A 141,939-nucleotide genomic window follows, 5' to 3' on the forward strand; every position below is an offset into this window, starting at 1 on the left:
TTGCACTAACTGGTAGAAGACAAGAAGGATCTTTTTTGTTGGGGCTGTGCTGGTGCAGCAAACCCCAGAGCAGGGTGGGAGCTTCAGCACACCTGGGTCACCAAAAGCTCAACATCCAAGGGGTGGGTGGTAGAGCAAAGAACATTTTTTTGCATAGGTTGAGCATTCACAGCCCTTAGAGCATTGCCAACCACCTCAGTCGTGCCTTGGTACTTGGTAAAACAGAAAGGAGACTATTATAGCTATTTGCATCCCTTCCATAACAGGGGCAAACAACCCTCCTATTGCTAAGGGACAGGCTGAGTCAAACACTTCCTCTTTAATGAAAACTTTATTAGATCTCAGCATGGTTACAGTTTTGGAAACAGCTTTTAGACAGCTTTATGAGTTTTAGAGCTAGAACTTAATGTCATTGTCTTTTAAATTTAATCTTACTCCAATTACATTTAATTTGATTGCTCTGTGGTGCTTGCTTGCATATGAGGAGTTTGCAGTTTTGCTACTTATTCACCCCTTTTCAAGCAAGACACCCACCTTCCCTGGTGTGATTCACCCCAAATACAGAGCAGGGAGAATTCTCACAGCACAGGGTGTCCTGCAAAGCCTCCAGAGCTGAAGTGTTTGGGGTATTTTTTGTGATTTTTGGGGGTTTTTTTGTGATTTTTCCCCCCCTCCAGACACACACACACTCTGCAGTCACAGCTAAAAGGAATTACCTTTCCCTCACAGACACCTTCTCTCTATCTCAGTCCCTCCCAGCACTATGTGAGAGGAGGAAAAGACCCATCCTGCCTCACTTACCTCCCACGCAGTTCCCCCATCTCCTCCTCGGTGAGGGACCCTTCACTGCCAGCATCAGACACACTCTGCCCTTGCTTTTACATCCTGCTTTATCTCTTCCACTCTCCTGCCATCAATACAAAATCAAGTAATTGCCAATTGCTGCCACCTTCCTGCAATCGGTTTTCCTGCAAATTAAAAAGAAACACCTTGGGATCCAGCAAGCCACGAGCAAAATGTGAAAGAGTTGGTTGGTTTTGTGCATTGCTTCAGCCCTTGGGAGGTTGTTCAGACCCAGAATAAGGCTGTGACCCCCATGAAATGCAGCCTGGTGGGTGCAGAGAAGGAGAGCAAAGCACACACTGCTCCTGCCCAGTTCACACAAACCCTTCATGAATCACTCTTTACCACCCTGATCTTTATCACTGCTCTAAACCCAGTGTGCAAATTGAAACAGAGAGTATTTGGCCCTCAGGGTATTTATTAGTAACAGAATTAGGTAAAAAAAAAAAAGCTCATTTTCTGAGCTTCTGAGGAAATGCACAAAATTACTTCGCTTCCTCTCTTCTCCTTTTGGACCTCTCTAATAAAATCAGTAATTAACAAAAGGAATTTGAGCTGATGCAATTTTATCTGGCTTGTTTTAGCTGAGCCCTGGGCACGAGAAGCATCACACAGAGGTAGCTGCTACCATTTTTTTCGCCTACATACTCTGTCTGAATATACTGTTTCAAAATTTTCCCCTCAAATAGATTTTCCCCTCTCTACGTGTGACACCCGATGAGCAGGAAAACAGGAAACCAAGAGCATTTCTTCTGGAGAAGAAAATCCCACGGGGATCCAAATGTGGGAGCGGGGGGGCTTAAAACCCCTTATATAGCAGGACCAGCACGATTCCCCTCCTTGTCCTGCTGGTCTGCAGTGGGTTGTCTGGAGCTGAAGCACCTTTCCTGGTCTGCACCAGGCTCTGAAGTGCACTCCAGGCTGGTGTCAGCTGGATTCAGGGGTTGGCTCTGTCCAAGCCACACCACTGCCCTGTCACTGTTCCTGTGTGACAATCAGAAGTGACATTGTGGGATGACTTTTCACTGAGCGAAGGGGAAAGGAGAGTGCAGTGTCTGTGAGGTGTAACACCTGCTTTAAAGCTGTTCCCACCCCCTGCACATCGTGCCCTGGTGAGTGAGGGCTGAAGCAGCTGGGGATGGAAGTGGCACAGGGATGGAAGTGGCCCAGCAGCCCTGCTGCAGCTCACTCCTCTGGGACTGCCCTGCTCTCCTTGCAGCCAACCACAAGATTTCTTCAATAAGTCAGGAATTTCACTTGTGCCTGAACATGGAAAATCACATTAATAAAGGGCTGCCTCGCTACAAATTGCTTTGAATTTCTTTGGTGCTGCCATAGGGTCTGGGCTGGGTTCTGCTTTTTTTAAGGCAGCTGGGGAGAAAAAAACCCTGTAAAAAGCTGAAACCCAAATCTTCCCGAGGGCCCATCAGCAAAGCCATAAAACAACAGTGATGAAGTAACTCATTCCTTTTCCCCAGGCTCCTGCCTCAGGATTGCCTTGGCACACCCGGGTTTCTCTTCGTCCAAGTGAGGCATTTCTTTCCATTAGTAAATCAGCTGAAGACTTTCCTGGGACAACAAGCTCTTGTTAATAGGACAGGGTTTCTCAGGCCAAGGCTGCCAATGTGCTACTGGGAGTGTCCAGGGCTAAAGTGCTTTGGAAGTGCTGCAGGCTCATGGATTTCCTAGTGCAACTCCAGGCCTGGAGAAGCAGGGAAGCTGCTTCAGTGAGGGCTGTTTTTGTCTTGGCATGATTTTTTTCTTCTAAGAAACTACAGAAATGTATTTGATGCACCTGAGAGAGGTGCTTAACCTGCTGTGTCCCATTCACCTGCCCCAGGAACCACTTTAGTTTTGCTGTGAATGAAAAATCAGCCCTACCTGAAGGGGCAGATGCGACCAGATGTTGAAAACAAGTCAATACCATGGAGGTGTGAAAATCTCTTGGAGAAAAAAAAACACTTTTCCTTCATTTTTTTTACACTGAAAGGAGAAATATCATGGCAAAATTCCCCAGCGTTCTCCAGTTTTGACCAATTTTTTTTTTTAATTTTTGTCATAAAGTTGTTGCCCCCAGGAAAGGAAGACTCCAACCTAAGATTCACTTGGTTAAAATCCCAGGCTCTAACCCAGTTATCAGCTTAGATTTGAAAAGGGAAGATGCCAATCAAGCCCCCATCTCTCCATGCAAATATAATGAAGACTGAGCTGACCTTGCTCAGGGCTCTGAGCGTCCAGCAGCACCCCAGCTTTGCTCCTCTACAAGTTACATTTTCCCCTGTCCATCAGTGACAAAGCCCAGCACTTTTCTGGTGTGTCCCACAGGTGGGTTTCACAAACCTCTTCAGGGGTGTGTTATTTAATCAGAGTTTTTCCAGCAGCACGGGGGTGTGGGATGCTCCTGCATAAAACCCTTCCAGTTTTATCTGGGGCTGTCACCCAGGAGCAGAGGAGAACAAGCAAATATCACTTTTCTATTTCAGGTTACAGAGCACTTGGGGCAAACAGGATGAGTAAATCCAGCTTTATCTTTTCAGTCTATTAAAAATTAACTGGGTGTAGAGGAAGGGAAGGTACAATTTCCAGCTGACTCTGGGAGGGAAATAAAAGGCTGGTAAAATACACAGTTTTGGAAATATTTAAGGGAGGGGGAAGAAACAGGGACAACTAGGCTTTTAAGGAAAGAGCCAGCAAACTCAGCCATGCAGAGTTACTTCATTTCTGCACCACTTCTGCAGAGATTCTTTTCCTTCTCTCCCTTTTATTTTACAAGTTCGTATCACAAGGTCCCAGACTAAGTGCCTAGATCTGCAACCCACATCTACACCATGCCCTCCTATTTTCTTAAGCCTTGAAGGACTTTTGGAGGATTCATCCAAAGCTTTGTCCTCCCCGTGAGACAGGACGTGGGCAGCAAAAAGATATTTTGTGTTCCTCGATCCTCCTTACGAAACCTGCCCAGCTCAGGCTTGGCGAGGACGTTTGTTGATAAAGGCAAAGTAAATTTGAGACAGAGCCTTCACTCGGAATTGTGCACTAGCACAACTGCAGCTTCCCCTTCAGCTCACACGTAGCGAGGAAGAAAGGCAGGATACTCACGCCTCCCACAGCCTGGGAGCTGCTTAAAATGACGCTCCCAGCCCTGCTTTTTGGGTGGTCAGCGAGCGCAACCTGCTGATATCCCACCGGAACTACAATCTCAGCCCTGTACGCGAGGCTTAGTTAATCTTTGGGGCAAAATTCCCCTTATTTCAATGATCAGCACCCGAAATTATTCGCCAGTGCACTTTGGATGACATTGGATTTTCACCACAAAAGCCTGCACTGCTGGTGGCACAAGGAAATTCTTCTGCAGTCGGTTCTTTTTACATTTCATTTTGTAATGATTAGCTCAAAGAATATTATTCATTTTTCAGGGGAACAGCTCTTAGGGTGTTCAGTGACCTGTTGTCACAGCTCAGCTGGGAGGGGAGTGCTCAGCACTGACTTGTTCCCACACAGACACCATCAGGCTCGGCTCCTTCACTGCCTGGTGGGGCTCTCAACTGAGAAGGACATGGACCTGTTGGAGCAAGTCCAGAGGAGGCCATGAAGATGCTCTGAGGGCTGGAGCAGCTCTGCTCTGGAGGCTGAGAGAGTTGGAGATGTTCAGTCTGGAGAAGAGAAGGCTCTGGGGAGACCTTAGAGCCCCTTCCCCTAAAGGGGTTCCCAGAGTGTTGGAGCGGGACTGGAGTGAGAGGACAAGGGGGAATGTTTTCCCACTGCCAGAGGGCAAGGTTAGATGGGATACTGGGAAGGAATTCTTCCCTGTGAGGGTGGGGAGGCCCTGGCACAGGTTGTCAAGAGAAGCTGTGGCTGCCTCTGTATCCCTGGAAGTGTCCAAGGCCAGGTTGGACAGGGCTTGGAGCAACTTGGTGGTTGATGTCCCTGCCCATGGTGGGGGAGTCAGAATGAGATGGTCTTTGAGTTCCTTTCCAACCCAAACCAGTCTGTGATTCAAGGATTCAATGCTATCAGCCCAAACACTCCCATTTGCCCTCTGAGCAGTTGCTCAGTCCATGAGAAGACCTTGAAGGGTCTCCTTACACAGCCAGGTAAGTTACTACTGACATAAAAGGGAAAGAATGGGGACCTCACACCAGTCCTGCAGGAGAAAGGAGCCAGCAGTTCCCAGCTCAGCCCCCCTGCTCTCATGAGCTCCCTGCAGCTCTGCACCCTGGCTCCTCTCCATGTCCTCTCCCTCTCCCCTGTGCAGGGAAGGAAATGGTGCAACTGCAGCTCCCGGGACTGCAACGCCAGGGGGTTGTTCCATATCCTGCTGTTGGCGTGTGCCAAGCAGCCAATTCAGGCTTTCACAACTGCACCTCCCAGCTGTCCATGAACAGCTTGTTGCCCAACACAGGATCCCACCAACTTCTGGTGGGATCACTTTCTGGCAAGGATCACACAAAGCCACACATCCTGTATTTCAGTCCAGAGGTAACCAGCATCCCCAAACCCTGAATATCCACTGAGAGCTCTCACCAGCACATTGTATCATTTATCAGCCTGGACTCTGTTATACTGAGCAAATTACAACCAAAAGCCCCACCAAAACTAGGCTGCAAGGACATAACACTTTTATAAATATCTGTTTGGTGGCTGCAAGTGTGGAAACCAGCAGTTCTTCCTGGCAGGATGAGGGAGAAAGCAGCAGGGACAAAACCAGCCAAACCACTTTTCATAACTCCAGGGAGGGCTGAAAATTAAATATTGTCTGGGGGGGGGGGGAAATAAAAAGCTTGGAACCACGAGTGAGAAATTTGTCTCCAACTGGTTGTTCCATGCAGGTTTTCAGAAAACATGATGTACAGATGCTCTTTGCAAATTAGAAATGGGGCAGAGACACATCTGCTTCTCCTCTGAATAAAATCTGCAGGACTTTCAGAGGTTTCTGTTCCTTGGAATATCAGATAGTTTATGTGAAAGTGCCATGACTTATTTAAACTTCATATTAACCAAGACAGGTTTGTAAAGAAAATCTAATGCTTTTCTGTAACTAGTGCAGAAAAATCAAATTAAAGAATTACAAGAGGCACTAAGGAGCCTGATTTACAGCACAACAGCTGAAACCAAGCAGATACTAAATGAAACATCTTAAAACCTAGAATTTCTGAACTTCACATCAGTGTTGCCCACAGAACTTGGGTTTGCAACAAAACTTGAAGATGTTTAAATAAGAATTCTGCTGTCAAAAACTAGGGTTTCAGTGAAGACTCCATGGATTTAAGTGACATAATTGACAATTTCAGCTGCACAAGAACAAAAGACATGTTTCCATGCAAAAGCACCTGTATTTCTTAGCCTAAGTGAATGCTCGTGCTGTGCCCAACACTACAGCTCCATGTGCTCCTGGTTGGCACAAACACCCAGGAGGAGGCACTGGAATGAGCAGTGGAGGACAAACTGGTTACATCCACCCTGGAGCTTTGCCCACTCAGTCCTCTGAGTTCCCACCATTTTTGGCCTGGGTGTGCCCTTAACTTCAGGAAGGGGAAGAAAAGGTGTTATAAGAAACGGTTCAACCAGAGTTTCCTGCACTGTGGGATTGCCTGTTTCCACCTGTTCCTGTGTGCCAAGAGCCCGAGGGTTTTATCTGCCTTTCACAACCAGCTCCAACACCTGCAGAGCCCGTGGACACCCCAGTGCTGAATATGGCAACACCACCAGCCCAGAGATGTAACACTTTGCTCAAGACTGATTGGCCAAGACAACAGACTCGTTCAAAACCACATAAATACCCCGGGTGGCTTCTGTGCAACATCCTTGACTGGATCAAAGAACACAGGTGAAGCAGCCCCAAAATGCCAGCTCTCAGTCTGGTGGCTCTGGTCAGCTTGGTGTCCACTGGTGAGTTGAGATTGCTCTGTTACAGCTTGTCTTGACTGGGCTTAGGCAGACACTAATGAATTACTGAAACTCACTCCACTGTAAATAATGCTAATTTTTTTCAATCCAGTTGTATGAAGGATTACGGTGATTTGCACAGTTATGACTATTATAAAATATGGAATTAGGTGGGCACTAAGAGTCATATATGGAAGTGATCAGAGGTGCCATGAAGAATCACAGAATTGTTACGGCTGGAAAAGACCTCTAAGATCATTGAGTCCAACCGCCAACCAGGCACCACTGGTTTATTTCCCAAACTACTTTTTAAAATCTATATCTATATCTTAATATCTATAGCTTTGCTTTGTTTTTAGTACATATACCTTAAAGTAAGACCTCAAGGAAAAGTGGATCAAATCTATACAGCAGGTTGTATAATGTCCTTTTACCTACAGCTTCTGAGATTCCAAACTCCTGTGAGTTCAGGTCTCCCACTTTAAACACCCTATTTTGCACCTTAACACTTTCTGTTGCACTGGGCAGAAGATGGTTGAATTTTCCCTGCTTTTTTCTCTTTTCCACGTGAAGTTTTTGCCAAGCAGCTGGATGGACACCCACCCCAACAGCAGCACAGACACTGGGCCCCGATCTGCAGCGGGAATCCCACCAACCGAATCCGGGGCTGCGACAGATATGGCTGCGGGAATTTCGGCGCTGACAGGTAACACGGTGGGCACTGGGGCTCTGGGGTTCACTGCTGCTTTCCTAAATTAAATTTTCAGGCAGGAGAGAGTACAGTTAAATAGAGATGACACTTAGAATGAGGAAAGACTCTTGTTGGCAGGACCTCTTACCCGTTTTTGGGATATTCCTCAGCAATCTCCCAGAAGTGCAGTGGTACCACTGCTGGCAATTGATGCAGGGGTGAAGCAGGGAGACCATTACATGACACACAGCCAAAGGAAAGGAAAGTATTTCAAGGATTTGTGTCATTCTTGTTATTTAACAAGATATTTAACTAACATTCAGCAGCAGCCCAGTAGTTTCATTCACACAAACTAAAAGTCTGTCAGCACCGTTGTCATTAAAGAGAGACCTGACAACACAGCAAGTTATATGTCCCTGAAAAATGCTTTTATAAGTATTTATAAGTCTCCTGCCTTCCCTGCATTTTCCTGCTGTCTCCTCTCCCCAGGCTCTGTAAGAAGTTTCCATCCTCATCGTGTCACTTCCAAGCTTCTAAATGAGAAAATGCCAAACATAAGATTCCATTTCACATGGGCACAGATGTATTTTGGGGTAGAACAAGGCTACTTCACTATAACACCTTGAAATACTCCATGAACTTGGGAAAATTAAAAATAAGCTTAAATTTGATATTTTAAGAAGGTCGGAGGAACGTGAACATTTTGCAATTAAAAAAAAAAAAAAAATGGACCAAAGCTGCTGTTTTCTAATTTGATTGCAGGTACAAAAATTTTGTTAGACAAGCTTCAGTTATCTGATAAGGATACATAACATTAACCCTGAGAGATGTGTATCTGATATTGATACATAACACTAACCCTGACAGATGTGTATCTGATATTGATACATAACACTAACCCTGATAGATGTGTATCTGATATTGATACATAACATTAACCCTGATAGATGTTTATCTGATATTGATACATAACACTAACCCTGATAGATGTGTATCTGATATTGATACATAACACTAACCCTGATAGATGTGTATCTGATATTGATACCTAACATTATAGCTGACAGATGACTCTAAGGATGTATTTATGCTTCCAGGGACAGTGGCAAAGGAAAGCACGGGGGGGTGGATGTCATCTGCCGGGATGGAGCCACCGTGTACGCTCCGTTCAGCGGGCAGCTCTCCGGACCCATCCGGTTCTTCCATAATGGGAATGCCATCGATGATGGAGTCCAAATCAGGGGATCAGGCAAGTAATGAACACCAGGTATGCTGTGAGAGGTGCACACAAGTAATCAAAGTAATCACTCTGTTTCCTTGAGTAAGGTTCCTTCAGTTCAAGCACAGTGCTGATTAGTGTCACACCCTCTCTAGCACGCTGAAATTTTGGAAGGCAGCACATCAGCAGGATATAGTCCTTTCCTATGCTTTTCCTGGAGAGGAGGGAAGAAAGGAGTTGGAAAACACGTAGCAGGAAAACAACAACCCCAAATAATAATAAAAAAAGGAAACAGTAAAAATAAAGCATCGGAAGTACACCCTCAGCTTTGCTAAGAGGATGTTTTCTTGTCCCTGTTTTCCAGCTCCCTTTTTACCTCTTTTCCACAGCAAATCCAGTAATTTTGATTTCACGATTGTTGGTACCTTGACGACATTTCTGCTTCATCCTTACAGTCTCCAGTAAGAGGCTGGCAGGGAATGCTTCTGGCTTTCCCAAGGAGCAGAGGCAGCTGATGTTTCCTGACCTTGCTTCCTCTCCCGTCTCCTCCAGGTTACTGCGTGAAGCTCGTCTGCATTCACCCCATCCGGTACCACGGCCAAATCCGCAGGGGGCAACGGCTTGGGAGAATGCTGCCCATGCAGAAAGTATTTCCTGGCATTATTTCTCATATCCACGTCGAGAACTGCGACCACTCCGATCCTACCCACCTGCTTACGCCCGGTAAAAAAACCCCAAACAACAAAAAAAGCAGCCCAGAATAGGAGTAGAGTTGCACTCAAGGACCTGTGATTCTCTCTTTGAATTTTTGTCTCTAAAGCATGTTTCTTGTCTGAGATATTACTATCCAGTTTAGTTGTACATTCTACTTACATTTCCTGTAAAGATGACAAATCCTGTGGAGGGAAATCCAACTGCACACATGGGATATAATTCCAACATGTTCTTACCTAACTGCATTAAAACACAGCAGTCACAAACACACCAGGCTTAAAACAATCAGAAAGGTAACCTTGATGTGCTGTGTTTCTGTGTTTCAAAGACGTCCCACCACTGCCACAACAAGACAGCGGCTGGGCCACGGTGTGTGCTGGGAATCCCACCAACGAGATAAGGGGCTGTGATAAGTACGGCTGCGGATACTACGGAGCTCCAAGGTACCATGTCATGGGAACACGTGGGGTTTTGTTGTTCCTCCACTGAAATAAGAGTTGAACGCTGTTTAAGTCACTTAAGAATCACAGCTTTGAAGGTTTGGGTTGGACATGAGCAAACTTTTAGGCCGCACACATTGTTGATAACACTTCTCTGCTTGGAGGTTTTTATTGCTCCGACTAAGCTGTGCCTGACCTGGTGTTGGGAACAGTCCTGACTTGATGTCCTTCACACAACCAAACTTTCTGTGACTCTATAGTTCTATTTAAGACTCAGAAGAAAGGCTTTTTCTCCCACCCTATAAAAACCACCTACACCAAAAATCCTTTACGGATCCTTCAGCCAGTCTGACACTATTTCCATCCTAACAACCAGGTATCACCCCGTGCTGCCTGCTCTCCCTCTATAACAAGAGCTGTCTCTAATTCCATCCCTGTTTCCAGACGCAATGGCAAAGGGAAGCACAGGGCAGTGGATGTGATCTGCGCTGACGGAGCCACCGTGTACGCTCCCTTCTCCGGGCAGCTCTCCGGGCCTGTCAAATTCTTCCACAACGGAAACGCCATCGATGACGGAGTCCAAATCCAAGGCTCAGGTAAACATTTCATTTAATGTCTTTGAGGTCACACAGGATGTGTTACCTTGCAGCTACCAAGTACTTCAGCAAGGTAAATGTCTTCTTCTATCCACCTACTCGCAGAACTTTTTGCTCCTGCTACAACACTAGAGTGTCTTTGAGCCCTACCCTTCACTAAAGCAGCAATTCCCACATTTTCCCTGCCTTCCATCTTCCCTCTTCCACCAAGTCAATGACTTCAACCACTACTTATTTTTTATGACCATAATGCCTTTGCTATTTTGGTATTTTCACTATTGCTATCTCAGTGGAAAGGATAAGACAGAAACTGTTAATATTTCTGAAACAGAGTTAGAACAGAAAAACAAACGCTTCATCAGTCACCTGACATTTTCTCTCTTTGCTTTCACCAGGGTTCTGTGTAAAACTACTCTGTATCCATCCCATAAGATACAACGGTGCAATTTCCAAGGGACAAGTCCTTGGGAAAATGTTGCCAATGCAAAGAGTATTTCCTGGCATCACCTCTCACATCCACATTGAGAACTGCGATCACTCGGATCCTACAAGCAATCTCGAAAGGGGGAAAGGGCGAAGAGAGTGAAATGGAAATGCAGCAAATTCTAAATAAATTCATCTCAGCATCCAACAGTTGTTTTTTCTCCTCATGAAAAAGTCTATGCTATTACTGATTCACTACTCTGAGTGTTACACAAGCAGTGTCTCCAGTGGAGGCTCACACAAGGGAAAAAGATTTGAGTTTTTGTTGGAGGGAATTGGGGAATTAGCAATGATTAGTTATAAGCTTTCTCAAAGAGCCTGAAAAATCAGCTAAAATGCAAACTAGCTACCCCCTCATGTGGCAGAGAAGGTGCATGACTGCCAGCTTCCCCCTCAAGTACCAGCCAGCCTCACTAAAGATCAGCCAGCAGAGCAAATGCTCCAAAAAAATCAGCGCATCAAAAATCACAGTATTGATAAATGCAGGCCCGTTTCTCTGGAAGTTTGGAGCTGGACCAAGCAAACATTCCATGGCTGGTGAGCTTAAAGGTCTCTTCCAGCCTTAGCAGTTCTATGTTTCATGGCTTCTCAGAAAAGCTGCTTCAGTGAGAAGGACTGAAAAGGGACACAGTGCATCAGATGGATAAGAGTCTAATTCAGCAGTGCATGCATTAAATCACTTTGTTACATTTCCATTTAAAGCAAATCAATATATCTTAAACCAAATACTGTTTGGAAATAGTTCAGTCTTTTAAAAGAAAATAACTGATTCAGGTATTGTGTGTTACCTTCAATCCTTTGGCTTCCAACTGAGCACCTGCCTGTCCATGGGATGTGGTTAATTAATTCCCTTTTTTGGGGTTGTTTGCATGTGTGGCTCTTGCATTACCTATTAAACTGTCTTCATATCCACCCACAAGTTCTCACTTTTACCCTTTCCAGTCTCTCCCCCACCCCACTGGGTGTGTGGGGCTGAGCTGCCAGCCAGGGTTAAACCATGACAGTGACAAACACCACCAGCTAATTAATGTAGAATTCTCATTATCAACAGGAAGACAGACCAGGTACAGCATGAAAGTGATTACAGCAAAATTTATATACAATGAGTTTTAGTTTACAGTGAGCAAAACGTCAACACAAAAATACAGACTCTAATTTACATCAACTCACCATGCCTCTCCCCTTTTAAGAAAATAAATATATTAAAATCTTCTTTCTTAAAAAACAGTTAGTAGCAACAAGTATTAAACAGTCCTGAATTAAATATTTCAGGATCACCTCCAGCAATCCTTTCTCCAGAAATCAGGGCTTACAGCACAGCCAAGATCACTACAGGCCATCCTGGCCTGTCAGTGACAAGTAATTTAAGTGCTCTAAATCCTGGATTCCACACAGAGAGGGATCAAAGACAACTCTATTCCATTTGTTCCTTCCTTCTCACCAGCCACATTTATGAAATCCTTCTTATCTCTCAATTATGAAAGCATGGAACAGCATTTCAGACAGTCTGAAAGACCAAATCCAAAGCTATTCCTTATATCCCAACAGTTTCCAAAGTGCCTTATTACTCACTCAAGCAGTCAATCCAGCTACAAACTTTTACATTCATTAATTTTAACAAAGTCTCTTTCTCACCCTTTTAATGCATAGGACAAAACCAACATACTGTACAATGCAGTCTCAACAGCTTCACTACTGTGACAGAATTATTTAAAGTGCAATTTAATGCTTACAAAAAAACTTTACAGTTTCAGCTTATTAAAATTTTAATATAATACCGTGAGTTTAAACTAGATTACATCTGATTAACCTGGGCTAGTGTATTTTAATGTACAAGCTTTTACAATTAAAACATGAATATTTATAAAAAAAGCTATATAAAACATCATGACAAATAATACTGTACTCCAAGTTGTATACAGCTTTCCATAAAGATTGATTTCCTAAAGGAAAAAAGTTACCCTATTCCTCTTCTGACTACATCAGAAAGATTAAACAAAGACATGAAAAAAACCCAAAACCACTTTAAAGTGAACAGAACATTTAAACTGAAGTTCAGAGAAGCCCAAGTTCACTGAAGTTTGAAGCACCTGTAAACCACAGAACTGTTAAGTACACTTTAATCTATCGTCTATTTCAATATACAATTAATATTCTAGAGTGTTTTGCTGTTAGTCTACCAGAGGCTCTCAAGGTAGAAAAACTCAAATCTGGAAGTAAGTTTTCACATTTCCTTTTGAAATTCCTTATTTGCATAGAAAGCCATACCCTGATTTCACCCCTTTATCCACAAACGGAGAGAGAATTTACCACGTTGGCATCATATCAGGAAACCACATTCTGCCCAGGTGCTTGGAGACCTCCAGATGCAGCCGATCCAAGCTGTAATCGCTGTCTGGGATCAGCACCTCCTCCATGATGGACAGCTGGGTGAGCCTGCCCCCACACATCTTCACGAACTCCACGAAGCCCCTGCAGGTCACCTCGCACTCCCCCAGGCCCATGGCCGTGAGGTTCTTGCAGCGCTGGGCGATCTGGATGAGCTCAGCATCCAGGGGCTGCAGCCCGTTGGCGCACACAACCAGCTCGATGAGCCGCGGGCAGTTGATGCCGATGCGGCCCAGCAGCGCTTTGCTGACGGCGCGCCCAAAGTACAGGTGTGTGACCGGCGTCTCCTCCCGGAAGAACACGTCGAACTCGTCCTCGTACAGGAAGAAGTACATCACGATGTTCACTTTGGGGGAGTGCTTGACGAGAGCGTCCCAGCTCTGCTTTTTGATGGTGTGGAATTCCACCTGCCCGGGGTTCTCGCTCACGACGTCGATGCGAAGGTGCTCGAGGTCGACGTGCTTCTCGCTCGACAGAGCCAGCAGAAGCTCATCACTTAAGATGTAGTAGTTCAAAGCCAGCTCCTTAAGTCCGTGGCACTGATCAGCGACACAAAGAATGCCTGAGGAACAAGAAAAATTAACTCTGTAAAATGAAAAGCAAATATAAGCACAGTTGTTTGCTGTAAAGTTCAAGCAAGTACTGATTCTATTGGCTTGAGTTTTCATGCTTATATCCAAAACCCCTGAAATACTGAAGTTCTAGATATGCACAGCATTTTACAGAGTTCTGGCCATCAACATTTATCAGTAAAAGATCCAAGTCTAACTCGTCATACTCATATTGGATCTGCTTATCTTCCTCTTTGCCCTTCCCTATGCAGCTTTGAAGCAGCAACTGAAATTAGGTCAGATTCAGCTGAAGTTGACACTATTCCCTTCTTCCTTCAACTTACATCTACACTGTTTAAATCACCACCAGCAACCTTAACAGTTAAAACAGAGCCTTTTGAGAATTAAGACATAAACAACATAACTGCTCTTCATCTGCTGGAATACAAAGTACACAGATTAGATCACCTTTTGTGGACTCCAGAAAAGAATACAGAAGATAGACCAGTCCCAGATTCCCTTTCCCTAGCATTAAGGTTTCAGGAGAAAGGAAAGTGGGACCCAAAAGCCCTCTGAAGTTTCTAGCAAGGGAGTATTCCGAAGGCAGTGAGCCCTTCACCAACCAGTGAGTTCAGATCCAGATCCGGACACACGAGGGCCCTACAGAAACTGAAAACACTCCCGGTCTTCACCACTAGTTTGTGCAATTTGTACACACTCAGAGCACCTTGCAAAGCCATTACTGACACTCCTTTAATCTCCTTTATCCCACCAAGCAGCAGTTGATTCATGGATCAGGGATTTTGTGTGTGTGTTCCCATTATTGTTTTGATACTTTACTACTCTGGTTTTCACATATATTCACTACTCACCAGCAGGTGAAACGTGAGGACAGCTGCTCATTTTTAGCAGTTTTAGAGTGTCACTGTTGTTAGCAACAAGAACCTTCAGGGAAGGATCATCAACTGGTGTGTCATCTATCTTGATTGATGATAATGACTTGGAGTTTACAAAAACTACTGTCAGTGCTGAAGCAAAATGAGCCTGTTTGGAGAAATGGAAGGAAGGAAAAAAAGTCTTATGAAAAGATGGGCAGAACTTCAGCTTCCCAAACTCACATTCTGCACACACAGAAAGTAGAAAAATAATCACTTCTCAGTCATTCCCTTTCTTGTGCAACAAAGAAAGGCTTATTTGAACATGAACACAGGGGACCTTTGTTTAAAAACATGCTGCTACACATGACAGAAGTCAACTTTACACTCAGTAATTAACTCATCCACTCTGATTTATTGTTTCCCTGTAATAAAACAAGGATAAGTGGACACAGTGATGAGCCCAAAGTACCTCATTACAGTTTGTAGAACATTACCTTAGAGACATTCATGAAGCTTGGCTTTGCTGTAGAGATTAAACCCAGTGTCTTGATTGAACAATTCACCAGCTGAGAAAGGATGTCACAAGCTGCTTCTGCTGACTCAGTACTACTATCAACCTGTAAAAGCAATTTTAAAATAATGAAGTCATTCTTCAGTATTATTGAAAAAACAGCACCATGGATACCCAAGACTGCAAGTTCCACACCTGGTCAGCTGTGCTGCTCCAGCCTGCAATTACCACAGGGACAAAGTGCAGCATTAATCAGAAATTTCAAGATAAGAACAAGTTCAGGAAGTTCAGGAAAATTTTCCTGAGTATAACTGCTGGGCATTTCTAGTATGAACAGAGACCTTAAATTTGAGCCTTCTCTTCCAATAACCTCATGTTATTACAGTCCTGTAACAGCACTGGTGCTACAATAGGCAGTGATATGTATTTTTTTTAAATGCCTACTCTTGGAGCCCAAAAAAGACTTGGCAAAGTCTAGATTTAATCCATTTTATCTGCATGGACAACACCTTTGCATCTTAAATAATGAACTGGTTCTCAATTCTTTAGCCTGAAGAGTGACTTTGGACAAGTCTCTGTTTCATCTCACCTTCCCTCCTCTGCCTTGCACGACAACAGCTCTTTCTTCACTTTGTAGAGATCAGAGTGTGCAAGATTGAAGGAAGCTGCCTGCACATGTGGAAATAAATTGCTGCAAGAACAGGACTTCCCAGGTCCAGCCCTTAATGCAGCTGACAGAGAGCAGCTGCATGCCCTGCACACAATAAGGTGACACAGCAGCTGCAGCTCCAGGCTTACCTTGAAGCTGACGTACTGCAGGTGATCAGCGTGCCTCTTGATAATCTGCTGAATGAGGTCTGGGTGGGTAGACTTTAAGTAAGAAGTGGCTGGCTGGCTGAGCTCAAATTCAAATCTCCTCCAGAGATCTGGGATGTGAAAAACCTCATTCCACCTTCGGCAAACAGAAGACGCCCTGGCTCGATCCACCAGAGTGAGGAACTGGAAAACACGCAGGATCACGTGGTGGGGGAGGCTGCCCCAGTCCATCGAGGTGCACAGGGCAGAGTCACCAAACACTGAGCCATATGAACTAGTTTTCTGTTTTTTGCTTGTCTGTGACGTGTGAGGAGCTTCAGTTCCAACCACAACTCTCTGCCCAGCTCTCTTCATGGTGGAAGTTTCAGGGGCTGTAACGATCCGACGTGTTCAAACGGCAGTTTCCTGGAAGGGCTCACACACAGCAGGGCTCTAGAAAAATACAGGATATTAGGGGAGGAAGGGAGACAGGGCAGTGGAAACACAGGAAGAGATAACAAGGTAATAAAGTTTAAATATAGCATGTTACTCTGAAAAGAAGCATGTCCATATGTCCATATCCAGTGCACAGATGTTGGCAAGGACCTTGTCTCTCAGTACCTTTTATTTTGTACAACCTGATTTGAATCTGGAGAACTTGGGTTTGTTAATTTACCAGGTATAGTTTCATGTGTTAGTACTTCACAGTACATAAAGCATTTTGTAGGGAAAATGAAGTATAACAGCAATTTAATTTAGCAGTAAAAAACTGTTTCAGTTTAAATTTAAACTCAGCAGCCAAACTATGGAATCTACTAATGATTTCTAAAAAGTTTATCAACTACAGAACCTAATTCATAAACTCTATTTAAACAGATAAACCTGGAACAGGCATGTCAGTGTCAGATTGAAAAGTTTTGCCCACCTTCCCTTTGCCTTTTTTTTTTTTCTTTTAAATCATGTCAGGCAGGGGAAAAATGTTTGTACAACTAACAACAAAAAACTTCAGAGGCCACTTATCAAAGCAGGGCAAAGTAAGTGAGGTTCACGTGCTGGTTTTCAGCAGGAGAAAGGACAGTGACCTTGGAATTCAGCAAACTGCAAGGATCTGCTTCACTGAGGGCCAACTGCCACATGAGCCAGAGCTCAGGAAAGAGCAGCCTAAGGAAAAGCTCTGCTTTCCCAGGCTGAAGCAGCACAACCTACCCAAGACATTCTGGACTGAATTCTGTGATTCACTCAATTCTCAGCAACAATCTTTGTTTCAAATGCCACTTCATTTCACAGCAGGCTGAGGCCCCTTCTCAAATGTCCCACTAATCAGATGTTCAGCCAGACCTTCTCTCTTCCCAACCAGTCTGAAGGATTTTCCAGTGCGTTTTTCAAGAACAAACAGAGCACGTTATCTAGTTTTTTTACTGAACAAACTTCCATGGCAACTCTCACAGAATGCTTTTTCTGGTCTGAAAATTTTCCATAGTATCTTCATTATGGGGGAAAAAAAATCCACCCCCTCCCAGTCCCCAGTATTGCAGAAACAGCTGACAAAATACATACTATCCTACCAAAAACTTCCCTGGCCTTTTCCCCAACTTATAAAACCTGACCTGTCTGGCTGATGAGGTGCCTGACACCCAACCCACACCTGCATGAAAAGAAAGCATGTGCATTCTTAGGGAAGTGGGAAAGAACAACCTACCCAATTAATTAAGAGCTGTTCACATGACCAGCTTCACTACTGTTTAACCTCCTGACAAATTATCTCAACCACCAAGAAATTTATTTCAGCAGTTGTTATAAATCTTCACTCAGTCTACTCAGAGTTCCATTAATGATTGGAATCAGCAATATATGAAGCTAAGCTACCAATACTCTTTAAATGATATCAAACAACAGGTCTTCTTCCCTGAATAGACACGTGGCTTACATCAACAGTGTTACTAATGGAATGAAGATGCAATCTCAGCATGAATAAACATTTTTTTACTAGACCAACAAATTATCATCCACACAACCATCTTTTATGACTTTTGAGTGCTTTAAGTCACACAATGAATGGGCATTCCAAAGCATTAAGTGTGGATGTAGTAATTAACCATTGCACAACTCCTGCAGTTGTTCATAGCCTTGCTAAATTTAGCAAAGGTTAAACACCTTTTGAGTCAAATACCTGTTGTTTGTTTTTCCTCCTCCCTCCTCCAGAGGAACTATAAATTTAGCTGTTTGCTAAATCTGACGTCCAGATTAAAAAATGAAATTTAACAAATTCTGTTGGCTGAGAAGCTTCTCTTTGCTACTGCTGTTCTCGTGCAGATCCGCAACATCTTGGTTAAAGATAAGTTTCTGATAAAAATGGAAACTTTTGCTATCTTATGCAAAAATAACTTGGGTGCTGATTTGGCTCCCACAAAGAAGTTCTGGCATCTGAGAACAACCAGAAAGGGAATTCCCCTAAACCACAGGTCAGGCTACAGCCCACAAGCAGCACATCCACTCCAGATGGATGAAGACCTGATGGAACATGGTCAGAACTTGTTCTTGTTGCTACATACTTTAGCAACTGGTTATGTCCAGAATTTTTAATATTTTATACTGCAGTCCTTTAAATCTACCAAAATGAGTTCATTTTACTTGCTGTGGGATGCAAAGCCAGAAAAAGGTTCCGTTGGTTATGCATCAAAGTTTTTTACCAAACATGAAGCCCCAGTATTTACTGTGAAATATGAATGCTTATTTCCTTCTGAATACTGAAACTATAAGCAGTATACATTTGAAAACACAACTGAAGTTCACTAAATTATAGTTCTATGTGATACAATCCAGGCACTATTCACTGAGAGGTTTACAGGCACACATACCCCAAAGAATGTGGAGGTTCCTGTCAAGTTACCAGCACCTTTCTGGTATCTGAACATCCATCCCACTGTTGAGTCATCCTGTGTGTGTGCATGGAGTCCTTAACCAGAAGGCAGGGACGGGTTCCAGAAGATGAACCGACCTGTGAAGCCATCAACCAAATTAAAACTGTTCTGCAGTGTCTAGGAAACTCCCAGGAAGGACTAAAATCAATCCTGGAACAGAGATGAGTAGGACACACTGCTCTGCAGGGCAGATGTGGAAGCAGAACAACAATATGTGCCAAGCAGATTAGTTTTACCAAACACTGTCTGAAAAATATCATTTAACTAATGGGAAGGTGTCATTATTGGCAAAAATCTAGTTCTGAACTACAATTTTAGTCACAAGAGCACTCTTATGCAACACAGATACACCTCTGGATTCTTGAATATTACCTAAAGAAATTACAAACCTGGGTAAGAAGTGTTTATTTTTTCAGCTTGCTGTATACCAAAACCACATGAATCAGAAGAGTTAAAGATATGAGTTTTAATACTTTGAAATGTAAAGACTCTTGGCTTTCAACTTTACTCAGTCTTACTCCAAAAGTATGTTTACTGCATCATGATAATCTTAAAAGTGAAAAAACTACTTTGGCCAATTAAATTGTTTCTGGAAAAAAGATTCATATATATGAATATCCTCCCATGTACTAATATGGAAAAACTACCCTGTATCTTACTATGAAAGAGCATCTTGGTCTGCTATAAGAAAATACACCCAAAACCTCCACATTCAGTTCCCCATTTTACATTGTTTGAAGATGTTTTAAGGAAAAGCTACAGGAACAGCAACACACACCTCACTAAATCATGACAGATTTTAAAAGTAGATTTAGAAATGCAAGATGTTTACCAAGTATTGTGTTCAACCAGTAATAACATCTTTAGAAACCTTCCAATGCTGAACTTCTTTATTTTTCTTTAAGAGATGGGACACGAGGCTTTAAGATTCTCCCAGATCATATCATCACCTTATGGAAAACTACTCAGTTAATATCAGCTTTATAGCTGTAAAGTGTAACACTGGTGGAGTACATGTGTTATTTATGAACAGGGGAGAAGCAGCTCCCACCTCCTCTGCAAAACCCAACTCAAGCCCTGCAACCTGTGCAAGGAATGCTGCTGCTCAGCTCACACACCAGGGAATTTAAGAGCTGAACAGTCATGCTTGTCTAGCACGAGAAAGTTGATATTCATTAGCAACTCTGTTCGTGGGTGGCACCTGAAGAAATCTGTCACTCATGGTGGCCTTGCACTGCACAGTCTACAGGTGCCACGTGTTCTCTCTGCTGGGAAGGGAGCAGAGTCTGTGCAGGACACAGAACTCATTTCCACAAGTACTGTCAGTGTCTAACAAATAGAAGGTAGGTTCAGGACACATAAACAGAATACATAAATAATCTTATGATTGAAAGTACAAAACACTGAGATGCAATTTAAAGATCCAACACAGAAGTGTATTAAGTTTATAAACCACGTATTTTGAAGCAACTTCCTTACCTAAAGAATGCTTCCAAGTTACACTTGGCAGTAAGTGAATGAACTGAGGCAGCTGCAGCCATGGGGCACTCACATGCATCTGTCTGCTTTCCCCTCCTGTCCAGGTAGAATGCCACAAAAACCTTTATTAGTTTTGAAAAAAATAATCCTCATACTACACACAGTGCAAAAATCATAGGAAAGTACGTTGGCATCAATTTATACATTTTCTTGCTTTAGTAAAGGAGCTTGAGGGCACCATCTTAACACAAGGCAGCTCATCCCACACTGCAAATACTGGCACTGAGAGAACTGTGAGATCAGATTAAACACAAAACTGGTGGGAAACAAGTGTTGCAACTGCATTTACATTGTACTGGTCAACAGCACAAGGCAAACAGTAAGTTATTCAGTATTTGCATTATCATCACCACTAGTGGTGAAGTTTGGAAAACGACACTGTAACTACTAATGTAATCTAGGAGTAATAAAAAACATAGATTAAAAAAAAAAAATAAACCACAACAACAAACCAATAAATGTTTGTCCTCCTTGGCCAGGGGAACTGTGAGATGATGAGCACACATGGCACGGGCTGCTGCCACCAAACGTGCCGCAGCCTTCGCTCAGCACCTGCCCCGGCTCTGGCTGCAGTCACATGGCAGGAGCTGCAACAACAACCCACCCACCGCAGCCTCCTCCCTGTTTACGAGCTCCCAGAACAGCCCGAACCATCTGGGAAGGAGGATCACAAGGCACCGCAGCAAGGGCTTCACGTTAAAATCCCCCACGTCCCTCTGCACTGTTTTAATACTACATTAGAAATAAGTTTGTGTCTCGCTGTCTTCCAACATAAGCAATCACTCCAAGCTTTACCCTCAAACGTATCACTATTTTCTTTTATAAAAACATAACTGAAATCTTTGTTGGGATGAACTTTACATGCCTATCACAGGAGTGGGGGAACCCTTCCACCTGTCCTAAACTCAGTATTCTTCCCAACACTTCCCAGCGTGGCTGCAAGCAAAAGTAATTATTAATAGTAAAGTCACACCTGAAAATTAGGAAAAGGACAGTAATAGTTATTTATAGTAATAAATGTATCAAATATAGATAGTCAAAAAAGACTGCCTACAATGCTCAGCAGGCTTCTGAATGTCACAAATGTTGGACTGGTTACCTGTAACAGCTGAATAACAACAGACTACCCCCAAGAGGAAGGGAGCTTCTCTTGCAGAGACCTGTCCTAAAGACCCTCAGTACAGAAGGAAGTTCGTACTTTTACATTGCAGATAAAAAGTAGCAAATTTTAGATACTACATTAGAAAAAAAGGTACTGAAAAAATTCTTGTTAGCAAAAAAAAAAAAAAAAAAATATATATATATAATCAGATGTATACCTAATGTACACCTGAGTGTCCTAGGCCACAAGAACCATCCAAAGCATCTTAAATCATGTTAATTTAGGTAAGCAGTAATTTTTATAATAAAAAAGCCCTAGTTATCAGAGATGCAATCAAATACAAGCTTGTTATGCAAATGACAGTGAATTGTTATCTAAGGTAGTTATCGAAGATAAACAGCAGCAACACAGTCATTGAAATGAAACACTTCAATGACTGATGAGGTTCATCAAATCTGTTCATATCCTCATTAGTGTAAAGCAAAGTATCAAAAATTTTACCCATCCAGCTCTTTTCCTCTACAAGCTCTTTGACCTAAACGTCCTGTGATCAGGTACTTTGCACAGCTGCACATTATCCTACTCAAACTACCTCAAATCCACAAACAACAACAGGGATTCAGAGAAAAATCAGGTTAAATAACTCTGCAACTTATCCTGGTAACAGAACCATAAACTTCTGCTAAAATTAAGCCATTAAAAACCTCTCCCATGGCAGGGGGAGGGTCGGTGGTGGATGTGAGAATTGGTCAGCAGTGGCTCTGTTAAGCAAGCAGCTGTTCACTGCTTCCCACGTTACAGTATCAGTGCCAAAAAAAAAAAGAGGTTTTACTACTATAACCCAACATATGAGAGATTCAAGCCCCAAAGAAATAACTGTTTTCTCTGACTTCTAGATTTCCCTTTCACTTCCCAACAGCAGGAGTCAGCAGGAATTAATAAAACACCACAAAACCAGGTTTCGAGTAGAGATAATAAAAAAAAAAAAAAAAAAACAAAAACCACTGAAGTAACACCACCAAAACCAAACGCAATTCCTGAGATATAAAAGCCCTTTCAAACAACCAAGCTTGGAAATCCTTCGGGATAAAGCAGGCATCTGGGTAATTAAGCTTTAACTTTCTAACACTTGGAAATGAACGTTTAGGGACGTGCCTTTAACAGCTGAAATATCGGTCCCATTAGTCGCAGTGTCTTTAAGAAATCCCAGTCGAGGGAGAGCACTGAGGCCACGTTCAGGAATTCGGAATTCTGTCTGTCTGGGGAACAGGAGCAGCAGACACACTGCACACAAGGCAGGCAGCCCCGGAAAGCTGCCACCACCTCAAATCCAATCCCTGAGCACGTCTCAAAAATTAGGTAAAAAACACATTTTAAGCTTAAATCTCAGAAGATCTCCTCCTGCAGAACGATGAGCTCCAAGATTAAGCTTTTCCTTCATCTAGGACACAGCAGACTTCTAATGGGCGGCATTTTTGCTTTCGAAGTGGATTATTATTTTATTTTAACCAGTCCTCGTTTTTCCCAAAACTGCGCCTCTGAGCCTCCCTCTCAAGGGATTTATCGCATTTTTAGCATGTTTATGACACATCCTCAAGAGACCTAAAAATAAACCACGCTCAGCTGCGCTAGTTTTAACTTTACACAAACGCACTGCGCTTTCAGCGATGAAATTTAGACACTGGTGCTCCACCAAGGCACTATTTTTAGAAGGAAACAGCCTTTAGACCGTGCCCGACACCCGGGACCCCTCGGTCCTACCCGGGGCCGCACCTGAAGCTGCTGCGCACGGAAAAGCTCTCTCGAGGGTTCTCCCGCACACCGGGAATACAAATAAATAAATAAATAAATTTTTTAAAAAAATCGTTACTCTCCCAGCTTCTCTAGAAACGTTCCTACCCGACTTTAACGAGCCGTTTAAGAGCTCCTGACGCTATAAAATCACTCCCGGGTGCTCCCGCAGCTCCGGAGTGAGGGGAGGGCACAACGCGCCGAGCCCCTCCCGAGGTTTGGAGCTCGGGGCGGGGGGGATTGGAGGCTCCGGGCGCGGAGGGCGGCTGGCTGGCTGTCCCTGTGCGTGTCCGTCTGTCTGTCCCTCTGAGTGTCCGCCTGTCTGCCCGCCGGTCCCGCAGCCCAGGCCGCCCCCGCGGCCGCTCCCCCCACTCCCCCCGGGGTCCCCCCGCTCACCGCCGCCTCGGCGCGGCTCCCTCGCAGAGTCAGGCCGTGCCCAGCGCAGAGCAGGGGCAGAGCAGGGGCAGGACCGCGCTGAGGCTCCGCCGCCGCTGCCGCCCCGCACTCGCCGCGGCCCGAGGGAGGAGCCGCGGCCCCGCCGGGCGAGCGCAGGCGCCGGGAGGGCCCCGAGGCGGCGGCACGTGACAGAGACGCCATTTCGCGCCGGGCCGGGCTCGGCCCGCGGAGAAAATGGGGCGGGGTGGGCGTGTGAGGGATGCGGGGCTGGCGGTGACCCCCCGGCACTCAGGGACGAGTCCTGCCCCTGCTCCCTACCGGATCTGTGCCCCCCTCGAGCAGTAGGGGATGCTGGTCCCCCCCCCCCCCCCCGAAGGCCTCGGAGTCACCGGATCGATTAGGGTGGGAAGGACCTCTGAGGTGGTGGAGTCCAACCTCTGACTGACCATCACCCTTGCCAACTAGACCATGGCACCGAGTGCCACGTCCACTGTTTAAACACCTCCAGAAACAGGGACTCCACCACCTCCCTGCGTGGAGTTCCAAAGTCTAATGCTCCATTCCAATATCTGGTCACCTTCCTCTGTGAAGAAGTTCTTCCTAATGTCCAACCTCCTGTGGCTTAACACTCTGTCCTCTCCTCTTGTCGCTGGTTGCCTGGGAAAAGAGGCTGATCCCCCCCTGGCTCCCCCCTCCTGTCAGGGAGTTGCAGAGCCAGAAGGTCCCCCCTGAGCCTCCTTTTCTCCAGGCTGAGCCCCCCCAGCTCCCTCAGCTGCTCCTCATCAAACTTGTGCTCCAGACACTTCCCCAGCTCCACTGCCTTTCTCTGGATATGCTCCAGCACCTCCATGTTCTTCCCGAATTGAGGGACCCAGAACTGGACACAGTATTTGAGGTGTGTCTTCGCCAGTGCCAAGTACAGAGGGACAATCCCTGCCCCAAGTCCTGCTGGCCACACTATTGCTGATACAAGCCAAAGGTGCCACTTGTCTTCTTGGCCACCTGGACACATTGCTGGCTCACATTCATCTCCTGCTCATTTCCTGCCTCATGTATTTTCCATCATTTCCTGACAGGAAGTGCCTGTAAGCCCTTGTCATCCTTGAGCTGGGGCAGCCCTGGCCTTTGGAAACAGCCCATGAGCCTCTTCCAGGCCATTCCCTTCAGGCACAGCCATCCCCTGCTCCTCCCACGGGAGCTAGGCATAGAATCATAGACTGGTTTAGGTTGGAAGGGACCTTAAAGATCATCCAGTTCCAACCCCTCTGCCGTGGGCAGGGATGCCACTCACTAGACCAGATTGCTCAGGGCCTCGTCCAACCTGGCCTTGGACACTTTCAGGGATGGGGCAGCCACAGCTTCTCTGGGCAACCTGTGCCAGGGCCTCAACACCCTCTGAGTAAAGAATCTCTTCTTACTATCTAATCTAAACCTGCCCTCTTTTAGTTTGAAACCATTGTCCTGTCACTATCTACCCATATAAAAAGTCCCTCTCCCTCCTTTTTATAAATCCCATTTATGCACTGGAAGGGGCTCCAAGGTCTCCCCGGAGCCTTCTCTTCTCCAGGCTGAACACCCACAGCTCTCTTAGCTTGTCTCCAGAGCAAAGGTGCTTCAGCCCTTGGATCATCTGCATGCCCTTCTCTGGGCCTGCTCTTACAGGTCCATGTTCTTCTGGTGCTGAGGACAAGAAAGGCCTCTGGAAAGCAGCTCTGTGGGCCCTGCTCTGTCCTTTCAGACAGGAGGCTCAGAACTGATGCAGGAGCAGCATCCTCTCAGTGCCCTTTCATTCCTGCCCCCCTCAAGGGCAGCCTCAACCAGCCCAGGCTGCTCAGCCCCCAGCTGACACCTCAAAAGAAGATGGGGGACAAGCAGCTCTTACTGATTTTTAGCTATCTGTTGGCCAAAAATTCTGAACAGCAAGGCTTTCCCTGCTTGCTGTGTGTATCCCCACTGCCTGCCTCCCCAAAGCAGCCCACCAGGGAGAGAGGGCTGAGCGCTGCATCTTGTCCAAACTGCAGATGCCAAAACTATATCTTTTAATTTACCACCGAAAGCGTAATTTTTAAAAAACTTGCAGATTTTATCTATGCAGACTCACTGCACAACAGCTAGTCAGTGCTGCTTTATTACTCTGGTTATGTCTGAACAATGGAATTTTTATTACCAATTGCTACAAAACACTTGCAGCCACGGATTTCCTGGCCTTGGTATGTGGCAATTATTAACCAACAACAAGCCTTTATATCATCTTTTTATCAAGAGGTAATGCTAAACATGAGCAGCGTTTCTGAGGTAATTTACATCTGCCCTATATAAAACCAAAGCTGGCAAAATGTGACTAAGCATTTGTGTGATGTCAAAATACAGTTTCTTCAAACCCACCTGAAAAAAATGGAAAATTAGCATGTTGAAGGGCTAATGGAAAGAATATTTATCATACAGTGGCTGTGACATCTTCAAAAGACATGATTTCCTCAGAAAGAGAGACAAAATACACTGCACATTTAAAATCAATATAATTTAGAAAATCTACCAAAATCACTCTTACCTATGTGGTTCTTGACTGCTTTATTCAGATCTTACAGGAAATAGGAGATTAAATTCCAGGGGTTTTTTTCAAGCATTTTGTTCCTAGTATATGGTTTTAGACTGATTTTTTTTTTAGTCAATGTTGCTACAAAAAACATCTTTAACTTAGGAGTTACACTCTGCAGATGGTAATAGAGGATAGATTGTAAACAGAGATTAATGCAGATTTGCAGCTAGTATCTAAATCCGCCAGTCATGGGTTTCTTTGGTGCATTGCCAATAACCTTTGGGCTGCTGGCAGGAGCAGGTTCAGATGTACTTTAGAAAGATTCATATAGGCTAATCTCTGTATAGAACAGTTTCCTGTTCTGATCTAGCCTAGCAGAGACATATTTTACACCTAAGTGGACAAGTATAGTATAGCATAGAAGGATCCTTTGCATTTTATAGCTCTACTCATTATTGCTCAAATGCTTTCAGGTGTATATTAATAAAAGAAAGATCAGTTGTGGATTTGACAGTGCTGGAAGGAAAAAGGCACAAACATGGGCACACACAGGAGGTTCTGTCTTCTACTCATCTTCCAGGTGCCTGGCACAGAGCTGCTGCTTGTGTCTCCAAACCCTCCCTCTCACGCACAAGATGCAGAGGTGAAAGCAAACTGCTGCACTGGATCATAGAATCACAGGATGGTTTGGGTTGGAAAGGACCTCAAAGGTCACCTTGTTCCAACCCCCTGCCACGGACAGGGACACCTTCCACTAGACCACGTCACTCAGAGGCCCATCCAGCTTGGCCTTGATACAGGCCAGGATACTTTATACACCTCCTGCTTATCCAAGCCACTGCTGCCCACGTCATCCAGCCACTCAAAGCCAAGCTTAGCCTTCCCCCTGTGGTTGTCTCTCCTGGAACCAGATTTACAGAAAGATATATTCTTTCTGTAATCACCATAAACATCATTTCTCATGTTTATGGTGATTACGGGAATACTTTGCATAATATTTCACATAGCTTTCGTAACATATACTCCTTTTGTACTTTGATCAAGTGTGATATCCAATTTTTTTTATCACTGGGCTTTGAAGTAGTAATCAAGAAAAACAATTTGAGTAAAACCACGAGTAAATTAGAATAATAAAGCTTTCAGAAAATCAAAATTTCCCTGAAACCAAAGAATGAACATGTGTTGCTTCAGAATCAGTATGCCATGCACTTGAAAGCTTTACAAAAAATGTGTGAAAAGTCTTGGTTATTGACCTTTTCTTAACCAGTTTTTAACAGAAGTACTCCAAAAATGAGACGGGAGAGTCAGAAAAAAAATCTAAGGAGATAAAGTCAAGGATGTTTATTGTCAGATCAAGTCAGAAACTATGCAGTATTGTAGTGTTCAAAGCCAGTTCATACAGAGACTTCTCAAAAAGAAATCACTGCCAGCTTTTTTTATCATGCCAACTTTGGCATAGCTGAATTTCATAGCAGGACTTACACATTTTAATGCAAGCTCTGCTTCATTGTCACCACACCAGTGATTCTGACAAATCCACATAACCAAAGGATACTCTTGGTTGTATGTTTGCTGTCCTGAACTCCTGAAAGATCCCAGTGGAGGCCACGGTGCTGGACTTCGGCTGGAATTTCACATGGGCACCATCATTTCCAAGCTGAAGGGTGTTCAGGCTCAATCTAGTGTTGCATTTGTATCCATGTATCCATTTGTATGTAGCCTCTCGTTTTAAAAGCTTAATTGTCAATCTAAATTGAAACCCCAAAGACTCAAACTTCGTGATCAAACTCTGCAGCTTTAACAATTTAAACTTAACTGAGCAGGCTGGAACAGTGAATGACCCTCATGCCCAGAAAGTGGGTTAGTATGTCGTGTGAGCTGGAGGCTTCTGTGCTGCTCTGTTAGACACCAGCTGCTGCCAAGCAGGCAGCAGGGAACAACCTGTCTTAGCATTAGACATCACCCAAACTCCTTTGTAAAAGTTTCTAGTGCCCACATTGAATCTGAAGTACAATAAGGGAAAACAATGGCTTATTTACATCCTGTTTGCAAATGCTTTCCTTTATAAGAATGAGTCAAAATGTGGATTTAAATGGACAAATCTTTATGAGACGAGCTTTTAGAAGTGCAAAAACAGTCTAATGTTGTCTCTCCAGAAATAAGCATGAATCACTAAAGGAAGTAACTCCCAAGTATGTTGCAATTCAATCCCTTTGTTTAGTTCTATGATTCTGTAAGAAGGTATATTACAGTTGGTTTGTATATATACTAGACATGTATATTTTAGACAAAATTGTTAATAGGTACAGTTAACAGTGCCCATCAAACTGCAAAGTAAGTACAAGAAAAATTACTGATACTCTTTGTACTTTCTGTGAAAAAGGCCACCACAAAGCTGTATTAATAGTATATAACTTGTCTGAAAATAAACTGTGTGGAGATGCTGTGTTCCTGTAGGCACGTTATTCAAACCCCGCTGGGCACACGTGTTTTCGTCTCTAATTTAAATATACACATCTCTATCTGGCAAAAGGCCAGTTTTTCAGTCATTAACTTCCTGAATAAGATTTCAGCTGGGGCACGCTGAGGGCTGGCTGGGAGCCAGGGGTGCTGCCCTGGCTGGGCAGGGGTCACCGGGGGGGCACCGGGTTCACCCATGAGCCCACGGCACGGGGCAGGTCCACGGGGATGAGGCAGGTCCAAGGTCAAGCCAAGCCAGGCTCAGGGGTGGCAGTGGCTGCAGTCCAGCACAGCTCCTGCTTTGCTCAGGGAGGGATTGCCAGAGCAGGGCTGAGCTTAAATGGGCACCTGGGGCCCTGGGGACAGGGTAGGGGGGAGGCCCCAGTCTGCTTAGGGCTGTTAATGCCTATTAGGTTATTAATGTCTTAGTGCCCTGACACTTTCGATAGGTACGTCTGCCCACTAATCCCTAAAATACAGGTTAGTTGATCCTCTGACTCAATATTATCTGAGCAGGGTTAAAAATAACTCGGCAGCTAATCCAGCTTCTGTTTACTGGTGTTGATATGTGGATCCCAGCGTGGCTGACCTGGGTAATGAAATCCTCTGAAATGGCCATAGCCACTTGGGTTCTGATAAATGTCTTGCAGTTGAGCACACAACAAATCACCTTTAGGATGCCATCTGTAATACTTTGGGGTTTGCTCTACTTGCTTTAGCAAATAGTGGCCTCCACACTGAGAAAACACAAACCTTAGAGGGGTGAGGCTGTCCAAAGCAGGCAGCTGAAAATTTGATTTGATCAGAAAAATAGCTGGTAGTAAAAATACCTGATAACGAGTTAGCACCTGAAGTAGGAGCAAGCATTTTGAGTTTTAATACCAGAAAAAGCTTTGTAGTTTTGTAGCTGAGTTATGGCTTGGAAAGGCTGCCTATGGAGCCTCCAGAATCCTCTTTGGAGGACTTCAGATCAGGCAAGCAAACTTTTGGGCAAGGATGGTCTGGGCATACAGAATGGTCAGATCAGAGCAAGGGATTCATTAATGCTCTAAGTTCCCCTTCAATCCTATATTTCGATCATTCACGCTCCCTTTATGTCCCTGTCTCCTTTTTCTGTCACTGCCAAGTGCTGGGGGTTTTTTTCACAGATTTGAGGAAATCTATTCACCCACTTGGCAGGGGGAAAAAACTGGACTTGCTGCAGTTCCTCTGCCAGGAAGGAAAATTCTAACACCATTAAAGCTTGTAGAAGGGATTTCAACCAGTTTCCTCCACCCTCTTTGGATTTTATCCATGGGCCTAGGATCCCTGTATAGATAAAATAATATTTTAGCCTTAGCTAGCAACCTCCTCTTCCTTTTTAATTCATTTTTCTGATAATCTTCTTCACAGACACATCCTTGTTAATTCTTTTCTGTATTATGCACAGCTGGTGCAATTTTTATTTTTTTTTAAATATTAGACCAATGGCTGGTGAACAAAAAAATGCAAAACTGATGGATTCTCTACCATTTGAATTGTTTCTTTGCTCCCTAAAGGTCTGTTTTTGTAAACACATATTCTGTGTGTACTTTCAGGTGTTGCTATAACATCGCTCGGTCACAAGAGGGAACTCGCATATCAGTCTCTGTGGTTTATTTTTATATTAAACGCTGAGGACTCCGCAGACTAATAAAGACATATTAGTATATGCATGTGTGCCAGATATGTAAGTGTGCATATATAATTCTATACTTATGTATATACCCGTGCTGTGACATGAGGAGCCTTTTCCAGTGCCCAATCACACTGAGTGAAACACTTTTCCCTGATATCCAACCTCAACCTCCCCCCACTCAGCTTCATTCCACTTCCCCCTGTGAGGATGCTGAAGGCCACAATGAGGTCTTCCCTCACTCTCCTCTTCTCTAGGGTGAACAAACCAAGTGTATTCAGCCACTCCTCACAAGGCTTCCCCTCCAGACCCTTCACCATCCTCATGGCCTTCCTTTGGAGGCTTAATGTCTAATAGCTTAATGTCTTTTTTTATATTGTGGTGCCCCAAACTGCCCCAATATTCCAGGTGAGGCCACCTCAGTGCAGAGCAGAGCAGGACAATCACCTCCCTTGCCTGGCTGGTGATGCTGTGCCTGGTGCCCCCCAGAACAGAGTTGTATAACTGATCATCATCTAAAATCTGCACATCTGATTTATTAAACAATTTAATTATTCATTTAACTGCACCACACCTGCGTACCATAACCATCTTCTTTTGCCTTTGTGGGATAACAGAGTTTGCACAACCTACTTCTGAAGATCTTGAAAGTCTGGGATTAGTCCAAGAAAATTAGAACTAATGAGGTTAGACCTCAAGTCAGGTGTTACAGTCCAGAACATGTCTCACGCTGTTAAGACTTACCCCATTTTTTAGCCTGGAGAAAAGGAGGCTCAGGGGTGACCTTATTGCTCCCTACAGCTACCTGAAAGGAAGCTGTGGCCAGGTGAGGGGCAGCTTCTTCTCCCAGGCAACCAGGGATAGGACAAGAGGACATAACTGCCCATAGCCAGGTTGTCCCAGTGCCCAAGCATTTTCTACCTGCAGGAGTCAATGAGCAGTGAATAAAGGCTTCAGCAGCTTTCAGGACCCTCTGGCCTTCTGGTCTGTCCCAAGGTTTGACACAGCTGAGCTGGGCCAGGATGGCAAGAACAGCTCCAGCAGCAGCACTGAGTAGCACCTCCCACCTAACACAAGAAGTCTGACAGATTCCTCTCTGGAAGTGTTCAAGGCCAGGTTGGATGGGGCCTTGAGCACCCTGATCTAGTGGAAGGTGTCCCTGCCCATGGCAGGGGGGGAACAAGATGATCTGTGAAGTCCCAACCCAAACAGTTCTATGATTCCTTGACTCTTGCCACTTCTTTTGTTCCTTCTTTTCTTTCTCATCTTTGTGTTCTATGTAAATGAGGGCATTATATTGAAATATGCAGAATATATTCTATATACTCAGAGCTTTTCTTAATTGCACATAGATCAGTAAGAGGATTATTGGAGTGGTGAAAACTGCATTAAACTGTCCTTCACTGGCCCATCTTGCCCTCTCTGGCCCATCAATATCACAAAGTTTGCAAGGAGCAGGAAGACTGTACTTTAAAACTCTTAAATCTCCATTCCCTGTTCCCCAAATGGTTGTACAACTTTTGCTGCCTCAATCAACCACCACTGAAGGGTTCATTTGGCCTGTTATCTTAAATCCTTGTGAGATGTGCTAGAGCAACTAGTCTTTAGGGTGCTTTCTTCTAAATAAGTGATAACAATTAAATGCATTTTTGCACTTTTCCTTCCCTGTGAATGCCACAGCCTCTATTTCTAACTGCACTATATTGCTGAAAATACCTTTTGGTCGCAAGGGATCTTCAGTCTTTGTGCTTTCCTTTCTGTTGCACTTTACTTACCCACATGATGTCAGTGGTAGGGAAGCATGGCAAAATGAGAGTGAGAAACTTTCTGCCACTGTGGAACAATCTTATATCTCAATGGCTGATTGATATCCTGCCTGAAGTTGTCAGACAGAACATCTCTCTCCTCTCCCACAGGCTGCTTGTAAAGTCAGAACTAGGCTGATCATTATCTGCATCTCTCAAGTCATGATTTCCCTCTTATTTTGCTTTTTTACAATTCCAGTTTTGTGGGAAGTCGGGGGAAACTCCCCTCACTCCTGGGCTTTTTGTTGACTTATTGGAAAAAATTTAGTCTGAAAGTTATCAAACTAAAAACTAGCAATATGAATGCCATAAACAAATCAAGGTATCTGTTGTCATGTTCCAAACATCTCTTGATGATGCTGTTTCTGACATGGGCAGAAAGAAATCTCACTGGTATTTTACATGGAAAAATGTCTTGATGTAATTTCTTACCCGTTGATACTTTTTCTAAATTAAAACCTGATATAAACTTAGGATTGTTTCATGTATTACTTCACTACTAGATTTAAGATAGCAGAAGCAATTCAGACACGTTGCTCGTTTGATTTTTCATATATGATTCATGAAAAAAAACAAACAAACAAAAATGATGGCACTCACAGCATTGTGTTAGTGAAGCTTTTTGCCTTCTTCCTTCAGTCCTTTCACTCCTTTGTTGCCTGAGTTGTGATGCTGCTGAGCACAATCCACTCTGTGTCTCAACAGGAAGAAGACAGGAGTTATCTTGTATCTCATAACAGTGGTGTGAACATTCAGGATTGTTTACAGAAGTTCATGTAAGACAACAAAAGATTTACTGTTTGAACATGTCCAGCTTATGCTACAGAACGTGTGTCCATGAAGATGCTGTAATTTATAGACCACCGTGGTTGCTTCCATGAGAGATTGCACATACAAGTCCTGGGAATCTTTAGTTCTAACTTTTGGAGATTTTTCAGTTGACTGAATCAAAAGTGTGAGACCAATAGAGAAGATGGAAAGAGAGCTGTAACCAGCTGTGGGCAGGTATAAGCTCATCTGGGACTGGAACTGGTGGTTACTTTGGCTTTAGGATTCCCAGTAGCACCCCCTGATAGTATTAATATGATATTATTTATGTGATATTATTAAGTTCAGCCTTGGCAAGGTCAAACTCTGATTTATGCTATCAGTCTTCAGACAATTGTAAAACCCAGAGTTTTGGGAGAAATGAGTTCTCCATCTCCCTAAACTCTTGTTTCCTTACTTTTTGTAAAACTGGGAGAGTGAGACTTGTCCACATGCCTCAGGAGGGTGTTGTGAGTATTAGCCAGATAAAATCAGCTTTATTTTACGAGCACATAAAGCTGCATTTATCTACCAAGTGTGATTTATGTCTGGGAAGCATTTGAACTGTGCCTCTCCTTCCCATAGCTTGGCATTTACCAGACTTGTTCTTACAGAGGTGCAAGAGATTAGGGAAAAACAACAACATACTGGATGCACTGGGGCAGTTCTTGTCCCTCAAAAATATCCTCAAAAAGAATGTTCACTTATTTGTCATCACAGACAGCTTCTTATTAGACCATTGGCACTGCTTAGGGCTTGGTTTGTCCGAGGTAAAATCAAAGATAACAGACTGGAGCACAAGAGATTTGGCTCTGCTGCTGTACTTCTGCCCTGCTGAGTGACATAGCAGAGACTCCAACACATGAAGCTGCCCTAGCCAGGTTTCTGAAGACAACATTGCGAGTTATGTGATATTCACCCTGCACAGTGGATGCCTGAACTAAGAAAATCCTGCTGTGGAACCACAGATTTTCTGAATGGGTTTCTGGCTGACTGCTGTCAGCAACAAACCTTTCAAAGAAAGGGAGAATTCTTCTTTGCTGAGGAGTAAAGGAGCTTCTCAGTGCCTTTGGGTCATTCATAACATACAGTTTAGCATTGCTTCGTGCTAATGAGGAAAATAATAGAGTGGTGGTGGTATGTGATATGGAATTGTGTGCACATTCCCAACACTTGACTCTCCTGAGACAGGCATTCCTGAAGAAAGAGCTGCTGTGTGCAGAGAGAACAGTGTTACTTTCCAGTTTGCAGAAAGCAGCCACTCCTGCCCTGCATCCCCAGTTATTGAGGGTTTCTGTTTCTGAAATCATAAAGCAGGGATCGTTCAAGCCTCCTGACGTGAGGTGTAGGAGCAAGGCAAGTGTGGGACTGGGTATACTTGAAAACAAACATGCACCTTGCCATGGACTCCTGGGCAGGTTTGAATGGCTGAAAGACAGGCCTTTTTCTAAAGTCACTGCTGATTACCAATTAGTCACTGTAAAGCTATTCCACAGTACAGTTGACTTGTGCAGACAGGTTATCTTGTACACTGAATATCTGACCTCCCCTGTCCCCCTGCCCTGTGCCACATCCTCTCTATCAGTGTGAGATGACTCATCGTGGTAGAGAGCTGTTAAAAAAAGATAATTGAGATAACAGAAGAAGGTGCTTGTTACGGTAATTAAGTAACTCCATGGATTAGTTGCCTTTTGTTTTCCTCCGACAATTTCCCAGTTCTATAGTGAACCAGACTCCCTCATCTGCTCAGGGACTGGCCCAGGGCTGGCTGAAGGGATGTTCTGGCCTTGCCAAGAGGCATCCAGCCCTTGCCACAGGCTGCCCTGGGGCTTGCAAAGCCCTGCAGGGCATGAGAGTCCCCTGGAGAAGGTCTGGATGTGCCTGTGGAGAGGCGGGGAGCGAAAATACCTGAGGGTGGAGGACTGCCACATTCCTGGACTCTGCATTGAAGGGTCTGTGGGGAAGGTCACCAGTGCAAACAAACACTTTGCATGAGCTCAGAGATGCAAGAGCTCGATGGCAGTCGGCAGTGGAGGCACTTATTTTGGGTTGCACAACCCTGCACTGGATGGTTTGAGCACACAACAATCATTTCTCTCACGCAGATGCAAATTGAGGCATCAGATGAGGAGATATTTGCAGACTTATCTTCTGCACTTTACTAACTTTGGTTGTTTATTCAAATTCTCTGCAGGAGTTTCCAGTTGCTGTCTTGTAGAAGTGATTTGACTGGAAGCTGACTGACTATTTCTGTTGGACAAAACTGAATTTATTACATGTCTTCTGCTCATGTCACGAATTCACCATTGCTTTGTTTCATAAAATGAATGAAGTAATTTTGAGGAATAAAAGTATTAGGCAAAGAATTTTCTTTCTCCTTGCTGTCTGCAGTCCCATGATCTGGGAAGTCTTTTGCTTATCTATAAAAATTAATCAGGTTTTTCCAGATTTTACACTTACTGCAGATTATGACTGGACACAGTGCTGGTGAGCTGCACACACAAAGGTATGATGTGTGTGCAGTCTTTCCAATACGTCATGGAAAGACTGAAATAGCTTGGATTTGCACTTGGAAAATATTAACAAGACTGAATATCAATTTGGTGAGTTGATATTTAGAAATTTGAGATCTGACGTGATAGATTCAGTAAGATGGATGGATGTTAATGAACCTTTTTCTTCTGCTCAGGGCCAGGAGCATGTGTAAGCATTCTGCTGGTTGATCAGAAATGTGGCTGATTTTTCTTTGCACTAGAATGCAAAAAAAAAAAAAAAAAAAAAAAGGTTGTTTAGGAGAGCTGAATGTGGAGTAGAAAATGTAGGAAGACACAAAAATGCGAGAAAGGTGAAATAGTTGCTTTATTTCTTGGTTTCATCTTCGTAGGTGTTACCACAGAAATAATCTTTTCTATTTTAATATTTATTATTTCCTTATCATATTTTAATCAGGTGGCAGAAACATAAGAGGAAATGCTTTTGATATATTACATGAGTTTCACTAGTTCTGTCTTTCCCCCAAGCCCATGAATGGAAAGCTTCAGAACAACAGTGTAGTTGTTGAGCATTTCCATTGTGCTTTGATCCCAGAAACATGCTCATCCCACCAGTGAAAACAAGAAATGGAATTATATGCATTTTGATACCTACTGGTGTGAAAACGGGATGTTCCAACCTTTCACCAAGTACAAAACATAAATGAAGACTCTTAAATACTTTTGGTGCTCAGGTAAATTATAATTTTATTGGTTTATCAGTTGTTATATCTACCTTATATATTTCAGGTGGACAATAAATATAATAAATAACTTTTCTGTTCCCCCTTCTTTTTTAAAGGGTTTGGGTTTTTTTTAAAGCTTTTTAAATTAAAGGCTGGATTTATTCATTGCTTGATAGGTTGTCAGGATTGTATTCAGAAATTCTGTCACAGTTCCCTTGGTCTTGTACTGGCATTGATCCCCACGTGTCAGGCTCTGGGATGGGAAGAACAAAGATTGGGTTAGCAAAGATTTTATGATAAAATAAAGAACTCAGATGAAACAGTAAAGATATACGTTATTTGGAGCTACACAAGAATTCAAAAAGCAATTGTTAAAGACTTGTTCCTCGAGCAGTGAGTATAAGAGTGGCTTTTCATGGTGGCTAAGAAGGTGACAGTTGGATTGTCATATACTTGTAGCTGAAGTCATTTAAACCAGACTGTTCCAACCCAGCAAACAGGGCAGGTAGTGTGAGAAGCTGGGTAAGACTGGTCTGCCCGGGATTGCAAGGCCATCCTGACAATATTCCTTCCTTGCAAGTTTGAAGCCAGCTTAAAGGAGCTGGAAACACTGCATTGTCAGCATCTTCTGTGCCTTGTAGAATTGCACAATAAAGGAAGTTTCACTGCCTCAGAAAAGGCACCTGGGGCCCCCAGAGAGCATCACCATGAGCTCAAAGATGCTGCAATCACAGCAGTGGTTCATGCCCAAGAACAGCTGAAGAAGCTGCAGCTTAGGTGGAATTTATGCTGCAGAGGGAAGGATGCTCTGCCCACCTGGCCCCAGCCCTGCAGCTTCTGCACAGCCACTCTGCAGTTTTTACTTGATATCTAAACACATTTGGAGAAAGGAGAGTAGAAAAGCAATTTAAATACTGCTCCTCTCCCAGAGATCTTTGTTTAATGGTCCTCATGCTAAAAGGGTTTGGAGAAGGGAAGAAAGAGCCCCTCTCCCTCCTCCCTCTGCCAACTGTAACAGCCTTCCACTGTTGCAGTTATCATACCTGCACAAAATGGGCATTTAAAACACATCTGAAATTAATTAAACACTTCTCTACAAATGTTGAAATCAGGCATTACAGGTGTTATATCTCTTTTGTAAAAGATAGATAAAGATCTGTAGAAAAGTAAGGAAGTCTTACTTCACAGAGGTTTCTATCCAGCTGAACCTGGAAGGTCTGGTAAAGCCTTTCAAGTACTTGTTTGGAAGACATGTTGGTTTTCAGCATGTGTTTGGTTCCTTCCACAAAGCATGTCAGTTCATGACCAGGCTGGTAAATGAAGAAGGAATTAGAAAAAGCTAGAATGCATTTTGTGTTTATCTACAGAAAGAAGAAATCTGTGTCCCTCAGTATGGCAGCACATCACAGTTAAATGCAATGATTTTGCAATGTACTGAAAACTGCTGCAAGAACTCTGGGGGGATTGTGAAACACTGAATCCTCATGTGTGCCATGAGAAACACCTGTCCCATCTCTCAGAAAACCTCAAACTGTAAAAGGAACCTCTTTGAAGTATAATTTTATAATTTCAACTGATGCTGGGGCTTCACTGTATCTGAGGAGGCTTAAAAGAATTACATAGTGCTGGGTACACCTAGAGCTAAGTCTGAGGGTGACATCTCTGGCCCAGGTTCTCTTAGCATTTAGGCACCCAACCATGAAACAAAGGCTTGCAGAGATTTTCAAAGCAAGAGCCTGTATCTCTTGATATGGAAATCAAGACCACAGAGGACTTTTGCCTCTGAGCTTGCTCCTGATTGCACTGTAATGGGAGGGCTTCTGCTTCCCTCCCCACCACTGTCCATCAAGATCAGTTTTGCTGCTATTGGTGCATTTAAAATAACTGAAAGCAAAAGTTAGGTAAGGAGCAAAGTGAGCAAACTTAGCAAACTCAGTTAATACCAAACTTCTTTAGCATCTACACAAGGTACAAAAAAATATACTCACCTCAGGAATGGGAAGACAGGAACATGACTGAAAATGAAAAGAGCGAGGGTTAAAACCCAGCGTTCAGTGTACAAATACAGATTTGTCTAAGTCTGATATTCTCAAAAGCTGTGTACTCACGCTGCCAGCTGTCTGCCTACAGGGGCAACTCAGGGAACTATCAACCTGGAAGAACAGCAAGTGAGAAGTCAGGATTTATGCCCATCTCCTGCACAAACATGCAGCTTGACAGGAGGAAGGTGCTAAAGAGCCACTTACAAGCAGCCGCTTTGTGTAGCGGATAATTTCCCGGCCCCCACAATAGGGCTCTGCTTGCACAGAGAGCAGCAGGCAAGAGAAGAGTATGTATGGCAGCATGCTGGCAGTCATGTCAGCTCAGTCTGATGGGTGACAGAAGAACGGGAGGACACTCCTTTTAATCGAGTCTTCACAAAATTCCCATTCTAATATGGAAAAACCCAATTATAAAACTGATACCAGGTGCCCACTATTTTTTCCCGCTATCTTGGACAGCATTTTAACGAAATCAAACGTGGAATTGAGTCACCTACTGCAGTGACTTTTCTTCAGCACTCTGGAAATTCACAAATGCTCCTCAGAAGTGATTAATTTGAACATTATGATATCACACCCCAGCAGGAAACAATGGTTAAAAATCTACGAAAGCGTTTTTTTTTTTTCAGATGTGGGTTTTGTCCCCTGCACTCGTGCAAGTTATAGTTCCATGAAAGCAAAGTGATGATAATGTTCAGCATTGCCAGAGTCCCTGAGAAAGCCAACTGATGTGCTGCAGGGTGGTTTCCCCCCAGATTCAGAGCAGGACCTTGTTCAGAGAAAGCGGGTGACACTGGAGGGGTCTGTGGGGCAGACAGATGGATGGACAGTGGTGGGGCAGTGCCTGGACAAGTTGTCACACTGAATTACAGCTGCTGCATCCAAGGAGTGATCCCATGGTCCTGGAGTGTGATCCCACCTCTGCTGAGAGCAGGTGCCCCAGGGTGCAGCTCAGGGTGGGGCCTTCAGGGTACAAACAGCATCGCGGAGGGGACTGGATGCAAAAGTAGTCCTAGGTAACCAAAATGGGATTAACTTGAAAATCCTCTCAGATGGTGTCTCCAAATGAGGTGAATGTTGGCTAGAGCCCTCCCTGGCCACAGAGGTGTCCTTCTTTCAAGTTGCACACCTTGCCAAAGCAAGTGGTAGCCCTTCAGATTCCTTTTAAATCCCCAGAGTTGACTTCTAAGCTTCCCTCCTGTTTGCCTTAAGTCCCATTATGCCTCAAAGGTCTTCTCCAAAAGCTTGAGCCTTTTTCTGGTCAGCGTGGCTGAAGGATGAGTGAGATCCCTCTGGAAACTGTCCTGGAAAGAGAAAACATTGGGTTGCAAGTAGCTGTTTTTTTCTCTGGCATTTGTGTACCAGCAAGGGATTCTTTTGGCTGAGAATGGCTTTGCTTGCCAGCAAGGAGAATGGAGGAAGACCTGCCTGCTGCTCCTGCCCCTGCCTCCCTGCCTGCACACCCAGCACCAGCTCCACTCTGGAGTGGATGTTTCCTGCCTTTTTTTTTTTTTTTTTTTTTAAATTTGCCCATAGGAGATTTGGTGTGGAAAGTGTACACATCCCATTAGGCAGGTACAGCTCACACACAGGCCCCAGGGAATACCTAGAAAAAGCCAGAGACCCTCCCTTGGCAGCTAAAGCTGATGGCAGCGGGTTGTGTTATGATCAACAGATGCACAAACACACCGTGGGGATGGCTGGCATCCATGAGCAGGGCAGGGGCATCTTTCAAGGCACTGGATGATTAGAGAAGGACTAAAATCATTGATTAGCAATTCAGAGCCTGGGATTCCCTGAAAAGCAATAGAGAGACTTCACTTACAGGTACATATCCTTCAAGGAAACTGCTCCTGGCTCAAAGCAATGGGCAGGCTGCTCTCTGTTTCTCCAGCCAGTAAAGCCACAGCAAGAGTGAGAGCAATTAGTCCAAAGCACAAATCCCTGAAGGAAACAAATTATGTGTAACATTTGTGGGACACCTTTTTTTCTCAGAAGGTTGAAAAAAAATGATTTTACGTTCTTTTAAAGGAAAGAATTCACAAGTATCTTTGGTTTAACCAAGGTTGTGCAAGGAATATGGTAACAATGGCAGAGAGGGGCAAGATGCTCTTCATAACAGCCAGGAGGTTCTACTGTGTCTGTTTTTAAGGAAATTATGCTCATTAGAGATCCAATTTTTCCCAGGAACTGCTACACTGTCTTGGCAAGGGTGTTACAAAACCTGATATACTTAGCAGGGTCTCTAGTGCCTCATCACCTAAGGAATGATGTCTCAGTGTAGCTGCCATGCTCTATAAGTGAAAACAATTGATGGCATAAAGCGATTGGGGGTGTAAATCATATGCAAGATACATAATTAGGACCTTTCCATACATGAGATGTAATTATGGACAGTGTAATTATGGGCAGTGAGCAGTTTAGATAACTTCTTCCCAGGCCTACAGCCCAAAAGGCAAGATCTGTGTTTTTGTTTCTGATTGAAAATCAGAGTGGCAGAGCTTCCAGAGCTTCTCTGGAGCTGCTCCCAGCCCCCGGTTCCTCCTGGCAGTCACTCCCTGCCAGCAGTGCCAGCACTATCTCCACATCTCTGCATTGCTCTTTGATTGCTTAGTGAGATCCCACTCACACTGTTGTTGCTGCAGGGCAAATGGGTCGTCAGAGAAGCCACATTCAATTTAGAGCGAAACAGAAATCATCAGAAGTCAAACTGGCAGCGAAAGAACTTTCCCTGTCTTCGTTAGAGCAGAGATGGATGAGGTGCAGGAGCGAGTGGCACCAGTTGCAGCTTCTCTTTAGAGAGCTTAGGCTCTGTTCTGACATTTAGAGGCTGATCCAAGGAGTGTAGAAATTAATATCTGATGCCATCCCAGCAGAAAGACCAACTTTTTAATAGAATCTTCAAACCTTTAGCTTTGATATTTTAAAACTCTTCATTCTGATGACAAGCTGCAGCAATGTATTTTGACAACTAGGGTATCATTTGTGGGCTAATTTTCTGTCCTCATGTCTAGGTGGCTGATCATCCTCTGTTCTGCTCCCTTAATCTCTCTTTCAGCAATACAGTCCAAAATGTGGAGAGGAAATGATGGCATATCCCCATATATCCTACTGCTTCCCTACCCACTGACAAGGTGCAGTGGAGGAGCAGAATAAGGAAGGGGCAGAGATCTCCATCACCAGGGGTACTGCCAGCACCAGGGCAGCCCAACAATTTTCAAGTGACAGGATTTTAACCCAGAACAGATAATTGGAAAAGGTGAACACACAAAACTCTCCAAGATATTTCTATGATCTCTTACAGGCACTTTGCTCTGGCTGCTTTGGAAATCCTCATCTAATGTCCTATACATTTTTGGTTTATGTGTAAATACTTTGGGATATATTTTCTTTCAATGCACTTACTTTGATGATAGGTTGAATGACAGAAAATGCTGCACAAACATCCGATTTCCAGATCGATATTTTAACATCGTTTGCCTAAACCTCCAGCTCTGAGTTCTCATGAAAGAATTTGCATCCCAGTGAAGAGTTTCCAGGAAACTCTGCTCAGTTTGGGTTTTCTACGGTAGAAAAAAAACTCCCTGTAGAGGAAAAACACCCAGATAACAAAGCAAGCTGCTTTACATTTGCTGTGTGCACTGATCAAGATAGAAGGGCTGCAAAGACCACAAATGAAGAGATGCTAATTCATAGTTTCATTTTCCAGAGATAAGGCGGCTTGGAGTATTTTTTTTCCCTTTCTTTTAGATAAAGATGACATATATTAATGTAGAAATGAAAGAAAGTAGGGGCATTGTAATTCCTTTGTGAAAGGGTAAACCATAGCACAGCAATACCAATATTGTTTATGACAGAAAGGCATCAAATCCTGATGAACTCAGGGAACATTTCATATGCCAGCTTGAAGAGGGTAGTGGCAGCCCCTGAGAGCCACACCCTGTGCCACATCCTCTGCCCTAGCAGATGGACCAGGGGATGTCCTCAGGACTGTAGATAATTGAGCTCTCATTATTTTCAGAAGTGTTAATTAATTTGACACCATTTAAGCTTACTAACAAAAACTAGTGGCACTCAGGAGAGGGTAGAGCACACGAGAGAGACCTTCAGAGCTGCAAGTCCTCCTTGCTTCATGCAATAGGACAGTCACTGGAGCTTTCCTGGGTTGTCCCAAGCTCTCCATGTTGCAGTGATATTTAGCAAGAGCTGAGGCATCTGCAACAAAAAAGCCCTGACAGCAACATTCCAGCCACTCTGGGTGTCATGCACAGTGCAAGTGCTTCCCACAACCAACCATCTCCAGAAGGAGACAGAAGAAGGCAGGAACTGACCACAAAGTCACCTGCTCTCTTGTATTTTAAGTTTTCTCCTGATGCCATTGCTCTCGCTTCAGTGTCTTCTTTAGTGTCCTGACTGCTTTCATCAGGAAAGAGAAACACTGAGCTCTCTCACATCACAAGTCCACTCACCCTTCCTTGCTTGTCCCGCTGCGCGATGACCCCGCGGGCTGGATTTCCCACTCAGCACGGCTCGTAGAGAGAGGCTGAACACTCAGGACACACAGACAGCACCAGGCATTCACCCTGTGGCTGGGCTAGAGCTCCTCAGCAGCCAGCCCTGCTCCACAGCTCGCTTTTCCTGCTGGGAGCACTGACAACCCACCTGCGGAGTGCTCGCGAGGAACAGGCAGTCGTCACTCGATAATGAGGCCGGTTCCCACCTAGCTGTATGAGTAAGAACAGGCTGGCCCTTTTCCATGAGAATTGGCAGCATTTTCTGTTCTGTGTGTGAAGCAGGCTACATTAGTGCTAAAATGTTTTGAAACGTGGGAGATGAGCTCCATAAGTGCTTTTGCAGCAGGTGAGGCCACACAGGTGCCGGTGGCAGGGCAGTCTCAGCCTTCCACGCTGGCAAGGTTCTGGTTTCTCCAAATGTTTCTTCTTGGGATCCATTGCTTTCTCCATCATTCAAGAGGACCTTCATATTCTTTTCAGAGTTTATGTGTTCTACAGCCCTGTAGCCTTAGAATTTCACCCATACTAAGAAAAGATTTCTTGATGTAACCAGCATTTTATATTTTACAGTGAAACTCCATTTGGGACCTCTGAGACCTCCTTAGAAAGACACTCTCCTTCTGCTGCATGTATGGCTCCTAACAGGCTTATTGTTCCACTAGGATCTGACTCTGGAGCTGCACAGGTTCTACAGTTTGAAAGAAGTGCCTTAAAAATCAGTGTGACTACTTGAATTTCCCCTCTCTGTGTGGTTTCATTCCTTTTGGAGCCTGTGTCTGGAAGGATACTCTGTATACTGCTTGTCTAGGTTGGCAGTGATCAGTCTATGCATCACTAAGGGACCATACATAGGAAGAAGATGTCTTTAGAGGGAGGGAGCTGTTGTGCAGTTTACATTCATTTTAGCACTTGAACTTCTTCCCACTTATCTTCTTGGATCTCACCATTTCTTCCAACTCCACGCTTCACCTTTTTTCTTCACAGGTACAAGACAGGCTTTGGCCTTCTTGGCTGACGTGACTGCCATGTGTAGGAGAGGAATCTCTACTACAACAGCCTCTATGACAAAGCAAGAACTTCAGATTAAACCAAGGAGACATATCTTAATGCCTGTGAAGATGTCACGCTACTCCTCTGTCTCAGAGTACAACAGAAAAAGAGAAACTGAGATGGGGACTGTGATCTTGCCTTCCCCTGTGGTGGGGACACACCAGGCAGGGACTCCCAAGGCATGAGGAAATCTCAGCCTGGCTCAGAGCCATCCGAAAATCATTTAGGTTGGAAAAGACCTTTACAGGCAGGGCTTCAGTCAGTGCTAAAACTGCTGGGCAGCCCCAGCCTTCTCCCAGCCCATGCTCCTTAGGCATCATGAAGCTTCTCCCAGCCCCAGAGACCCTCCTCCAGGTCAGGGCTGTTTTCTAGAAAATCAGCTTTTCACTTGGTTCCTGGTTGGTCAGTTTGTTTCAAATGGGGAAAATCAGCTGCTGTTACCTTTTTTCCTTCCATAGCACTAAATAGTGTATAAACTGTTAAAAACAGCTACACAGCCAGCATCTCATTAAACAAGAGCTGTTGTAAGAGCTGGAATGCCACCAGAGACATGAAAGTTGGGCAATTACAGACGTATTAGAGGGATGACAGGTCTGAGTATGCTTTCATAATCCAGGCAACAAAACCAGAAGTGGGTATCCCTGGGCCTTCTGGTCTCCCTTCTCATTTTTTTGACAATTTCAGGATTTACTGCTTTTATCTTAGAAACGAGTGGCTCTGTAAGGACCTTGAACAAGCTATCAAGCAGGTGGCTCCATCCACTCCAGCATGTGAGTGGAATGTGTCACTGATGGCAGGTCACAGGACACAGCACTGGCAGAGGAGCTGATCCATGTCCTGACACGGGGGATTTTTCTTTTGTGTAGCTCAGGGACAAAATCACCAACATATGCAATCAGTGCCCCATTGAATCAGCTGTGTGTATGTCTGCCTGCCTGCCTGCTTTAAACTCACAGCACCAGGTCCCCCAAAAACTCCTTAGAGATCCTAATTTCTACCCATGGATACTGATATAAGCTCTAAAAATTAATGCATTTGCATGAATCATGGAGAAGATCATTCACAAGACACAGACCTGTCAAGTCTGTGTGCATAACTTGTGATGGCCATCCCTCATCTTTGGGATATGGGGCTGTGATGTCCCCTGTGGTGTCACCCCACCCCACCACCTCTTTCACTGGTGACACAGCCACACATTCCCTACTGCAAAAGCAAGACCAAACTATCTTTGGGGCTCCATGTGCAGGGATCATAGAACCATGGAATGGTTTGGGTTGGAAGGGACCTTAAAGCTTCCCTCCTTCCAGCCCCCCTGCCATGGCAGGGACACCTTCCACTAGACCAGGGCCTGTCCAGCCTGGCCTTGAACATTTCCAGGGATGGGATCGGTCACAGAGATGGGTGCCACAAAGTGCTGTGCCCCAAAAGCTGCTTGGCCCAACCCTAAGGTGTCCTTGGTCACCAACAGTGACCCAGAGGCAGCTCAACCTCCTGCACAGTGGCCAGGGCTGCCATCCCCCTTGGAACCTCGTGCTCTAGCCTGGTGCTGCTTTGCCTTACCCTGTGAACACTGATGGGGTGATGCACTGATTAACCAGTGTGTCCAAGGCTTGTCTCCCATGCTGCTGGACCAGGGCAGCCATTGGCAGGGCAGAGTCACCCCAAAATCACCCAGAGGCTGTCCAGTGTGCCCATGGGGAAGGGAGTGTGTGCTGGTCTGCCAGCAAACCTGGCTGGGGTCGAACAGAGCAAGACACAGAGAGGAGGCCTGGCAGCTCCAGTGAGCAGCACATGCCATGCCCTGACAGGGATGAGGATGCCATCAAGTGGCCAAAGCTTTATATTCAATTCCCACTTGCTCTTCATGTTTTTTATACTATATCTATATCATACATATTTATAATATATCAAATAGCTTTCTACCCTCTGCTCCCTTCCCGCACCAGGTTCCCCACAGCTCTCCCTGACAGCTCCTTCTGGCAGGTGTGTGTTACACAAGAGCTTTGTCCAAGTAAATCCTGGGCACCCATTTCAAAACTGGTTTAATTGGATGAATAATAACAGGAAAGATCACCATGCAACTCCAACGTGGGTCTCAGGGCTTTATGCCCAGGGGGCACTGAACAGACTGAACGTGGGCACCACCAGGGCAGGATCGTGCAGACACACAGCTTGTCATGAACCTGATCAGTTTAATTAATTCATGGGCCATTTTTACATAATGCAGGCACATAAACAACACCATTTATTTGCATTGAAAAAACAGTCTCCCCAAGTATTATCCCTGGAGACACATGATATTATCCATCTAAAAAACATGTTTTACATGCGTGCATAAAAATAGACAACATGGAAAGGATGAATCCTTAAATGCAGCCAGCAACAAATACTTGTGTGAAGGCTCATCAATTTTATCCATATTGTTTATCAAAAACAGTTCCCTGTGTTCTCACCAAGGTCAAAGGCACTGTGAACCTCCTTGCCTGTGAGCCCTGAGATGAAGCAACACCAGCTGTTGCTGGTTCTTCCACTTTTTAAAGCCAGTTCTGGGGCCACCAACGCTCTGTTTTTAATTTGGGCCCCAGTGATGAGAAGCCCAAAGTAGGTGACTCCATTTCTGAGTGCTGCTCCAGACCCAAAGTTTAAGGCACTTTTTGCTGAAACCTTCAAGTCTGGTCACCAATTCCTCCATTCATCCAGGGAAGAGGACGTAGGAGTTTCTCTTTCCTTCTCCTCCTTTCATGGAGGAAAGCTTGAGGGCTGCTCCACATTGTCTTCAGAAACCCTTATTGAAGGCATCAGCTAAAACTGCAATCATTGGGCTTTTCCCCCAGAGTCCTTCTCCAGAGGAAGAGCTGTCCTTCTAGAACATTTCCTGGAGGACAGTGCTGCCCTTGATTGTTCCCCCATACCATGTGTCCTTCTGTGAGCCAGCTACCCCTCGGCCTCTCCTGCCAGTGCCACCAGAGCCCTCTTCTCCCAGCAAAGCTGGTTCTTCTTGGGTTTTGGCATCAAACACTCCATGGTTAGGAAATAAATCACAGAGATATTCAACAGCACAAACAGAAATAATCATGATGTAAAAGATCTTGGAATGATTGAAAGGCTGAGGTAGACCAAAGAGAGACCTGGGTCTGCCCCAGTGCTCTCAGTGGGAGTGCAGTGAAGAGCTGGAGGTCCGAAGGTGTTCTGTGTATTAAAGAGACTTCCTTTGGTGATGGTCTCTTCAAGGCTGGGAAGTGATGTCTGCAGGATTTGGTGGTTGCCAGGCTGGATCATCGTGTCAGGGAGCTCAGAAGGTCTTTTAAGATAACTCCAGCAGGTCCCTGGAGGCCTGCACCAGGCAAGCTGTGTAAATCAATAGCCAGACTTCTATATGAAATGCAGACTTGATTTATTGTTTCCTGAATAAAAAAAGGAGCTCAGTTATCTGAATGTAACATCCTCCTGTTTTCCAATTTAATATATAAACTTGGATAACAGACTGAAGTTGTTGAAGCCCTTCACAATTTTTCATAATAATGTGTTGCATTGTGGCAAACTGTGATGGAAAACACGAGTGTGTGTTTGTACAGGAGGAATCATCTAGTTCTTTAAACCTGAAAGCAAGCTAGGATTTGATAGGAATCCAGACCTTCCTACAGGAAAAGCACCTGTGTACCCACCACACCTCCTCCTCTCCTTGTTCACACAAAAGATGAGCATTATTTGCAGTGTTGTACGAAAGACGCTCCCTCGGTAATGTCAGATGGGCTGGGTTTGGACACATCCCTTGGGAAAGGGAGGTGAGTTGTTTTCCTGGCTCAACAGGAAAAATGCCACTGATAAAAAAGCCCACCAATTATTGAGGTGTTCTTAGTCAACAGAGTGAAAGATTTGATAATAAAATGGTCTTTGGGTTTGACTGAGCTGGTGCCATTTTCGGAGTCCTGCACGGACTCAGTCCCAGGAGACGCTGTAGGTGCAGGATGGGAGTCTTCAGTCAGAGCAGCTGAGCCCACACCAACACCACACTCCTGATTTGGCTCAGGAAAGCAGGGGGCTTTCTGGTTCTTCTTGGCAACACTTTTGAAATAAGAAAGAAGGAGATTTATGAAGTACTGCAGAAAACAGCAAAGACCGCCAAGAATAATCGTGAGTAAAAAAAGTTTCTTTAATCAGATTTCTTTTAATCTGCTAAAAAAAGTTTCTTTAATCAGGTATTTTTAATGCTGCTCCTTTGTGAAACCCTAGGTTAATGAGGGAAAGAGTGGCACAGTGAATTGATAGTCAGGACACTTTAAAAGTGCTTAATTTCAGGTCTTTGTGGATGGAACAAGGGAGGGAAGAACACTGTTCAGGGACCATGGTGAGAATATTTCAAAACGTATAAAGTGTTAGAGAAAAATCTCCCTTCAGATTTTCATTTCTGATTGACATTAATCAAAACAATCACAAAAATCAGAACATATTGCAGTGAAGTTCCAGGGGAACTGGACTGAAACTAAAATCCATCAGCACATCTGTTGTCTGCCCTGAATCCCACAGACCCAAGTTAGAGAAGTGGCTATTCAGGTGTGGGTACCCACGTGTCATCTGACTGTCAGAGGATCAATGCAATTGCAACTCTGTTTGATTCAAAGATTAATTCTGTGGTTTTAACAAAGCTAGAGGGTCTTTATGTGCTGACCTGGAAGTTAGGGATTGGTCTCAGTTTGGCCTCTTTTCATTGCTTTGAGGGAAAGTTCATAGCCAAGAAACATGGCTGCACTCGATGGGAATCCTCGCACTGTATTGACCGTGAGGCCCCTAAAAAACACCTGTTGGGGATGGAGAAAGGTTAGAGCATAGGAACAAACTGGCTATTTTAAGAAGGGGAAGAAAACATTGAGTGAAGTCACGGTGGGATTCTGAAGCACCACATCTTGGTTTGCTTGGAAGATGCGCTCTCACTGCTGGTCCTGGCTGAAGTCTGCACTGGAGAGTGGAAATGCAATGGTAAAAGTCCCTGGTTTGGTGTCATTGTTCTCTGTGCTCCCCACAGACCCCCATCTGTACATACCAGCAAGATCTACATGTGCTGAAGGGTGAAAAATGCCACTGGTGTAGAACAGAAAGCAAGAAGTCTAAAACATCTTCCAGTGTTGTCCCACCTTGGTACAGTCACAGAATGATAGAATCATAGACTGGTTTGGGTTGGAAGGGACCTACCTTAAAGCTTATCTTGTTCCTACCCCCTGCCATGGACAGGGACACCTTCCACTAGACCTCATTGCTCCAAGCCTTGTCCAACCTGGCCTTCCTTCCCTTTGCATGTGGGGGTCATGCAAAGCCCAGGGTTCAAGAAGGCTGTTGTTTTCCTGCAGGGAATTCTCTGGCCCCCGGGGCTGGGTCTGTGGGCACAGAAGGTGTTTGGCAGGTGCAGAGGGAGCAGTGTGGCCGTGGGCCAGCCCTGCTGGTGTGGGCATTGAGCCACGGGGACTGGTTTTCAGGTTTCACCTTTGAGCATAGAAGGAATTTCTCAATCAGCAGAAAACTAGACTCACTCTGTACCTTGCTGAGAACCAGCTCTCACCACCACCTTTGGGAAAAATGTTCAGTAGAAGCTGATATTTTCACAGGAGTGTTCCTAAGGTCAACCTTTGGTACCCATACACTGCCCAGTGCTTTCTCTCATCAAGATAATAAATACCATCGGCCAGATTTCCTCATTCTGCTCAATATATAACTTTTTAAAAGGTGCTGGCATGTACAAGAGAGAAAGACCTTGCAGCTTTTAAGTTCTTGAACAGTAAAGTGCCTTTGGAAAGTGGAGAGGGGTCTTGTCACTCCTGGCTCCTGGCCTTGACTCATCTCCCTTTGAACCCCCCTCACCACAAACACCATTCCCTGGTGTGTGCACAGCCCACTTTGGGGTGAGCCTGGTCACAGAATGATGGTTGCAGGGAGTATTTCTGCTGGCCTGTTTCTCACAAATCACTCCAATCACCACCCAGGCTCATCACCCTGGTCACTGATCTAAACATCACCAGTTCAGAATGGATATGAAAAGGAACATCAGCAATCCAGCCCCTTTCCAGGCTTTACAACAGCAAAGTTCCCACAGCTACTGTAAGGAACTGTGGAAGATCTTGGCTCCAAAACCAGAAGCCCATGGATTTAAGAGTCTAGCCAGTCTTTCCCCTGAAATTACTGAGCTCTACTAAACACCATCATATCTTGTATCCAATAAGTCCAGAGCACAGTGCTGACTTGTTTGAGGCAGGATCAAAATGTGTTCACATAGTTTAGGATGGACCTTGCAATGTGAAATTGCAGCACTGGGATATGTAGGATATTATTCGATTTGTTGGGATGTTTTATTTTGCTAGGAAAGAGAATTTTCTGGGAGGAAATTCAATTTTTTGGAATGACCCATAAAGTAACAAAAGAGAACCAAGTTAAATAATAATGAAGATTTAGGATGAAAAGCCCAGAGGCATAAATTTCTCTCCTCAGAATGAACACACTTGGCTATGGAAAAAGACAAGTGTTATATTTACATTTCTTTGTGTGCATCAGGCAATTATTTGGAGCACTGTGAGTGGTGTTCCTTTGTCCCAGAATGAAAACATCCAGCCCTGAGCTGGCTGTTTGTCAGCTGTGTGGCTCCCAACATTTCAAAAGGTTTTCCTCACAAGAGCAGGATCCAGTCTTGCCATCAGCCATTGCTCAATCCTGTTGTTGGCTTTGATGTGGGTGCCAGGTGTGACAGCACAAAATCTGCAAGCAGCTCAGACCTCCAGCCAAAACCCCCAAGCACCATAGCTGTTAATATTCAGGCAGGACAAGGAGGTGATGAGGATGGAGAGAGAAGGGAGAACACATGGAAAGGCCCTTTTCAGCCACCCTGTGTTTACAGTGTAAGTGCACACCAAATGGAATGAAGAGCCTGGGCACCCTGTCCCTCCATGGACAGTCCTCAGCATCTCTCCAGGTGCTTGTGCTTCACATCAGTGTGACTTTCTTCACCCAGTGGCAAAAATTGAACCAGACCACAGGCTCCTGTGACAGCTGGCATAACACAGAGGCATGTTGGCAAATATTGAAATCACACCGACTTGTGATTTTGCAGGTTGTTTTTCTGTTTGTAACTTGTTGAGCTTCTCTCAGAACGTGAAAATCAACACTTTGGAGCTAAGAGCCCACATGATGTTCTGATGATAAATACAGATTTATTTCAATGCCAGAAGATGTTTCTCTCAGCAACACAATAAATTTGCAAATCCTTGTTCTCTGCCATTCATGTTTAACTGAAGCAAAGTTTGCTGGTAGAACAGATATCTTTTATTACACCAATAGACAAAGTCAGAAAAAGGAGATAAGTTTTTTGGCATGCAGCCCTTCTTCCTCCTTGAAACCAAAGCAATTCTGGTTTAAGAACGTTTTCAATCAGCTCTGTCTTGGTGCAAAATGAGAGTGAGCAGTGCAAAGCCAAAGTTCCACCAGAGCATTGCCCAAGGTGAGCACACACCCCAGAGTGCCAGCACAGTCCCATCAGAGTCAGTTCATTGGCACCAAAGTCATTGGGGGACATTTGACCTCTGCATTTTGCAGAAGCAAACACTGAGGTAAGATTTCCTACCTCTGATTTCTCATAAGTCAAATCATATTCATGATTAAGTGAGCTGACATGAAGTGTTATTTGAGGTTCATTACACCAGCGGTGTGTGACCCCCAGTCATTCATTTCTTCATTGTATAAGGCACACTATTGCACTCATTACTCACTATTTTGATTTAGAAAGGATCTGCACTGTAATTACCTCCTGCCATTATAATAATTTAGCAGTAACTGGCTTTAGCTGTCTCTCAACCCTGCAGATAGGTTTGTAACAACCATTGTATTTTTCCAATTGACAATTAAATGCCTAATAACCAGATTTTACTTCAAATATCACTTACTTTTAAGCCCTCGTTCTGGTAGCTCTGCAAGATGCAGTCAAGGGTCCCTTTGTACTGATTTAAATAAACTCCATCTGCCTGAAGTCGACTTTTCACAACATCCATTGGAGTGCATAATCCCCAGGAAATGGCTCCTAGAAAAATGCAGAAGTAATTGAATCATTCCCTCTTTATATTTGCTTGGCTGCAGGTCAGTGAACTCAAAAATTCACCTCTCATCTACAACATCATATTCATGCAATTTTCATTTCAGGGCATTCACCCTGCTCAGGCACAGAAACAGCATTTCTGGGAGCAAAGTTCCCTCTTTCTGGAAGATGCATTGAAATTTTGGAGGTTATGCTGCCAATCAGATACAGGCAGCCCAGGAGGGGCTCCCCCAGGTGAAAACACATCTTCTGCTGTGCCTCTGGTGGAACATGGACTTGCAGTGGGAAGAGCCTGAGCTGCCACTTGGGACAAATTCAGAAAAAACAGAGTCTTCTGATAATTCTGATAATTGTAAAGCAAAGTTTGAGCTGAGAATGCCAATAAGAGGCAGGTCCAACTGGGGCTGCCAGGACTGGGCTCCACACAGCTCAGATACCTTGTCAGTGCTCTAAAGAAACATCTGTGTGCATTGATTAGCCTGCTGCTGAGTGGGGTGGTTTGCCTCTGGAAAGATCAGCACATGACCACAATCCATGGCCCAGTTGGACAGACAGGAGTTTGTTTGGACTTACATGAGTGCTGGGGCACTCTAGAAACGCTGTCCAGATGGGCCAGGGGCCTCTTTGTTTGAGGAGAAATGGAGAAGGCATGTTGTTACCATTACCTGAGCTAAGGATTGACTTGCCTTTGTGGTTCTGCAATTTAGAAAGGGCCAAGAAATGGGGGGTGGGTGTGGGGGTGACCTCCTGCGTGGCAGGGGACAGACAAGCCAGTCTTACTGGCAGGTGTACACACGTTAAAAAGGGGAAGAAGAAGATCAGTAACAGCCAACTTGGCTTCTGCTACGTGTGGGGAGGTGCACACCCTCCTGGTGGGCAGCCAACAGGTTGAAGTCCTCTTCTGGTGGCATCTGGGCTGCCATATCACTGGCAGTGTTACAGCCAGGCTGCCCTGAGGCATCCAGGGAGATGAGGGCACCTTTTTTTTTCCTCCTCACTGACACTGAGCCCGATGAAGGTCTGATAACACTTCCATAAAATTTGCCAAGCCCTGAAGTGCAGCTGTGGTGCCAGGGGACCTGGCCCTGGGGAGGAAGGTCATTCAGTCCCACGTCCCCTCCTGGCGTTCAGGAGGATGTGGTGGCCCTTGAGTCACTCTCAGAATCACTCCAAGAACCTTCCTTGCTGTGCCAGTGCTGTGAGGAAGTCAAGGTGCTTACCTGCTACACCCCCTGCCAGCCAGACAGAGAAGGGACTGGGAGAAATGCATCCCTCAGGAGTTGCCCAGTCACAGAAAACTGCATAAGGGATGAAGTAGACGCAGTACCCAGGAACATCCCTCAGGAGCATTGCCACTGTGCCTCGGTAGATTCCTGCTATCCCCTCTTTCTGTAGGATTGTCCAAAAGCAGTGGATTGGGCCTCGGTACACAGGAGATCCAGGAGCTGTGGGCTTTAGTTTAACGTCTGCTGCAAAGCAAAAAAAAGACACAACAGTTAGAACAGATACATTGCCACAGAACTCATCCCCAAAGCCCACTGCCATTGGTTAGAACTTGCTGCCATCCCATTTTTTTTCTCCTGGGATCGATATGTAGCGTGGGAAAAAAGTTTTAGGAAAGAGTACTTAAGTCCATTTTCAAAAGGTGTTTAGACACTTCAGGTCAGATTTTTCTTATATGTGTGGCATACATCCCAATAGGTGTGTGCCCAGTGAGATTTCTAAATTATTTTAAGGCTATGTGCCTGATTTTCATGGATTTTAACCACATCTGGTGCCAAGTGGCATCACTGAAAGCCTTGATGTCTTCAGAGTCTGGCCCTTCCCATGCAGACCAAGTTGCTTTTGTAAAAGGTACTAGGTTTCTAAGCTGCATGGAGGTTTTAAAAATGGACATTCCAGCCTGCAATGGAATTCAGCTGCTGTCTAGAGCAGAAGCAGCTCCTTCTGCCTGCAGCTGGTGGACAGGGTAGAGCCACCCCCTGCCATCCTGCCAGTGCCCCCTCCTGACCCATCCTGCCCCTGCCTGGGCTGCCTGGCACCCTGCCCCAAATAAGTCAGTGGTCTGCAAATGCACATGGGAGAATTTTGCTGTTGAACAGAGGAGGTGGAGTACCAGAGAGGGGTTTATGGGCAGACAAATGTGGGACTGAGAGCATGCAGAGATGGGGAGCTGGCATTGCTGCTGGCAGCTGTGGTGCTGCTGCTGGCATCTCCAGGGGACCCCACAGCCCAGGGACTCGCAGTTCCTGCAGCTCCTGGTCCTGAGCACACCTGTCCCATGTTCCTCAGAGATCCCAACTGCCTGGAAATGCCATGGATAAAAACTCTCCCCTTGAGCTGAACAGGATGGGGAGAAGAAAGGGTGAATTTTTAGCCCCATTGCGCCAGCACAGGTCAGCAGGGAGCCAGGCCTTGGAGCAAAGCTGTCCTAAAGCACCAAGGACTGGCAGAGGAAGGAAGGCGAAACTCCTGCTTCCTACCTTTGCTGTAGGGCTGTGTTTGCATCTGTAGCCTGATCTTTACCAGGTCCACGGGAGTGCCAATGGCCACGGAGACAAACCCTGCCACCGAGCTGGCCACGGTCATGTCGGCGAGCGAGGGCGCGGCAGCCACGTCCCCGTGGCGGAGCTGGCCCAGGAACCGCTGCGTGCTGCTGAACACCCCGAACACCACCGAGCTGTACAGGCCTGTGGTGGCCATGGGGAAGGACATGCCCTTGAAGAAGCCAGTCACCTAGCCAGGGAAGGGAGCAGGGGTTAGGGGAGTGAACGGCACTGAGCAGTGTAAGCCCCAACTCGTCTGGCGGGCTGGGAATTGTGGGATCCTGGAATGGCTTGGGTTGGAAGGGACCTTGAAGGTCATCTTGTTTCAACTCCTGCCATAGACAGGACTGAAATGCATATCTAAGTGGCAGATGTCTCCTGGAACCAACTGTTTGCACATGCTGAGCAAAGGAAATTAGTTTGTTGCTGCTAAAGACTTATAAAGACTGTGCAGAATACAGGACATGGTGAAAGCACAGGAACCCACTTAAAAATCCCTCTTATGGGCAGCTTCTGTCCTGGCTTCACCAGAGTCAGCAGAATCCCTCTGGGAGACCTTTGCTATCAGAATCCCTCTGGGAGACCTCTTCCAGCAGGATCCCTTCGGGAGACCTTTTCCAGCAGGATCAGGCAAAAGAGCCACTGTGGATGTTAAAGCCATGTCGAGACCCTGATCATGCCATGCCAAGGATCTGTCTTTTCCCTATAGGAGTAACCAAGAGGGTTACCTTAGGGGTAAGCAAGAGAAGGCTGCAGGGATTTGCAGCTCAGTGGCACCAACTTTATTGGTCTTCATATAACTGCTGGTGCCAACAGCGATTTTGTGTAATTGCTTTATGTTTTTATCTATTTATTGACTTGCACTTTCTACCAGCACATTTAAAGTAAGATAAAGCACTTACAGACTCATTTCTGTACACAGTGAGAAAACACTTGAGTGTATTTCCATATCCTTGTCCAGCTTGCAAACGAGTCTGCAAAAGACATTCATAAAAGGCCATTAAAATCCCCCATTTCCAGCCCAACAACAGCTCATGCTCCGTAAACAATGTGCACTTTGCTTTGAGAGCATGTCCTTCCTTAGTCATAAAGAGAAAAGAGCAATAAAATAAGATATATGTGCATTAACCCCCTTGAACTTTGCCAGAATCCGGGCTAAGAGGGATCTCCCAGGTCTGAAGCTCTCGGCAACATCTGGAATCGATGACTGTCAAATTGCTCTCCAGCCTGGATCAGCCACCCTGTCCCAGCACAGCAGGCTGCTGGTGTGCAGGGCTGTCACTGCCAAGGGCCTGATTTATGTGGAAATTGGAGAGTGGTGTGGTCTCCTCCGTTTGGAGGCTCTCAGGGAAGGCTGGGATGTGCTGCTGAAGAGTGGAGAGGTGTCCTCCCCTGGGAGACCCCTGGGGCCCTTCTGATCCAAGGTGGATTTTAAGACATTGAAATGCTAAATGGAGCCAAAATAATTCAGCATCATCTCGGGAATTCTCCATGCTTCACTCAAAAATACATTTTCATATAATTTCCAACAAAGGCAACTTGTTTCTGGAAAGCAGTTTGGTTCGAACAGCTGTAAGAAATGGCCAAAGCCTGTAGGATTTGACATACTTTCTCCTTCTCATATACATATATATATTTATATATCTACACACACACATGTATATTTAGATCATCTTTCATTCGAGCAGCTCACAAATTTGCACCAAAAACATCCTAAGGAAGGATGCATTTTTTGGACTTAGAGGTGTGCAAGGAAATGGAAACACTGTTCACTTCACAGGACCTGGGGCTTCAGCAACTCATCTTGGTTGAGGCCAGAGCTCATTTTTTTTATAGGAAGACGCACATGCTCTGTCAGGGATGTTTTTAGGGAATGGGGACAGCATTTCTGACCATATCCATCAGAATTGCAATGCTGACATGAAATCTGGAGGGACAGTGCCCAGCCCCCTCTGCTGGCTCAGAGTGAGGGTGGTGACTGACACCAGGGTGAAGTAGGAAATTATCTGGGAATTTAAAGCCCAAAGAAGTGTGTGTCCTTCAGAGTTCATGCCTGGGGAGACCTTTTGCATGCCAAATAGCAGGTTGAATGGCACAATCATTTGGCCCAGAGCCCTGCCAGAGGCTGGCCGGGGCCGCAGTGGGACCTTGGCACGAGCAGGAGGGACCAAAGTCTGGGGTGACCCCTCACCCCAGGCTCACCACTCACCCTGGCATGGCTCCATGCAGCTGTTTGCACACGTGCAGCATCACTGCACTGCTCCTGCACGGCCAGAGGCCACGGGAAAGGCAGCAGGATATTTACTGAGCCCTCAGGAACAAGCTGGTACATGAAGATGCTGCCACAGCTCACACAGCACACGTTGTGCAACACAGGCAGGCCCGGGCCAGGGGTGCAGACTGTGCACTCTGTGACTCACACTGGGTAAAGGGGGCTGGGGGGAACAGTGGGGAGGGGCTGCACCCCAGGACAGAGTGACTGCAGTGCCCAGCTCTGAACTCCCTCCCTGCTTCACCCGAATGCTCAGCCCAGACATTGCCTTTTTGCCTCCATGGGCTTGTTTTTCTCTTACACAGTAACCAGGTATTTAGAGGTTCAAGTTAATATATTTTTTGAGTAACTGAGGACAACTGAGTGCCCTCACAATCTGTTTCTTGCACACAAACTCCTTAGCTAATCTGTTAACACCCAGTGCTGAAATCCCTGCTGGCATCTCTGATAAAGTCAGCTGATACCAGTACAGATGTTCCTCTGGAAAATTCTCTTTTTTTTTGTTATGTTTTGATTTGATAGGGCTCTTGGGTGACACCCAGAAACTGAAGAAAGTTCTGGGGAAATGAATGCAATGAGGAGGATGAAAAGTAAGTAGAAGCAGAACTTTCGGAGTTTTGCAAGGCTGTGAGAAAACCAGAGCTCCTGGGGTTTGATGGAAGCTGCAAAGCTGGGAGGGGGAGGCTGAAGGAGGAAGCCTGCTTGATGGGAACTCTGGTGTGGGTACCACGTACCCCACCCAGCCTCATATTTAGTCCTGCCTCCTCTCCCAGATGGAGAAGGACCCCCCCACATCCCCTGGAGGCTACAGATGTTACTGAGCAATCCTTCTGCTGGCTTGGTGCCGTGTAAAAACTCTCCTTTCCACTTTCCTTCCCCTAAATTTGGAAAGATAGCAAGTCTGCCTGCTTGGTATTCCCAGGGCACAGCAACAGGGCGGGCAGCCTGACAGTTGCCTTTATAAACACTTGAAGGATGGGCTTGCTCTTTCTTGGCATGCAGAAACTCAGTGTTTCCCAGCAAGATCCTTATTGCATCTGTGCACGGTGATGCTCCTGGGGCTGGTGTCACCTCAGAAGCTCAGGAAGGAGAGGACTGGCCAGCTGAGCCCAGGAGAGCCAGCTGTGTGCAAGGGGATGGTTGGGATGGCTGGGGAAGGGATGTGGTGTGGGCTGTGCTGGATCCTGCCTCGCCCCCATCACCCTCCAAAGGGCTTTAAGGTGCAAACAGGAACAGTGGGTTTTGGGTTTGCCACAATTGGCAGCCCTGCCTGGTGCCATCAACCAGGCTGGAACTGGATCAGGGCATACAGAATCAGGGAATCATAGAATAGCTGGGGTTGGAAGGGACCCTTTAAGGCCATCTAGTCCAACCTCCCTACAGTGAGCAGGGACAACTCCAACCTGACCAGGTTACTCAGAGCCCTTTCCAACCTGCCCTTGAATGTTTCCAGGGATGGGGCATCCCCTCACCTTTCTGGGCAACCTGTGCCAGTGTTTTACCACCCTCATTGCATAAAACTTCTTCCTTATATGTAATCTAAACCCATTCTCTTTCAGTTTAAAAGCATTACCCCTTGTCCTATCACAACAGGCCCTGCTAAAAAGTGTCTTTCTTCTAGGCCCCCTTCAAGTACTGGAAGGCCACAATAAGATCTCTTTGGAGCCTTCTATTCTCTAGGCTGAGCATGGGCAGAGCAGCTGAAGTGATGAAAGCTGCCCAGACATGCCTGTACAAAACAAGCAAGGAACAGGATCTTCCTCTCTATCTCTGCATCAGTAGGGATGGTCGACGTGGTTGAGTCATGATGCACTGCTGTGTGCAGGGGCTTGTCTGCACCATGCAGACAAATATCTTCCTACTTCTCTAAACCCTTCCCTTGTCTTGTAGGAATTGTAAATACTGTATCACAGCCCTGGGATAAGAATTTCAGCACTCTGTCCTTCCAGCATTGCCTGCATCAGGAAAACACACAAAAATGTGCCTGCAGCAACACAAATACAGTTCCCTCATTGCCCTTTGAATAGCTGTCTGTGGTGAAGTTCAATAAAACATTGGCAGAACTGTTCAGTGAACCACACATTAAGGAAGGCCAGGTTTAATTTTCAGCATTAATCCTCCACAGAAGAACTCACCCATATCAGCCAGTTCTTCTAGTTTCTCATTCAAAATGAGCATTGGAGAGGAGGAAAGTCTATGAGAACATTTCTACCCTGGTTAAATTCCCCCTTGGGGTAAGTGAAGGTCCTTTGAAGCATCAACTAGAGAGAGAGAGAGTCAGTGGTGACAGGAGAGCACATTTCAAAGTGTTTTACCTTGACCGTGTCCAGGGGATGGCCCACAACCACACTGGCAATTCCTGGGGATGGAAACAAAGTATTACACAAAACATTGAAGAAGCTTTTGTGACAGGACAGGGTGTGATGGGTTCAGAGGAGAGGAGATTTCCATAGGCACAGTTGTAATGGCCAGCATAGTGCCCTGCCCCTGATGACAGGCAAAAGCAGAGCAGAGACACTTCCACATCCTTCTGTGGACGCTCTCCTGGACTCCATCAGCTTTACATCTCAAAGGCATCTGAGCAAGAGAAGGAGGTGTTGTGCTTGTGTGTCCTGTCCATGACCAGCCCCTCTCGCATTCCTGTAGGCTCACACAAATTTTTAGCCTCAGAATGGTGAGATTCTAGTCAGACACAAGGAAATGCTTTCTCCTGGCTCAGAGAGAGATGTCTTAGAGCTGACTGTTGATGGGACCTGTGAACCCCTCCTCCTTTGCTGTTTTAAGAGAAGTATATAGAGATGTCTGTCAGGAATGATTCAGATAAAGAGGATCTTCCTCTGTATAGATCTCTACAGTCCCATCCAGCCTCTTTCCCCATGGTTCTCTGGGGAGAAACTGGCCTATTCTCTCTTACCATCTACCCACCTACCCACCTATTCACTGCCAGGAGCTCTCGTGGCAGGACAGAGCACAGTTTCATTTCCCTCTTCTCCAGGAGAATGGAACAACCTGTGTGCCATGGCCAGGATATGGGTGTGTGTGTTGATTGCAAACAGCACTGGCAGTTTATAGGGTTTGTGGAGATGGTGGGTAGTTTGTGATGCTTCCTCATCAGCAACTCTGTGCAAACCAGTGCCCCAGAGTGCTCTGGAGACTACATGAAATTTCTCACCCACAGTGGATTAGTACTGAAAAGAGCATCATGTCCTTGGTCAACACATTATGACTTTGCTCAAAAATGTGTTCTAAAATGTCCCCTCTCCTCCTGGACCTGAAGCCACCTGTGGTCTAGTGCTACACATGAAAACTGTCAGCTGCCACCACTGCTGAGCGCTGGTGGCTGTTCAACCCCCAGGACATCCTGTCCCACTCCTGGGGATGTGCAGCAACAGCACAGGTCAGTGGGGCAGACTGATGCAGGCTACAGAGATCCAAAAAAAATCAGCTGCTCACCTAAGCTTTTGGCAGAGGTTCTGGGTCTTCCAGAGTCAGCTCCCTTATTAACCACGTCTGGCAGGTCACCTGTGAGCCACCTCACACCCCCTGGATGAGGGATCACCTGGGCAGAGGTTTGCTCTGGGGTGGCTGATGCCAGGATGGACACTGTCCTGCTGCAGCCTGGCAGCAGAGCTGGGCACCCTCTCAGCTGTCAAACCCGGTGGGCATCTCTCAGCTGGGAAGCTCGGTGGGCATCTCTCAGTGCCGTAAACCGTGTGCCATTACTGACGCCTCTACAGGTCATTGTGTTTCCTGTTCTTTTTGGTATCTCTTTCCCGGTGTTTGCCATCGGCATTCCCAGCAGACAGGATCAATCCCTGCCCTGGCCATCAGCCTGGTGGCCGCAGAGGGACGGCAGGGACAGAGCCCGGCAGTGGATGGGGGGCCGGGGAACCCCGGGTTGTGCTGCGAGCCCAGCGGCTCTTCCAGCCGTGGGGGCACGGACGGGAGAGCCGCCGGGGGCTGGGGGTGTGCGGGGGGCTCTGGAAGTCGCTCCCGCTCCGCAGCACCACACTCTCCGAAACTTCAATTTTAAGTATCCCGCCCGTGGAAATGGGATTAAAACGGCACTTCCGAGCCAAAGCAAAGCAAAGCAAACCGCGGGAGAGCCCGGGCGGAGCAGGCACCGACCGCGGGTGACACGGGGGGATAGTATCCTCGCTGTCCCCCCGCTGCCCGCACCCCGAGCCCGCGGCATCGCTCACCTCCCACCAAGCCGGCCACGAAGTCCTGCAGCTGGAGGGTCCCCATTGTGCCCCGCCAGACCCGGCCCGCCGCTCGGGGGGTCCCCGGCGCTCAGGGGGTCCCCGGCGGTGCCGCCGCCGTGCGGGGTCCCCGCGGTGCCGCCGCTCCGCGCCCGCCCGAGGCTTCCACCGCTGTGACATCACGGGGCGCAGTTAAAGGAGCCGCCGAGACACCGCCCGGCCCGGCGGGGAGGGGCCGCTCTGCCCGGGGGGAACGCGGGAGCCGTCCGGGAATGGAGGGCAGAGAGGGATGGGGACTGAGAGGGATGGGAGCAGAGAGCGATGGGAGCAGAGAGCGATGGGGGCAGAGAAGGATGGGGGGCAGAGAGGGATGGGGCAGAGAGGGATGGGAGCAGAGAGCGATGGGGGCAGAGAAGGATGGGGGGCAGAGAGGGATGGGGACAGAGAGGGATGGGGACAGAGAGGGATGGGAGCAGAGAGGGATGGGGGCAGAGAGGGATGGGGGCAGAGAGGGATGGGAGCAGAGAGGGATGGGGGCAGAGAGGCATGTTCGTCGCGCTGGGGGTGGTCTCACCGAGGGGCAGCATCGCTCCGTGGGCAGGCGACTTCAACGTGAAAAACACAAGGATTTGAGGAGTGTGAAGCAAATTCGCAAATTAAAGATGTAAGTCCGGAGGTAAAGAGTGTACCAGCCTTAACCAACTGAGAAACATCTCTGTTGGCTTTGTTGAAGTCACACTGCCTCATCATTTCAGGACATACTCCCAATTTCTTTTGGGAAATACTCCCCCCAGTTTCTTTTTTTTGGCAAGCAGTGAACAATTGCCCCCTACCCCATTACCTCTACGTAGCATTCACAATTTCTTCTCCATCTGTTACTCCCTCTGTCCTGTCTTTCCCAGAGTCAAGACCTCAGTTCTCTTTTATTCCGCTTTCGTGCAAGTTGCTGCTTTTTTGTTTGAAGTCTTTGAACTGTGCAGCCAGGACCACAAGTGATAGGGAAGAACCAGACACTCAGCAGCATAAATATACTTTCAGTTTTGATCTCAAACCCTTTTCTGGGAATTCCTAACACGCCTTTCTGATTGACACTGAAGGCTGGGCTCCTGGAATGGTAAATACCTGATCTTGAGCCCAACCTGGCTGCTGTGCCTCCTATGTGGCACTTTCAAATAGCAAATCTAATGGTTTACACCTGACTAGCACCCAGTCACTCAATGCAGTGGTCTGGTCCTTAACTTGTGCTCACCAGCTCCAGAAAAGTCATCTTGATTGGGTTTTGTGGAAATGTATTTTGTCTGCATATTCTGGTAACTACAGAAAATGGAAGTTCGTGAACAAGAGATCCCGAGTGCCAAAATTCTGGCTGCAAATATAAATATTTATTTTTTTTTCCCTTAAAATTTGATATTTTAAAACTGATATTTTAATTTCCATGGATAAGTTAATAGGTTGCACAAAAAGACCTTGATACAATGTTCCATTATGTGCGTGCACTTACACACAGGAAACCTGACCACCGAGTTGGCTGAAGGGAGCTTTTGTCTAGAAATTGCTTATAGAAATTCGATATTGCCTGCATGGTTATCAGCTCAGATAATCTACACCTGAAACTTTAGATTTTTCAATGCATACAACGATGTGCATTCTCCATGAGGGGAGTTTTCCTCAAGCACCAGGTCTCTAATGGATTTGGGGGGGGGACTGTGATCCTGGATAAATGTTGGAGAGAACATGGGCATACAAGCACTGCAGAAACTTGTCAATTATTTGTTTTCCCAAATAAAATCTCTTTCTCCTTTTTAGAAGAAATGTTATTCCACGTATGCAGTAACACAGAGAAAGGATGTTGTCCTCATTTTTCATGCACGTTTTCTTGCAAAGCCAGAAGAAAAGCTGGCTGAATGAGGTAATTATTCACATAGCAGCATTAATCATGAATTATATGAATTCTCTTTAACTGGGAGTAACACATTTCCATGCCAAATTCAGAACATCTGCTGAGTCAGGGGGAATACTGGACGTGATTTTGCCAAACTGCTGTTATACTGGCGTGAGCTGGGACCACTGAAGCAAAGCTACTTTGGGGCAGTGGCACAAGCAGGAGCATCTTTGCACTCAAAAGTAGTTTCCAGCCCAGTGCCATGTCCTGCCCACGGGCTGAGGGGCTCATGGCTCTCACCTCCCCCTGGCACTGCCAGGTATGGTGCTGTTTGTGGAGACCTGTGCATACACCTGCAGCTCCCAGCTGACAGGGGATCTCCTCTTACTGCTAACAGGTAGCAGTGCCATATGGAAAATTGGGAAGGGATCCATGCTTTCTGCTGCTCTGAATCCCAACCTGGGCTTGCAGCCACTCACACACAAGTGCTGGTGAGAAGAAGATGAGTGTGGTTTCCATTATGGATGAGGAATCCTCTTCCTCCTGCCAAGAGGGGGAACAGGGAGATTGTGTCATCCTAGACACTCTTGGTTCTGCCTCCTCCACTCCAACAAACCCATTGTCTCTCTCAGTGCCACCCTCCTTTGACCAGTTTACATCCTTTCCACAGCAGGTTTATAATGCTACTGATAAAAGGGAAGAAATTTCCCACCATCTTACCCAGAGCTTTATATTTTCTCTGAGAGAGCATTGCAGTACAGGAATTGGGGCAGGCTCAGGAACTCATGGTAGATTCCCACTTAACCACTCTGGGAATTAAAGAATCAACTCAGCAGGGACAGAGTATATTAGAGATAAAAAGGGGTTATGAATTTCTTATCCATCTGTAAACGATTTCTGGGCTAGGATGCATTTCACTGGAAATACAGCTGATCCAGGGATAAAATCCCTTTAAATATTAACCTGTTAGTGACATATAATGGCTTAAGCTGCTGTACAAGATACAAGTAAAAGGACATTAAACCTCACTGCTGTGGCCAGACTCACTGGTCATCAGGGTCTAACACATGGTGTGTCTTTGAGGGGCTGAGTCACACGAGCAGAGCCCAATAAATTAAAAAGCAGTGTACAACCAGCCTGAAGCAATGGGTGAGTGGTGATGAGAGGTCAACTTCATGGCTACAGCAAAGAGACAGATCCACCCAGGCTGCGGGAAGACATGTCAGGGGCCACATAGCAGAAATAGTTTTCCCCTCCAGGAGCTACCAAAGAAGCCTGTTTCTGTGGGCAGCAAAACAGGAGTGCTGCTCTGCAGGAATGTGTATGGAAGATGAATTAGAGGCAACACACACACCAGAAACAGGCATGGAGGGCCCCACTATGAATTGCTGCAGAGCTCTTCTCTGCCCCTCCTTGCCCAGGACCTGGGTAGGTTTTACTGGAGGAGCAGCATTCCAGAAGGGAGTGAGGCAGTGAAGGGAATCCTCTAGTCTTTTCATATCTATTTATCTATATCTAATCTATATCTATATCTAATCTGTATCTATCTATATAATATCTTTTTTTATATATATAGGTAGCACTTCTGACAAATGCCTGCAGTAGCTCATGTCCCGTGAGAAGATTTATCTCCAGACCTACAGGTAAGACCCAGCTGATGCAGTTCCATAGTGCTGGACCTCCTGGGACTGGCTGCCCTCAGCCTAAAGGACACTTCCCAGTTACATCCAACATGTCCCCCCAGCCCCCAGCCTGGCTGAGCACCAGCAGTCAGGGCAAGCATTCCATGAGCAGCTCCCAAGCACCATCCAACACCTTTGCTTGAGAGCCATGAGCAGCCCTGTCTGCTGCACCAAGGTCTTCCTCTGGCACAGTCTGTGGGGAGCAGGGGGAGCAGCAGGATCTGGAGCCTGGCGAGCTGCAGCCACGCTCCCACCCAGGCAAAGCTGAGGAGGTTTTGGCTGAGATGAGCCAGCTCAGTAGGGATGTGCTTGAAGCTGAGAGGAGAGCAATGCTGTAAAACCAGCCACAGTATGGCAGAAAAGGTGTTTTTCTCTGTCCTGTCAGCAGGAGACAGCCAGTTGTGAGTCATGCTCCCTGCTCCCACCCCCCGGGCTCACTTTCCACACAGCAGCTATTGATAAGACCTTGAAAGAGCAGGAAGTTTCCCTGGCAGAGGCAGCTGGGTGAGGAACATGTGGTTATACTGCCAATGAGCCTGAGTGGAGCACTTTGCTCAAAGCCATTAACAGGTTTCTGAGCTTTGACTGTTCCATCAACAGCCACCAGCTCACAGTGCTCAACTCAGCCCCTCCAGACTTCGTGGTCATATCACAGAATCACAGAATGATTTGGGCTGGAAGGGACCTTAGAGATCATCCAGTGCCAACCCCCTGCCATGGGCAAGGACACCTTCCACGATCCCAGGTTGCTCAGAGCTCCATCCAACCTACCTTGAACACTCCCAGAGATGGTGCAGCCACAATTTCTCTGGGCAACATGTTCCAGTGTTTCACCACCCTCACAGTGGAGAATTTCTTCCTATCATCTAATTAAACCTACTCTCTCTCAGTTGGAAGCCATTCCCTCCTGTCCTGTCATTCCCATGTAAAACATACTCTGGTAAAAGGTTTCTCTCCATCTCTCTTCCAGGTTCCCTTCAGGAACACTCCAGGGACACTTTCACCAGCACCACCATCTAATATTAGTTTTATTACAGGCAGAGAACAGAGAGAGCTGCCAAAGAGGAGATCAAGGGATGGGTTGATGTTCAACCAGAGGAGAATTTAACAGTCCAAGGTGTGCTGCTGAAACAGCAATGTGATGGTCATGGGAAAACCACTTACATGGACCTCTCTAGGAAATGTTGGTTCTTGTGACCTCTCTCATTGTAAAATACCCTTGGAAGTTCACCATGCTCTCTGTGTTTTTATTTCTCAGACAGTGGTTAATTTTTCAAGCAAAAAAACGAATAACCTGCTCAAACATGAATGAGAAAATCTGAGTCTCAGCCAGTTTTTATTGGAAAATATCAGTAGAAACATGGAAAAATCTTGGAAAGAAGCGTCTATATAAGAGGAGTTTTGTTGTGCTGCCCCCTCTGATGGTGGAGGGAAGCTCAGAGCACTGGAGCCAAAGCAGGGCCAGGAGCAGGAGCAAAGGGAAGAGGAAGAGGATGTTGAGGCAGGAGGCAGGTGCAGGTGCAGTTCCTCACACAAACCCCACTGGCAATTGGAAACTAGAATAAACCCTTCTTTTCAGCTCGTGGAAGCTGGATATCTAACCCTCTAGAAGAAAAAATGGCTATTTAGACCTTGACTTTTTTTAAATTGCCTTGAAAATCTCACTAATTGAGTAAATAAAATATTCAGTCCTAAAATTTAGTTTAAATGTTGTGAGCTTTGTGTGTGTGTTTGTGATTGTCTGCAGTTAAAAAGTTTCCTCTGTGTTCACCCCTCCAAAAATTCTTCCACCTTTTTTACAATTATTCCACTGTAGAAAAGGGATTTTTTTAGGTTGCCAGGCCCAGCTGGGCTAGGGTAGAAACTCCTCCTGGGGGAATGAGGAGCAGGCTAATTTTTCAAGGTGATCACCCTATTTGAATGGAAACATCTCTGCAGTCAATGACACCAGGAAGAAGAATGGCAAACAGGACAGTTAAGTGGAGATCTTCGAAGCTGCAAATACCAATCAGGGGGCTTGAAAGCTGCAGGAAAATTTACATGAGAGAAGCAAACACCACTGCTTTGTGGGCAACCATTTGATTAAAGGGCACAGTGAGGCAGTTTGTTGATGGAGGAGCATCTTTTGTTTGTGCTCAGTCTGGCTCATCCCCTGCTCACAATGTCCTATTTAAGCTCCATTAACTCCCTGTGGACTCTATAGGAAGAATTTTGTGTTCATCCTTGCTGGAAGGACTCACAGCATCACTGTAGTGAAGGGAAAAACCAAGCCAGCAGCTGAGAAGGGCTGGGATGGGAAAAACCATCAGAGAGAAGACTGGAAAATGGGGAGCAGAGTGGGGGAGTGCTGGAGAAATCTTGGTGGTTGTGAGCTTACCCTTTGCAAACCTCTTCATGGCAATTATCTGACATTATGAACAGGACTCTGGGAAGGTCCCTCTGGAGGCTCCTTGGAGGCCAGTAAGGGAAAAATGCTGCACCTTCAGCTGGGGCTGGATGTATCCTTGTGCATTTGGCTCCACAAGCTACTGAAGATGAGAAATGCCTCCAGAACTGTCCCCTTTCCCAGGGACACGTGTGGGACCTGCCCTGGTGCTCACTGAGGAATGTGCAATTAAGGGTTGTCCATCTGGAGAAACAGGGAAAGCAAAGAGCCAGACCTTCTGCTGAGCTTTAACAGAGAGGACCTGTGACAAGCATTTCAAAGAATAAAATCGCGTTCACGCTGGCAAATGCAGTTGCTCATCACACACAGGTCACACTCACATCCAGGGTGTCAGCAGCCTGGGTGCCCCAAAGGGTCACCTCCCTGCATGGCAGCATGTCCTGCTGGTTTTTGGTGCTGCCATGGGGCACAGGGCTGCTCAGCACCCATGTCCCTATGCTGGCTCCTCATACCTAAGGTTGGTGGGAGAACGTGGAGCAGAGCCCAGATCTGGTCTGAGTGGTGCTCTTGTGGTATCTGTCTAAAGCTCAGGGAAACACTTATCTCCAAAGTGTATTATTTTTGCCAGTGGCTCATTCCTTGCTGTCATTCCAGATACCCCATCAATGTGACCACCACCAAGAGGAAATTATGCACAAAGCCCTCAGGTCCAGCCTGGACCAGCGTTTGCCCAGTGGATATTTGTCACAGTTGCAATGCTGAATAATTCCTTCATTCCACCTTTCCTCCCAAACCCGTGCAAGCAGCAGAAACAATTGGCTACAATATATATTTCTCACGGCACCAAGAGCTGGATTTCTGGAAGGCAGACCAAGGAGGGATTTCAACCTGCAGCTGATGACTGGTAATATTTGGGCAGACAGTGCCACCAAAAGGAAATGGGATAAACTACCCAGCCTAGAAATGCCTCTAGCCTGTGTTTTTGGAGCAGTTCTCAGCCTGCCCTTCCTCCAGATCTCTGCTTTATTCCCTGTTCAGTGCATCTATCTCTGTCTGAAGAACACAGAGCCCTCTTAAGGTACCAGGGAAGAGAAATGACTATTTTAGTCCTTCAGCTAAGGGAGAGTCTCTTTTAGCCAGGCACCTAAAGATTTTTCCAGCTCTATACGATCATATAAAATTACTTGAATGCTAAATTCACACAGAGAAATATTATTCTTTGTTTTAGGATAACATACTCCATATTTCCTGCAAAACAACCTGCTTGTGGTTAACTGGAATACTTTTATTAGTTTGTTTCCAAGCAGCCATTAGCAGAGGGAAAAAACCCACCATTTTAGAGTTTGCCTGGATCTTTAAAGTACTGATTGCTGTAGCTGACTTTGCTCCAGGATGCTTTGGTCCTGGTCCATGGCCAGGCTCTGGCCACAGCTGCTGGAGCATCCTGGTCTCCTCATGGATGAGATCTGAATCTGTCAGGACTTCATGTCCAACGTGCTTTACATCAAGCTGACATCACAACTGCAAGTTTCTCCTAAATTAACAAGAAGCCAAAAATAACGGTCTCCATTTATAGGGGCTGATGGATTCCAATGCTGCTCCCAGGGTGTTTTCCCAGCCTTGGCTGCCAGGGGGGCTGCAGAGGGTGCTGTTCACCTGCAATACTCGGGACTCTGCAGAGCAGGAGAGAACCTGTGTCGTTCAGAGGGATATTAAAGGATTTTCCTGCTGGGATGTCAATTCAGGCTCTGCCCAGACCTTAATTCTACCATCCCACCTGAAGACTTTAATTGAACATGACAGAAAAAATCCGTGTCCTGTTTGCACATCCCACCTTGAGTTGGTACCTTGGAAAAAACACTGTCCAGTCTCAATATGGAGCACAACAGGGTCTTGCAGCTCCTTTCAGGGTCTCAGCACACCCTGGGTGTCCCCAGACCAGTGTGTTTGAGGGGTACAAAGCCAGAGGAGGGGGTTTGGTGAGACCAGGATGATTTCTTGGAGCAGGAAGGATCAATGAGCTTCACCCAAGTTGTATTTTCCTTGCTTTGGAGAAAAGATGTAAACCCCTATTTTTTTTTAATCTGATGATGAGGAAACCACAGCTCAGCCTCCCTGCACTGATGAAGTATAAAAATAGTGCTTTATTTTCATTCTAAGGATCTTTGTCCCCTTCCACTGATGAAGTATAAAAATAATCCTTTATTTTCATTCTAAGGACCTTTGTCCCCTTCCCAACATTTTAATTTCTTTACCAGGGGCAACATCAGTTGTTATTTGTTTTACCCACCTAAAAATTTGCCCTTTGTTCACGGAGAATGGTCCAGGCACAGTCAGGCTGTGTCAGTCCTACCCCTCAGGCTGAGACCTGCAGCCTCCCATCTCAGGAGCTGGTAATTCACTCCTTTGCTATGATTCAAAACTTCATTTTCTGTTTCCAAAGGCAGCTTCTTGCCATAAATAATGATGAAACCAAATGCTGCCTTCTGCCCTTTGCTTTGATTTTCTCTGACTGGGAGGAGCATGACACAGGTTTCACTGTGGTGCTCGCAGGGGACACCAGGATGGGGTAGAGATCAGGACATGGATGTGGGTGGCAGGTGACAGTGAGGACTGTGAGCCCTCCTCAACCATGGGACATCCTGAGGAGCTTTCACAGCACTCAGCAGCTGACATCATTTTTTCTTGATAGCTTTTAAATCCATTTCATTTCGGCATTAAATGCACAGGCCTTGCTCATCATCATCATCATCTACACAATGGTTTAAAAAGCTGGTTTCTTCCCTTAAAATTCCTGCCATGGTTTTGCTCCTGGTTACTCTTGGGTTTCCTCTAATCCTGCCTCTCTAGTGGCAGCTCTCCCACACCTCCAGACCACCTTGAGGACTGTGATTTTCAGCATTTGGCTCATCACCTATGCAATTATTTTCCATTCAGTGAGAACACAGTGGTGTCAGATAACAGATGCAACCAACAGACTGGTCTGAACAGGTTGAGGGTGATGGTGCCCTTTAGACTTGAGACATTTTTACAGATGGAATATTTTTACCTGCTCAGATTTTTTTTTTTTTTTTAATAATAGTTTCATGGGGTGCCAGTCATATTTCCCAGGTCCTAGGGCAGTTCCATCAATTCCTGAAGAAAACTCCCAACTGTGGAGGCAGCTATTTGATTATTTTATTTATTTTTTTTTGCATACAACCTGCTCGTGCTTTCCCTGCGCCCACATGGTTTAACAAATCATTTTGGAGCCTCTGACTCCAAGGCTGAAGCCTCTGTGGGCTGAGGAATGTTTTAGACACAAAGGCTGCCTGTATTTCACATCCTCATCTGCTGATTTTCTTGGTCTTTACATGAACATAACCTCAAGATTCACATTCCTACTTTCAAGTGGGAGCACCGTCAAAGAAATCACAGCCAGCCAGCCAAGGTTCAGGCATGTCTGGGGAGGGTAATAAAATGGTAAAAAAAAAGGAAAATGTTTTTGATGCTGCCTGTTGCTGCAGCTGACAGTGCATTGCTGAGAGCCAGGAGGAGATTCCTCCAAATTTAATAACCAGGACATAGATGGATAGCTAGACATAAATCAAGACAATCATAGACAGGAGCCAAATGATTGCAACAGTGTAAGAAGAGGATCATGATTTGGGAAACACTGTGATTAATTTGTTTTCATAGAGTAATTACCAATTAATCATTGGGTTAATGATGCTGTATTATGAATTAGTTGTAAACAGACTTCAGCCCAATTATAAGGACTCAACTAAATCATTTAACTGAATGTTTGTGCTTCCAAAATGCTTCACAAGAGTTTTTTTTTTAGCAGCTGAACACATACATCTAACTGGCAAATGTCACATACATCTAACTGGCAAATGGCACACACTTAAAATCATTGACTAAACATGCCTTAAATTACACCCTGTTGTAATTAGGAGGCTCAGTGGTGCATCCGTGGCTGAGCTTGACCTCTGTGACAATGCCTGTTGTTTGTGCATAATCATTCCTTTACATCAGATTCTTTTTCCCTGAAAATGTTGGTATTTAAGAGAGTTTTTTTACTTTATCAGGTGAGGAGGCCTAAAATAAACATTCTTCTCTCTGCTGACATGTGACAGCATTAACAATTGGAAATAAAATTGCACACAATGTGCTGTTTAGAGGAATGTCCTCAAAGTTTCTGGAGAAAATACCAGCTGTACATAGCAGGCTAATACTCAGCAGCTCAAGTTCCCCCGTGGGGGTACATCTGCCAGATATTAATATTAATGAAAGGGAATTGTGACAGAAAGATGAAGATTCATTAATCATTATTATTAGCCAGCATCAGGTGCTAACGGGGCAGCTGCTTGGAGGGAGACTCCACCACCTCACCCAGAGCACCCATTTGTGAGGGTGCCACGAGAGAATGAGCTCTTCAGAGGTAGCAGTCAGCACACTGCTGCCAGAGGGACATATTTAGGGAGCAAATCCAAAGCTTGGTGGCTGTGGGTGTGTGTTGGGTCCCCGGAAGGATGTGATGGGACCAGGGAGGAGCAGGGGCACAGTCTCTGGTTTAAGGAAGTGGAGGTGCAGCTGCTGGCCTGGTATTGCTGGGTGATTCCCTCTGCTGACAGGACCCATCTCACCCCACACTGTCAGTAACTCTGCTGTCCAGGGAAAATACAGCCACAGAAACCAGGAAAAGCTGCAGCTCCCATGCTCCAGTGGGATATAGAGGATTTCACAAGCTTCCCCTTCTGAGGCGCTGTTCAAACACTCTGCAGCTGTCAGACCCCATTGTTCAGGTTTATATTGTGTTGGGGTTTTGATGTCTCAGCCATTGCAGAGCTTTGGAGTGGGAAAGAGGCCACTGCCTCCTCCCAGGCAGGTTGGTGTCTCTTTTCACAGCTCTGGTCAGCCAGGCAACCTTAACTCCTCGCTCTCCACCACACTCCCTTTGCACTGCTCCTGTCACCAGTTTCCCTCCGATCTTGCTCCAACAAGAATTTCCATTTTATCTGCTTGCCTTTGTTAACTTTGCTCACTACAAACCATCATGGAGTGTGCTTATTCCTTGGTGCAATTGCAGCAGAAGCAGCCATGTGCCACCCTAGGCTTTGGCATTATCTTTTTCTCAGCCAATACCAGGAGAAGGTGCCCCAGTTTCCCCCCAGAGTGCAGGGGATGGTGGTGCAGGTTCCGTGCCCAGTGCAGTGACCAAAGCACAGGAATCACAGAATGGTTCAGGTTTGAAGGCACCACTGGAACTCATCTAGTCCAATCTCCCTGCTCAAGCAGGATCCCCTGGACCACATTACTCAGGACTCTGTCCAGGAGGCTTTTGGGTATTTCCAGGAGACTCCACAGGCTCTCTGGGCAGCCTGTTCCAGTGCTCAGTCACCCTCCCAGTACAGAAGTTCTCCCTCGTGCACAGAGGTAGGTGCTCAGAAAAGCAGAAGCACAGCCATTCCCCTGCACAGTGTGTGCATTTAAACATGATTCTGGAGGAGTGCACAGCTCAGGTGATCCTGATGTACAGCTGTCCTGGGGAATGCATTTCCCTCTTTACACCTACCAGTAGCAGGAACCAGCCCAAGGACACCGGCCTTGATAAAAGGCTGCTAACTAAAACACACAGCACATGCATTTTTCCATGTGTGAGACTAATGATTGCTGCAGAAGTCAAAGACTGCATAACTTGGATCAGGTGCTGGCATTTCTGCCTTGCCCACACCTGCAAATCCCATCACTCACCTTCCTGGGAAAGGCAAAAGTGTCCCCAGCAGGCTGGGAACCTGGAGGGAGTTAATGAGAACTGGTAGCACTGGGGTGGGGACAGATGGATTTATGGGGGATTACAGAGGTCAGTGGGCTGTTTGCTTTTTCATCATCCCTTCCCACCTGTATCCAAGAAAGGGTTGCACATGAGTCCAGCCTGTGCCTTCATCCAGCCCAGCCCTTTTGTTCGTGTTTTGGGGAACATTTGTTCTGGGCAGGTGCCTCACTTGGGGTCCAAACACACTCATTAGGATACAGCTCCAGGTAGATCCAGATATATGTCTGTGTGTCAGGACAGACTAATCAGATCCCTTCCAGGGTCCAGATGTGGCAGAAGCACAGCTGCTTCCCTCCTGCTGCACCAGCTTCCCTGTGGATCCCTGGAGCTTGCATCCCTTGCTTCTTCATTCCTTTGCATTTCCATGTGTTCCTGCTCATGATAAGCATTCAGCACGGCCCTCAGGCACTACCTTCAACCTCTCCCTGCTCTGCAGAATGTGGTCCCTCATCCCTGATGTGGTTCCTAAATTGCACTGGCAAACCCCAGAATCTTGGATTAGGCTGTCCCAGCAGGAGAGCTGTGTGGTTCCTCCCTCACCCAGGGATGTGTGTGTGCTGATATTTGCATGGAGGTTTATATTCAAGGTGTTCTCTAATCACTGTCCATAAATACAGCTCTGAAAGGAAGCCAGGTGGTTTCATGTTAATGACTCACTTCCATTCCTCCCCATCACGTTGCTGGGCAGGGACCTGTTTAAGCTTCTTTGTTTAATGCTGAGTTCTGCTGCTCTGAGATAAATTCTGCTTGCCAAAAGCTTAATTTCTAGTTTCTAGGAGTTCAAAGTAAAGTTATTAATTAATACATTGACGCAATGAGGATTTAGGAGAGAAAGGAGAGCTCAGCCACCACTCTGCCCAGTCCTTCGGGCAGGGGGCACTCCAATACATTTAAACTTTGGGGAGCTTGTTTTCTCCCTAAAGCAGCATTTTCTGGGGTTCAGGTTTATAAAAGGAGTATTTCAGCCTGCTGCTCTATCCCAGATAGGGAGATTGGAGCCCCAAGATCCACCTTGCTGAGGCTGAGGGAGGTTTCTTATTGATTTTAGGAATATCTGGGTCTAGATCTTAAGGCCTGAAGTGCTTTGCTAAAGAAAGTATCTTCTGTGCGATTTCAGAGACAAATTCTATGCCCTGCCATGTCTCTGTGAGTCTTTTTATTTACTTTGAAGCAGGTTTTTCCTTAGGGGTACACAGATTACCAAACAGTGTGACTAAATCCTTTCCCCCCTTTCCAAAGGAAATCTGACGTCAGCCCTTGAGAAAGCAGAACCTGCGTTATAAGAAGTCCCCAAAGACATCTCCAGTCATCACCAGTTTTGTTGTTAAAGGGGATATTTTGCTGTGGTTTGTTTGGTTTGTTTTATGAATTAGGTTTGTGAATTCATGAGATTAAAAGCTTAAAGGGGATCAATGACGACTACACAGCAGGCATCAAAGTAATTGCAGATTGTTTTTCAAACTCCAGAGGGCTGCTGGTATTGAAACACTGAAGGTTTAGAGCAATAATTATGGATTTTTCAAACGGAGAGATGAAAGGAAATGCATTACCAGCACACAAGGCTGAACCAAACTGTTTGTTACTTGGGGCTGACAGGGACCTCTCTTGGAGGGAGGGTACGTGATGTCCTCACTGAGGCAGAGCCTGATCCCCAGAGCAGCTCGAGAAAAATCCTTAGCTGCCTGTGTGCAGGATGTTAACTATGTGGAAAAGCAATAAAGCAGCATAAGCCTTAGAGAGAAACCCAGAAGCTTCCAACACTGCCCTCCATCCCTTCCTTTTTACCTCTGCATGGAAAATATATTAAAATCACGAATTTTGTTCAGCTCCAACTTCAAGATGGCAACATATGATACGATATTTGCCAGCTTTTGATTAAAATTACACTTCTCTGATCCATAAGCATAAAGCTTGTAATACTCATCTCCCAAATCCTTGATTTCTGATGTTCACTGTTCCCATAAATTATCAAGTACAGCCAATAGAAAGCAGCTATTTTCTATCTAGTAGAAGTCAGGCAGATTTGTGGATTTGATGCTCCAGAGTTGAAGCTATTTTAATATGCCAAATTTATGGAAATGCTGAATTTAATATTCTCAGAACAAACCACACCTGCTTTTCAGAGAGAATTCCTTCCCTCCTCTGCCTGCTCCCTTGAGTTTGGATAATCTCACTGTATTTTTCATGGCTTTCTTTCAATCAGTTTTCTTTGTGCTTAAAACCAGAAGCTGTTTCATACAGTCAGACTTACTTCATCCAGAGTCAGATTGTTTTCCAGTGGGAAGGTGGCAGGATCATGCTGAGGTGCTGTGGGGATGCAGGGATGCAGAAGGCATTCCTATTTCCAGCTGGGACAGCTGTGTGTGGACATTGGGATGAATTCTCACCAGTTTGGCTGAACCCAGGTTTTCTAAAAACCTGGAGGTGAAGCACCACTTCATCCTGAGCAGTCCCAGAGACTGGGATCAAAGCTCCAGTCTGGAAGCTTTGCTGTTTTTTAGCATCCAGCCAAAAATCCCTTCCCAGCTGGTCAAAACCCACAAAAGTGCAGCGTGGGCAGAAATTATTATCCCAACCATCATGTACCTTGCATGGCTGTAGGATTCCTGGTCTCAGTGTCACACTCAGCACAGGGAAAACTGGTCTAACTATGGAGATGTGAAATAACTAAAAATGCTCTGGTTTGCTCCTTTGATCCTTAAGAGAAAATAGGTGACACTGGTACATTTAGATCCAGCCTATCCATACACCATCACACCAGTGTCATCCCTACAGAAGCACTCCAAGATTTACTAAATGGTTGGAATAAACTCCTCTGTTTTGAGCAGGAATTGACTGTGCACAGCACAGGGATGGGAAAGGGCCGTGTTTCATCAACTGGTGTGGTGTCTCGAAGAGGTGACATAGTTGGCAACAAGGAGAGGATGTTGCAAGATTTCACAACTGCAAAGGAAACACCAAGCTGAACCTTTTTGGTCAAATCCTCATCTGGTGTAAATCAGTCCAGATTCACCAAAGCCAAATTGTTTCTGGATGCTGTTTCCCAGTTTTCCAGAGTCAAAACTGATGTTTATAGGAGCTCATAGTTGCACATATTAAAGTAATCAGGAGGATTTTCATTACTGACTGTGCAAGTGAAATGAAGACAGACATAATGGAAATGTGTTCAAAAAATCTTATTGACAGAGAATTTAAATAAAAATGTTTTGGGGTTTTTTTTTCTCCTGTGTATGGCTGTTGTGCACAGTAACCAGGTCTAACAGATGCCAGTAAAACAATGGAAGGATTGTAGCGAGGAGGAAAGGAAATGTATTTCCCAATCCCTACTGGAAATTATGTCTCTGCTTAATTCCTCCAAGCAGCTTAGATTTAAATAATTTCTTTTTTTTTCTTTCCCCATTAGCCATTTCCCATAGCTGCACATCCCTTGAGTGAGCATCTCTCCTTTGGGATTAGCCACAGCAAAACACTTCTCTTCCTCACCTCTAGATCAAATTTATTTGGATTTCCCCAGATCAGTCAGTTCCTGCTCTGCTTCTTTCTGTTGTCATTACACAGTCTAGGTTACCACTTGTTGCTTTGTTATAGAGAATGAATATTTTTATTTCATATCCAATCCATGAATACTCATATTTCATATTCATGCAGATTTTCATGTTGTTCACAACACCCCTGCTTTCTTCTCAGCACACCAAGCAGCTGGCACCAAGACTCCAAATACCTGCTCCTCCTCTCTGCCTTCCCTCCTTGGTCTCCAGACCTTCTGTCCCAGTGAAGGACCCATTTCCATGAGCTGGGCCAGTGCAGATCTCTCCCTCTGTCCTGTAGTAAGGGAAGTACCCGCTGGGGGGAAGGGGCTGGCTCAGGGGTGGGAGCCTGCTGGGGGAGGAGGGCGGGCAGAGTTCGGAGGTGCTGGCTCCTGATGGGAGCTGCTGGGATGGTTTCTTTCCGTGGGCTGGAGGAGAAATTGTCCTCTTGCTCAACTCCAGACTTGGTGGGATGCTCTGAAAAAAATATGTGCAGGACCAAGAGCTAAGGGCTCAAGAGATGGGAACTGCACTGCCCCTGGGGACACAGCAGGGACGGCAGTGGGACAGATCCCATCAGAGCAGCAGTGTCCCACACAGCAGGAGTTTGGGGTCCACAGGTTGTTTCAAGGGACAGGGACCTTGCCAGGGCTGCCTTAGGTATCTCCTCCTTGCACATAGCTCTGCTCCTGCATCATGTTTTCAGGGCACAAGGCATCACTTTGTTCCTAAGGCCCTAACTTTGAGGAACAGTGTGGTGTGAGATGTGCCTGCCTCTCTTCCTCCCTTCCTACCCCTTTGAGAAACATGAAAGGGGAGTCCACCTCCCCTAATTTGCAGGTGTTTAAACCAATTTAACCGTACAGTTAATCCACGTGTGGGTGGTTGGCCCAGAAGCTCTTCATATGCTCTGCAGTACAGAAAATATCCTGTGGAGGTGGCTGAATAACTCACTTTCTCATCCTGCTTGGTGTCAGCCTTGCCTTCATCAGAGCTTTCTTCTGCGTCTGTGAGGGTGTGTGATGATGCAGAGCAGGAAGATGGGCTGATACAGACATGAGAAGTTCTGTAGTAGGGCAGGTATGCAAGATCCAGCACCAGGGAATCTGGGAATGGCTCATTGCAAAGCAGGAGGTTGGTACTGAAGCCTTCAGAACTGTCTGCGTTCAGCAGGATGGGCTCCGGGACTCCTGGGCTGGGTGACAGGGATGTGGTTTTATCCTCCTGGAAGGTCCTGAAATGAATTTGTATTTAATTAAATATGATAAAAGGATGCTGTCAATGGGCAAGAGCCACAAGCAAAATCAACCACCAATGTCAATCTGTTCTGCTGCACACCCAGGGCCTGGCACCTCGGCCACTGCTGGGGGAGAATGAGGCCAGTCAGAAGCCTGAGGATCACAAGGATTTCACATTGTCTTTCTTCTTCAGTCTTAAAATGTTTCCTCATGTAGGGTTTTTAATTAAATGTACATACCAAGTTAATTCCTCTCAAGCAGGCTTCAGCAGTTCACACCAGAAAAATGTGATGTTTGATGTTTTCTCTGTGTTGATGAAAAGCAGCAAGAATAAAGCTTGAAAAACAAAGTCTCCACACCCTGCTACCTGATTTTCCATAGCCTACTAGTTTGGCACTCTATGAAACCATGGCCCACAGAGACAGTGCTTGTACCTCATTTGAGGTTTAACTTACATCAGCTTTCATGAGCTGCCTTGGCAGATTCCAGGCCAAAGACAAGGAACTCTCACAGGCTTGGGCTATTTAGGGTGATTTATGGTCTCCTGAAAATCTTGGTAGATCAGCAGTGCTTGTGAGCATTCTGGAAATGGAAGAACATTAAAATTTGGGTAAAGCCTGAAAAAAACAACAACCTGTAGAATCCTCCTCTCCTCCAGATACATTTTTTTTTTGATTTTCCACGCAACAAAAACAGGCAGATGCAATTCAGGTCTCTGAAAGAGTTTGAAATTGATGTTTCAATTCAACTCCACTTTTATGTCAGTCTTTATTTGAAAGGCTAATTTATCAGATCATCACTGCCATAAGACACTATTTCACTGGGGAAGAAAAGGTCATCTTGCTGTTACAGATAAACACACACGAATATTTTTGTACTAGAAAATTCATCTGCTCTTGGCTGTTTGCCACTCTGGTGCTGCTAATTCCCCATCCACATTTATTTTCTTCTGCTTTTTTTCTTATCTGAAGCCCTGTCTCTAAGGAGGTTTTTTGCATTTAAAGGATATCTTACAAATACCTCATTCAAATGGGCCTGAATCTCCACATTGGGTGACATAAATGCCACCCACCTGTTCACCAGGGTGAGAAGAAAAGACATTTTTATAGTTACCAAATATTCAGGAAGAATCCAAGAAGGGAAAGCCAGAGGGGAGAGAATCATCCCATGTCTCTGGCTGCCATGGGAATGGGGTTCTGGGGTAGCATCACAAAGGGGGAACACCCCACCCACCCCCAGCTCCCTGCTGGCAGAGCTGACCCTTTCCTGCTCCCCAGGACAGTCTTGTGGCCATCCAGGCTTTACTGGGATGCTCACAGATGGCCTGGCTTCTTTCTAAAGAAGCATCAGTTGCTTTTATCCCTGCCAGTGAGGTGAGAACTGCTGAGATCAGCCCTGGTACAGCAGAGAGCACCTTCCTCCACCTCCTTCACTGGTGAGGGAGAGCCTGTTAGATGGACTTCCAACCAAGCAACCAGCAGCCAAAGTGACACATTCCAGAGGATAAATTTTAACAGAAACAGCACCAGATTTGTGCTTATTTTCTCATTTTCATACCAAACCCTGCAAAGACAGGGGTAAGGAACATTCCATTTTACTGTGATATAATCATAGAAGCACAGAATGGTTTGGGTTGGAAGGGAACTTAAATATCATCCAGTTCCACCCCCTGCCATGGGCAGGGACACCTTCCACTAGCCCAGGTTGCTCCAAGGTTGCTGGCCTTGGACACTTCCAGGGATGGGGCAGCCACAGCTTCTCTGGGCAACCTGTGCCAGGGCCTCCCCACCCTCTGACTAAAGAATTTCTTCCTAACATCTGATCTGAATCTCTCCTTTTTTTTGTTTAAAACCATTCCTCCCTGTCCTATCACTATCAGCTTATGCTGAGTTACTCTCCCAGTATCTGCCCATATAATAATGCATTTCTGGTTTATAAACACAGAAGAAAGCATGAGAATGCCTCAGTTGTGCCTTTTGAGGTATTTTTAATTCATGTATTGTTGTGCTTTTTAAGTTATTTTCTAGATAATGTCTTTCCCTACTTTTAAAAAAAGAATGTATGCTGTAAATATATAGAAACAGACACAGTGATATTTCACACTGAAATAGTTATCATCTATTTTTCTCCATTTAGACTTAAAATATTTTTTTGCTAAATCATAGATGATTTTTCTTATTACTGCCTCAACATGTATGTATTTCAGAGTTTAACTGGCAAGTGTAATAGATTGAAGCAGCTCCTCTGACAATACATTAAAAATGCTCATAAATACCTGGGTAATGGAGAAATTCAGAATAAGATTCATCCCTGCATAGTATTTGATCTATTTACTGAAATTCCAGAGCTCTAAACCACAGGAACAATTTTGAATGGCCTGTATTATTATTCATCCCATTTATTATCCTGGTTGCTGCCTGCAGTAAAAAGTGGTTTATTATAATGTGATTTCTCAGCTGCATCAGTGTGATAGACCAGCAGCTAATGAAGTGTTCAGGCACCCAAAACCCCAACATCATTGAAATTCATTGCCACAAAGATTCTGCCAGAACTAATTGCTGTCAAGGCTGCTCGTGCACACGCCTTGGTTTCATTCCTCAGAATGGCAGAGCTAATTCTGGTACAAACCAGCATGAACAAACCCCCCCAGCCTGCAGCACATCCCAGCCCAGGGCCGGAGCTTCCTCCAGTGAGCTCACACTCCCACAGGGCCAACAACAGTCTGAGGATTTGGAGACTTTACTTTTTTTTTTTTTACCTCTATAAATTGAAATATGGCATTTGTGTGCAGAGGAAAGGTGGGAGGGACTTAAGGAAAAAATGGGGATGTCTCTGCTGCCTCCAGCACACCCTGAACCACCGGGCTTTGGGCAGGGCATGGGCTTTGGGACAGAGGAGGACTCAAAGACTCCAAAACTTGGGATTTGAAGATGAGAAGGCAGGGTTGAACACCAGCCCATGGCTGCTGTAGTGTCCCAGGCCCTCCTGAACACCTATTTGCAATTCTAAAGGGTCTGAAACACTTGGAAACAACCCACAAACTTTTACTGTTCCCCAGTTCAGGCCTGATCTCGCACAACCCCCTGCAAGGTAATTCCGGTCCAGTTGCACCCAGGAGGGGGGATCCACATCCGTGCCATTTTAGGACCAGCTCCCCATTTTTGAGCACATTGACAGCACCCACAAGGGCTGTGGTGCACAGACTTTGCAGGTCTGCTCTGCAGAGCATGAACAATTAGGAGAAATAGGGACATTGAGTCCCACAGGCACCCCCTGCATGCCCTCCTGCACCCCTGCTTGTTGAGCTCCCACCTCCAGCTCCTGCTGCCCTGGCAGCCTCCCCTATCCAAGGCACAGATCCTCCCTGTGTCCCCAGATTTACACCCACACCCCGATGTCCAAACACTCCTCCTGAGCTGCAAAGGCTCTTTTGCAAACCGAGTGTGTCTTTAAAGATTCTTTCATGCCAAAAAATAACAGTCATAGAATTGTTAAGGTTGGAAAATACCTCTGAGATCATCAAGTCCAACTTAACGACTGAATACTCCCAGTCAAAGTGCCATGACTACTTGGTTTTGGAACACATGGATGGTGACTCCACCACTTCCCTGGGCAGCCTGTTCCAATGTTTAACCACTCTTTCAGTGAGGAAGTTTTTCCTAATGTCCAACCTGAACCTCCCCTGGTGCAATTCAAGGCTGTATCCCCCTGTGCTATCTCTGGTTCCCCGGGAGGAGAGGCCGACCCTCAGCTCGCCACAACCTCCTTTCAGCCAGTTGTAGAGAGCAACAAATGCAATTTTCAGGAAAGGAAGAGAGAGGAAGTTTTGAGCTGAGCAGAAGTTTGTGAACCCTGGGATTGCCTGAGCAGATTTGTTGAACTCCATTTCCATGCTGTTTGCATGTTCCTGTTTCAAAAGTCAGCCTACGCGGATCGCTCCCGGCACGCCTTGCCAAAATCCTTGGGAGGGATCCAAGGGAATGATCTTGACTGCTGCAGGTGGGTTGTGGACCCTTGAGAGGGGCTGGAGGTGTTGGGGACCTCACTAATTATGGCTCATTAGAGCCTGTAGGGGAAGGATGCTCTCAGCACAGAGGGTCAGTGTGCTTTCACAGGACACCTTTCCAGACCCCTCCTGACATGGTCAAGGTGGACAGGGATGGGGAGTCTCCCCTTCAGCCTTCTGGAGTTACATTTTGGTGCTGGGATCAGTGGGAGCCAAGCTGGCCTTTTGTGGAGCCTTCCAGCATTTTCCACAGCGATTTCCCTGCGACTTCAGACCTCTGAGACTTGGCCAGTTCGTTTCAACAAAGGCAATGTTTATTATCTCAGTGGAAAGCCTGGATGTGCCGGCACGTTGTGCTTGCTGCACACACATTTTCGAGCATTAGTCGTGCCATAACATCTGCTTTTTATTGGTAATTACACTATCCCCCATTTTAATAAGAGGTAATTCTTAAATTTCTCATAAAATATATATGACTCCGGGGAAAGAAGGTGAAAGGTTTCACAAGCCTCTCACAGCCACAAGACCAAAATGAGTGGAAATCAATCCTTCCTGAGCAGAACTTGTCCAGCCACTCACGACAGCACGTCTGGGGATGCCTGTGGGACTCAATGTCCCTATTTCTCCTAATTGTTCATGCTCTGCAGAGCAGACCTGCAAAGTCTGTGCACCACAGCCCTTCTGTGGGCTGTTAATGTGCTCAAAAATGGGGAGCTGGTCCTAAAATGGCACGGATGTGGATCCCCCCTCCTGGGTGCAACTGGACCGGAATTACCGTGCGGGGGGTTGTGTGAGATCAGGCCTGAACTGGGAACAGTAAAAGTTTGTGGGTTGTTTCCAAGTGTTTCAGGCCCTTTAGAATTGCAAATAGGTGTCCAGGTTAATGGACCATAGCTTGTTTGCATTCCTATTGACGGTGGACTTGGTATAATAACGTGTCAGAAAAATGAGTAACATCTGAAGTGGAGGAGCAACATCCAGATAAAGAATCATGAAAAGGAAATCTTTTGGGGCTCCATTAAAGGCTTCCAGTTTCTTATTTCCTGCTGTTTCTCAGTCAGTAAGTGCTGCTGTGCTGCTCTGGCCTGTGAGAATTGGGCTCTGCAATTCCACAGCTTGTTTCCAGGGATTTTTCTAGTGATTCTGGACAAGGCAGTGACAAATGACACTTTCACAAGGTCATCCCTAAATCTTTGAAAACCAGGGAGCTCTTTCAGTGGCTCCTGCCATTCACAGAATGCCAGCAGCCAAGCCCATATGGAGCATTGTGTGCTCAGCTCATTGTCGATGCAAACGCACACAACCAGTTTTGATTAAGAACAAAACGCAGAATTGACTCAAACTGCTTTTTTGTTGTTGTTGTTGCTTGAAACGCTTCAAGCCTCTCATTATCATCAGGGCTTCTTTCAGTGCAGGAAATCAGAATTTCCATAAAATAATGCTGAAAGGCACAGGGCGAAGTCAGGGAACATTTATGTTCCTAAACAAATGGAGGGATAAACATGCAAAGCAAATTTTGGGGACGCTCAACTAAACATTCGAGGGCGTGTTATGGCGTGTGGACTGTTTAAATTATTCAATATATATTAAGCACCACGTACAGAAACGGTAAAAGGGCAAAGCAGTGGGTTTTAGAGAGGTTTCTTTTTCCCTTTGCAGAGTAACTCAGAGTTATCCAGAGTGTGATTATTGCATTCAACAGAGAGTTTGTAGGGTAGCGTGCCCAGACTGCAGCGTTTTCATTTGGGGGTTGGATTAGATGACCTTTAAAAGTCCCTTCCAACCCAAACCATTCTATGATTCATGTGAACAAGGAGCTCGTTCAAATGCAGTAGAAGGTCCCCTGGCAGCCCTGGGGTCACCAAGGTGGGATCAAAACCACTTTGTGTAACCTCAGGGCTGTGTTTGGAAAGGCTGGTGCTCGGAAGGACGTGTCAGCTGCTGAGCACAGCCAGCACATAGGTGGTCCAGTGCTGCTTCCCATCCTCAGGATGTCCTGGCTGACTGGAAAATCCTTGTGCCAAGAGAAGCTGGAAAGTGGCAACCACGTTCTTCTCTCTCTCAACATCCAAATGCATCTGGCCAGAGAATGCCTTTGTTTTTTGTGGGGTTAGACCATAGCCAGGGCTGGCAGTGCTCCTTGCAGATCAGGGTGTTCTGTATTCCCGGTGCAATCTCCCTGTGTGATACTGTAGGGAGCTTTCTCTGGGAGGAGGGGAATGAAGGGAAGGACATTTTTATCAAGGATAACATTAAAAAGCTGTATTGCAAAGGCAAGCTCTCCAAAATGAGAAAATGGGGGAATTGAAGCTGCTTTGTCCCTATTTCCCTGCAGATTTCAATAACAAAACCAGCTCCTGGTTCCTTTTGTTGCCTACCTGCCTCTCCAGGGGGGATGTGGAGTTCAAGTCCATTCCATGTGGCTGGAGAGAAGGAGAGTTTTGTTCAAGGTGCTGTTTTGCAGAGGATAACCTACCTGTGAGGGGCTGGCAGGTGGGTGACCACCTTTGCTCTGTTCCCAGAATAGGGACAGAAGTTGTCTTTGAGACTCTTACAAACGTGGCTGTCATTTCCAGAAATATCTTAGAAATAAGGCACAAAAAAAAGCCTTAAAAGCTATTAAAAGTCTAAAATAAATTAATATGAGGGAGATTATCTGTCCAACTGTCTTTTGGCAAAGTGGGTGATTCCTATGTGCTGTCCTGACAGCAAATGTTCCCAGTGTCACGTGTTTCCTTGTATCACCTGGAACAACCCAGTGGAACTATCATCCCAAACAACATACAAACCACCCCTTGCCTTTGGTTTGATGATTCAAACAGCAGCTCCCAGCCTCTCATGTTGTGGTCATGGAGGTCAGAGAGAGTGAGCTAATCCTAGAGACTGGAGAATATTCATGGGAATACTTCCCACCATTTGGGAGTTGGTGGTTTGGTGTTGGGGAAGTCAAAAGTCAGATTTCAGGGTGAGTTGGGAAAAACTTGGATTGAAAAAACACTGAAAGATAAAATATATTTTCTTTTGGTTGTTCCACCTCAAAATGAAGTGTCACTGTATCTGTGCAGGACAACCCTAAATACAGGAAAAGCATTACAGCTGGCAACATCTGGTAAGCAGAAGCAGCCCAGAGCAGAAAGCAGAGAGAGAGGACGTGGCAGGGATTGGCACCATAAGGTTTTCTTGAAGCAAATCTCTCTCCACCTTCACAGTAGGAGGTGGCAGTGGAAAGAAAACTCATCGTGTGCTTAAAAACCAGGACATCTTCAAGAAATGTCACAGAATCCTTGAGTAGACATGAGCAAACAGCCCTGGGGGATTCATTTGTCTTTGCTGTCAAGAGGAAAATTAAGACTCCAGGGGACACAGAGGCTGGGTTTGATGGATGCTCGAAGCAGAAGGCAGGCGGGTCAGCATTCCTGTCCCCCAGGAAAACAGGTTCTGCCCCTGGAGAAAAGTGACTGGAACAAGTGTACACCTGTGCAGGGGAGAGAGGGAGTGGGAAGATAAATGGTGGAAAAGTCCCTAAAATGATAAGTGTCTCTTCTTGTTTGGTATTGACAGGAATAACCTCGCTGGAGAAAGGAGAAAGGGATCCCCACAATCTGGGGGTGGGTTGTTGCTCCTGAGCGCTTTTGTGGGCAGAGCAAGGACAAACCACACCGTGGGAGACTCAGCCCTGAAAAAGAAGAGAAAATTAATTTGTTTTATGGTCAAAATCCAAGAAAATATTGCCTTTTATATACCCTTGGAACTCTTCTAGATCAAGTACCTTGTCATCCTCTTAACATACACACACACAGAGAGAAGATATCTGCTGATTAATAGCCTGGATCCATTTTAGTGGATCCCTGGTCAGCTGTGCAATATGTATTTCTACTCAAAACCAGAATTTGACTCCTCTAAGCAACCTATTTCCATCAGTGAATTTTCATCCTGGTGAATCGTGCCGCTAGTTTTACTGACTTTTTTTTTCCTGTTTTCTAATCAGATTTATTTCAGCCATAAAACACAGAATCTGGTGATTATTGTTCAGATTTCAGCTGAGCAGTTGGTGCTCTTGGGTTATTAATATAAAAGAATAAGGAAAAAATATTCAGATAATATTTCAATATCATTCAATATCTGATTTTTTTTTCCCAGCCAATGCTGGAAAAAAGCTGCAGTTCAAGACAGGTTCCAAGTCTTGAGGTCATCTTAAATAATATCAAAGATTTTGAACCTTTTTATTAAATTAGAGTTTCTTCAACTACTTTTTCAGTTAAGGCATTGAGGTTGTACTGAAGTCTTTAAATGCTTTTTTTTCCCTGCAGTTCACACATAATCATGGGCTGCAGGAGGGGGAAGCACCACGAATAATGAGACACACCAGTGAGCTGCAGACTTTGGCAAGCACAGACATCTCTAAAGAGACTCAAGGTGTTTATGGACATTTCAACTACGTTACATCTTAAGGGCTGGGCTTTAAAATCTCAGCATCTGCAGCTGTTTTTGAGCAGGTAGAGAAGAAAAGGTACCAGAGGACTGGAAAATACTTGTCTGGACCTTGATAGCAGTCCCTGATCGTGGCAATCACCTCCATCAGTCCCATCAGTGGGAAGGGAAAACCTCCTCATTACAGTGTCCTCTTAGAAACATTAAATTTCCATTGCATCCTGTGACATCCAGCCCTGGAAGGGGAGTGAGAAAGGAAATTGCTTTTTGGGTTGCCAACTCCATCACCACCTCTCTGCACACATGGCAGCGACCAGTGGTTCACACTGGGTGGTTCAGTTCACCATTCCATTTATTTTAAGGAATATATTCTTCATTGAGCAACCTGGTCCAGTGGAAGGTGACCTTGCCCATGGAACTGGGAGAGCTTTAAAATTCCTTCCAACCCAAGCCATTCTGGGATCCTGTGATTTGGCATCTGTGATTTTCCTGCCAGGGAACTACCCGTGGGTGCAGCAGCTCCTTGAAACATTTGGCCTTCACCCAGGTTTGCTCTTTTAACACTGGCAGAGTTCTGATGGTGCAGCTGGAATTGGGTCCATAGCTGCCCTCGGGGCATCCCGGGATCAGTCAGGCTGTGAGGTTTTGACACAGGTATCCCATGCACACCCACTATTTAATCCCCGCTGTAGCAGCTCTGCTCCTCCAAAAATTCGCGTGAAAAAGGGTCGAGCCCCTTGTTCCTGGTCCTCCTGTGCCTCCCAGCGCGGGGTGTCCCTACAGCTCAGCCAGCCCGGAGAGAGGGACGGTCCCGGCAGCCCCGGGACGGCGAGCGGAGGGAGGCGGATGGAGCCGGAGGGAGGTGGATGGAGCCGGAGGGAGGTGGATGCAGCCGGAGGGAGGTGGATGGAGCCGGAGGGAGGTGGATGGAGCCGGAGGGAGGTGAATGCAGCGTGTCCAGGAAGCACATTCCCGGGACATGACGGCACATCCCGGGGGCTGCACTTGTGCTGGGAAGGAAGAACTGGGCTTGCGTTCAGGCTCCCCTGCTCGCTGGGGAGCAGGGCTTGAGCACATTTGCTAAAGCCACTTCTGTGTTTTTCCCAAATTCCCGCCTCAATTCTCCCAACTATGGTTCTGAAGGGACAATAATCCGTCATCAAGGGTCAGCCTGCGAAGTGCTGAGGGCTTGTGTCACAGCCAGGATCCCACCTGCCTCCCTCCCTCTGTGTGTGTGTGCCCACATCTCCCCATGACAGGGGAAAACCTCCATGGAGAAGGAACATTTTGTCCCACAGCAGGTCCCTGGTGAGCCACAGCATTCCCAAACACCGGGGCTAATCCATTAAATAAAGCTCCAGCGAAACACAAGGAGGACCTGAATATCCAGCCTCATTTTAGCTGGATATACTTTGTCTGCAGTTGTGCTCACTTTTGCCCAAAAATGTGCTTTTAAGGAAGGAATCCAGTTCACCCACACAGTGCTCAGGTGAAATTTGGATTCACCTGCCATGGTCTCCTTGCACTAGAAACCTGATTTCAGTGTTCACACTTACACAACCCAAGACTGAGAAAATCTGCCATTTGCTCCTCTCCACCGAGCACAACCAAACTCCTGAAAACTATGAAAATGAGATTAATTGTTTTTATGTCATGGCTGTATCTGAACGTATATTAAAAGCAAATGACAAACTCTGGATGGAGCCAAGGCAGAGCATGATCGTACCAGAAATGAGATTTGGAAATAAACCATCCAAATGGATGCAGGCTCCCCTGTGATGATGGGATACAAGCTTGCAGAGCCTGGAGTTTGCTGTGAGGGAGCTGTGGTTGAATTTCTTTTTGTCACTGTTGTTTTGCAATGCCATAATAAATGTTAGTGAATTTGTAAATCACAAAAGCATGGACCATGGGTGGGTGCTTCCCTCCGAAGACTAGAACAAACATTTCTGGTGTCAGCCCATTCCAGGGAGATTTTCAGTGTTATAAATTAAAAACAAGGAAAAAAAAAATTAAACAGCTAAACAAGCAACAGCTGTTTGGAATAGGGCCCTAAACCCAAAACATATAAATGATGTTCAGACACATGCTGAGAGAGAGTGACAAAAAAGTCCTCAGCACAAGAACTGCAGGGTGATTTCTGGCTATTCCACTCACTGATTTTTGTCCAGCCACAAGAAATTAGTCATTTTTAGTGCTCTAAAAAGAGACTTTGGTGACCAGACACTGCCACATGTACCTGGGGGGCTGGACTGGTCAGAGCCCCCCCTGACAATGGGTGGCATCTTTGGGATTAGTCCCTGGTGACTGCACAGGGATGTGGATGGGAAACACTGAAAACAGCTGAATTGGGAAGGTGTCAGTAGAAATTTCGACCTTGGGAATAGCAAACCAGAGAGAATAAGAAAATAAATATCAAAAGGAAACAACCACAGCCATTGAAAGCCTCCCATAAGGAGACTGTAGACATATCCACTCTCCAAGATGAATTATGAGTATTAGTTTGTTTGGAAAGGTATTTGCCCTTTGGAAACCATATTTATATTTTGAGCTTCAGAAACATAAATTACAGTCGTTTAAACCCCAGGCTTACATTTTCCTTCAGTGACGTAAATGAGTTCCCAACTTTCAAAGGCCAGCTGTCCCTTACAGCAAGAGGTAGCAATTACATAAAATTCTTTTATTGCAGGGAGGTATTTTCAGTCCTTTAAGTTTATGTGCCCCAGGTGAGGCAATATAAACAAACTATGGCTGTCACAATCGTGTTAATAATGGAAACTGCATTTGGGAAGTTTTAGGGATAAAACCTATAACTTTATACTGCTGAGGTGTCAAACCTTTCCAATGTAAAACAGAAGTGCAGCTGTGCAAGGTTTCTGCAAAGCCAACATTCATGGACTCTTTAGGTATATAAAGGCAGTTGCTTCCAAGCCAGAGCCGTTAATCAGAAATTGCTGGGAAAAACGAGGTTAAAAATGCATTTAAATGTCTCTGGGTTTTTGGTAAACTTCAAACACACAAAGTTAAATCCACCCTTAATCCAGTCTCGGTGAAATCCATATTTTACAGATGTGCCTGTGCTTGTGGCTGGTGGCAGCAATGAAATGCTGAGGCACAGTCTGAGCGTGGACACACCAGACAGGCCAGTCTGGCTCCTGGCTCAGGGATTTGCTCCATCAGCTCCAGTGCTGGAGTTTTCTGTTGTGGATTCCTAATCCCTTGGCTTAAACTTCAAAAACAGACCAGGCCAAGCAATTGGTTGTAACAGTGCAGGTAGCTGAGTTTGGGTTTGTTTTTTTTTTCCCATCCACGATAGATGAATAGAGGAATGCTAAAACCTTGAAAGAACTGTTTGAAGGTTTAAAACCAACAAAAAACACATCAAAAAAGTACTGGTGTACCTATGGGTGGCTCTAATTTGCTGCCCTGGGAGCAGAGCTGGTGTTCCCAGCTGTGCAGGCACCTGGAGCTGAGCTGATTCTGCTCCCCAGCTCTTTGGGCTTGTACACCTTTGACACACTGAGCTACAGGGAAGACAACAATTCTGCTCCACAGCAATTTTCAGAACCAGTTTCCTTTCTGCATTCGGAAATCTTGATTTCCTTTCATAGAATGATAGAAGGAGTTGGGTTGGAAGGCACTTTAACAGACCATCTCATTTCAACTCCCTCACCATGAGGACACCTTCCACTGGCCCAGGTTGCTCCAACCTGGCCTTGGACACTTCCAGGGCTGGGGCAGCCACAGCTTCTCTGGGCAACCTGTGCCAGGGCCTCCCCACCCTCCCAGGGAAGAATTCCTTCCCAATATCCCACCTAACCCTGCCCTCTGGCTGTGGGAAGCCATTCCAGTCCAAATGCATCCACGCCCAGAGAAGTGAGTTCACACTCACCCGTGACAAAGTCAGGGAATTTGCAGCCAGGTAGGATTCCAGAAAGGCAAGGCAAAGGTTTGGAGGCAGGGAGGGAAGCTTTGGATGCAGTTCACGTCTCTTGCTTGGTGAACTGACAAGGGGGGAGAATCAAACTTCAAAGACTTCCATTACACAGCTGATGACATTTGGGAAGAAAAGGAAAATTACTGCTTTTTTAGGAGATTTACAAATGCCATCCTTGTCCATGGATGTAATTTTCCATTAAGGAAAAAAGAATTTCAGAAGCAACATATGGACCATGCAGTAAAGAAGTTACCATGGAAACCAGCCTCCTAAAAATCCCTATATATGTATACAGGAATCGAATGCATGTAATAATTATGGCTGCATATCTAAAGTCATTTATGAGTCCCATCTTCTGAGTATTTTTTGTCTATTAAAAGTCTAATTCACACTCTAAATATCCTCTTACTCTGCTGCCCCTTGAACCTGCACACATTTTGCAACTGGAAGTCAAAAGCATCACAACCGACAGTCACTGACAGCCCAGTGAAATCTAATTTAGCTAATTCAAAATATGTGCTAAAGCATAAAAGAGTGGTTATGGGACCAGAATGATTTAAGCTCTGGGAATCCAGCTGAGATGACATTTAAGTTCAGAAAATGTTAGCTGTTAAAAATAAACAGATGAAGGGCTTTGAATGTCAGAAGAGTATTTCAAAAGCAGGGTGTTCTACCAAGGCAGAAGGGAATTCGGGGGGTTAAAACCCTCCCTTCCCTCTGTGGTCCCTGTGTGGGGACAGACCATGGATTGTCCTCTCCCCACAGCCCTGGTTCTTTTAGCAAGGATGGATTATTTTCTAGATGCACATCCAGGAATACAAAACTTCTGCTGTTGAGAGATGGGAACGTGGAGCTGGTACCAAGAGAAGATCTCCTGACTGTGGCACAGGAGGTCATCAGGTGCATTGACATTATGTCCCAGATCCTGCTTCCAAAGGTGCTGTGAGGAGATATTTCACCCTTGTTCCTGGGGCACCCCCCTGTCCCAGGGTGGGGAGCATTAAGCATTAATTAAATGTAAATTTTACAGACTGATGGCACAATCTTTGAGCTGAAAGTCCTGAATGCTGAGCTCAGTTACAGCACCCAGAACCCCAAGTGGGATTCAGGACCCATTTTATTCTTTCAGCCAGGAAATGAATCAATTAAGTGCATAATAAAAGAACAGACTGTCCCTATCTCCCAGTGTCCAGGCTCTCAGTGAGCTTTGATACAAGCTCTAACTCAGCAGTGTTAAGCTCAGTCTGTTAAAACCATTTTTTCCTCACACCTGACTCTTGTTCCTGCAGGTGGGATCTGTCTCTGTCAGTGCTGTGCCAAACCCTGCACTCCCAGCTGTGAGCTGCTGTATCCCTGATGTGCCAACAAGGCTCCTGCTTCTTTCTCAAAACAAACCATTTCAACTGTCCAGTGAGTGCCTGCTCCACCCTGGGATTTCTCACAGCCTCTCCTTGCCCTGAATGCTGTTCCCCTTCCTGCTCTGGGCATCAACTCCTCAAATCTTGGTGCAAATGGAGCTGAAATACAGCCCTTGACAGGCTTGGTGCACGTTGCCTCCTCTTCCATCCTTTCACAGCCCTTCCAACTGGGTGTTCTTTTACCCAGCAGCTGGTGAGAAGATTGGGAATAGCAAAGTCCTGCAAATGTCTCTTCTGGGGGAAGGCATTGCTAATGCTCTTAAGTGGACATTTATCCTCCACTGAAAACTGACAGAAAGTTAATAAAATCACATTTCTAAGCCCCTCAAGCACTTGTTCTTGATGAGAGTTATTTCCATCACAAGCTTTAGCTCCCTCCCTCTGGCTAATGTGTGGCAAAGTTGCTCGAGAAAAGACTGAGACATTATTATTCTTATGTGAGCAAAGCTGTATTTGTTCTCCCTGAGTGGAAATCAGTGCTGTTAGAGAGCTAGAAGAAGACCTTGGCTGAACTTAAATCCTTTCTTTAGTGTGAATGGATATAAAACTAGTTTTGCTCAAACTCCATTTCACTCTTTGGTTGCACAGACACTTGATTCTGTCTTGCTCCACCAGAAAATAAAAGGCAGCTTTGGACTTTTTATTTATTTACCTGTTTTATTGCAGTGACTCGTGGGTCTGTGACATTTCCCTTCTGCCTGCAGTGAGGGCCGGGGTTTTTTTGGTTCTGCTTCATGTTTTTCTTCTGTTCAGTCAAGAAGGGAGGTCCTCCTAGGCCAGGAGGCTTCGAAGTCCACGTAACACCTGGACTGACTCACTTCATCTGCTGGGGAGGGAGTTTCTGTAGGTTGCACCCAGTGTGATATGCTGAGATTCCAGCTCCTGCCTGGAGGGGAAATGAGAAAGAATCTCAAAGCTGGGGGTTATGGGAAAATATTCCACCTTGTGCCTTGCTGGGTGGCCATCTGTGGCAGCCCTGGTGGCACACCCCTGGCTCTCAGCCTCACTCAGGCCATCCTCCCTAAGCATGTGGCAGAGCAAGTCCACGGGGGTGAAAACAGCTGCAACAGTTTTTCAGGCTCACACTAAGCCATAAATGGCAAAACAGATGACTTTTAGGAAACTTGGGCCCACGTTTGCCCGCCCTGGGAAGACCACACTTGTCACTCTCAGGGGGGTTACAGTTCCACCCTTGTCCCATGGAGAACGTGTGGGTTTATGGATGATACAAAGTCTGGCAATTATTTATTTGAAATGACCCTTCTTTTTCCTTCTGGGCATGGAATATTCTTTCTGGTGGCTGGACACATAATACTTCATCTTAATATTTTCCCCATAAAAATTTCACTTAACATAGGGAACCCCACATGTGTTTGGGATTCTGAGGGACACCAGTCCTGAATCTGAGGGACACCAATCCCAGCAGCATTTTAATGTCTGACAGCAACAACAAAGAGCCAGCCACCACCAAGAAGGGGACAATGAGCAGTGCCTTAGGGCTGGGTATTTTATTTCTCACACTGCAACACTTGATCTTTCACGAAACACAGTACTCTTGGGTCCTTAGCTTAGCACCCAGGAGAAGTAAAGATAAAAATGTGTCTGCACATCCCCATGTTTATTGTGAGAGAGAGATAATTTAGAGGCACAAAGATGCAGAATCTCTCTGATGCACAGGTCTCTCTGACTGAAACAGGAGGGACCTTCTGCCTCTGAGAAGAAATTATTGTGCTCAGAAGAGATTATGGTACACATAAAGATGATTTTATTTTAAACTCAGGCACCTAAAGATGAGCTCCATGATCTGCACATAGCCTGCTAAAAGTGAGCTTTGAACACCTTGGTTCTTGTCTGTCCTGCATATCCAATTTTGTCCTGCTGAAGGGGAATGTGCCAAGGCTGGTGCTGTGAGCTGTGGGGTGTGTGCTGAGAAGGCAGAGTGTGAAACCTGCTGCCTCCTTCTGACCTGCTGGGCAGAGTCTGTCCATCCTCAGAGCACGGGAGCCTGAGGGGTCAGACTTGCTGGCACTCCCAGGCTTCCTGGCACTCAGGGTGTGCTCCTGTCTCTGCCCCAAGTCAGTACAACAAGCTCCTGTCATCATTCCTGGCCACTGTTCAGGAGAGATCTCTAGGAAAAGGATTTACATTCCTGTGCAATGAGACTTAAACACACTCTCAGGTGCCTCCTGGAGCAAAGGTATCTCTGCACGTGCTGAAGGTGAGGAGGTGGCACAACTCACCTGTCAGAGAACAGGCAACATTCCAGCAATCTGCCTTCTTGTCCTTGCCAGCCCAGAACCGCCATGCCCCAGATCCACAGATTTACCCCCCTAGGCTTGAAGAGAGGCAGTCCATGGGACTAATTCCTGTGACCTTTCCAAAGCTCTCCCCAGGCTAGAGATGCCAGACTTGAAAAAAAAAGTCATTTGCCGAATGATTTCTTAATGTTTGTGTCTTCGGGGGAAATTTCTCATGCTTTTAATTTGTTGCAGAAGAAAAGTGGAAACTGGGAAGGCTTTGTGATTTTTAAACGTTCTAACATTTATTTGGGTGTTTCAGTTTTTATTGCAATTATGTTTGTGGCAAAGGAAATTTCTCAAGACCAAGAGCTAATGTTTGCTCTCAGCCACTAATGCATTTTCAATTAATGTCAGAAAATGCTAAAACCATCTTTTTGCTGCCTCAGAAGTGAAGAAAAGCCTCTGGCACATGAGTGTGTAACACTGCTCAAATACACCTTCCTTTTACTGTCCCTTTGCCTACACTGGGTCATGATTTTCCCCTGTGGATTTTCTCTTGAGCTGAATTTCTCTCTGCAGGCTTCTTGGTGACCATTTTGCAAAAGCCACTTAATTCTCTTCAGGCTTTTGAGAGAGAGGAAATCTGTTCTTTTCATGCTGTTCTAACCAGAAATGCTGAATATAGGCCTCATGCAACAGCTATTTTCCTTTCCTGCAACAACACCTGGAAGTGCCACATTCCCTGTTGGAGCGATCAACGTGGTTCCAGGGATGTGCAAACTGGTTTCTTCACAGAATTATAAAATCACAGAATGGTTTGACTTGGAGGGGACCTTAAAGATCTCAAGTTCCAATCTCTTGCCATGGGCAGAGGTGCCACCCACTAGATCAGATTGCCTGGGGCCCCATCCAAGCCATCAGCTGGTCTGGACGTCACTTCAAGGCTCTCTGTTCTTCCATGTGACATCTGAACCTCAAGTAAAATGTTTAATACACCCACTTAACTCCTGATCCCTGGATTTCCTACCTCGGCATGGTTAATAGCTTACATCCCCTTCTGGAATTATTATAGCTGTGGCAATCACACCATGCAGGGAATTAGATCCTTGACCTCTCCATCAGCACAGGCATAGCAAACAAAAGGATTGTTTAGGTGCTGTTCTTTCACCCTTGTGCTTCAAGCGGAAAATCCTGCGGGAATTTCAAACCTAAAAAAAAAAAAAAAAAAAAAAAGATGATCAAATACAAGCACCCAGAGAAGAAAGGTGCTTCTTTGTGCTCTGAAGTTTTGGCTGTATAATGCTTCCCCAACCCACACCTGTCACTTAAATCCTTATGTTTCCCATCTCAGGGATATCCTCCTGATGCGTGGCTGGGTTTGGGGTTGCACACAGAGCTCGTGCCGGGGCCGAGGTGGAGAAGAAGAGCTGCACTGACCCCCCAGCAGATGTTCACAGGTTTTTGATCCGGCCAGGAGGAGACAGCCCTGCCCACCCCTTCCATGTGCAGAGCTGAGAGGCTCCAGGGACCCGGCAGATCCGAGCCCTGGCTGCACAACAGACACCACTCGGCACAGGGAGCGGAAACCGCCAGCAAACAGCTCCTTCCTGCTGCTCCCTGATCACCTGGAAGGGTTTGATCTCTCATGTTATAAGCTAAGATGTGACTGTATTAAATGCAATGAACACATGTGGTGTTCTCAGAGATGCAGAAGCCACTCTTGGCTGAGTCAGGCAGAGCTCAGTGTCTGTACACGGTGCATTAACTCACAGGCAGCAAGTTGGGAAGGAGCCCTGGCCCGGGATGTGCACTTTGATCTGATCCTCTCTGGTGGTGCAGAGACATTTGTTGCAATGCAAGTCCAGACACATTGGACTTGCAGAGTTTTTTTTTTCCCAAGCAGTTGGATTAGGATCAATAGTAGGAGGCAAAACCGCTCAAAAAAGCCTTGCATGAGTCCAGTCATATAGACAAAGAACACAGGGACTAACAGGGGGATTAAAACTCTGAGAGTAGAACAGCCAGGATGAGGAAAATGAGGATGGGGAAAATGTATATCATCCTGGCAGTGAGACAAAGTGGATTAATGTAAAAATGTAAGAAAGGCTCCAGTGGCCACTGAGGGTTTAACTACCCTGGGAGCCTGTGGGCAGCTGCAGCCACCACCACACGTCTGAGGACCACCAAGACCTGACTGCAGGAACAGGATGAGTGTGTGCCCCCACATTTACTTTCCCAGGTTACTGGCAGGGAGGTTCTCTTAGCTATTTTATTAAAAAAACTCTACATCCTTTAATCTGTTGTGTTCCTTTGCTTCCTGAAAATATCTCGGGTCACTTCATTCACCACCACACTCAAAATTAAGACTTGCAGGTGGGATGACCAACCCAGCCTGGTCCCTGACCCCATTCAGGGCGGCACAGCATGTCCAGACTTTGTTCCCCGTGCCTGTTCCCAGAGGGAGGGAGCTGTGGGGACTCAGGGACAGCAGTATTAGTCACCTCCATACCAAGGCCCTTGGAGCTGTTTGTTGTTTGTGAAATGTTGCCACGAGTGTTTGGTTTCTATTGGTGACAGAAATCAATCTCATTGCCTTGGCACTACTTTTCCCAGTACAAAGAGTTCCTGGAAAAAGGGAACCCCACTGCTGGGCTGTATAATACAGATGTATGATCCTGCTGGCCACATGGTATTTCCAATACTGGATATTTATTTTTTTCTGCAGGATACAACCAGGATGTTACTGCAAACAACACATGGAAGACCTCAGGATGAGCCCCAGCAAATGCTAAGAGTACATAGCTCTGGTCTGGGTCCTAAAGCAAACACAGATGCATCTAAAACAATCATCAAAGGAAAGCAAATGTGAGTCAAGAAGGAAGGTCTGTATGTGCCTGCAGATTAATGGCTGTTGTTTAGGCTGTGGGATTAAATTCCAGGGTTTACATATGAAGAAGAAACATCTAGCAAGAGGAATGGGAATGTGCCCAGAGAAGGGGCACGGAGCTGGGGAAGGGTCTGGAGCACCAGGAGCAGCTGAGGGAGCTGGAGGGGCTCAGCCTGGAGGGAAGGAGGCTCAGGGGGGACCTTCTCACCCTTTACAGCTCCCTGACAGGAGGGGGGAGCCAGGTGAGGTTGGTCTCTTCTCCCAGGTAACAGGAGATAGGACAAGATAAAAGAGACTCAAGTTGCCTCAGGGAACTTACATTGGATATTAGGGAAAATTTCTTCATGGAAAGGGTGGTCAAGCATTAGAATGCCCTGACCAGGGAAATGGTGGGATCACCGTCCCTGGAAGTGTTCAAAAAACAGCCCTGGGATAAAGTGTCCACTAACACCACTAAAATATTTTGATAGATTTCAAAGCATAATTTCTGCAGGGAAAAATTCCTTCTTCTAGGTTAGATCACAACAAATGACCAAAAATTTTCTCAGCTGTTAAGCTGAATATTTCCTCTAGCTTTTTGACAGGGAAATTTCATACTGATACAAAACAAACACTCAGAAATATGTCCAGGCAGACAGATTAGGAAAAAACATGATTTTTGGTATGGCAATGTAGTCAATGGAGAAACCAATGACTGAGCAGAAGAATACTACAAGAAGAAAGTTTAAAAGCAAGTCCTCAGTGTGGCAGAAACCTTCCAGTCCAATGTCACAGTGGTCAGGGTGCTGGTGGCACACCTTCCCCTGCCTACTCTGGCAGCATCCTCTCATGTTGCTAATATGGGATTAATTATATCTGTTAGGTTTGATTCCTGTAATTTTTTCAGAGGGAAGCAGTAAGGATGGGAAATTATTTGTTTGGGAGTTTGGGATTTGGAATTTTTTTTAATCGTTTCTGCCTCAAAATATCTCTGGCAACATGTGAAGTACTTTCCACTGACATGGGCCATTCAGTACATTCTTATGAGATTTCATGGTATTTGCCAGTTTGCTCCATGGAAAACTGTATTTTTGGGCACATTGTAGAAATACCCAAGAATTCAGAACATAGATTTCAACATCCCCCAGCTGGAAGAATTTTGGATGACAACAGATATGTTTCCCACACAACACTGAATAAAATAAAACTATTCAAAAGAAAATAAAAATGAAAATTATTTTTCTGTGAATCCCTGAGACACCAACCTTGGTGTGTCACCAACACAGCCAGAAAGTCTTTTTTTCAAATCTCTCAGAAAAGCCATTTTTTCCTCTGCTGTCTAAATCTATAAGAGTCAAGCATTCAAATCCTGAGGATTTCTTAATGCCCCACAGTGTATGTATGTACTTTCTGACCAGACTTTGAATATCTGAAATGACTAAATATCAAGAGTGGGAAAGTGGATTGAATAGAGGCTTCCTGGCCTCATAAAAATCCCTCCTGTGCTTCTCCTACCCATCAGATTTAGCACCATATAGCTTTTCTTTGCTTTAAATAAATAAATAAATAAATCTGTTCCCATATTTAGGTTCCTCTCTTCCTGTGAATCATACTCAGATGATTTCTGAGGACCTTTCATTCTCTCACTGCCTCACATGTTAATCCAAATCTCCTTTCTTAATTAAAATTTTATTCTACAAGAGTCTTTAACCTTCGTTTGCAAGTGGGAAAATCAAATCCAGCTCCTCTTGATAAGGAAAACTCATTTCTGGTTGATTGACAAGTTTAATTAAATACCAATATTTTCTTTTAAATTGCTAGATTATTCCCAAGACAGCATCTTCAGGGATTATTAGGGGTGCAAAGGGTGCTCAGCCTAAAGCTCTGCACTGTTGCAACAGTTTCTGGAGAAAGGGGGAAAACCTGGTTATGGATCTATTGCACCACTGTTTGTAGCCATTATCTTTCCAAAACAATTGGATGCCTGGAGAAAACAGGGTGGCTGTCACAGACCAGGAATTCTCTAATGAATTCCAACTTCCTGTGCCATGAATCACTGCTTATTTGAGTTGCAGCCTGCAACTGAATCCTGTCCATACGTGAGGAAAGCCTCATTTTCAAGGATTTATTCTTGCCACTGATTGTAATTAATTACTGGTGAGTAATAGGCAATTACAACTGTCTTTTTTTTTTTCTCCCTCCAGGTAATTACACTTTGCTTTGGGAAATTGTTATTACAGAAAATAACCAAGCCATAATAAAAGAGGCTAATAGTTTTTTCCTTCGCCACACAACTGAGCCCTTCCCCTGTTGTACTGATGTTATTTTGTGGGAGATGAGCCAGACCTTGTGTTTTTTTATGAAAAACAGAGGAACAGAGCTCAGTCACGGTATCATGGTAACGATCTTGGTGACAGGACAGAGCCTCAGGAGCCAAGTGAGATAAACTTGCCTGGCAAGACCTTTCACTGTCCTCCATAAACCAGATAATCTGACAGGAAAGCTACTAAATAACTCCTTCAAAGAGCAATTTCATCCCAAGGCTCCCTCTCATGACAGAGAGATTGTTGTGATGCCAAATTATCCATCGCAGCCCATTAGGATGTCAGAGCTGGAAGTTCTCTTTAATTTGTTTATATATCTTAGGAAACTGTTTATGGTTTCCCATCTGTTAAAGAACCACTATTTAATATGTATTAACTGGGCTGTAATTTTCAGTCTGCAGCTCTGATGATATGCAGGAATGGGATACATTGGGGGGATTCTGATCACTGATCAAAAGGACAGAAGGCCCTTGAAACCTTTCCCAGGCTGGTTCCTGACCAGTCCATTAAAACATCAAGCCACAAGTTCACTGGAGCAGGAACTGAGGTGTGGTGAGGTTAACATTGCTTATCCCTAAAAACAAAAGAGCTTGGCTGCCTGCCTGTTCATCCCAGTATGGACTGGCACAGAAGGGCAGCATCTTGTCCAGAAATACCATTCCCTTACACACACCTTGGAGATCTACTTCATTTTTTACACACTTATTTGAAGGATATCTTAACCAGAGATTTTCAGTCATGATTCTCACTGGGCACCTTCACCGAATTTGCATCAACATTACTTTATAACTGTGATTAGGTAATTCTTTCATCTTTTCTTGCTTTTCACAAATAAGCTTGAACTCAACGCTGGCAAACAATTCAGACCCTCAAACACTGCAAAACTAAAGTGTCCTCCCACCTTCCTTCTGAGATCCCAGGATGGCCACAGCCTCTGGGGTGTTTCTCCACATCATTTTACCCACAGCTCAGTTCACTTTATGACAGGCAAACATCCCAGGCCAGAAGTGTTTGTGACAGTATTAGGTCATGGTAATATAAGTTAAAATCACTGGCCATCAGCAGTGTCCCCAAGGACAACCTTGACACCACGTGCTGCCTTCTCAAGGCAGTGTAAGGGATTCCAGCTAAGCACTCCCATTAAATTGAACAAAAGCCATGAGACTGACCCTCCACATGCATCGCAGACTTTATGTTGGTCCAGAGGTTCAAAATTCAGCTTTCAATTTAGGTGCTTAATTTTATGACACATTTCCCCATCCGTGTGCTGCTGTTTTTCCGTCTCATGCTCTCTCTGGGTTGAGCTGTTGAGCGTTTTGGACTAGGAGCACATGTGAGGTGCAAATAGGGGTGATCGTCTCACAGCCAAGCTGCTCTTCCTTTTTCCAGCAGATTTCATTACTCCTCCTCCACTACTTCGAATTTCCTTTTCACTGACCAGAAGGGATTGGCTTCAGCACCCACCAGGCTCTTGCTCAGTGCTGGGAGCTCCCAGTGTGTGGGAGCCGTGTCTGATACACTAATTAGGGAAAATGATTTCCTTTCCAACATCCTGTTACTTTACCCACATGGTGATTTACTGATGTCAAGAATTTGGTTTGGCAGGTGGAGTCTTCCTTGCTGCTGGTAACTGCCAGGAAGGCAGGTGTCCTGTTTCTGGTTTTGAGAGGCTTTTTGTTTTTCTTTCCCTGGATGCCCTTTTCTTTTTGAATATACCTTCCTTTCCTCATGGCTTTGTTCTTTTTATGTTTATTTTTCCCCCTAATCTCTGACTTTGGAATATTTCCCTATTTGACTGTCACTGTTATTCAAACAACTTCCTAATCTCTAGGATTTCCTTTCTTCTGTAAATCACCTTTAAAAACCCAGCAATCCCTTGTTATTTCCTCTTTCGTTTTCGTTGTTCCATCTGTAACAACAAACATTAAATCCAGAGAGCATTTAAGACCAATTTCAATTTCTGCATGACAAAAAAAAAAAAAAAATCCCAACATTTTTTTTTCAAGCCTGAAGTAGGATTCTTGCCAGAGGGAATATTTGTTCTCTCTAGTAACAAGGTGACATGGTGCCAGTTCGGTCTAATTTCACGTGGGGCCAGGAAGGATTCACTGAAATGGCTGCAAAATTCGTTCAGCATTTCTTTCAGAGAGCCCCAAATAAACCAAGAGCTGCTTGGTGTCCTCTGAGTTGTTTCCTTCCTCCCAGGGAAATAGGAGGGCTGTACTTATTTTCACAGGTAGCAACAAAAGAGACCATCTGCTTGGCTGTTTTATAATCAGCTTTTTTACCTGCATGAAGGCACTGCAGGAGGCTTCAAACACACCCCCTGAAGCCGATGGCAGGCACTGGGTGGGATTCTTGGGGTGTCCTGTGCAGGGCCAGGAGCTGGAGTTCAATGATCCTTGTGGGTCCCTTCCAACTCAGAATATTCTGTGTTTCTGTGATGCTTTGGTTTGCCCCTGAGTGTCCTGCCATGAGTACAGCTCCAAGCTGATGTTATTTGCACGCAACTTTATTTGCAAAAGTCGGGCTGAAAGCCAAAAGGGCAACAGGTGGGGTGAGAAACCAGCCCAGTGGGAGAGAAGGGGGCAAAGAGTTCTGGCAATTAGCTGCCTGCAGCCCTCAGAGCTGGAAGGAGCCCAGCAGAGACAATAATTGCAGTAATCAAGGTAAATCACACCTTGCCACTTGCCTACGTGGCATCTTTCTCCCTGTGTGTGAGAATGGGGATGGATTTTCTGGTTGTGGTTGAAGATGACGATTCCAAAGATTTTGCAAGAGGATTAGTTACACATTTCAGCTCTCACTGCTGGAAAAGGAAATCGTGTGGAAGAGAGGGATTCTTGGGTTTTGGTGAGATTTTGGAGAATGCTGTGGAGAGCAGAAGTCAGAGCAAAACTGGCCCCCATGTACATCAAATTGTTAACATCCTTAAATAAGCAATCGGGCTTTGAAGTACAATAAGAAAATAAGGATTTTTATCTCGATGAAGTAGGAAGATAATTGCATTCAGAGGCTTTAATCAGCACGCTTCAGATTTAAGCAGATGGATACAGAGGGCAAATCTGTGAAGGATGAATTATTTATTTTGGGCACGCTAAAAGTTTGTCTCTTAAAGGTCATCAAACTTTCAACAGAGTTGACAAAGTCTGCTGCTTATGTGAATGAGATTAATCTTCTCATTAGCGAGAGGCAACGTTTTCTTTTGAACTTGATATGCCTGGTGGGGAACAAAAAAAAAAAAAAAAACAAAAACCACAGAACAAAATAATTTATGGAAAAGTACAGCTGAACAGCATCTGTTTGTCTTACAGCAGTGGTTCTGCCCAATCGCTCAAAAAAAAAATGAACCTGGAAACCTCAGAGCAGAATAATATGTTCTGTCCAGTAGGCACAAATATTTGGCATATCTATCATTCTTAATTGGATTATAAAATTAAAAGCCTCTCCAATCAAGCAGCATTTATCAATTAGTGTGATGTCCCTGTAGTGGCTGAGGGACTTCGGTGTCAAAGGCAACAAAAGAGTCATTTACACCCTGTACCAGAAATCAGCAGTGAATAAAGAAGAAAGAAATGCCATTGTTCATAATTGACTTCACATAATTGAGCTTAAACACAGGCAGGAGTGGCTTAAAATGATTTACAATACTTTGCATTTCAATCAGACATGGATCAAAAATGGGGTCCCAGCTTGAATTTATCCATCTGGATCCTGATCAGCGGGGCTAAATTTGTATTTCTGAGGTTATGTTGCATTTCAGGCAACCCAGGATGGTTGCCTGCAGAGGGCTGGGACCACAGTGACACTGCCAGCCTCCCCAGCTGGGATTTCCAGAGAAATTTCCTGAGGGAATTCAATGCATGCTGACGTGCCAGAGGGGTTTAGAGGCAAAGGCAAGTTGGACTCTTCCCTGTCAGCTCAGGGAATCAATGGAAGAACTAAAGAGAGAAACTGAATTATTAATGGAGATAAGAGGAAGGCTGGTGCACAATTAAAATACTGTGCTGTTCACTGGAAGAGGCCTCCAATGGCCACACTGTAATATGGGACCACAGACAGGAACACTGAATGTATGTGAATATTAAAACTCAGTGATTTGTGTAGGATAGGAAGGAAAAAGCCTGAGATCCTGCCAGTTCCTCAGATGATACATTGAGTTAATGGCACAGACCGGAGCTGATTTTTACTCCTGGAGTGGGGCCAGGATAAAATTAATGGTTACTTTTGTGGCTTAAATGAGAGCACAGAGTCTTCATTGTGCTCAGCAAACACAAACATTTTAACAAATGATACCTTCTTTTTAATTGCAGGGCCCTCAGCCTTGCTACCTCAGAGCACAGCATACACATGTTTCAGTGTAAGCTCCTCTCTGCTCAGGAAAATGTTTCAAGATGCACAAAAGCCCTTTTTTTTAATCAAGGAGCCAGCAAGATGAAAGGCCACAACTATGAGCCAGGTTGCCTTTCATAAATAACCACTTTGTAAAAGTTTCTTGAATATAATTGCACAAAAAATGCTGCAGCAATCTCAAAAACCCGTATCCAGCCTAAGTGCTGCCATACAGACAGCTTTGTCTGAAACCTGACCTCCTGAGAGAAAAAGGTCATGGAATTTTTTTGGATTTAGACTTATATGAAAAGCCCTTGGGCATTTCACATGCAATAATATGGTTTAGAGAGGGAAGAACCTCAGCAAAGCACGGGGACAGCCTGGGCACCCCAGAGCCAGGGCAGGGTGACAGCCCAGCTCTACTGCTCTGGTGCAGGTCAGGCACTTACATAGGGCTTACACACACCCTGAGGACTTAAACCAGCCTCCAAATGACAAAGCTGGGAGAGCTGAAGCATCATTTCCAATGGAAAACTGGTCTGAGAGTTGGATACTGAGGATCCTCCAGCAGGGAAATCCCCCTGCCCCATGGCAGAGCAGCAGGCAGGGATCTCCCTCACCCCTCATCTGTCCCATGACTACCTAGATTTATTTTCTGCACAAACCTAGCTTAAAAACTCTCAAACTCCACTCTGAAATGCTGTGCATCTACCAGGATCACGACAATAATTTAAAAAGGGAAAAATCTGCTGCCAACTATCCCAGCGTGGTGGTGCTTGCATGGCGAGGGCTGAGCAAAGCAAGCTCTGAGCCCGTGCTCTGTGCAGGGATTTTCTTTTTTTAAGAGAAGATTGTAGCCAAACTACCCAGGGAAGAAAAGGGCTTTTGAACAACATACTTAATAAAATTCTACATTTAAATTTAAGCACACACACAAATCATTTCTGAATGTTTATTTCATTTCACACAGGGGAAAGCCCCCTCCCTTTGGTTAGAATTATTACCTTTTAATGGGTACCAGAAGCTTTGTTCGTTGCAATAATTTTTCTCAGGATTTTTTTTCCCTTGTGTACCCACAGTGTTCCCCTGTTTTGCTTTTTACAGTAATCCCTCTACCCATTGGGACAAACAACTTGGTGGTTTCAGCAGCACCATCTGGCCAGGTTGGAGTAGGCAACTGAGACAGGGATTTTAGACTGGAGATTAGAACTGAAATAGAGTGAAAAACAAAGGAATAAAACTAAATGGTTGATGTTATTAGCAAATTCTTTGCTGTAAGGTGCTGCACAGAACAGAGCATGACTTTATGCCTCACTGACAGTTCAGAGGCGCCACATCTGGGGTGTCTGATGTTTCTCTCTTGAAAAGTGAAGACAAACTGGTGTGACAATCTGTGGACTGAGGTGACACACAGCTGGTGATTTCTGGTTGTGTTTTCAGCAGGGCTGCTTGGAAACACGGCACGTTCCTGGTGTGGCCATGAAGATCCCACACGTTGGAGGAGACCTCGAGCCCTGGGTGGGAGCCAGGAGCAGGAGGCAGCAACACATCCCTGCACCAACCAGGGGCTGAGCTGGGAAGCCAAACCGACTTAATTTATGGCAGGGAGGAGGTCTGGAAAGTGGAAAATTACCCAAGGCTGAACAAAGGGGCTCGTCTGTAGCCATGGGGACACACAGAGGGGCCGAGCACCACCCAGGACGACTCAGTGAGGAGGAAGGACACACAGACAGGACACACAGACGTGCTGCTGGCTCTGCTCCTGCTGGGGACTCAGCATGGTTCAAACACACTGAGCTGGGCAGGGACAGCAACTTTCAGCTGTTCTAAAGAGAAGTTCTAAAATGTGAGATAAATATCTTGGACAGCCCTAGATGGGTTTGACCCCCATGACTACAATATCTGAGTCAGTAGCACCGTATTTGGGATGCCCAAATTTACCTCAGCCCCACAGCTGAGAGCTATGAGGAGCAAAAGTAGCCAAGAGAAGAGCAGGCAGATATGGGGAGCCTGGTATACCAGTCAGGGCCTCTTGTCTCCTTTCATTTAAATGAATTAACTCTCCTAAATCCCATCCTCACCCATCTCCTGGAACAGAAAGGACAATCCCATTTATTTGCTAAAAATTGCCCTGGACAACCTCAACACTGGCATAGAATTTCATTGGATTGCTGGAACTATTTTATTACTTATTGGCAAACCAGACTTTGGTTTACCAAAGACTTGGTAAACTCCAGCTACCACGTGTTTATCATCTGTCTGACAATATTTTTTTAATCAAGAAATTATTTTTAAATCACTCTTTTAGTCAAGGCTGTCGTTGCTTAAGGGAAGCAGTTTACAGACACGTTGCAGTTACAAACACTTGGAAAACAGGCAACAGGAGATTAACACTCCATAAAGGATGAGCAAATGCTCAGGAACCAGTTAAAATGGTAGGAGATGAGGAATTGTGAAGAAATGTCCCAGGAAAATCCAGAAATTTGTTCAGAGCCTCCTTTCATCTGTATCATCATGCCTTGAACTCTTCAGTGCTCACACACAGTCCCACTGTGGAGGGGGAGATAATTTGTATGGAATAGGAACAAATTCCCAGCCCTGCTTTGAAGTTGGCTGCTCTCTTGGCACAGCCACAGAGGCAGCTCCCATCCCAGCATCCCTGCAAGCCATTAGAGCACTTGGGATCTGGAGATAATCTTCACTGCCCAGACCCACTCCCAGCTTCAGGAAGAGTGTGCAAACATCATCTGGTTGATTTTATCTGCTCGTTTTCACTTTAGGGATGCAAGGGAAGAGGACACCAAAAGAAGTCTTTCAAAACCTTTCTCTTTTTTGGTGTGGCTAAAACTGTATCAGCCTACACAGAAATCTCAGACATGTATTATCTTATGTAGATATGTTAAGGAGACCCAAATTTCTACTCTGTGTCAAGCTGATGTAAATCTGATTTTCTGCAATTAAACTATAGGACAAAGAAAAATTATTTGCATGCCTGAACTTTATTTACACAGGCAAATAGTATTAGGACAAGGAGGAAGACTTTTAAACTAAAAGAGAGGAGATTTAGATGGGATGTTAGGAGGAAATTCTTCCCTGTGAGGATGGTGAGGCCCTGGCACAGGTTACCCAAAGAAGCTCTGTTGCCCAGAGAATTGTCCAAGATGAGGTTGGACAGGGATTGGAGCAACCTGAGATAGTGGAAGGTGTCCCTAGATGAGCTTTAAGGTTCCTTCCAACCCAAGTCATTCTGTGATTCTATGATTTTTTTCCAAAGCTGGAATGAAGGAGCTGCCTGCACTTAACTGGTCTGAGATGATGTTGGAGAAAAGCCTAAACACAGCGAGTGTCTTCTCTGTGACTGAGGGACAGCACCACAAAGGCTTCTCTTTAAAAGAGAAGCCTTAAAGCTGGTAAGAATTTTGCTAGGAACTCAATTAGTCACTGTTAATAGGCAGCCAAACACACTGAATGTCAGAGTGGAAATATTTGATGTTTTCTTAACAACTTGAAATATTCCAAAACAAACCCGTTTGGGGTACTTTATTCCTAGTGAGTTGCCAAAATCCCTCAGTTATCACAGCCCTGCTGGGAGCCTGTGAGGGTGCAGGTCAGTAATCTCAAACCCAAACACTGACAAAAGCCCTGAGTGATGCTCTGGCAACCAGGGGAGCTGCTCAGATTTGGGGGGTTTTACACTTGCAAGAGGACAAAGGGGTTTTCAAGAATTTACAGGGCATGTTTTGAAGCCCTTTGCTGCTTTGTGGTTTGAGTGGTGTGCAGGTAGGGGAGAGGCAGTGCTGCTCCTGCAGCTCCATGTCTGGGAGACGCATCCCAAAAGCAGGCAAGGAAAGCTGAGGGGAGGGAGAACACTGCAGCCTGCCCCTATCAAAGGGATCTATGAATATGTGGAGCCCAAGCACAGGAGCCCCTGCCAGGACTGTGATGTCTCCCAAATGACCAGGGTTACCTGGCTCAGCCCATAACCCACAGCACAACTTCCTTGTCCAGTCTGCATGGCACCAGGATGTCCCCAGGGTGTCAGGGAGCTGGCAGCACAGGCTGCCAGAGGAGGCACATCAGCAGGAGGACCACATTTGAAACATATTTCCTGGAAAATGATGCTTCCCAAATGGTCTCAAACGCCTGGAGAAACTCCCACTCCCACCTTTCATGTCCTGATAGTTCTCTCTGGTTTCAGCACAGGGAGCAGGGGATGCTGAGCTCCAGCACCTCTTTTCAAGACCAGGATGAGCCCAGGGGAGGGACCAGGCTGGGCTAAAAATGAGGATGCAGATCCAAGCTGGGATGTGGGACACAGCAGAGGGACCACACAGCCCAGAAGCCCTGAGCTTCTTGCACAGCTGCTGAGACACCTCCTCGCTGGGAAGGTGACAGGGAGGAATCCACAGCTGACATACACATCTTTTTGCTGGAGCACTTCATGTCTTTTCTCAGGCACTGTGACTAATTATGAGAATTCGGGGGGGGGGGGGGGGGGGGAAAAAGCTGATATTTTGCCAGAAGATGTTAGACTCAAAAAGGAAGAAAAAAAAAAAAAAGAAAGGCAGCAACCTACCAAGGGACAATTCACATGATTGACCAGTAAAAAATGGTAAACAGCTGTGCCTTAACATCTGGACTACGGAGTCAGACTCTGCAAAAAGGAGTAAATGGCCAGAAGAGATATTGCCAATAGCTCCTCTGGTCAAGCCCAGGCCACAGTTTGGGACAGGAGTGAGCCAGAAGTCGAGCAGGTCTCCTTTCCTCTCGTGGGACAGAGAGTAACTCAGGGTGGGACTGATTAAAAGTCAGATTTCTACCCCATTTTTCTGGAAAGGTGTTGAGTCCAAAGACAGAGGTTCAGGCTCTCCCCTGTTCCATCCCCCCTTGGCTGATTGCTCCTACATGGACCATCCTAGAGGGGACTCGGGGTTTTGAGCTGCAACCAAAGCCCTGGCGAGTGCCTGTAATGTTTTTATCTTAAATTACAGAAACAAAAATGCCTGTTTGCTTCCCACATTTGCCCTCTTAGGCTGCCTCCTTCCCAGGTAGAAAAGAGTCTGATGCTGAGCACTGTGAGCAATCCCAGAGGATGCTCCTTACTGGTAGGCAGCTTCATTGCTTCCCTGGACCCTGCTCTGATTGCAAGCAATGACAGATGTCTTTAATTTCTCAATTTGAAGTAATGAGATTATATTAGAACCTGCATTCTCAAACCCTTTTAGTTGAACAGTGGAAATCTAGACTTCCTTAGCCTGATAGCTCAAAATCAAAAGTCTTTCTCTATGCCTGGAACCACTCCCATCCTGAATCTTGTTCCTTCCCACCTCTCCATTTATTTTCGCAGTTGTTAAGCCCATCTCATGACAATTAGGACAAAACTCCACAATTTCTAATATTTATGGTTTGTTTTGCTACCAGGACAAGAGAGAGGAGATGCTCATGGATCACTGGCTCCAACTGCTTTTATTTACACACCAAGGCCAACACATATTTGGAGAACACACTGATGTGGTTCAATCAATCCATTGGGCTCCATTGCCCTTAAAGGATTTCTTAATATGGCCATAAATGCCTGGATTTTTAAAATAACAACAGCAATTCCCACATGCTGAGGCTGCATCCTGGGTGAGGCAGAGCAGCAGCACCCCAGGGCTGCAGGGACCTCCTCAGTCGTGTCCCTCACAGGTCTGAGCTTTGCCAACACCTCTTAAAAGAAGGTATTTTTAAGCATCCAAAAGGGCTGAAGGTGTATTTAGTCCCCACACGATTCTCTTCTTAATTACCAAAGTAATTAATGCCCTGTCTGTTGAGATGCAGTGAAATGAATTTGCTGAAAGCTGCACTTTGAGCCTATTTGAGGTGAGCAGAATTAATTAAAACACTGAGCAAATCCAAACAAAAAACATACACAGAATTCAACTCAAGGTGATCCAGAAACAGCCAGTAAATAGCCTCTCATTAGCAGCAGGGAGGTTTTTTTTTTGGACTCTTCTAAAATGCTTCTCAAAAATACATTAATATGTTCAAATAACATATTAATGCTCGTTTGGCAGTATTTCTAAAAAGAAGTAAAAATATTTCCAAAATTGCCTATGGGTGGTTTTTTTTTCCAGCATTTTCTAGGAGATATAGATTCATTTTTTCAGTGAAATAAATAAATGCTTCTTTTTCTTTCCTTTTTAAAAGGGGGAAAAAAAGCCCTATCAGCTGAAATGCCCGGAAACAATTTTTTCAGCAATGTTTTATATCTCTCAGCTAAAAGGAAAAGTCACTACATCTTCACTCTGACTCTCTAGAGAATGTATTTTGATATCATTAGTTTAAAGAAGGGGCTGAAGACCAGACTACTGAGTTTGCCTCAAAATCTCAGCTGGCATAAATCAAGGCAGACCCATAAAAAGGGATTGGTGGTTTACAGGAGCTGTAAATCTGTCCCATTTTTGCTATAAATACGTGCACTGGAATGTCACATACACTTCCACATGCTAATGGCAGTGTCACATTAATGCTGTGAAATCACACTTGTGAGAGGCAGATTTAAATGTTATTTGGGTAAAAGGATTTTCAAACGGAGCACATAAGTTTTGAAGGCTTGTTTTTTGGCTGAAAGATAAGGAAAATGGACAGTCCTTTACACTTTTATTTGTGACTCCTCCATAAATACTGACTGGCTGTGGTTTATCACATAACTCAGCTCCCCACAGCCCAGCAAAACCAAGTGAGAAAAATCACCATGAACGTTTTGGGGCTGGAATGACGAGTTTTGGTGATGAATATTTTAAGCTCCTTTGACATTTGCAGCACTTGTTCCCAGGGCAGAACTGAATTTAAAGGACAAGCTGAGGATCCAGACGGGGTCTGACATCACTTGAGCTGCAAAACCATCTAATTACACAAGTGCCAAGGTCCTGCAAAACCTGCTGTTTCCATGGCTTGGAGCTTAGGAGTTCACACAAGTCCCTTCTTTAGATCATCCTTCCCTTTGCACGTTGTCTGAGGTGCTTTTTGTTGTTCTAGGTTTTGATGTATTTAGTTAATTAATCACCTTAAGTGCTGGCAGCTCCCTGTCAGATGGAGCTCTGCTGGTGTGAGCTGTGGCTGAGCTGGGTTGCTCTGTCCATGGGCAGTGGATGGGGGCGTCTGGGTGTCTGAATTTTGTCTGGTTTCCATTATTCCTTTGATCCTTTGATGTACCCAGAGGTAGAAGAGCCTTATGTGGACCTTGGACATGGCCTCTCCCCCAGCATTGCTGAGTGCCTTGGTAAACCTCCCCTGTCCCCAGATGAGAGACTGTGTCTGATATCCCACAGGCTTTCACTTGGATCCCAAACTTTTTCCAACTGTTATGCCATTTTACATCATCATACCTAAGTTCTTTCACTTTTTTTCCTCTCCATGGACTCGAAAGTAGGCACCTAAACTGATATATAGGTTTGTAAAGTCATGACCTGATTTTCAGAGACCTAAGTACTGCAATCTCCTTTACTTTCCCCATTAACTCCCTGAAAATCACTGGCTGATTCTCCTTTACTCTGCATTTCTCTTCTGTCTTATTTAAGAGTGAAAGAGGTTGAGAAGGGAAATATCTGCCTACTTGCATAACAAAAACTGGTGCAAGTAACTTCACCATATCTGCACTGACCCTGCCTTGTTGCATTACCCACATTTACCATATTTGCATGGATTTTTCCGTTCCCAATGCTCTGCACAGTTCCCAAGCCCAGAGCCTGCTTGCTCCAGGCAGGAAAGATCATCCTGGCTCATGAACCTGCACGCCCTGGTCCCCTCAGTAACCTGGAGCCATCGTTCTGTCACAGCACGTCACCGGGAAATAGTGATGGAATGACTGGGAGTGGGAGAGGTGTTTGTGTCTTCTGAGCCTCAAACAAGACCAAAAAAAAAGAAAAATGAACTCAAAATAGAGCTTGAGATGCTCCTCCTGCAGAGATGGGAGATATTCCTCCCTGCAATGTGGGGAGTCATCCAAATGTGAGGAAGAGATCCTGCACAAATCTTTAAGGTTGGATCTAATCTCACGTTTCAGCTTCGTAATCAAGGACCATTAAATATTTATAATGTTGGAATAAACACAAAGAAAATTAATATCTGTTCAAATGAAAAGGATCGAGCTGGGATGGAGGTTAAAAGCAAAAGGGAACAAAATATCAAGCTGGATTTTCTTTCCATTTTTATTCTCAGCTCTCCTTCTGCTAATGTGTGATGTCACCCTCAATACCTCCGACAATACCAGCTGCTTTGATCCCAAAGGCTTATTTACTCCCTAAGTCAGCAAGTCTGCAATAGCTTAAACAAACTGGGAAAGGTTCAAAGCCCAACAGAGAGAGATAAAATATACTTTTAAAAGACATGAAGTTAGGAAGGCATGTGTTCCTAATGACTTTCCTGGAGGCCATAGCTCTTCTCCCCCCACACTCCTCCTCCTCATCTACCTTCCTTCTGTTTCCTGGCTTAAATTAGACTGTAAGATCTTCTGGAAGTAAATACATCCTTCCTGTGCAATGGGCCATGATCTTCACTGGAGCCCCTGGTCAATACTGGGACTCATTTGCCATCTGTTGTCAAGGGTACTTTTTTGGTCCATTAACAAATAGCAAAACAAAGAAAGAAAGAAAAAAAAAAAGACCAGTTCACACGTGATGCATTAATTCCCTTCTCCACACTGCTCGTTTCTCGTCTCCAGACACTCCTTTTAAAACACAACAGGTATTTTCCATGCATGCCAATGCAGTGGAGAGGCTGTGGACAATCAAAACAAGCCCAAGCAAGTCATGGAAAGTGCAAGGACTGCTTCTATACGTGGTGCAATTCATTACCTGTTGCATTCTGCTGTCACAGCCTGAAAGGAGGAATAAGGAGGTGCCTCACGAGCAGGATGTCACACACTGTGTGATCTGAGTGTCCTAAAGCTGCAGTTGTAAAAAGCAGCTTGGCCTGAGTGTAGGTGTGGGGAAGGGGGGACAAATACAGTGGAGATGGATTGGTTTTCTTTGAAGATAACAAGAGGTTTTGTCTGTGACAGCGGTGAGATGAAGCCCGTGTTTTACCCTGAGTTACAGCCCCTTTTCACCTTCTTTTTGGAAAGCAACACAAATACTGTCCTTCCATATGCTGCAGATTTCTGCCCTTCTCAAGGCTTTCTCAGAAGTCAGGACATAACCAGACAGCTTTGCCAGGGACTTCAAAGGCCTCAAGTGAGGCCACACGGTTTTAAAACACAAGTTCTCCAACATTGCCAAGCATTGCCATCCCTCAAAATGCCTGGGGAGGGGTTAATGCTGTGAGAAAGTGGAGACTGGAACTTTCCCACTAAATGGAGGAAAAAAGAGAGTTGAACATGATGTTTGCTGCCAGTGCTCAAGCCTGGCTTAAGTTGCTCATCCCAATTCATCTCCTGCCCCTCATGCAGTGGCCAGGCTGGCTGGTGGCACCACAGTCTGCACACAGAGCCACCAGGCAAGCAGCAAGATGCCAACGTGCCATCACCTCCCCAAGCCCCTCACCAGCCTGCCTACAACAGGGTCCACCCTGTTCTTCCAGAATCTGGGAAATCTGGTTCAGATTAAAATAAATTCCATCCATTTTCTCATTGGCAAATCCAGGAAAACTCTTTCTTTTCTTTTTTTTTTTTCTTTTTTTCCTGGCAGAACATGGATTGTCAATTTGTAATTGCGTTTCAAGTAAACTGGTTTTTATGGGGAGAGGTTGCTCATATTCCTGGAGGATGATGGCATCTCTCCTTCTTCTCCTTGTGGCTTGGGGAGAATTATCCCAGGAGTCTCTATGTCACCTCATCTGGTGTCCAGCACTTTGCCATGTAGCTCTGCCCACACACATTGCTGGTTGCTGCTGACTTTGATCCATTTAAAATTTAACTTCTGGTCATCCACTTTGCATAAAAGAAAAGCACTGATACACAGAGCTTTGGCAGGCAGGGCAGGAAGACAAAAACCTTTTCAAAATCTACAGAAAACTGGGGTTATTTACATAAATCCCTGCTACACCCAATAAAGGAACAGTCACAAGTCAACCTGAAATCATTACAGTCATGTCCCCATGTGCAACCTGGCAGGGGGTTGGAACTAGATGATCTTTAAGGTCCCTTCCAATCCAAACCATTCTATGATTCTATGATTCTATTCCCATGCATCTTTATCACAACCACATAGAACCTTCTGCACATAAAACTGTCTAAACTCTCTTCTTCTAGAAACAATTCCTTAGTTGATTTTAGTCCAAGATGTTCCAGCAGTAGAAAGTTACTGTGTATTAGAACCACATGTAAACCTTTGGTAGATTATGTCCAAAAATGCTGGGAACAACAAACATTGCCATTCAACCAGTAGCCACCAGCTTTGCTATAAATATTTATGTAGGAAAACAGGCACAAAACCTGTGTTTACTGCACAGAAAAGCACACAAAACTGGGGAATTTTGAAGGTCATCTGTAGCATTCATTAGCTGAAAATCTGCACTTGGAGTGACGAATCCTGGGTTTAGTTACAGTCAGAGAGTTTGATTCTCCTGAAGTGAATTCAAGGACTCCACACTTTTGCTAGCAGCAAAAAGAAGCTCTCATGGACCATTCCTAACTGTGGCCATGCAAATGCAATAAAGACTCCCAGTCAAAATGTGACTGTGCAGTTCCAGCTTTACCCACCCTCATTCCTCGGGTTTGCATTACACTCACATTAAAGTTCTTCAGAGCAGACCAAAAGATCTTCACTGGCAGGACCACATCCCTTTGTGTTTTCATGAGGTGCTTATGCATAAAATAATGGTCCAGAACATAAAGGGAGCCAGAGCCAGCAGACTCTGCCCAGCCTGCATTTTTTCAGGCATCGCTGGAGTGAACCTCTGGAGCAAACACAGCTCCTCAGGATCCTGTTCCCTCTGGTTTGTGCCAGGAGTTCTCCCTCAGGACAGGACTCCTGCACTTGCCCAAGACATTTTGGGTGAAGGAGCCTCCCTTCCCTTGCTGCAGGGCAGGGGGAAAAAGCCTGAGGACCCAGCTCCTGATTCCAGATTTGCAAAGGAGCTGGAGACCAATCCGTGGGATGGCAGGAGATGGGCACCTCCCCAGGGACACAGAGTCAAGAATAAATCCTTACCAATGTCTGTGGGCTCTGTTGCTTTCTCTCCCTTTTTCTCAGCCTGTTGGTGAGACAGAGAAGTTTGTAAATTTGTGTCGAGGTTTCTTTTCCAGGATCCTCAAGCAGGAAGAGACTGGGGAGCAGATACAATCAACCAGCCTAAGGAGATTGAGGGTTGGAGATCAACCCACAGATGGGCAGTTGTTCCTTGAACCATCAACATTTTTCTTTTCATTTCTAGAATCTTTTGTGCAGCAAGATGCTTTGGCAGATCCCAGCTTTTCTTCCTGAGCAAAGGGTAGGGGTGCATGGGATGAGGGATGAGGCAGCCTGTCCTTGGGGGACAGGGATGTGCCAGAGTGACCTGGGCAATGCCCTGGAGAATGAGCTGAAGCAAGAAATTAGACTTTAATGCATAAAAAATTAATGGGGAAGGGAATATTTTTTAACCCTTTGCCCATGAGCACAAAGTGCCTTTTAATGAGCAGGGTCTCCCCTAAACACTGTTCCCAGGAAACAGCCAAGTGAACTCAGCCCTTGGAAAGAGGGGGGGAACACTGCTGAACATGTGATCTCACCTAGGGAGGGACTGGCTAAAAAAATTAAACCTTTTTCCAGTGGACCAAACAATGGACTGTAAAGAACATAAAATAAGCTGCAGATGATCAACCCTGGAATATTTCACATTATATGTAAGGAGACAAGATTTGCTAAAGGATTTAACCTTTCCTCAATACCCTGTCCTATCTACTTACTTTCCCTATTTCCTTCGGATTTCATAATCTTGATAATTTCCTATTTTGGATGCAAAGAAAGAAGTAATGGTCACTTAGGGAAAAATGTATCAAACATAGGGGAGGATTTTTTTTTTCACTCCTGCTGCTTAATAACTTTAGGAATGTGGGTCAAACTGTTTCTTTCTCTGCTTCTATTACATTGGTGACACATGTAGACTGCAGAGAGCTCTGTTTGCCCCATTCCCCAGCATCTTTTTAGACTGCCTGAACTTCAGGCAAGCTTTGTTTTGGGACACCCCCAAAACAGTGGTGCTTCTTGAAGTCAGCCCAAAAGCCTGTTTTTTTGGGTACAGAGGGTATCCCAGAGATATTAATGCTGGCACAGCAGGCACCCAAGGGTGCTGAGCAGGATGGGAGCAAGCCACAGGCTGCCTCCCTTCTGCAAGGGGCAGGCAGGGCAGAGCCAGGAGGAAAGGGAGTTCCTTAAAGGCACGTTTGAAGGTTAAACCCATAGAATTAAATCCCACCCTTGTAAGAAATAGCTCCCCCTCACTCCTTGTATCATTCTGCAGGGAGTTTTTTCTATCAGAAATACAGACTAAACCTCACTACCCAAAGGATGCTCCTAGAGTAAGGAAAGAGCTCCAGTTAAACCCAGCTCCCAGTCTAAGCCAAGCCTTGGTGCAGAGGAGCTGCATCCACTGCTCAGCCTAACTCCTGGGGACCAGCCCAGCCCCCTGTAACCCCCTCAGAGCAAACCAGAGCTTTATCCACATCCCACCCAGCTGGGGCCCACCAGCACCCATTGCCCACCCCAAATGCTCCTCACAGATAAAGAGGGAATGGCTCTTGCATTCCCCTCCCTACAGATCTTTATTAGCAGGAGCCACAGGGAAACGTTCACTGAGTGCCTTCAAAGCAGACTCTGCAGTTATTGGGTAATTCAGTAACTCCTGGCCTGATCCCTGAGAAATGAGATCTGGCCAAGTCCTTCCATGGTGGCAACAAGATGTTAATGAAAGAATTGTATCAACAGTTCTCAGGTTGTCTCCTGTATTTATACTAAAAGCTGGCAATAGGCACAATTACAGTAGATTAATTTTGGCATAGCTTTAGCATGAAACAGCATATCAGGGCCAAATTTTCTTCCAAGTATAATATATCTATTGCCCTGCCTGTGTTTCTATTTATTTTGTTTGGACTGACAAACTTTAATTCAAAGAATGTAATTACAGCATAACTTGCTGCTATGTTTTTTCAAGACTACATTATTCATTTGAAGGGAAAGTAAGTTCACTTCTCATTGAGTTTAGCTACGAAGGTTAATTTTCTTTGCGTTAAAGGAGTTTGGTTTTGACTTGATTTCTATGCATTTGGGGCAACCAGCACAGCTGTGAAAACATAATTGTTCTTAAAAATTTTGGGCTGCTCATCCTCATTTTCAAAATTGCTCTGTCTTTTGTGTGCTTCCCTGATTTCAGCTCGCTGAAGCAGCCACTGATTAGCTACCACAGGTGCAATCCTTCTGGACTGTTCCCTACCTCCAGCTCCAGCATTTCCAACTCCATTCTGCATTGCAGAAATAGCCTAATTAGAGGCAAAAAGCTGATCTGTTAAAACAGCAGAGGGACCAGCCAGGGAAGCAGGGAGAGTTATTTGCCCCATCAGAGTCGAGGGGAAACTTGCCCTTACGTCAGCAGGGAGATGCAGAGGACATGCAGCTCTGTGCACCCGTGGTGTCAGAAGGGAAAGAATGGCAGAAACCTGTTATTTATGACCCATGAATACAAATCATAATTGTACAGCAGCAGCAGCATCCCCAGGACCTCATCTCTCTGCAGGCTCAGGACAGGACAGAGGTGAAGCGAAGCCCCTGTGAGGGTGCTGAGGCCTTGGGGGACACACCAGTGAAGCAGAGGGCAGTGTCCAGAGCTGGGGCTGTAACAAGCACATAAATCATCCCTAATGACCCCTCCCTGGCCAGCATGTGCGGGGGACAGGGGGCTGGCCCACACCAGCCGTGGCTGCTGGAGAAAGGCTTCGGGTTGCAGGGAGCACAAATGGCTCTTTCACACGTCTCAGCAGATGTTACTCATTTTCTCCTCATCTGACTTTAAGATTTGGCTCCATTCTTTCCCTGTTCCCAAAGCCCATCAGTTGTCCTAGAAACCTCTCCCGACTCGTCCACGGGTGAGAGGCTGTCCCAGGGTCCGGAAGGGGCCGGTGTCCATCTGCAGGAATCCCACTCCTCCCAGTTCCCACCCGGATTGCTCCTGTCTTCCCTACAGAAACTCGCCTCATCTACTGGCCATTTCCGCTGCTCCACTGCACATCATGTTATTCATCGGGGTGCTGGTCCTTCTGCACAGCCACAGGCACTCCAAAATACCCCAGGACATTTGCAAACTTTGGAAGGAGGATAGGAATAGCAAGCAGGCCCAGATGTTCACTGGGAGAGACTAACCCTGCACCTCTGTAACACGGTGTCCAAGGGTCAGCCCTGGACCACAGGAGGATGAGGAGCAGCCAACAGGGACACAGCAGCTTGTCTTGGGGTGGACATGCACAGGGACAGCACCTGCACAGCCCTGGCAGCCACACTGCTTTGACTGGACAGTCATCCTACAGCAGGAGTCCATAATTCATGATACCTTCCCATAAACTGTCTTAATTTCTTCTAAGCATACCAGAAAAAAACAGAAAAGCCTCAATAGATGCTTCTTTTTTTTTTTTTTTTTTTTTTTTTGCCACGTTGATTGCTTTAGCTGTATGGAACTTTGTAAAGGGAAAAGATAATATGGCCAAATTCTTAGAAATGGGCTCCTGACAATACATATGTGTGTGGTTTTCCTCAAAGCTGTGCACCAGTTGTGCTCCATATGACATAGAAGTCGCTTACCAATCTATAAAGCAAGATAAATAACGTTCCCCGTGGATTCTCCTTGTTATATTAAGCACACAGATCACCCAAAGTCACCTGTCACCACTAGCAGGAATAAAAATAAATCATCAGTGAGAGCTGCAGTGCTAAGACTGGGAGCCCAGGCTGGGTGGGAGAAGATCTGATTCCTCTGAGGGAAGTGAGTGTTTGCCTGGCTTGGTTTCTGGACCCTCCCCATGCTCCTCACCAGCAAAGCAGAGGGGACTTTCCCAGCCTGCAACATCCCAAGCACATTCTCAGCAATCCACAATTTCACCAGAAATCCTGAGATGAAAATAAACTCCACGATAGGCTGAGTTCATGAGAAATGCAATTAAAATGCTGACATGGAGGTAGGAAACCCTCCATACAAAGTGTGTGTTTTACTCCAGCTCTGAGTTCACCACAGGCAAGTTTAGAAAAGCCCTGGGAAGCAAAGTAGTAAAATAAAAGCAATCACAACCACAGTTAATCAATATGTAACTCGGGTTTGCAGCAGCACTTTCCCATGGAGGAAGACACAAAGTCACTCCCTTATTGCTGCACATTTGTATGAATAAGAAAAATATAAATCAAGGGTAGCTTCAGGTAATCACACCCCAGGACTGAAAGCCGTGTCCAACCAGTGGTTTGGTTTTTTCTGGAAAGAGATTTATGGTGATCCTCAACACCAGAAATGAGCCCATGGGTTACTGGGTTTCTGAGTGTGCTCCACACCATCAAAACCCACACAGTCACCAGCCCAGGCACAGCACATCCAGCTTTCCTCTGTGCCATAATTTATCAAGGAGAGCCCTCAGCAATACCTTCTGGCTGTCATTTAAAGAAACCTTGGGAATATTTTGCTGGCAGGGTAGTGGATGTTGGCCATGCTGCCATTACAAACCCAGCAATTATGGGTGTATGGAGGGTGAGAGGAGCCATAAACAAGGAATTAAAAAAAATTACCACGTGCAAATACAGCTGCTTTGCTCCAAGATCACCAGTTTTGGATGACAACCCTCAGCTCTGCCACTGCCTGCAGAAACCCAAAGGATCAGAGAATCATTCAGGTTGGAAAAGACCTCCAAGATCATCAAGTCCAACCTTTGCCCACTAAACCGTGCCCCGTCTACTCATTTTTGGAACACACCCGGGGTGGTGACTCCACCACTTCCCTGGGCAGCCTGTTCCACTTTTTCAGTGAAGAAATTTTTCCTCATATCCAACCTGAACCTCCCCTGGTGCAACTTGAGGCCGTTTCCCCTTGTCCTGGTGCTCCAGACCCTTCCACATATCATCCCATCCCATCAGGTTATTGCACCAAGGTGCATTTTTTTGGGTGGACACACAGGAAGCTGCAGCCCCAGCGCAGGGAAACGCTGGCAGAGGACTCAGTTTCCAAACGAAAAATGAATTAAAAGGGAATGATTTCCCCAAACAGAGGCTGGGGGGAATCGTCAGAAACAAATCAAAACCAAAACAACTTCTCAGCAGGAAACAATGGAACAGATGGAACGATATTTATTGCTGGAAACTGCTAAACATGCCAATTAATTTTGAAGGGACTTAAGTGGATTAAGCCATTTTTGCTGGAAAATGTGAAGAAGTCATGAATCACAGCAATACCTTCAGCAGTGTCAATGTATTTTCCTGGAAGACTGTTGAGAAACCAAAGGGAAAAAAATCTGAAAAGTCCCAAACTGGGCAATAATCTCCCCGTTGCACAAATAGTACCAATGTCCCCGTTACTATGCCTAGAAATATGAGGGGGAGGCAAAAAATCAAACCATTGATTGGTCATTTTGGTCTGAACCAGAAAAGCACTTGAATGGGGCCAAAATTAGCCATGTAAGCATTTTGTGATGCTCTAAGCACAGAAAGATATTTGAGTTCATTTGGATGCTGAAAGTTGTACAGATGATTAAATGCTTAGAAAAACCAGTGTGTAGCCCAGCCCTGTTACCCCAAAGAGGTAGAATTATTAAAAACAGGAAATTATTATGCATCTTTATTTATTTCTCTTAACGCAAGAACATGGAACTCCTTTCCCACAAACATGTATAATGTTTAAATAACATTCCTCCTACACCAGGACATAGAGTAAAACATGAACAAATATATACATATATATGTATATATATAAAATAAAGCAATTCAATTATAGGAGCACTTAGGGTGAGGAGTTTTTAGTAATTTTACATGCTTGCTTAGAAGACTTTTATCCACATTTCTTCCTGCCAGTATGCAGAAAGAGAATTGAGAAGTGCCTTTCCGGCAGGGTTAGGAAATCAATTTAATTTTTTCCAAAAGGAAATTAAAAATACTTCACAGCGCTGAAATTTGACCATTGCAAATATTGATTTTGCAAAGGGACGTTTTCCTTCAGAAAACTATCCAGAAACATTCTGCTCAGCTCCACTTATCATCATTGCCTTCCCTTCCTTTCACATTTTGTATAACACTTCATGTTTTCTTACTCGAAATTGTCATGTTCCTCCCCAAATAGTGCTGTGTTTGGAGAGGTTATAAGGAGTTACTAATAAAATTGTGGTTATTTAAAGAGTACAAGATAAATATGACACACGCTCTTTCCCAAATAGAAAGCAGCTGGAAGAAAACTAACAGTGTCAGGGTTATGTGTAAACTCCATTTTCCCATCAAAAATTATGGAAACAGAAAAAGAACTGAGAAAAAAAATCGCTGCTTGCTTAAACTGGGGCTTGTTGCTGCTGATTCTGGATATGGTTCATACAGGAGACAAATTGCTTCGTATTTCCAGGCTTTGCTATTCTGATCTCAGCAAGAAGGTTTCTGATTTCCTCTCAAACAGCTCAAACGTATTTTCTTTGGCAGATCCATCACCCTTGTGAAATTATTTTGTCCCCAAAAGTGAGCAGGTTTTCTTTTCCACAAAGTGTCCTGAATCCTTGAGATTTTGACCTGTTCCTACATCCTGAGTAGTTGCTCAGTGGGAACTTTGGCTCTGAGAGAAACCCAAGACTTTTTTCCAACCTGGGCATGGTGGTATTTGAGCCACCTCTGCACAGTCCTTAAACAGGCAACAAGCAGAGAGAGACTCCTTCAAAAACTGATCCATCCTAAACAGGTTATTTTGGCAGGAAGGAGGAAAATGGGACATAAATTCAGTTTTATCTAGCTCAATCCCAGCCCTAAATTCCAAACATTGCCATCATGAATCAGCCTTCCCCGTGGAAAGGGTTAACAAAAACCCCTCAAGTAATGAGACACGAGCTGCCTTGGGGCACTTCAGCTGTTGAAGTGCAGGTGTCACTTATGGAAACCTCACAAAATACAACCTTTTTCCTACCACCAATGCTAAAGCCCACGAGGAATTACTCTCACACTTACAACCAGATGCTGCAGTCAACTGCAGTCAGAGAACAGGGGGAAGGAGCCACCACTCTCACAGGTTGGGTTTCCTCAGGCCGAGGACACCAGGTGTCACTCTGGGGGACAGTGGCCGTGCTGGAGCAGCACCAAGGATGCCAGAGCAGGAGCTGGCCAGCTGTCCCTTGCAGCAAGAGGGGGGACATGGAGCCAGTTTGCTCTTATCTCCTCACTGGGTAAAAGTGTAAGACAGCAGATCTCAGAGGAATGAAGGAATTACTCTGGTCGAAAAGGGTAATAATATTCATCACCATCAGCTAAGATCCAAGTTGACACTGTGGCAAAGGCAGGAGCTGTTTCCAGCCCACATTTCTTAAAGCAAACACACAGCAAGGAGCCCTGTGAGGAGGAGGGGAAGAGGATGAAGGCCCTCTTCACCCATTGCTGCCACTTGGTGCCCACAAAACTGCTGCTCACAGTCCTCTGCTCACATCATTCCCTGTTTAAAAGGAGGACAAATCCACCACGGAAGTTGTGTGTACATGGGAGAGAAAAAAAACAACGTGGTACTCGTTTGGCTCAGTCCCTGGAGAGGTCGTGTTTTACTAAATTAATAATCTAGTTAGATCTGTTCAGCTTCAGCTTCTTAAGAAACTAATCCAGGCAAGCCCAGAAGTACTAATAACATTTCAGTCTGGGCTTGAAGAGAGATTAGAGACCATTTATTTTGCTTCCAGTATTTTCTGATTGCTCCTAACCTTTCCTTGCACAAGCATCTAAATGAGGAAATATGAACAAAATGACTAAGTAGTAGGGTTTATGTTGAATTAAATTCCACTGAGGAAAAAAAAATCACAGCAGCCACAGTAAAATTGAACCACTTAACATTCAACAAAATAACTATACAGGAGCATGCTTGGCTGTGCATGTAGAAAATTGGGGATTTATAGGACCATATTTCAAAACCACTGCAATGAACTCCTTCATCTGCCACTTAAATCTCAGCTCCCAGCTCACCTGCAACTCACAGAAAACTGTCAGACCTAAATTTTCCTGCTTTGATTGTTTTAGGGTTTTTTTCTGATGGCTAAACATGTTGACCCAGGTGATGGAAACCCCCCCTAATACGGATTTTTTTAAGCATAGAAAAAAACCCCTCAACTTTCTCATAAAATCCTACCTTTGTCCTGAAATCTGGCATAAATACATCGAGGCAAAGGAAAGTGGGAAGGCTCAGAAATGCAGATGTGGAATTCAGATTGCTCTGGCTGCTCTGCCCGTGCCCGTGGGGCTCAAGGAGAGGGCAGGGTAGTTTATTACCCAAAACCAATATATGAGTGGAGGGTGGTTGCACAGGAAACATCTCAAGGTGGAAACAGCAAGTAGTAATGGCTGGAGAATAAACCTTAACCAGGTCCACAAGGGGAGAACTGGGGACAGGTGTGTTTGCTTTAAGCATCACTGCAAAAATAGATTGTTTAGAAATTGCCTTAGTGCCACAGCCCGAGGTAGAGCCTGGAAAATCAATACCAGGAACCACAAATCCACCCTTATCCACTGTTTGGTCTTGCTCAGATTTATTGGCTGATAAGTGGATCATGCCAGTAGGTATAAAGCTGTAACAAGATTAAATGTGACTGATAAGGAGGTTTTAGTCTCTAAGGGAGCACGGGGCAGCCAGGGAAAGGCTCTGGTGATTGATGGCAGCGAGGCACGGCAGGGGCTCGCGCGGCGCTTGGCAGGGGCACAAAGCGCCAAAGCTGGATGAGGCCGTGTTAGAGGCATGAAAACAGGGGTGTGGGGGCAGTTTCACTCCCCCTACAGTAGAGTGGGATAAATCATGGCTGTCAGCACCCACTGGGCCCTGGGGCTCTTGTCTCTCCACTGACCTTTGATAGGCTTTGCCTTGGCTGGTGCCTCCTCCCAGCCCCGCACGCGAGAGCCGCGGCTCCTGCACTTCATGGGGGCAAACCCACAGCGTGTGAGTCCTGCCTGGCAAGGGAGCAAAGCAGTGTCTGCTGGGGCTGTTACACTGCTCATGCAAAATTCACCCTGTTCAAACCATTTCAAGGCCTTAAAAATCCACAATTTTATCCATGATTTTGTCTGCACTTCCCAGTCCTAGTATAGAAGGATCACCTTTGTCCTGTCCCCATGCACCCCGTTTCTCCCTGGGAAAGAAACCCAGACCTGTGCATTGGAAAGGAGCTGTGACACCTGCATATATATTTGTTTAATCATACAATCATACAGGTTGGAAAAGCCATCTGAGATCATTGAGTCCAACCCTTAACCTGGTAATGCCAAACCACCACTGAACTGTGTCCCCAAGTGCTTCATCTGCATGTCTTTTAAATCTCTCCAGGGATGGTTGACTCCAACACTGCCCTGGGCAGCCTGTTCCACTTCTTGACAACCCTTTCAGTGAAGAAATTTTTTCTAGTAGCCAATAATAATATTATTATAATCTAAACAATCTAATAATATGGGTATTAGAGTATTGTGAGCCTGTCTTGGAAAACTAATGTTTACTTGTTCTAGTACAAGGATGGTTCATGTTAATTCTGATTGAATTATATTGAAAAAAGAAAATATATATATATAAAATAGTTTGCAATCTTTGAAGTCCTTAACCCTCCACCTATTTTTGGAAGTTAATTGGCAGTACTAATTTACAGACAAGGAGAGCAAGACAAGTGAACAGCACACAGTTTCCACACTGAGCCAGAAGCTGGGGATGGGAAGTTGTGGCCCCAGGCTGTGCTCCAGGCTGGGTTTGCCCCCAGGCTCTGTGCTGCCAGCCCAGCATGGTGTGGGCTGGAAACAGCCCCAGGAGCTTTGGGAACCTGGCAGTGACATGATGGAGACAAGCAAAGAGAGATGCTGCGGGCACTACCCTGGGAATAGAAGGTGAAAATTTTTCTGCAGGGGCAGGAAATCCTAAATGATTGGGGGAAAATTCCTTAGGGCTTTTTTTAGTGCTTGCAGCCCCCATTTCTGTAAAGGAAAGCTCCAGGCAGGGCCACAGGCTCTGCTTCAAACTCCTGGAGAGGTGAATACCCACGTGCAGAGCGCAGCTGATCTCAGACCTTTGCCATCCCCAACATGCCATGGAAAAAACAGTCACATACACGTGCCCAGCACTGTGCCCAACCCATCAGATATAATTAGCTGGACATATCTATAAAGTTTAAATATTGTTGTGGGAGAAGAGAGAGACAGTGCAATCCCATAAGTTCATTTCTGTGAGCACGTGGCAAGAAGCGCTCACATTATGGGGTTACTAAAACGTTGCCTTGATGCAGGATGCCTTCATCATCCCTCAAAGAATTGCACATTTAATCTGCTCAAGAGAGGCAATATTTATGGAGGTATTTAGCATTGCTGACATCTGCCTTACTATATCGTGAAGTGAATTTTAATAAATCAAATTCTTCACTACGAGACACAAGTCTTAACACGAGAAGCAAGCAGCAGAGGAAAGGCATCCACACGGACTGGGGCTGAACATACATCAAACCCACGGGGTCCTGGGCAACAATAGCCAGAGCTATCAGCAACCTACCCCTTGTCATAAACAATGTTTTGACAAAAATCAATACAGAAAGGGATTTGTCAAGTTAGTTTTCCTTCATGGGTGGAAGTCAGGGGTGATTTACAGCCTGCGCCTTGAACAAATTAGGGAAAGACACAAGTTTTGGCCGGTGAATTTGTTGAAACTATGCACTGAAAAGAACCAGAACATTCTGTAGCAGAGCTTCAGCTGATGGAATTATGCTGACTTATATGTCCTGAGGATCTCATGTGTGGTTTACACTGTTGAAGGCGTTTTCCAAACGATGTGCAATACTCTGTCAATCCCACATCCAGTGGAATCCACCACAAGAATCAGGGAGGGGAAATAGCTATTTTTATATCTACTTTTGTTTTGCTTAGTTGGTTTCCATTAGCTTTCAAGCAAACTAGTGGCATTAGAGAGGTGAATATTGACATCTAAACAGGAAATTGGTTTTAATGCATCTTTTTGTTTAGTCCTGTTAAAGACCTGTATGAGTGATCTTTACACGTCCAGAGAAGGACAATGGAGCTGGGGAAAGGTCTGGAGCACAAGTCTAATGAGGAGCAGCTGAGGGAGCTGGGGGAGCTCAGCCTGGAGAAAAAGAGGCTCAGGGGGGACCTTCTTACTCTCTACAACTCCCTGACAGGAAGGGGGAGCAAGCTGGAGTCAGTCTCTTCTCCCAGTAAACAAGTAACAGGGCAAGAGGAAACAGTCACAAGATGTGCTGGGGGGGGGGGGGGTTAAATTGGATATTAGGAAAAATTTCTTCACTAAAATGGTTGTAAAGCCCTGGCACAGGATGCCCAGGGCAGTGGTGGAGTCACCATCCCTGGAGGGATTTAAAAGTCATGTAGAGGAGTCACTTGGGGACGTGGGTTATTGGTGGCCTTGGCAGTGCTGGATTAACAGTTGGACTCGATGACCTTAAAGGGCTTTTCTAACCTAAATGATTCTATAATTCTAACACCACAAAGCAAGAGCCGGGCCTGGAGAGCACCTGGAGGACCCTTTTGAAGCACAGACACACTGGATCTATGCCTGTCCTGCCCTGTGTGGCAGCGAGGGGTTGGGCTCCCTGTGCTCTTCAGGGGTAGGATCTCCCTGCCACAGTCTGGGCATGCAGAAGCAGCCCTGGATCTGCCTCAGCCATTAGGATTGTTGCAATTTGTACCAGGGTTGTCATTTTGCTTCTCTTCCCACTCCAGCTTTCCTCCATAAATGTAAATCCAGCTGCCTCGCCTTGGAAGTTGTCTCCTAGCAGCAAAAAACAGAAGCTAAAGAATGTTAAAGGGCAACTTGTCTTGTCATGCTTTAGCTCCAGATGGATTTGTGCAGACAGAAGCACAAATTGCACCTTAAAACTGTGGTGGTTGACATTGAGAAAGCAATTACTGCAACTTTTTCCCCATTTATTCCCATCAGCCAGATTCTCTGCAACTCCCAGTGATACACCCAACCAAATTACACAGGAGGCCAGGGATGCAGTAAAGGGTTGGAATGAAAATCCGTGGTGTGGGTTATACACAGTGGACAGAGGATCAGAGGGGATTAAAGTGAATATAAGAGGCTTTAAAAGTGACACAGGTGTGCTACATCCTCAAATGGCTGGTGCTGCTGCATCCAGAGTTTGCAAAAGAAATAAAAGAGAAAATTCTGAGAAACTAATTGGACTTTAAATATCCCGGGACATAATTCTGGGGGTGAACAGAAGGGGAGGGGGATGGTCCCTTAGCTTGAACTGGACCAATTTAAGAGCTTCTTTAAGAAAAACAAGGCCACCCTGTCCTACACATACGAGTCAAATTAGTAATAACATTCTTATCTGATATAACCCTCCTGACCAAGTAGTGTAATTGTGGATACAAGATCAGGCCAGTGTTGTAGGAAAGGCAAACCTGTCCTGGATTTTTCCTTCCTGCATCCGGCCTTACCCAACAACTCATTTGGAGCAATTGACGTGCTGAAGACATTAATATGTTGGGTACAACGTGGGTTTGTTTGGGTACAAACACGTCTAAAGGCTGTGTGGGCTGCTTCTCATACTTAGAAACTTTATTTGCTCTTCAAGAGCGTTAAAGAATTCCATTTTCACTTCCGGAGAGAGTTTCCCAGGCGACTTTCTTCCGCTGCCCCGCTCCGGTGAGGAACATCAAGAGCTGCTGCAGATCTTTGAAGAACCGGCCAATAATTTCAACATCTCCTTGGCAAAAACAGCCCCTGCAAGGCAGTGGTCCCACCTGACAGCTCCAGAGTGAAGGGGTGGGCTGTGCAGGGAGCAGGGGCACAGCTGCACTCACAGCAGAACAGCCTTCCCCGGGCCAGGCACTAAATGCAATTAGAATATCCCAAGTATAGGATATCAAAACAAAACACGTTCAGAGGCTGGAAGCTGAGAGTGGGGCAAGGCTGGGATTGTTTGGAGCTGGCCTCCTTTCTGCTGGCACCCACAGCCCACAGACGTGGAGAGCAGTGCTGTTTGAAAGCTTTTTGTGTGTGTGTGTGTGTGTTGTTCTCTGTATTTGTGGAGAGTTTCAGTTTTGGAGCTTTAACTGCCTGTTGTTAAAGCCAAGGTATTCTTACTGCTAAAATGTGGCTCCTTTGTCATCAGAGTGCAATATCTATAGGAAGTTCACTATGCCAAGGGGAAGAGGTGATGCCTGGCACAGCCAAAGTCATTGATGGGGCAAAGAAAAACCCATTGAGATGCCTGGAAGGGAAACCATGCCTAACCTAGCTGATATCACCAGCAAACACATGAAAAGCAGCAGAGATACAAATACTAATGAAGAATTCATGAAGGTGAAGGAGTTAATTTCAGAGAGTAGCACAAGGACAAATCATCATCTTGGCCTCCAATACTGCTTGCCTTCTACCAGCTAGCTAGTTGGGACATCAGTTCAAGGGATTGTACATCAGGGAAGGAGAAAAACCAGAGTGTTTGTGTTCTCCCAGAGAGGAGGTGGCTTTGGCAGCAGCATGTGGCTGCAAAAACCTTGAATCTTTGCTCATGGAAGGCCAGTGCTGACTGGAGTTGGTCATCAATCACTCACTGCTGGTGCCAGACATGTTTACCCAAAAACATGAAAAGTATCTTTTCAGCCTCCAGCACAAGAGTTTTCCCATTGGTTTCCAGCTGGGCAGAGGTTTGGTGGTTGCAGAAGCAGCCACGGGAGTTGACAACCCATGCACAGGGCAGCAATGCCCCAGAGCTGTGGAGAAATCTGAGAAACTCACTGGAACTTTAAAGATCCTGGGACATAATTATGGGGGTGAACAGAAATCTGCTGCAAAAGAAGAAACAAAACCACAGCCGGGCCCTGGGAGAATACAGGCAGCAGAGCTACTGCTGGGATGATGCCTCATGGAAAGTGCTTCTTTCTCTGAGGGCAAGCCAGTCAGGACACAAAATGCCAAAGCCCACGGCAAACCTGAAGTCCCAGAAAGGATCTTCTGGACTGTGACTCCAGAAGTATCACTGAAATGCTGGAAGAGAAGGATGAAGATCCTTTTCTCTGCCTTGGTTTCAAGCATCTGCAGCACTGCTCTGCTCACAGCCTGCAGAGGGAAGGTGCAGCTTCCTCTGGGATGCTGTTGGTGATCCATGAAGGTTCTGATGTTCCTGGACTTACAACTCCAATAACCTGGACCTCCAGCCCTGCAGGAAGCCACGCTCTGCCAGATGCTACAGCTCTGCGTGGTTTCTGAAAAGCACCAGGGGAGGGGACATCCAGCAGCATCCCACTGCTTGTACCTGAAATGGGTTGTTTCCTCTTGAATCCCCGCGGGGGATCAGCCTCTATCACAGGTTTCATCTTTGCAGTCATGAGTTCTCCAAATCTGTTAAAAATATAAGAGAATATTTGATCCCCTGAAGGGAAAATTTCTCAATTCACCATGTGAATTAAGCTGTAAAGCAGCAATTCCTTTGATTTCTCATTTCCTTTTATTTTTCCATTGATCTCACCACATTCTCTCTACGTCTCATCTTATAGAGCAAGGCAAGAGGACAGCTAATCTGTTTTCCCTCTGCTCTTCTTAATGTCTTCTTGATTGAAACTCATGTTAACTCTTAGGCACCCTGATCTCTGAGAGTATCCATAAAGCCATGTCCACTTCTAGAAAATTCTGCTGCTTTGAAACTTCTTTTTTGAGCCACTGAGCTCTGGGGAGCGCTCAGGAATGGGACAGATTCTTGCATAATCCTTAGCAGGCACCCAAAGAAGCGCTGGCTGCTGAGTTTCTCCAACATTTTCCTGGGGACAGATGCTCTGACACAGGGGATGAAGAAGGACAGAGGGGGACTTCACACCCCTGAGCCTCCCAGCTTCTCCTTCCAAAGATGAGCTGCTAGCACAAAGCCAGCCCCATCCACAATGGGAACAATCTCGGGAGCTGATCCTCTCCTGCAGCATTGGGGCTCCAGAGCACCAATTCTGCCTCCAAATCACTTTAGCAACAACTGCCTGCCTTTTCAGCAACAGCCAACTGCCAGGAGAGGCTGCCAAAGGCCTTTGGAAAGAATCACCAGCCGGACATATTTTTGTCCTCGAGAGTGAAAGCAGCAAAGCCCTGGATTTGGGGGAGACACCTAAAGCAGCTTGGAGAGAGCAGAGGCTGCCCCACCAACTTGCCAGTCCCCTGTCCCTGGTCCATCCCCATGTCATCATTGCCCTTGGCATTTATAAACTTTATCAGCCCTGTTTTGTTCTCTGGCTGATTTCTCATCTAATTTCCACGACAAAAACCTCTGCTCCTTCACCACAGTGGATCTGCAATGTGCCATCTTTGAGTGTCTCTTTGGGGATTATTAATTTAAAAAATTAAAAGCTTAAAAAAAAATTTGAAAAAAATTAAACATCTACCTACTCATGGGTATGACAGCACAGCAAAGCACAGCAAAGCACAGCATGAATTCTCTGGGGTTTATCTATTCTTGGTGCAGGTCCCCTCAGCATGGCCAAGCAGGAGGGGGTACAGAAAGGAGGGGGATGCTGTAGGGGGATGTTCCCTTCCTGGTCTCTCCCTGTGATGACCTGCAAGCCTGGCCAAACCACCCTGCTCCTAGGGAGTGATGGACTTTGGAGTATTTCCTGGCAAACTGGGCTCTGAAGTTCTTGGCCCAGGTTTTGTGCAGCCCACCCAGACCACACAGGAAGGAGAGATGGGTGGCGGGGATGGGTCACACTTGAGCCTGCAACCGGGGGGAAACCTGAGAAAAGTGGGCAAATCCAGCCTGAGGAAGGTTCAGAGCAGGAAGGCTCCTCACCAAGTCCTTCCTGGTCATACCATGGCTGGGAGAGGTGGCTGTGCCAGCAGGACTGTCACTCAGTTTGTTTGCAGAAATGCTGATTGGTTTATTTGCAGAATAAGCTGATTTTCTTAGGAACACTGCACATAACAACTATCTCCCTCTCCCCCCCCCCCCACCAGCAAGTGTTATGGTAATTAAGCTTTTATCCAAGTAGATAAAATAATTAACATATTTATTACTCCAAAGAAAAGGATCATTTTTTGATTGATTGCAGCCTACTAATCTTCCATCAAATATTCAAAGTCTGCACTGTTAAGCCATTCATTTTATTTATTTTTAAAGGCACTACATATGTTTTCTATCCCAAGGGGAGGGAAAAAATCAACGGATGAAAAATTCCCATCATTACTAACACACAGCTCAGCAGAAAACGAGCAGAGACAGGGAGCACCCTTCCTGTTTGCAGGAGAGTGGGCTTCATTAAGCTTGCAAGGGATTTTTGCACATTACAGAAAGCACTGAGGGGGTGGGAGAAACCCTGCAGAGCCCCATGGGCACCTACAGATGCTGTGGCTTCGTGCCTGAGCCAGGCTTGGTCCATCTCAGTGCTTGGTCCTGGCACCCTGGGCACACAGGAGATGCCAGGAGGTGATTTACCTCCATGCTTAATCACTCTGAATTATGGCCATTTTTATCTAATGGCTTTAATTCTTGTTGCTGTGGTTTCACTGTGGGCAAATGTAAACAGCTCACAGTCACCTGGGAGCAAGCTCAGAAAGAAACTTCTAGAAGGCTCCAGAGGAGACCCTCTTTGAGTGCTGTATTCACACCCCCACAGGCACAGGGTTTGGGGTTTTTTTGGGAAAACATGAAGCCACAAGTCCAAAAAAAGGCAGAAGACACAAGAAAGAAGAACCATAGAGCACACCAGGGTAAAAATCATCTCTTCCTAGCAGGACAGGCATTCCTTCCTGGTCATTCCCTCATGTGTGGGGACAGTTCCCTGCCTGGATGCCACCAGCTGGATCATGGACCAGGACATGAGATGCAGCAGAGAGGTGGAGCTGCCTCCCTTCCTGGCTTTAGCTCTGCAATTTCACATGTATCCAACATTTTATGTCTTCACCTTTTTGCTTCAAAGGCCTTCCTAAGAGACAACAGAAAAGACCCACACTCCAGGGTTTGCAGAAGGCCTCAAATAGCTGCAAACACATCCCTGCCCTCTCCCCCAAAATCTCAATTTCCTTGTATTGAGACCCACAAAGCCATTGCCACGTGGACACTTCAGCAGGCTCATGCTCACCAGCTCTTCCAAGGGACTCTCATCCCATGGAACCAGTGCTGAAGGTGAATGTGCTGCAGCATGTTCCTGACATTCCTGGAAGGGTTTGAAATCGTGCCCAGCTCTGCCAAGCTGCAAAAAGGAGGAGAAGTGTCAGGAATGGTTTTCTCATGCCTGAACGTTTATGGCTCTTGCTGTCACAGAGAGCTCCTGGCAAGAGCTCACCTGGGACCACATTAGAAACTATTCAGGTGCTGATCTCATTTGTTCCTATTCTCTTGCAAAAATAAAACACCTTGAGGTTCAGTTTTTCACATTGTCTGTGCTTTTGAATATGGATGGGTTGGCAGCAGAGCCACTTCTTTTCAGAGCAGTGGCATTAATAGCACAGAGAGAGGCTGCCTGTAGTTTATTACATACAGTAACACCCTATTCTACTCCAAAAGCCTTTCATCAGAAAAGCTGGCACCCACAGATTACCTAAAATTACCCCCACACAAACAGAGATGTGATGAGCAGATCAGGACAGCACAATGTGTTTCCAGTGCTGGGGCAATAAGAAAGGTTTTCCATCCCATTTCCTTGGTGTTATCCCGCTGTTCTAACTGCCCACCTGGGCAGTAAAGCAGCATCCTTGCCCCAGTTCTCTCAGTCTAACACCAAGAATTCAAAAGCAATTGGGAAAGAGGGAACACACTGATGAGGACAGAGCTGATGCCATTCCCATCCTTGTCCCAAGCAGTTCTCATCCCACCCAACACCATGGAGGCTTCTCAAGGCTTTGGCCACCACTGTCAGTGAGGGAGTCAGATCAAAAAATTGCCTTTCTTTCCCTCACATTATTCCCCCTACACTGTAGCAAGCATTGGAGTAGATGGTAAAAAAAGCCATCCAACTCGTTGTGAGTTTAAGCACAAAATAAATACCTGCAGCCATTCCCAGCTTAGGTGCCTATCAAGAGAATTGTATAAAGTGTAAACTGAGTTTGCACATAAAAACCGATGGTAAGTTGTAGCATGCAAGGAAATGAGTCAGTAGAAAATTAAACACGATTTGTTATTTTCTCGGCGTAAAAAGCCACAGTTGGGATTAATCCTTTTGTGGATGTCTAAAGGTGACTCTCAAATCACCTACACAAAGAGCCAGTTCTCCCTTTTGCCATGTTATTGCAACCCTTTTTAATGATTCATGATGAAGAGCTTCAAAGAGCTCCAAGCCATGACAACAGTCCCAGATCCAACCTCCTCGTTCTCATCTCAGCAAAAAAATCCTCCTTGGTGAATAATTTAGGTCTAGGAAGAAAGCTGCCTTAAAACTACTCCCAAGGGAAGAAGCAGCGTCTAGAATTTAATCTCATTATGGAAATAAAAATAAGAAGAAAATATCAAAAGAAAACAGTGACTGCAACAACAATACAAGCCTTATTTTGCAGAATTCATCTGTTGTGAAACTCCACAGAAGGGGACCACAGCTGTTTTCCCTGAAATATGTTTCATATTTCCAGAGACCAAAGCTGAAATCCAAAGCTTTGGCTTTCAACCTAACGATAGACAAATACATACAAGGATGACACAACTACTGTTCAGGGCTATTGAGGAAAGAAAAAGGTCATTTAGAGCTAGAGGTGAAAACATGGGCTTGACCACAGGCTCTAGCACATCCTCCACTGAGTAAGCTTAGCACAGCAGGGGGGAGGCTTGTGACAGCCTCCCAAAATCTGAGGCAATTCTCCCCTCACTTTAAGCTTGGGATGGAGCTTTATAGTGCCTCTGTTGCAAGGGTTACGTGCAGAGTGGTTACAACGCCAAAAAGGCATAAAAAAAGGAAGTTCAGCACCCAGGAAGAAAAGCTCCACACAACATGCATCACATCTGTTACCTCCACCTTAATGCAGAGGTTTCCAGAGAGCATTTAGGTCTAATTCCTTCCCCAAATTCCTGACGTGACATGCAGGGATTTTGTCGTGTCACTTGAAATGTTTAATCTTCTCCTTGATGGGCTGATGGGGATGTTCTAAAACATTAAACTTGGATGAGCCACTCACATCATTTTGCCTCAACAGCAATAAGTAGCTTCAGTTTCATGGCCATTTTGTGAAGATTTCTCACAATGAAAAGCACCTTCATCTTCTTTCTATGAAACATTATGACATTTTGAAGGGCAGTTAATCCAAATCATGGATCACCCTGTACTTGAAATAACCAGCATAGCCAAAAGCAGCTAAACACTGAAATATTTCTAGTAATGGTGATAACTCTAATTGTCTGTCTTCTGGGCCCTGGGATGCTGATGAATACCTAAGGGACTCTGTCTGTGTGCTGGCTTAAGAGGTTGTGTGCATTCACAGCAGGAGAAAAAGCCTCACCTGTGGGCAGGTCAGGGCTTGGACCACGTTCAAAGACAGGGATGTCCTTGCCCTGGCAGACCCAACTGGAGCCCTCCCATTTTTCTACCAACTCTATTTATTTTGGGGATGAACTGCCCCATTCCCGTAGCCCCCCTTTCAAAGGGCAGCCTGCACGGCTTGTCCTCACGTCTTAAAGCAAAAATATTTTGCTGCAGCTCAGCTATGTGTTGTGCTCAACTTGAAACATTTCTGCTTCCAGGTGGCCAACAATGGTGATGATTTTGGTACAAATGGTAGCCCCATTGCTAAAACTCTTCTTTCTTGTTTTAGCAGGAGACAACCACTTATCCATGTTGTAAACTACCCTCCAAGTGTGTGAGATCACCACTGATCCCTCTGGGTCTTACCCTCAGAGGCAAAGACAGGCTTCAGCCTCCATCTGCTCGGGAGCGTTCTGCTGGGGCAGGACCCTGGAAAGAGCAGAGAATGAGGTGAAACAAGAGCCCTTTCAGGAGCAACAATGGCCCTCTAATTCCCCCGGCAGAGCAGGTGACAGGCTGTGTGCACAGGTACAGCGAGAGCTCCCCGGGGACAGCATGGCTCTCTGACCACGGCCCCTCTGCAAGGCCCAGGACAACAGCAGGACCTTGGAGACTACACCTGCTCTGAAACACTCCTTTTGTGAGGGTCAAAACCCAAGCCTTGATCAATTATTCTGCAGTCAGGTCGCTTTGTGAGGGATGAAATGGATGCTTCAGCCCTGTGCTCATCCTGCCCAGCCCTCCCCAGCCGGTGGAGCACCAGCTGTTTGCCAAAACACATTTGCTGAGGCTCAGCAGAGCTGCTGGAGATGCCACAGGCACACAGGCACCAGTGGATGCTAATTCAGAACATGCTTGCACAAAGAAAATATATCTGAATTATCAGGGTTTCTTTTGGGGCAGTGATGAAATCCACATATGTTTATTTTCCATCAAATCTTTTGCTGAAACTTCTTCCTCTTCTGTGATTGTCATTTTAAGACAGAGCAGGTGTCAGAGACAGCTGTATGTGGCCACCAAAATCTGTCACACAAGGCAAGAGACACCTTTGAGCTCTCAGAAATAATTACTGTCAAAGCCAGCCCTTTGCATAAAGACGCTGAACCGCTCAGGTGCACAGTGAGAGTCACTGTGTGTGTGCACACCCCTCAAATACATCCATTTGTACATGAAAATTGGAACTAGAGCAACACTTTGCTTATTCAATACCTAATAAACTTGGCTCTCTCGACACAAGCAAGACTCATACAAGAAGATAGGATTTGCTTTTGGAAAGCACAAGAATTTCCTTCAATTTTTCTCCAGCCTGTACACGATTTTCCTGGTTTGGGGAAAGTTCAAATTGCCGTCAGCTAAAGCTGCACCCAAATTCCTGTTAGCAAAGGGGGAGGGGAAAAGGCTTTGCCTTCCTACAGCTCTTCCCTAGGCTGTTCCTGCACACGGTGGAGAGGAGGCTGCAAGGAGGGAATTACCCAAAGATGCAGCAGGGCAGGATTACAGCTCTGGATGTGGATGAGTTTAAGCCAGTTCTCCCCTGTGCCCAGCAAACATCCTCACCACCAGCTGATAGTGACTCTGAAACGAGCCTTTTGTACTCTCCCGCAGGTTTATTCTTTTCTTTCTTGTATAAGAAACTGGAATTTAATTGAAGGGTTTGAACTGAGACCTGCCACACCTCAGGTACCTGTTTCTATCCCAGGCTCTGGAACAAAACTCACTTTAGTCCTGTTGGAATTTAGTTAAACAGCCCTGTCGTGAAACACCACCACAGTCCCACAAACCATTCCTAGCAGTGCAAGGAGAACCTCAGGAGGTGGCTTAGGGCCGTACAGCAAAAATACCCATAAAACACCAAAAATACCAAAGCAAAACAAAAACTATTACACCTTCACAACTACCACAGCTTCACAAGCCTGCCCAGAAACAGATCTTTCACCCCAAAAGCTCCCTGCCACGTCAGCCAGTCCCCCGCAATGTGCCGCCCATCCCTGCTCATCCCAGGCTGTTCCCGGCGTGCCGGCACGTCCCGCATGAATCCCAAAGCCAGGAACAAGGCAGCTGCCTGCGCGCAACGTGCAGGCTGTGTGTGGTAGGGCTGTACTCGCAGCCTGCCAACACCCGGGCCGGGAACGCCGCGGGATGGCCGCTGCCAATGGGAGCCGGCAGGAACGGAGCCATGTGGGAAACTTAAAATGCAAGTGGAGCCGGGAGTGCGCGGCGGGTCCTGCCCGAGCTGCCAGGAGCGCGGGTCGCGCTCGGGGTTAATTTGGTGGGCGAGCGGGGAGATGCGCTGGGAGATGGGCTGAGACCAACCGGGTCCGGCAGAGGGGTTTATCTGCAGCCTCTTTGGAACACGGTGCTATGAAGGAGGTTAGACCCGACTCTGATTTTCGCCCGCCTCAGTTAGACAAAAACCTGGAGTCTGGATTTAAAGATGCTCTTTTAGCTGTTTCTGAAATCACTCTGCAAGGGAGAGGGAACATGTGTTCACATCCCTGAAGTTCCCGCGTGTTGCCACCCTGTTCTTCACGGAGCAGCACAGTGTTGGAGTGTTCATTAAAGCAACCCTAAACCGATCTTATTTCCTGAAGCATTCCACATGCCAAACCCACCTAACAACGCTTTTAGGAATATTCCTTTTCCCATTTAACTCGCTAAATTCTCCATTAGATTTAGAAGCCTGTTAAAGCTAAAAAAAATAACATTATAAATTAAAATTATAAATTAAAAAGTCAGTATGTGACCAAAGGCGACACCCCTTCCCAAATTCTCCAGATCTCATTTCCAAGGTGCATGGGAATTTCTGCGGAGCGCGGGCATCCCTGGAGCGCTCGCAAGCGGGTGATTTTCCACCCAACAGCCCGATTCATACAAATACTCACATAACCCCCCCCTCCCAGCAAACCTCCTTCTGACGGAGCTGTCCCAGCTGGGCAGGGGCAGGAGCAGCCGCCCCATCGCCTGCGCTCCCCCCGGGATGCTCGGGGCGGGGATGGGGGATGTTCCCCCCCGGGGTGCCGGTCCCCTCCCTCCCCGCCGGGGCTGAGGAAGCGGAGGGAGCCGTGGAGTTGCTCTGCATATTAATGAGCCGGGAGCGAGGGCAGCGGGAGCCGCTTTAAAGGAGGCGAAGGGAAGGCAGCGGCAGAGCGCAGGCAGCGCAGGCAGCGCCGGGCAGCCGCTCCGCCGGGAGCCGCTCCGCTGTCCCCTCCCTGGTGACACAGCCCCGGGTCAGCGGGATCGGGGGGACGAACCCCAAGCGAGAAAACACATCAACCCCCCCGGCGTCTCCTCGGGTACCCGCTGTCTCACCATGAAGCTCCTGACAGCAGCTCTGCTTCTGCTCTTCATCGCGATGTGCTTGGCCAGCGCAGAAGGTAAAGTGGCTTTTTTCTGCCTATTCCCGCATAAACCTCTTTTCCAGTAATTTGTGTTTGCCTCCTGGTAGCCCCGGGTTGGGTTGAGCTGTCCCTGCCTGCTGGGAAGGTGCGATGTGCAGAATCTGCGAGGGAGGGAGCCGCGAGGTTTTTAAAGGTGAAGTAGAGGTAAAATACACGGGGCAGCTGTGTCTTCATTTGTGCCTTCATTGGAGGGCAAAGAGCTCTCAGGGTGGCAGGTCATGCCATGCTCTCCGTTTTCAGGAATACAGCTCAAATACCTCCTGTTAGGTGGGTTTAGCACGTGGAATGCTTCAGGAAATAAGATCGGTTTAGGGTTGCTTTAATGAACACTCGAAGGGTGGTTTTCAGGGAAAATGGAGCAGAGCTGGATTTGAGGTTGTGGCACAGTCTGCATTTTCTGCTGTGCTCAAAAATGATGGTTAAAAAACGCTCAGCTTTTGTCTGGCTGTGACTGCAGCACGACACCCATGTGAGGAGAAATGACTGGAAGTCCTGCAAAGTCCAAGTGGGACATGAGTGAATGAGAAAGCAGCCGAGACGTGCGCTTGCTTTTTCAGTTTAAAGAGTTCTGACTCTCATTTCCTTTTGCTAAATATAATTATATTTAATCGCGGCAGGTGCACTGTAAAAAAATCTGATATTTACAAAGCCTCAGAACATATGTAGTGCTCTAAAACATATTTCCCAGAGAGCCACTACCTTTTCCTGGGATATACCAAAGAAAAAAAAAATTAATTTTTTTTTTTAAGCTCTGCAGCTTCACAAAATTCAGCTTTTCCCACCAAGGCTTGAAAGAGCAAACTGAAGTTTTCCTGGATGCACCCAGGCTGGAGGGAAGGGACGTTTGGTATGCAGGAGGCTTTGCAGGCGCGTGAGAAAGTGCTTTCTCTTGTAGGCGTGAAGTGCAAATGCTCAAGGAAAGGTCCTAAAATAAGATTCTCTAACGTACGGAAGCTGGAAGTGAAACCGAGGTACCCGTTTTGCGTGGAAGAGATGATTATGTAAGTCTGCCTTCATTGATTGCTCTCAGTTTCCCTGTCAGCTGAACTGCTTTACCTTATACTGCAAGTTCCTTCTTTGTTCTTTGTTTTCCTCATGCCCCGGCATGCTAATTCCTGGGAATATTCATTTGCAGATTGAATATTCCTGGGAATATTCTGATGCAAAAAAAAATGTGCAATTCTGACCCAAACCCCATCTATTATTTTTCGACATAATTTTTTTTTCCCTTAAAATCAGTATTTCCAGAACAGGTAGCGACAAAAAGATAATCATTAGTTCAAGTGAAAATAATGACAAATCCTACTCCAAGCTACCTGATATAAAATTCAGAGCTATTTAGTTAAGTTATTCTGGGCATGCAGAATAAATATGAACAGAGTTTGGTTTCTGCAAGGAATATTAGCCCGATCAGAGACAGATTTCCACCTGTGTTGTACCAGAGCAATTCCCTTCATTCACAGAGATTACCCAGCATTTAAGAAAATGTTTTCCTCCCAGTCTCCCTGCAAGTTGGGATCAATACTGCTATGAAATCTCGAAGTGATGAAATGGCTAACCAAGGTGAGGCAGGTTCAGGGATTTTTGACATAACTGGCTCAAAAGGAGGGGTTTTTTAGATTTTAAATATGGGTGGGTTTTGGTTTTTTCTTGTCCTGTTTTGGATATCTTAAGATTCCCCCAACAAAGCACCTTCCAGCCAGCACATGTGGCTGGATAAGGACGGATTAACCAAGAAGACTTCACCAAGCTCCTCTGCCACCTAAGAGAGGGGAAAAGGGTCCCAAGAGCAGCCACACTCCCAGGACACCAAGGGCTGGTTTGATCCAGCATTTGTGTTCCCTCATGGAACATTTGCCATTCGTTCAACAGCAGGATCTGAGCCCTGTCCTGCCAGGCTCTGTACCACCTCTGGCACTCTGTAATGCCCTTGGGGACAAATCTTGCTCATCCAACTGGCACAAACAAGGAGATACCATGGACTTCTCACACAGAACTGGCTCGTCAGCCTCAGCGAGAGCTTGTGGAGGAGGAATGGAGATCTGAGGTTCATTATGCTTCCTCCAGAGCTAGACCAGCATCACTGTGAGCAATGCTGAGCTCAGGGAATATCAGACCCACTTCTCTGAAGCCCAGATCAGCTGATGGTGACCTGAACAGAAGAATGCTTGCAGAGCATCCCTGCCTGAATCAGCCCCTCACAGCTTCATCTCGTTCTCTTTGACCCTTCAACAGCAAAACGATGGTATGGAGGAACACCAACTCTTCACATCCCACTCAAGGCATTTCCCCAAAAGCAGATGGTGACCAGGGGGTATAAAATAAATTTCAATAATGCCACATTTCACTTCCAATCAGAAAGCTGGGGAAGCTGGAACACTATGTGTAGGAGCCGCTGCTTTCCCAGCCCGATCCCTATGCGGATGTCCAGCAATGCTATTCAAGCCTGAGGGCTGACAGAATTGTCCCATCACCTCCCCTCCTCATGGGTGTCTGTGGGGCAGGGCAGACCCACCGGCATCCCTGCTTTTCCAGCTGCCCTAATGCAGCCTGAACTCAGCTCTGACGGCAAACTGAAATTAATATTCTGAGAACAAATTGATCCCGGAGCCTCTGGACAAGGCACAGTGGAGCTGAATTCCTGCAACTGAGTTTTTGTTGCTGCAGTGATCATCTAAAACGAGTTGTCGAAGCTGTGTTCCCTTCTGCCCTCCTCAAAAGCTGTCATATGTTTTCATACAGCAGAAACTTGGCATAAATGATGTTGGGCAAAGAAGCAGTGGGTATGGGGGTGGTGCAGTTATGTTTTGGCCATAACCCCCCCAGCAGAGCTGTGGTACAGGGTAAGAGACAGTTAAACTGAGTCCTCAGTTTAGTCAAAACCTATCAAGATTCATGGTACATCCAGCAGCAATTGTGAGTGTATCTGTCCCTTGGAATGAGAGAAAGCAACAGAAAACAGGAGAGAAGTTTAACTCTTTCTGCCTCAAATGTTCAACCCCCTCCCTTCCCAACTCCATGTTTTGTCCCATCTCAGAGAGCTGGGATGTGTCAGGATGAAAACAGCTGATGGAAAATAGATGTTATTGGGAACCTTTCTCAAGAGGCAGTCAAGGCAGGTGACAGTCCCCACGCTGGTTTGGGATGAAAGGACCAGAGCCGGGATCCTTGGGGCCATGGACACAGGGTGTTTGTAGGCAGAGGAGCAGCCCCACCATCCCTCAGATGAGATGTGTGAGGGCACGGGGTGCTGGGGGGCACAAACTGACCCAGAGTGCTCATCACAGCCCTGGAGGCAGCGACCTACTGGGGGGGATTTTGGCACAGGGACCCTCAGACACCAGGGGTAAAGGCTCCAGACAGCAAGTCCTTGGTGGCTAAGGGACAAATCCCACTGGAGGTGAAAGTTCTGGTGCTTCAGTCCCTTCTCCATCCCTCTCAACCTCTTCTTGCAGCCCACCCAGACAGCTCCCCCCTCAGGGTATGAGCTCCCACAGTGCCTCCCAGGCACATCCCCTTACATTTGTCAGACCAGCATCCTCAAAAGCAGGGCCAGCCCAGCTCAGGGTGCCCAAAAATGCTGCCACCCAACCCTGTGCCAATCAGGGACTGCCTGAGAACTGCAGAGGACTGTGGAGCTGCCTTGGGAACGTATCCTGTGCTCTCCATCCTCCAGCACCACAGAGAAAACCTGCATGTGATGTCAAAGCAATGCATGCCAGGATGAGAAAAGAGCCAGTTCACCTGAGAAGCAAATCCTGCATCTCCTCCTCAGACAAGATGATCTAGTAAATCCAGAGTGTCCTTCACTGCTTCTGGTGCAAGTATAGGATTTGCTGCTTTTCAGAGGTGTTTCTACTCCTCTCCTCTTGCAATTCAGCCTGTCCATCACTTTCTGGAAATACTTGTGTGGCCTGTCAGAGGAGAAACCCAAGCCAAGGTGTGGATCAGCCAGTGCAGAGAAGGTGGCTGCTGCCTGGAGGAACTTTGAACTGGCCTCAAGTCCCTCAAAACTCACCTGCCCTGTGCCTTCAGTGAAAGTTTGTTTTCACCCCTGTCCAAAGCTACAGGAAAACTCCCCTTCTCATGCACACACTGCTCTCCAGAGGGGTTGGCTGAGAACACCCTTAGAACAGAGATAGTCCATGATTTTAGCAGTGACTCTGCCCTTTCTGTCACCTGCAGCCACCAAGGAGGCTCTGGGAGGCTTCCATCACTTTTCCATGCACTTGGGAAAAGGACACTTCCTCCCAGAAAAACAACCTGGAAATTACACCTTAACTTCTTGTGACCTTACCTTAGATGGGGGGTGGAGCAGAAAGGGGAGCAGGGAGGAAGGTTAATTGAATAGAAAGAACAATTTGAACACCTTGTGCAATCTCAAAACTGGAAACGTGGTGAGACCTTTAGCTCAGTTCATGCAGGCAGCATGTTTTGCTTCCTCAGAACCAGGAGGGAGAGCTGGGAAAGTTTGCACTATTTCTTGTGTTTGGTTCTTTCTGAACCAAACCATAAAAGAAACCCATTAGTGTACACAGGTATTTCTGGTTTTCTGCCATCATTTTACTCCTGTCTCTAGCAGTATTTCAATAATTCCATGACAGTGTTTTAATTAAATCAATAACTGCTTTTCCCTGTCGTGGATGGTATTTCCAGAAAATCAATAATTCTAATACAGGTTGTGATTGTGAGTTTGGTTGTTTCTTTCTAATTTCCTAAATTAATAGTAAAACCAGAAAACTGCTTAATTTTGAGCCCTGAGAGGTGGGGCAGCCTTGATGTTTCTGCAAAGCCATCCTTCTGGGAAGCATCTTTGGGTCTCTCGTGTCACCTTGGTTGTGTCAGACCGAGTGATGATGGCCTCACTAAGCTCTCAAGGAGGGGACCTAAAACAAAGAGAAGACTTTTGCCATGTTTTGTCTCCCAACAGGCTTTGTTGTGATAATCAGG

At 45.6% G+C, this 141,939-nt stretch overlaps 4 protein-coding genes and 5 long non-coding RNA genes across 15 annotated transcripts in view; 4 read left to right on the plus strand and 5 right to left on the minus strand.

The window, feature by feature from the left end:
- The first annotated feature begins 6,626 nt into the window (after positions 1–6,626).
- Positions 6,627–11,020, plus strand: LECT2 (leukocyte cell derived chemotaxin 2). The gene is made up of 7 exons (XM_064672182.1): positions 6,627–6,732; positions 7,303–7,435; positions 8,518–8,669; positions 9,192–9,362; positions 9,682–9,796; positions 10,238–10,389; positions 10,785–11,020. The coding sequence occupies exons 1-7, from the start codon at positions 6,687–6,689 to the stop codon at positions 10,973–10,975; spliced, it is 960 nt and encodes a 319-aa protein (XP_064528252.1). The 5' UTR covers positions 6,627–6,686; the 3' UTR covers positions 10,976–11,020.
- A 924-nt stretch (positions 11,021–11,944) lies between these two features.
- LOC135422724 (F-box/LRR-repeat protein 21-like) lies at positions 11,945–18,979 on the minus strand. Its single transcript, XM_064672181.1, has 5 exons — positions 18,854–18,979; positions 15,999–16,448; positions 15,184–15,306; positions 14,684–14,855; positions 11,945–13,822 (listed from the first exon to the last, which is right to left on the minus strand). The coding sequence occupies exons 2-5, from the start codon at positions 16,368–16,370 to the stop codon at positions 13,179–13,181; spliced, it is 1,311 nt and encodes a 436-aa protein (XP_064528251.1). The 5' UTR covers positions 16,371–16,448; positions 18,854–18,979; the 3' UTR covers positions 11,945–13,178.
- Positions 18,980–39,468: 20,489 nt separating this feature from the next.
- On the minus strand, positions 39,469–61,079 carry SLC25A48 (solute carrier family 25 member 48). Of its 5 annotated transcripts, none has more exons than XM_064672184.1 (8): positions 60,924–61,079; positions 59,037–59,080; positions 55,352–55,423; positions 54,387–54,639; positions 53,124–53,369; positions 51,755–51,888; positions 48,502–48,631; positions 46,044–47,897 (listed from the first exon to the last, which is right to left on the minus strand). In XM_064672184.1, the coding sequence occupies exons 1-7, from the start codon at positions 60,967–60,969 to the stop codon at positions 48,509–48,511; spliced, it is 918 nt and encodes a 305-aa protein (XP_064528254.1). In that variant the 5' UTR covers positions 60,970–61,079; the 3' UTR covers positions 46,044–47,897; positions 48,502–48,508. The 5 variants fall into 5 exon arrangements, with proteins under 5 accessions (XP_064528255.1, XP_064528254.1, XP_064528253.1 ...); XM_064672183.1 differs by having other exon boundaries at positions 53,124–53,372; positions 60,924–61,078; XM_064672185.1 differs by lacking the exons at positions 46,044–47,897; positions 48,502–48,631 and adding an exon at positions 39,469–39,572 and having other exon boundaries at positions 53,124–53,372.
- Positions 47,708–48,495, minus strand: LOC135422728 (uncharacterized). The gene is made up of 2 exons (XR_010434550.1): positions 48,061–48,495; positions 47,708–48,008 (listed from the first exon to the last, which is right to left on the minus strand). It is a non-coding gene; the product is annotated as an uncharacterized LOC135422728 (long non-coding RNA).
- A 2,697-nt stretch (positions 61,080–63,776) lies between the features above and the next one.
- Positions 63,777–66,228, plus strand: LOC135422729 (uncharacterized). Of its 2 annotated transcripts, XR_010434552.1 has the most exons (4): positions 63,777–63,954; positions 64,382–64,448; positions 65,458–65,604; positions 65,746–66,228. It is a non-coding gene; the product is annotated as an uncharacterized LOC135422729 (long non-coding RNA). The 2 variants fall into 2 exon arrangements; XR_010434551.1 differs by lacking the exon at positions 65,746–66,228 and having other exon boundaries at positions 63,780–63,954; positions 65,458–65,688.
- Positions 66,229–76,269: 10,041 nt separating this feature from the next.
- On the minus strand, positions 76,270–78,717 carry LOC135422730 (uncharacterized). The gene is made up of 4 exons (XR_010434553.1): positions 78,570–78,717; positions 77,912–78,038; positions 77,173–77,452; positions 76,270–76,695 (listed from the first exon to the last, which is right to left on the minus strand). It is a non-coding gene; the product is annotated as an uncharacterized LOC135422730 (long non-coding RNA).
- LOC135422731 (uncharacterized) lies at positions 78,682–85,382 on the plus strand. Of its 2 annotated transcripts, none has more exons than XR_010434555.1 (3): positions 78,682–79,033; positions 83,798–83,955; positions 85,024–85,382. It is a non-coding gene; the product is annotated as an uncharacterized LOC135422731 (long non-coding RNA). The 2 variants fall into 2 exon arrangements; XR_010434554.1 differs by having other exon boundaries at positions 78,683–78,829; positions 85,024–85,221.
- LOC135422732 (uncharacterized) lies at positions 83,088–94,803 on the minus strand. The gene is made up of 4 exons (XR_010434556.1): positions 94,516–94,803; positions 91,901–92,134; positions 89,786–89,942; positions 83,088–86,129 (listed from the first exon to the last, which is right to left on the minus strand). It is a non-coding gene; the product is annotated as an uncharacterized LOC135422732 (long non-coding RNA).
- Positions 94,804–136,500: 41,697 nt separating this feature from the next.
- CXCL14 (C-X-C motif chemokine ligand 14) overlaps positions 136,501–141,939 on the plus strand; it is an 8,574-nt gene continuing 3,135 nt past the window's right edge. Inside the window, exons 1-2 of the mRNA XM_064672189.1 lie at positions 136,501–136,965; positions 137,885–137,990. Of these exons, the coding sequence (XP_064528259.1) occupies positions 136,902–136,965; positions 137,885–137,990 (170 nt within the window). The 5' untranslated portion in view covers positions 136,501–136,901. The remainder of the gene's footprint in view (positions 136,966–137,884; positions 137,991–141,939) is intronic.

Source organism: Pseudopipra pipra, chromosome 15 (genome assembly GCF_036250125.1).
Source record: "Pseudopipra pipra isolate bDixPip1 chromosome 15, bDixPip1.hap1, whole genome shotgun sequence".
Lineage (NCBI taxonomy): Eukaryota > Metazoa > Chordata > Aves > Passeriformes > Pipridae > Pseudopipra > Pseudopipra pipra.

Coding starts and splice junctions, on each gene's coding strand:
- SLC25A48 (XM_064672183.1), bottom strand. CDS start 60,969: ATGGGGACCCTCCAGCTGCAGGACTTCGTGGCCGGCTTGGTGGGAG. Junction 53,373..54,386: donor AACACAGCCCTACAGCAAAG/GTAGGAAGCAGG, acceptor TTTGCTTTGCAG/CAGACGTTAAACTAAAGCCC. Junction 48,632..51,754: donor ACCAGAACGAGGGCTTAAAA/GTAAGTGATATT, acceptor CATCCCCAACAG/GTGTTTTTTAGGGGCCTCAC.
- LECT2 (XM_064672182.1), top strand. CDS start 6,687: ATGCCAGCTCTCAGTCTGGTGGCTCTGGTCAGCTTGGTGTCCACTG. Junction 6,733..7,302: donor GGTCAGCTTGGTGTCCACTG/GTGAGTTGAGAT, acceptor TTCCACGTGAAG/TTTTTGCCAAGCAGCTGGAT. Junction 9,363..9,681: donor TACCCACCTGCTTACGCCCG/GTAAAAAAACCC, acceptor TGTGTTTCAAAG/ACGTCCCACCACTGCCACAA.
- LOC135422724 (XM_064672181.1), bottom strand. CDS start 16,370: ATGAAGAGAGCTGGGCAGAGAGTTGTGGTTGGAACTGAAGCTCCTCAC. Junction 14,856..15,183: donor GCTTCATGAATGTCTCTAAG/GTAATGTTCTAC, acceptor TTCTCCAAACAG/GCTCATTTTGCTTCAGCACT. Junction 13,823..14,683: donor TCCTCACGTTTCACCTGCTG/GTGAGTAGTGAA, acceptor CTTGTTCCTCAG/GCATTCTTTGTGTCGCTGAT.